At 39.0% G+C, this 144,179-nt stretch overlaps 4 protein-coding genes across 4 annotated transcripts in view; 2 read left to right on the top strand and 2 right to left on the bottom strand.

The window, feature by feature from the left end:
• Positions 1–55,750: 55,750 nt before the first annotated feature.
• On the bottom strand, positions 55,751–78,810 carry dars2 (aspartyl-tRNA synthetase 2, mitochondrial). The gene is made up of 18 exons (XM_060873958.1): positions 78,660–78,810; positions 75,908–76,119; positions 75,635–75,734; positions 75,483–75,549; positions 75,297–75,398; positions 72,848–72,943; positions 72,353–72,476; positions 72,229–72,275; positions 70,176–70,282; positions 67,722–67,791; positions 67,041–67,220; positions 66,844–66,951; positions 63,346–63,408; positions 60,000–60,152; positions 58,238–58,456; positions 57,818–57,928; positions 56,503–56,578; positions 55,751–56,149 (listed from the first exon to the last, which is right to left on the bottom strand). The coding sequence occupies exons 2-18, from the start codon at positions 76,071–76,073 to the stop codon at positions 55,959–55,961; spliced, it is 1,980 nt and encodes a 659-aa protein (XP_060729941.1). The 5' UTR covers positions 76,074–76,119; positions 78,660–78,810; the 3' UTR covers positions 55,751–55,958.
• Positions 78,811–79,085: 275 nt separating this feature from the next.
• cenpl (centromere protein L) lies at positions 79,086–85,760 on the top strand. The gene is made up of 5 exons (XM_060873960.1): positions 79,086–79,164; positions 79,567–79,729; positions 81,491–81,742; positions 82,551–83,096; positions 85,153–85,760. The coding sequence occupies exons 1-5, from the start codon at positions 79,148–79,150 to the stop codon at positions 85,225–85,227; spliced, it is 1,053 nt and encodes a 350-aa protein (XP_060729943.1). The 5' UTR covers positions 79,086–79,147; the 3' UTR covers positions 85,228–85,760.
• Positions 85,761–86,462: 702 nt separating this feature from the next.
• On the bottom strand, positions 86,463–97,719 carry klhl20 (kelch-like family member 20). The gene is made up of 12 exons (XM_060873959.1): positions 97,607–97,719; positions 91,740–92,088; positions 91,366–91,572; positions 90,543–90,701; positions 90,240–90,334; positions 89,940–90,055; positions 89,646–89,829; positions 89,072–89,215; positions 88,653–88,786; positions 87,788–87,996; positions 87,598–87,704; positions 86,463–87,485 (listed from the first exon to the last, which is right to left on the bottom strand). The coding sequence occupies exons 1-12, from the start codon at positions 97,708–97,710 to the stop codon at positions 87,401–87,403; spliced, it is 1,893 nt and encodes a 630-aa protein (XP_060729942.1). The 5' UTR covers positions 97,711–97,719; the 3' UTR covers positions 86,463–87,400.
• A 26,368-nt stretch (positions 97,720–124,087) lies between these two features.
• The window catches only part of eif2b3 (eukaryotic translation initiation factor 2B, subunit 3 gamma), a 37,833-nt gene continuing 17,741 nt past the window's right edge, over positions 124,088–144,179 (top strand). Inside the window, exons 1-5 of the mRNA XM_060873961.1 lie at positions 124,088–124,343; positions 124,533–124,689; positions 132,674–132,831; positions 138,714–138,873; positions 142,292–142,403. Coding sequence (XP_060729944.1) covers positions 124,542–124,689; positions 132,674–132,831; positions 138,714–138,873; positions 142,292–142,403 — 578 coding nt within the window. The 5' untranslated portion in view covers positions 124,088–124,343; positions 124,533–124,541. The remainder of the gene's footprint in view (positions 124,344–124,532; positions 124,690–132,673; positions 132,832–138,713; positions 138,874–142,291; positions 142,404–144,179) is intronic.

Here is a 144,179-nt window from a genome sequence, read left to right on the forward strand (position 1 = left end):
TGTAGCATGCAAATGAATTTGACTGCAAAGCTGCCAAACAGGAAATGAGGCCGCATCTCGACAACAGCTTGATGGATCGACATGAAACTTGAGAATAAATATTGGGACATGTTCACATCGTTTAGCACTAGGAAGTGCTAAAAGATGAAAATCTATGTTTTGCTATTTGCTAACTTTAGAATTCTAGTGTGTAATAACTTTATCATTCTAAATTTTTACCAGTACACAAGACAGGATGTTTGGCTATATCTCACCAATACTTTGACATTTTCATACTCACAGTATGTGAACAAATTTGCACTCACTATGCAAAACAGGAAATAAGGTCATATTTGAAAAATGCATAAAAAATCATGTAAAGAATTTACATCTACTCATCAAACTGAACCCACTTGCATCTGGTGCAAGCTCGTAGACCCACAGCAAGTCATAAAAAAGGCAGTGTTGAGCCCTAGCATGTGTGCACAGCATACAAACTCTAGAATGTTAAAAAACAAAGCACACTACTGTACATTGTGAAAGCTGCTATTTTAACAGCAGTCTCACTTCTTTTCCTCTGTAGAAGAAATTGTGTATTTGTATTACAGTAGTACATATCTATGATTTGTTTTGTCCATTTTTACTAAGAAAATGTGTTAGAAACTTTTGTTAAATAAAATTTAAAAAATGATCCATACTGTATGTACACACACAAAATTCAAAAAGACACAAAGAAATTTTAGTCAGAACATTTACTGTTGAGCAAGTAATAAACTCATTAAAAATTAAATGTACATTTACCCCAGACAAGAAGTTTTTATCAAAATTGTCCTTTCACTCACAGAGTTTGCACATTTACATTTACAGCATTTGGCAGATGCCCTTATCCAGAGCGACATACAAAAGTGCTTTTAAGACTCTATCATTGAATGCATGAACTCTTTTTTACTAGGCTAGAGACTTAAGTTACAATGAGCCTAAATCACTGTTCAAATTTTTATTTTTTTTAAAATACACACACATAAGAAATGACACATTCCTGGTCAGAAATAGAGCTCAAACAGAGCTTCAACAGTGAAGTCATAGACATAAAATTACATTCAGTGATATTATGAAATAGACAATTTGATTTTTAGCAAAAATATCCACATGCTATAACAGACAGAGCAGCCAGGGGTGGATGCAGAAGCAGGTGAGACACGGCAGGCTACTGGCGTGTCACACCTTTGCATTTTTTTTGTAAACTCTCATGACCCATGGATGAGTCTAGACTTCTGATGTGTGAAGTCTGAAGTGTGAAACATGTGAAAGTTCAAGGACTCATTCATGTAGCATGTGATTTGGAAAGAAAAAGTGCTCAGAAAAAAATGCTCAAAGCAAAGTGTGTCCTCAAACTGTTAGGTAGACTTTTAATCACTAAATGAAGAGAACCACTTAACCGCAGGAAAGCAAAGAAAGATGAAGTTAATTACTTTTGAGTGATTTTAATTAATAATTGCTTTAACTGTAAAACAGCTTGAGGGGGAAAAAACTATGTAAGCAACCCAATATCTCATCAGTGTATGTTTTTAAATCCCTCTCATTGAAAAAAAGACATATTTTTAAAACATGTTCTTGATAAGTAGTAAGTTTCTTAGGTCATGTAGGACATTATTACAAAGGCAAACGACCTTTATCAGTTTTGAAGGTATGCTGGGAAAATTTTACTTTTATAAATAGAGGATGAAACAGCTAAATGCCTGGTTGTAGAGGCAACAGCCTGTATCTGAACGTTGACAAAACTAAAGAGACAGTGAGTTGACTTCAAGAGCATCTGGCATTTATCTGGCGGAGAACTTCACCTGGTCCCTCAACACCAGCTCCATCACCAAAAAGTCCAGCAGCGTCTCTACTTCATACGAAGGCTGAGAAAACCGTCTCGGATCGCAAGACCCTGCAGTGGATAGTGAGGACAGCTGAGAAGATCACTGGAGTCTCTCTTTTCTCTATCATGAACATTTACACCACATGCTGTACCTGCAAAGCTAACAGCATTGTGGATGACCCCACACACTCCTCATACACAATCTTCACCTGCCGACTGGAAAATGGTACCAAAGCATTCGGGCCCTCAAAACCAGACTGAGTAACAACCATCAGGCTTCTCAACAAATAAAACTGAACTATACCAAACACACCCACACACTTGTACCCAACTGTGTGAACTACACTGGACTGTACAAATCAATCACTCACTCAACTGCTGTTTTTGCACACCACATTTCAATACCTCATCAAACTGCTACTACTACAGAAGTTTAAATATGTTGACAATTGCTCTAGTTGCACAATGTATTTTATAATATACAGTATGCACACTGGTCAGTGCTATTTTGTGTACATTGTGTAGTTTGTCTTGTAGTGTTTTGTATTGTCTGTTTGCGCTACACTAACTTTTGTCTCGCACTGTTGCACTAGGTTGCACACGTTTCACTTTGTGTGGCTAGGACATAAGTCCATATCTCGGTGTTGTTTTATGTAGCTTTATGATGTTTTATGTAGCACCATGGTCCTGGAGAATGTTGTCTCATTTCACTGGGTAACATGTCAGCTATATATGGTTGAAAAGACAATAAAAGCTTCTTGGCATGACTTGACTTGACTTGACTTCTTGACTTGACTTAATTTGATGTTCCTGTAATGTGTGGGTTGTTGAAGAGGAACCCAAGTATGTAAAAATCGGGATAAACATTATCAAGGGCAAACCAGGATTCATAAGACAAGGGTTAAGCAAGGGTCAAAACACAGGCAGCAATTGCAGGGATATTTAAAATGTGAGTAAAAATAAGAGAAACTAAAACATGGAAAATAGGGGTCAGGAAAACAAGATACAATCAATAAGACTTTATAAGACCTGTTCTGTGCGAACACAATCAAAGTCAAAGAGAAGACGTGGCAGAGACAGGAACAAAATAAAAATAAGGAAAACTTGGGCTCAGCTCAGTGACAGTTCAATACAGAAATATAAAATTTTAACAATTCCTCTTATATTTCTGAACCATTTTTAGTTATAGAAATATTACCACTAACCAGATCCATAATGTTAATAGAGCATATGTTGCCGGAGTTTTAGCTTTTATCATTACAAACAAAGCTTTTCGAAACTTTTCTGAACTTTCTGATCATGTTTTATATGTTAGGTATAATCCTCTCCTCCTGGTGTCTAACTTCCCCCATGACTCATTTAAAGGCTCTGAAATGAATAAAATTGTGCACCTGCCTATTTTCAGTTAAGGAAAGCAAGGAAAGTAAGCAAGTCACAGAATTGATGTTGTACTCCAATTTACGGGATTAAAAAACCCCTGTGCAATGCCTTGCCAGGGTGATGGAGAAGCTGCTCAGCCTTAACTCTCCAACCTGTTCCATCTCTTACACAAGTGGATTTATAGGAGCTTCAGGGCACTTCAGCTTGAGTCCATCTTTACTGCCATCTCATCCTGCCTGTTCTTTCCCCCTGTCTGCAAAGCTGAGCTGATGAGTTGCAGGCCCAGTTATATTGATCCTTAAATGTCTCTGGCTAAGAAAAAAAGTTGGTCAGTGCTATAGCCTCTCAGGCGATGTCTTCTTTTATTCAGTGCTCAGTGAACCTTACTGGCTGTGTACTTTAAGGCTGAGCATTTGAGAACTCCCATACAGGTGGTAAATTAACACTTTGTTCTTTGTAGTATTAACAGCATATAGAGTATTTTTAGCAGCTCGTTTCTCTTAATGAATGTTGATTAAGTGGCGGCATTGGCTCGTCCAGGTTAGCAGCCATGCAATAAATATTAATTTTTAGATAAAGTCCCCAATCACAAATACATGCACTTTAAATTCCCTTGAATTACTCGAAGGTCGAGTCACCAATGGAATAAAAAAAGTTATTTCACAAATATTTGCTGTTTTTTGTTGAATTACTCATGTTTCTAGATGATCGTTGGGCAGACCCGTTTAGCTTCTACTAATTATCTTAACTTGTTTTAGTGTGTCAAGAGAAGACAGTGTCAGTATTTTTTTATTTTTTTTTGTTGCCATATTCACGGTCTAAAAATATTTTCAGCCGAGCAGAAGGAACAGACAGGACAGCCAATGATTGAGAAAAGGAAAGCTGGATTATGGAATATATGATGTCTGTATATCCAAAATTAGTGTGAAATACTTGTTTCCCTCTCAAAGGCATGAAAAAAGTGGATATTTTGAGTGGCTTTTGTGGTGTAGGTGGACTGAAAATTCTGCTGAAACCTCTGTCAGCACTGGCTAATGATATTACCTCAAATACAGATGATGTGTGTCTAAAACTGCTAAAAACCAGCTGCTAGACTGTGTGCTGAGTGACAGAATGGTGACTCTGTCTATTGCCAGAGCTCCATATTATGGAGTTTTAGGGTAAAAATACCCTAAAAAGTTGCTTTAAGTGTATATTAATAACAATATATCCTCAAACAAAAATAAATTAAGAGGCTGTATTGTTATTAATATTGATCTGCCCCACAAAAATCTATTTCAACCAGTCATGGCCTTTAAGTGGCCACTAGAGTTAGAAGCGATGGGAATGATGTTTTAGTTATGTCACATAACTGCATCACACATATTGAACATCAACCCTGATTGATGTGCAACATTTCAAACTTCTCTTTAAATTGTAGAACTTAAAAATTGTGGACTGTGGACTATGTACTAGTTCATGAATAAATAACCTTTGCTACTGTTTGGTAGCTCTTTCATTCACTGACTTGTTGCCAGAAATCAAACACAAACTATGCCATCTATGTAATGTTATATAGCCCATCTTACAGCTTATTGGGATCATTTATTTGCCCAGAGCTGCTGCTATTGCAGTGCCATATTCAGAGTTGAGGTTAATATATTTTCCTTTGTCAGAACAAACACATTTTAATTCAGAAAAGTTCATATTTGTGCTGTCAAATGTCATTGTCACCTAGGTTATTAAACAGGCAGAGAACTACAGAGAAATTACCACCCCCAGATTACTCTGAGATTGTACCAGACTCTGTTGTGTGTTTAAATGTCATACATATCTGACAGAAAGGAGATTTAATTACTTAACTCCAATTCCTGACCTGTGCTTGGTGAACTAGACAGGTCTACTGTGCACAATAGACATATTTCTTGATGAATTTTATGGCTATTACTAGTCTAAAAACATATGAGAAACAGACATTTTTAGGCCCTTACATCTTTCCTGTGGGCTAGAAATATATCGAGTTTAGCGCTATTGTCAGACAATTCATTGTAAGTCCAATAGTTGAAACCTGAATTTTGTGTTTTAGGCTATAAGTATTAAGTACATGAATATGACATTATGAATGTAATGATTTTTTCTTGAGGGGCTTGGAGAAGACAGAACTTTAACCATTACTTGCCCTAAGATTAGCTTTTACGCTAAATTTATTAAATGTAAGCACTTGAATGTAAGCATAGTAATGAGTGGTAAGATAATAAATTATTCTAATTATAAGAAAAATAAAGGGGGCACGGTGGCTTCGTGGTTAGCACGTTCGCCTCACACTTCCAGGGTCGGGGTTCGATTCCAGCCTCCACCATGTGTGTGTGGAGTTTGCTTGTTCTCCCCGTGCCTCGGGGGTTTCCTCCGGGTACTCCGGTTTCCTCCCTCGGTCCAAAGACATGCATGGTAGGTTGATTTGCATCTCTGGAAAAATTGTCCCTAGTGTGTGATTGCGTGAGTGAATGAGTGTGTGTGTGCCCTGCGATGGGTTGGCACTCCGTCCAGGGTGTATCCTGCCTTGATGCCCAATGACGCCTGAGATAGGCACAGGCTCCCCGTGACCCGAGGTAGTTCGGATAAGCGGTAGAAAATGAATGAATGAATGAATAAGAAAAATAATAAGAATGGAAGCCATGTTCTAAAATTAAGACAAATTTGCAGTGACTGTAATTTCATTACAACTCGCACATTGTCAATATGCTAGCAATATAATATATTAGAAGTTTACATGAATATTTGCAGTTTAGATTTTTTTAATAATGGGTGATTAATTCATTTTTATTATGTCATGGAGGAAAATGGATTACATTGGCATCATTGATGTGGTTAACAACAGACCAATACAAATTTTTAAATATTTAAGTCTTTTCTAAAATATCTTGACCAGACTGGGATTCCCTGACAGTGGGTTACAATATTCAAATCTCAAATTCTCTTTTTTGTCGCACATCTCAGTGAGACAGTAAAATGTGACATGCAATTTGTAGCCACCAGTTTTTGTTATTCAGATTAACTGTCAGCTTTGAGATGAACACAAGGCATGAATTGACATTTTTGTCTTTTCATGCTTTCATTCCAACCACGTCAGGCTTGCCCTAAACCTCCACAACTTCAGTCATCTTCCCACATCAAAGTTCCTTTTGGTGATCAGCATCCCAACAAAGCACAGCATGAAGTATTTCTTTCCTCAGTTTCAAGACATATCAAAAGAAAGAGAACTCCACATTGTGCTTTTTCAAAGGACACTCAGTGCACAATATCACTCACTTACCCGATTATTATACACACAGATCATCAGGTGAGTTAAATTTGTATTCAGAGTCATGTGGATTATCAAACTTTTCTCAGAACATTAACATCTTACATTTACATTTTTAGCATTTGACTGACCCTCTTATCCAGAGCAACCTACATATGTGCTTTAAAGTCTCTAACAGTCAGAGACATCAGAGAGCTATCAGTCTAAAAACCCTGTTGGGAAGGTTAGTAGACAACATTGGAATTGTTTTTAATAAAATCAAAATGCTTCATGAAGAGATAGGTCATTGGTCATCATTGAAGTGTGCCAGGGTCTCAGCTGTTTGGAGAAGTTCATTAAACAACCTGGGTGCCAGAACAGATAAGAGTCATGCATGTCTACCTTGTACCCTGAAGGATTGTGGGTCCAACCAAGCATGTTCTGGAGGATTGGAGAGAGTTTGGTGCAGAACAGGGTATACAATAAGGCAGCCATGTCCAATCTTATCCACAAAGGGCCGGTGTGGGTGCAGGTTAAGTCTGGTAGCTACAGAAATCCAGTAGAGGGAGTGTAGCAATAGGTCAACGTGGAAGAACTTGGGAAGGTTGAAATCAAGCTTTACGCAGCTGCAGAGGCTGACACAGAGGTTGTCGGGATTTTGCTTGCTTGTTCTCTGCCAAAAGATTAAAGGCATTCTGGCAGTGTGTTGTGTGTGTTACGTGTTCTTTTCCCTAATCACCTGCTCCTAATGGACTATTATTAACTTGTCTATTTATTTCCTCCATGTTATCTTTGGCTTGGATATAATTGGTTATAATTCTGAGACTTATAAGGAGACTTGACAGTGGGTGACTGTGTTAAATGCTGCTGTTGTCAGTCCAGTCTCTGTGAATTGATGAGCCTGATGGCTTGGAGAACAAATGTTTTGATAAGTTTTGTCATATGGCAGGAAGGAGAAGAGTTTGTGTGAGAGGTGTGTGTGATCATCTATATTGCTAGTAGCTTTGTGGATGTAGTGTGTGGTCTAAATATCTATGATGGAGGGAAGAGACCCGGATTATCTTCTCATCGTGAGCTGTCCTCACTATACTCTGCAAGGTCTTGTGAACCTAGATAGCACAATATCCAAACCATGCAATTTTGCTCACTATACTCTCAATAGTGCCTCTGTCGGATCTGTACAACGTGTAAACTTGATGATTCGACTCAACTTGTGCATTGCTACTCAGTGTGGTGGTGTTGGAGAAGTTGCTCCTGATCTGGACTGAATGAAATCTTCCAGTCAATGAAGTCCAGATTCTTTTTCAGAGAGAGATGTACTGGCCTAGCAGTGTCAGATTTCTAATCAGGTGCTGAGGTATTCAAACCTACATCTCCTTTTTGTGGTCAGATGGTGTCATCCTCTCCCACACAGACACAACAGGCCAATAATGGAATAATTGGTATAAAAGTAGTTATAAAAAAAAAGGCTTAATAATGTCACTAGTAGAATGATGACTGCCACTAGAAGACTAAGACTTTGCAAATGCAAATACTTCTGTCCATGATATTTATGGGAAGTGTACTAACTCATGGGCTTCATTGTTTGGCTGATGATTATGTGGGTTTGTACATGGATCAGACACAAAACTTTACTCATCTCTATTCAAAAACTTAAAACAAGACCATATTATCATCTACATTATTCCTTAAATATATCAAAAGCTCAGAGTTTTACCAACAGCTAGAATAAATTATGGATGAGTGTTCTTGCAGCAAGATAGGGACAGAATATTAGCAGGAGGCAATTGAGTAAAATTGAACTCACTGAAATATATCTAAAGGAATTGCTAAATATGCATACACTGTGCAGTGATGTTCCTCTGAGAGGAAAGTATAAAAACTGACAGAGTAAATTGCTTCAGGGTAAAAACCAACTGCTATCACACATGGTATTGACCTATTGCCTTTTTCCCAGGGCAGTTTAGCTTTTTTCTGACTGCTCTGTTATCATAAGAAAATATTTAAGTGTGTCAACACGGTTTCCCTCATATCTTTTCACAACTATTCCTTAGTGGGACATGGTGTATTGTACTTCACAAAAAAGGATGTGATCACTAAGCATTTGGTGATATTTTCAGCAGTGAAATTCCTTTTAAGTGTTCAGTCTGTGACTATAGAAAGTTCTGAAAATCTACGTGAAATACTTTTTGCAGAAAAACAACCATTCTTGTTGTTGACAGTTGATGACAAGGTACATTATAACCAGGATAAGCGTATTATGTGCTTGGGACGAAAGGAAGAACCTTCAGGGAAAGAGCTAGTAGATTATACAAGTAATAGAACAGCTTTACGAGCTGTCACAGTGAGCATAGCACATCATGATAATGGGCTCTTTTTCCTGTAATGTGAAATCTACTTAAGAAATCCTTCAAATTATGATGGCAATTTGTTTTAATACCTGTCCTGTTTTGCCAAGTCTTTTTCCATTGATTATGAATAACATGTGAATTCTGTTTTTGTTCTTTTGGGTTGTTGTGTCCATTTATATGCTGATAAATAAAGTTATGGTATATCAGGATCCATTAATTTATGTATCTTTAGTCAGTTTATTTAGTCTGGTGTCTATCCTGGGAACACTGGATCATTTTTTGTAACTAATTTAATACATACTGGCAAGCTTTTTGAGGTGTAGGATGAAAACTGGATTACACATACAGAGAAAACTCACACGGACATGGGAAGAACATGCAAAACTCCCCACCAATGGCAAACCAAGGTCAAAATTGATCCAGGGGCATTTCACCTTACCTGCAGTGCCACCATTCTGCCATCATTAACTACTAAATAATGTCATCATTGTGTTAATAATACTGAGATCATTGGGTCATGGGGTAGCCTTTTAATGGGCAAAATTAAATCATATATACTGTAAATTCCACATACTGTAAGCAATTCATTATAAACCTGTGTAAACATTTAAAAAGACGAAGTCATGTGAGAATGCCCTTATTTTTTTTTTTTTTTTTCAGATCAGCATTTGCCAATTACTGGGGCATGTATGCAGAATGAGCTGTTTGGTAATGATGAGGCTTGATTGTGGATTGATGGATCAAAAAATCAGTTCAGTTTCACTGATAAGCCAGCGTGATGTCAATGTCGTCAAAAGGAAGTTGACTCTGGATGTCAAAACAAGATAAATTTCCAGGGCCATCATATGTCAATCAAACATATAGAGCAGTTTGCATGCTAAGCCTGCATGCTAACAGCTGTGTAATAGAAAACGGGCTGAAGTCATAGAGTACATGCAGAGACAAACTGTTTTCTGTTTTTCTGCTTTGACAAGTATAGGTGGGTAGAGGCCACCTGTCACGCTGAAGATGATGCACATCAGCATTCTGACATCCTCTCCAGAGACACAGTGTGCAAATATCACCCAGTAAACAACAACAACAACAAACAAACAAACAAATGCCATTATCTAAAAAATGCAGAACTCTGCAGAATACATGTGTCTAAGATGGACATAAGGAGGTTAATTGATTCCCAGAATAGTCTGGGTAAGGTAGTGCATAGGTGGGCTCAGAGCCAACTGCATTTGCTTTGCACAAAAAATGGTGATGTGTCATTTTTAAGATATTGTTTGTGCTTTAGTAGAGCAGAAGGATTCACAACATGGTGGCTAATCACCAAGGCTTTATGTTGCATGGTTGAATGCAGTTGCTGTTAGACTTACCGTATGCTCTATATGCTTTTAATACACTTTATAATATACACATATTAAAATTATCTACAAATTTTAAATACTATAATGTTCTATTTCTACATTCTGATTAATCTTTCTTTTCATATTTAGCTCTTTTTATTATTAGCACCCTTTAAGAAAGTGAGAAAAAAAATTCTTAAAAAAAAAAGAAAGAAAGAAATGCATGCAGTAAGTAAAGGTTTTCTTATGGAGTACTGGTTTCCAATCTGTTTCGACCCTTACACATATCTTTTGAAGTCTTGCCTAAAGAGATTATTAGCATTGGGTCTCTTCATGTAATACATAACAAGGTTGGAGACACTTGTAGAGGGATATTGAACATGTTTTAAATTATTTTGTAATTTCAGGAAAGCTCAAATGGATTTAACTGGTTATATTTGAATATTATTTAACTGGTTAAATTGGGGGGGGCATGGTGGCTTAGTGGTTAGCACGTTCGCCTCACACCTCCAGGGTTGGGGGTTCGATTCCCGCCTCCGCCTTGTGTGTGTGAAGTTTGCATGTTCTCCCCGTGCCTCGGGGGTTTCCTCCGGGTACTCCGGTTTCCTCCCCTGGTCCAAAGACATGCATGGTAGGTTGATTGGCCTCTCTGGAAAATTGTCCGTAGTGTGTGATTGTGTGAGTGAATGAGAGAGTGTGTGTGTGTGCCCTGTGATGGGTTGGCACTCCGTCCAGGGTGTATCCTGCCTTGATGCCCGATGACGCCTGAGATAAGCACAGGCTCCCCGTGACCCGAGGTAGTTCAGATAAGCGGTAGAAAATGAGTGATTGAGTGAGGGTGGTTAAATTGGTTTACAGCTTTTCTCTCTAATTTAGTCAGGTCCAAGTCCCACCCATTAGGCAGACCTCCTCTACCACACGACAGCTAACAACCAGGAAGCATGAAGGCTAGCATGTGCTTCCTGCAAGTCTCCTGAAGACGGGCAACCACATCTTTGCTTATGTAACATCAGAGATGGCATAACACACATTGAGGTAAACACTATCCACCCTCTTCTGCATGCATGACCTCACAGATACCCACTTTCTCAGTGATCAGTAAGGGAGAGACAGCATAGCCAAAGTTGCTCTCTTAGCTCCCGGCCATGGATGGCTGTGGCGTCACTGGGATTCAAACTCATGATCTCCAGATGATATAGGAAACAATTTTCTGTTACAACACTCAGCTAACATAATACTATCTCTGTCTGTTTTGTGTTGAAATATCTTTCTCCCATGGTGATTGATGGCAAAGATATTTTACATGTCTGTAACCTCATATTTATATCCCAAGAAAACATGACAAGGTCAAATGTATTTTCACACACAACAGTCTCTAGAGTTAAAATTATGTGAAAAAAACCCATCCATTGAGTGGCAGTTGTGTAGGCAGTAAAGCTGTTGGGACAAGATGGAATAGGATGACCAGGCTGGTTTGAGCTGAAAGAAAGTGTACAGTAACTCAAATATCCATGTTTTACATGGTTTATTTGTAGAGCAGAAAAGCACACCATGTCAAAGTAGACAGGCTACAACATGAGTAGACCATATCTGGTTCAACCTCTGTCAGCCAAGAACAGATACAGAACTAGATACAGTTATATACATTCTAGCAACCTTTAGCTCTGGTAGTTCTCCCAAAATCTTTACATAAATCAGACAACAGAGTAATTTACCAACAATTTAGCAAGTGAGTGATTCAAGTCTACAATTAAAGTCACTACGAAACCATCTGCTTTTTTCTTATTCACTGTATGGATGCAGTGGTGCTGGTAATGAGATTGTTCATCTTTTGACTCTGTTGAAAATGAGTTGTTTTTGGTACATGTTGACAAAAAGACAGCTTTATTTGTGTTGGATCTTTTTTATGGTGGCAAAGCAGATTGTCACAGTTTTCTCTTCACATATCTAAGGCAGGTGGCTGTATATATATGCATGTTGCAAACAGTTTGGGAATAAGAGTTGGAAGTGTAGAAACTGCACACATATCCAAGACCTTTCACACTGCATGAAAAATAATCATTCAATTCAATTCAATTCAATTTCAGTTTTCAAATTTAACAATTCCTCTTGTCTCAAAGCAGCTTTACAGAAGTATGGAAACAGAAGAGAGAAAGAAAAAACTAAATCAATATATAATAATAATAATAAGAAGAAGAAGAAGAAAAAATAAGGATAAAAATAAATACATAAATGAATATATACAATTAAAGTTTAAAATTACTTAAAAAAAATATTAACTTACAATTTAAAATACCAGATATCTAACCCTATCCCTAATGAGCAAGCCGGAGGCGACGGCCGCAATCAAAAACTTCCTGAGATGATATGAGGAAGAAACCTTGAGCGGAACCAGATTCAGAAGGGAACCTCATCCTCATTTCGGTCAAACTGGACAGTAAATAATGTAAATGTAAATAATCTCCTTTCTACAACAGTTTGCAACCGAGAGCTGCTGAGGAACTATATGCCACCTTCTGGGAGTGGCATATATAGCTCGACAGAGAGAGAGAAAGAGGAGAAAAATTGTTGGGTATGATTCTACTCAGGTGATGGACAATGTAAATTATGTGCAAAGTGAAGAAATAACTGTGGGGCTCTGTGATAAAAAGCTCTGCCCCCTGCTGTAGCCTTTTGTACTTGAGGTACTACCAACTAGCATGCACCTTTTGATAGAAGTAGGTGTGACAGATCATAAAAAAACAAAAGATCACTCAGGTACTGTGGTGCGAGTCCATTAAGTGCTTTATAGGTTAATTATAGTATTGTATAATCAATGCCAAACTTGACTGGGAGCCAATGCAATGAGGATAAGATGGGATGATATGTTCATATCTTTTGGTTCTAGTTAGGACTCTAGCTGCTGCGTTCTGGACTAACTGGAGCTTGTTTATGCTCCTACTAGAACCTAAAGGCCCTAAAACAGACCCTTGTGGAATTACCGATCATATTGATTCTCATCATAAATCACAAAAACCATTACACAATACATTCATTTAAATATATTGAAAGTTGTGTAAAGAGTACACATATTAACTTTTGAGATACTAGCAGGTTCCTCTTAAGCATAAATAGGTAACTGTTTATAAAAAAAATGTTCTCATCCAAGATCATTTTAATCTAGCATACATTAAACCTACAGAACATTTAATTCAGAGAAAAGATATTAAGGCCTCTTCATGTAATTTAAATGATCAGCAATCATTTGAAGACTTTGACAAGGAGGAATTAGTGTTGGGTCTGTGCTGAACTCAGAGTTTACGATGACCCATTGGTTCCTTAGGAGCTCTCGGTTGCACTATTATAAACTGTTGTAGAAACAACATTATTTACATTTACATTATTTACTGTCCAGTGTCACCAAAATGAGGATGAGGTTCCCTTCTGAGTCTGGTTCCTCTCAAGGTTTCTTCCTCATATCATATCAGGGAGTTTTTCCTTGCTACCGTCGCCTCCGGCTTGCTCATTAGGGATAAATTTTAGAGATATATATAGTAATTTAATTTTAAACTTTACATTTTAATTTGTATTTTTTCTGTTTCTATACTTCTGCAAAGCTGCTTTGAGATAAAGTTAGTTGTTAAAAGTTCTATACAGATAAATTGAATTGAATTGAAATTATTTGATTTCCAAAGTCAGATCTGTGAATGTTGCAATGAATAGTGTGGTGGTAAAGTGTTTGGGCAGTGTGGTGGCCTTTCTCGCTTTGCCGTCATTCTGAGCATTCAAGTGTCCTATGAAATTACATGAGCTGCAGCTCAAAAAGATGAGGCACCACCCTCACAGCATGGTGGCTTTAGTGTGATGTGGAAAAATAGCACGATTTGTGACTGAAAGTGTACTTTCGTGTCAGTATGTGGTTTACTTTAAAGTAGAGTAAACTTATAACAGCATTTTCATGACATTTTTTATGCAATTATTTTATTTATATCACAGCACTGCTCAATGCTTGATACTAATTGGTAAAAGGTGTCTGTCGATGCATTTTCTGAGTAGTTTATATTGCTAATATGTTAGCAGGCGAAGATTAGAAGTACCTTCAAACAGTCAGAAATAAATCTTTTGTTTTTCCATCAGAAAGTCTTCAGAATGTCTTTTAGCTCTAATAAAGTATTTTCCTCAGCATTAAATGTAACTGTAAATGGATCAAACCTTACACTTGTCATTCTTTAATAAATATACAGTTGTTTGCATTTGTTATGGGAAATATTCATATTTTAAGTGGGAACACTTCGCACCATAGAGCCACATGGCACTATGGTACTTTTGGATATTTTCCCATGTTTTGCTTCCTATTTAAAGCATTCCCTATTCATTTGCAATTCATACCTACAGTACATATAGTGTGTATGTTATAAAATGTATTAAATATCATATATGTATTTGCATTTATATGATGTAACTGTTAATTTATCTTTGTAATTGCAAGTATACATTTCATACAAGACAAACTGTGGATGATCGAATTTTACATTTCTTGAGTTTCACTGCAGTGTTTACAGCTTTGTGTCTCTGCAGGTGAACATGGGACACACTATAAAATCATGATTGAGGTTCAAAGTACTGACAGGCAACTGCAGTTATCAGTCCTCATCTTTGTGAGGAAGAGCCATCAAAAGCAAGTTTAGCGACTACAAGAAAATGGCCTGTGGTCAGTTCTATGTGTACTAGACTCTTCTTTTTCTTTATGTCTATTTTTATTTTTTTTTTACAAATGCTGCAGGGGTATTGACACTTTTTGAGCAGATAAAGATTTAAGAAGACTGCACATTGTGAGCCTCAGAGACTGAACCAGGCTTGACCTTGAACTGAATGCAGGACTTCCCTTTGGGGCTTCTAACACACTGCTAAGATACAATCCCTTCTGTACTGGAACCACAAGGCCAATGCTTTTGTTTATGCTATATGCTATATGCTAAATAAAGACATTTGTAATTGGCATCAGAAAAATGAACCGATAGATCAGAATTTCATCTTTTATATTCATAGTCTGATATTTATATTTAGATGTGTTTAAATATTTGCCACCTTTTGGTTGCACCCACCCATCAAAAATATTAAAAACGTGACTGCCGTGTGTCAGATTGATACAATTAATAGATGTGAAGTCTGATCTTGAGTTTTTCCTGTGAAAAGGATAAAACAACATGAAGACCAAAAAGCTGTCTAGAAGAAGCACTAATGCACTTAGTTTTTATGCTGCTAAAGAAAAACTAAATCAGTTGATGAATTAATTTAACAAAAATGACAGTCAGTGACATCATCAACATTTTTCACAGGGCAGGAGAAAAGATATCATAATCCAGAAAACTTCAAGAGCAGAAACAGAGGCTTCATACCAAAAAATGCATACTACTCATCAGCAGAGAAATATAAAGATGAGCGAGAAAAATTCTGGAATCAAGATTAAAGTGTCTCTACCAAACTAAGTGTGGAGAAAGAAAAGATGGTCCAAAACAAGACGGGGAAAAAACAACTTCATCAGGGGGAAAAAAATTGAAGGATTGGGACCAACCAAGTCAATCACCAAACCAACCAAAACCAAATAACAACAAAAAGTTTGGTGATGTCACTGACCTGGTACAGTTATTTTAAGCAAAGGATGTACTTAACAAACTAAATAACCAAATATTAAGAGTTCATTCATTCATTCATCTTCTACCGCTTATCCGAACTATTCTCGGGTCACGGGGAGCCTGTGCCTATCTCAGGCGTCATCGGGCATCAAGGCAGGATACACCCTGGACGGAGTGCCAACCCATCGCAGGGCACACACACACTCTCATTCACTCACGCAATCACACACTAGGGACAATTTTCCAGAGATGCCAATCAACCTACCATGCATGTCTTTGGACCGGGGGAGGAAACCGGAGTACCCGGAGGAAACCCCCGAGGCACGGGGAGAACATGCAAACTCCACACACACAAGGCGGAGGTGGGAATCGAACCCCCAACCCTGGAGGTGTGAGGCGAACGTGCTAACCACTAAGCCACTGTGCCCCCCTGATATCAGTATTACTTTCTATAAATATATGAAAAATAATGCAATCACATACACATCTGTGTGCGTCTCATTTAAAGTCCAAAACACGCTGGAATCCTTCAAAGAAAAAAGTGTAACACAGGGATTTCACACTGCTCTATCTGTTCTTTTCTTCCTATCATCATGTGAGAAGAAAAACACAGCAAGGCTAAGCTTATTAAAACAGACATTGATGAATAACTGGCTTATGTAAATTCTAATTCAACAAGCATTCAAAGTGATTTGGTCAGCACAATATAGACACACCAGTACATGATTTGTGCTTATATTGCTATTTTAAAAATATGTTAACTATTAGCGTCCACACAGAGCTAAGAGATTCTTATGCCAAGTTCATGATAAATGCGAATTCCTCACACAAATCCCCTCTAAATTCAATTAATGTGATACAATTTTATTTACATCCATCTGATATTCAGAATAATTTAAAAAGGAAACCTGTTTAGAACGCTTTATAAACCTCAGGCTCTTGTTAGGGATCGTTATAAATATAACAACCTGACTGCCTGTCTTAAGCAGTCATCTGTAACAAAATAAGGCTCCTTCATTCTTCTGTTACATTACAATTTGACACCGAAGATGACATTTTTGGAAAGGAGTCATTGTCTTGTCAGTCCGTCCTGAAATACAAATTATTGCTGGCACCTGGACGCCGCTTCCTTCGCAGCTCAGCACATAAGCACATGCCATTCATGGAGCACAGATATGTAACTGTTCAAACGAAACTATTCATGGGTAAAATTAGATCTGAGAATATTCTGTTTATACTTTATTCATGGACAGATGGTCTATCTCTTCATTAGCACAATCTCACCAGAATGATACTTGCCGGACTAAGACAATCTTTTAAATGGAAAAACAAGAGCGGAAATGCAGAAATGGAAGCGTGCCAAGGAAAATAGGACTGAGAAAAAAAGAAACAGAGATTTCTTGCTCATTATATAATATATGTGTTGGAATGGGCTAGATACAGACTCTACTCAATTACATGGACACAAATCGGGTTTCATTAAGGAGCGTCATTGGGAACAGATGCTACTTAAAGAAGATAAACAAAATCTATGCTGGTGATTAGGCCAAGATGAAAGATTGGGATGTTTTCAGTAATTCATCATCCAGCAGGGGTTCCACCACAAATTTTTTCATCTTGTGGCAGTTGTTGGAATTCTACTGCACAAATGAGGTGTCAGATTAGGCCAGGGATCTTGGCGATACCCAAGCCTCTGCTCTACATTGGAAATAGCAAGAGCTCTGTAGTGGACGTAACTCAGGAGGGGTTTGAGTATTCATATTCATGAGTTTTATTTTTAATAATTCAAAATTACAATTCAAAGTTCAATGTCAAATATCAGGCAAGGGTCAAAACATGAGTTTTCATAACAGAAAAACAAACAATGAGGCCAAAACATAAAAGTAATTCAAAGTGTAATTCAAAACTAAGACAGAGGGTCAAGGGCACAATAAAGTCAGAGGTATTACAAAGCTCCGCTCATACACAAAAGTAGTTTGCAAGACTTTGTAATTAGAAAATCTTCACAAAATGTATCTGTAAAAAAAAAAAAACTATGTGAATATACAAAAAAAAAAAAGGGCAGCAAAACATGAATACGGTATGGTGTATACCCCCCCACCCACCCCCCCGGACTCTGAACATTGTTCAGAGTTACAATGACAAAGTGTCAAAGGTTGTTTTTTTTTTTTTTTTTAAATGCAAAAGATAAGGAAAGAATTGCTAGTTGAAGTGTTTCCTGAATAAGTAGGTCTTCAACCGCCGTTTGAAAATAGCCAGTTACTCAGCTGTCTGGACGTCTAGGGGAAGTTCATTCCTGGTTCGTACCCTCTGGACATCAGCATTAGAATGTGCAAGCACTAAAACCAAGGCTGCGATCTTTGATAGCCTCCCAAATTGGTTAAATCCAGCCACCTCTGAAAAAAGGAACCAGGGGCCTCTATTACTCAGATGTTTTCTGGCACCATCTCAGGGCCCTTGGTTTGAGAAGCAGTGGCCTAGACTACTTGTTCTGAGCAGGTGTTGTCAGTGAACAGGCTATAAAACTGCTGGCTAAGTTACAGACAATCATGAAAAACTGATGCTGATTATCTGGGAAACGTCTCTAACAGCAGTCAAAATGTCATAGTTTGTGTCAGACAAGTTGTGAATTTATTTTGCTTTTTTTTCATTGGTTGTTGCATTAAATCTTACCCAGATACAATAGTTCTATTTTCTGATTGGTTATTATGTAGCCTCTTTTTTTGATTGGCTGATAAGTGTCAGGCTCGACTAAGAACTCCAGGGGAGACGCGTTTGATTCCTGCCCGGTTCCATAGAGACAGCGGTGCGGACCCTTTATGCGGACAGCGGTGCGGACATTTTGGGCACTGCGGAATATTAAATATATGATAAATAGTCAAAAAGTTTTTCTGCGTGTGAAATACAATGTGTGGCGGGAGAGCGTGACAAAAGACCGAAATGCGTGACTGTCACTCGCAATGCGTGACACTTGACAGCCCTGTTATGTATAGACCACAGCTCTGAAGTAACCATTTGTGCTGGATTGAATGTGATTGCTGGATGGTTGGTGGACTCGTGTTTGGGTTAGGCTGTAGGATTCGGAATGGAAGCAACCAAACTCATAAAGTATTAAATAGGTTAGGAGTGAAGAAGAAGCTTTACTAAGTTAATTCAGAACTCTTTTCTTATATAGTGCACAGGTACAAGAAAACCTACTGCTAAAGGAAGCCAAAGATTTAGTGTGTACATCTGTTTAAACCAAACTAGTTGCAACTACTCTATGCTATCTTATTTAAACTTTTCTCAATCTAAGCTTTCGCACTACTATTGCTGAGGGATGCAATGATTCTCCATGGTCCTGGGAGAAATCAATGGAGGAAGCAATGCGAGAAAGGCTTTGAGTGAAAGCTGGAGCATATCTATTGCAGTGGACTTGCCAGCTGCCTGATAGCTAGCTCTTTGCTCAGAAGAAACAGCAGGATTGCTTCTGCTGTATACATGTGCGTAGGTTTAGGTCAACCTCAAGTGCACTATTCATTTGTTGCTATTCTCAAAGCTGGCTGTTGTTACAGGCAGACAATTTGTGTCATCTGATGGCTTCTAGGTGATATTTCATACTCAGTAATTCTGAAGCATGGGCTCTTTTTCCCTCTCTGATGTTCAGTCTTTCTATTCTTCGAAGCAAAACTCATGAAAAATGTTTCAATTACCACCCCTTGTCTCTTAACAAGCGGAGATGGATTGGCAAATCGTATCACGGATTTGAATGTCTGACGAGCCCACTCTGTGGCAGCACAGTGAATGAAGGAGAGAGTTCTCTAAAAGCCAAGATAACTCACCTAAATCCTGTCAAATCCTCTCAAATTGCTTCTTAGTTCCTCAGTACATTTCCTTCAAGACTATTTCCGATACATTTCCGCCCTGCATATTTAGAATATCCGTTCCACATCTTTTTGTGTGTTATATTCGCCAGAGAAATTAGATGGACATGACTTTTAAGGTCATACTATTCAATTTCGTGACGCATTCACACTTTCTGTCTAATATCCATCCAGGAACATTTCATCCATGTCCCTTTATGCGGTTTTTAGCTCAAGATTTAGAATGTGTTATAACAAAAGGCTATTCAATTAGCACAGGACTCGTGTCTGGACCTGTTCAATTTTAAAGGCCACCGTGGTGGATGGCAAGCTTTCCACCTGAGTAGCCTTTGCTTCTGTGGCTTGTCTCCCTTCAGTCCTGGCACAGAGTGCTTGGCAGTGCCAGTGCCAAATGTCAGTACCATACTGAGAGTGCCAGCTTTTTATTAGCAAACATGACCTTTTACATGACATAGCAGCCTGTCGTTTTGAAGACTACACAAAAACCCTTGTTGTAGCGATGGGTTCGCCCACTATTTAGCATTGACAGGCATCTTTGTATTAGAAATATTTGTTGCAGTTGCAAAACATCTGTCTGTAATACTAGTTTAAATTCTAATTCAGTGCTGTTGCTGTTATTTTTTTTAAATACACATACCCACAGAAAATATTTTAAGGGTCTGTAAAGGAGGTGCTCGTTCATTTGTGGAAAATGAATGCACACATTTAAATATTTATTTATTCATCTTTATTTAACATCACCAGCAACTGTTCTCATGAGTGTTTGCATTTTCAAAATTGCAGAGGATGGCAGGCAGCTTGTAACAGCTGTGTGTGCCTATGACTAATACTGCAACAGCAAACAGCACCGTGGTGGAAGTATTTTTCTTCTATGCTCGATGCATTATGAGCCATCTCCACCAATTCACAAGTCTAATGTAATTTCCCTCAGAATCCCGCAGTGTGAACCAGCTGTTGTGGAGTCTGTCATCCCACATCAGTCTCGATGTGCAACACTCTTAAAACAGATATATCACTGCACAGGCATATCTCAACAGCAGTGCCTGCAGAACTATATGTTCCTGTCATGAAAGTGGGCAGAAATCAAAGAATGTCAGCAAGCAAGATTGATGGAGTGTAGAGGAGAGAGAGTGCTCTCTAGTGTTCACTTCCAGTACAAATTCAGTTCAGAAAATATGATGTATTTATATATGTGTGAATACGTAGTTTAGAGGCAAATTAGAGGAAAAAAAAACAGAGTTGAGCCAAAAATCTGTTTCCCAGCACTGGCATAGATTTCTCTGGAAGCATTTATCTAAAAGATATTACCTCGATCATTGGTTTGATGGTGGTAGAGAGCATTGTTCACTGTGTCTGTGAAGACAAGAGCATCTTTTTTTCAGCGTTTTCAGGATTTTCATGAAACTGTTCAGTGAGCCATGCCCTGTAGTGCGGTGGAGTCGTTGTGAAAGAGACCACTCACATCAGGTGATAACAGAAATGTTTCATGATCAGATAAAGGTGATTTGACAGAGTAACTTTGACTTGATTTGCAGTGACCATCATTTTAACTCAAACCAATAAAAGAGAAATATCTTTCTCAGCATAACAAACCGAAAACAAAATACATGTTTAAATGGAACGTGGTTTTATTTAAGACAACCAAAATATCTTTGAAGCATTTTTGCCTAAATTTGGTCTTTTCCAAATTCCCACTCACCATCAAACTCTTGTCTGTCGTAAAACAGCTACCAAGCAGAGATAGGAGCTTCCTCCATAACATGTGAAACCCATGCTGCATCAGAGGGTAGAATAACACTTCCAATACATGCATAAGCTCACACATGATCACAATTGACTTGTGTATACAATCTCTCCCACCCAGAAAACATGACCAGTTTCACTCCAGTGGACTCCCCGAGGCAGCAGCATCAGAATTTGAATTGATCCAAACCTTGACAATGGCAAAAAAAAAAAATAAAAAAAAAAAAAAGTTTTTTTTTTAAAGCTCTTTGGTTTTAAAAATTTAATGGATGACAATGATAAATAGTTTACAATTTAAGTTGATTTATTTGCAACATGGTTGTGGAGAGCCTGAAGCCTATCGCATATCGCACAAGGTGGGGGACCCCTGCATGGTGTAATTGTTTTTGGGCAATTTTCTTGATGGGTGTCAATGATTTTGAAGGCGTCTCTAGATAGATAGACAGACAGACAGACAGACAGAAAGACAGACAGACAGACAGATAAATACATACATACATACATACATACATACATACATACATACATACATACATACATACATACATACATACATACATAAGTTTCTATTGAATATGTTTATTATCATCTCTGATAGTTATTCATTCTGAACATATCGCCATAGATAAAATCTTTCCCCGATTGCAGCTCAAACACTTTCCAGCCCACACAGGCTTTACAGTTAGTTATCCACTAATCTTGATAGAATTGGAGGAGTGTTTGCTTTTCAGTTATTGTGCCAGAAATTAAAAGCTCATTCCTCTAACCTCCTCTCTTTTGCTTTCTCTCAAGGACACGAGGATGTAGAATTGCAGAGGAAATGAACGAGGTGTGACGGGAACAGCATCACACCAGACACTGTACATCAGAGCTAATGGCGTCTGCCTTGATGACATGCTGAATTAAGCAAGCATTAATTATGCTCATTGGCTGAATAAACAGGACAGCCCTAGAGCCACTGAGCTAAAAAGAGAACTGTAATGGGACTGAAACATAGAAAATGTACTTACATAGTATAAAAAATTTACAATAAAAGCCAACAGCATGCAACAAAAGGCTCTGCATAATTGAACTCACTGGATGACTGAGTTCTTTAGCAATATGTAAATGATAGTCCCCCTGATTGGCAACCAGTAGCATTAGTTACTATTTCGAACTCCACAGTGTCTCTCCTTGAACGTGGCACTCATTCAAATTCTATGAGTTTGAACACATTGAATAATAATAATGTTTTTTTGCATGAGAGGAGAGGAAACACACAGGGAGATGAACACCAGGTGCTGAGGTTTCGGGCTTGAACATTGTGACAAGAGGTTGAGTGCGGAATAAACGTAGCAATAACACTGAAATGGTTTACAGCAACAACAAACGACTCAGAAAACGGCATGCTCCAGGCTAAACTTGAACTGGAACACATGCAGCTCCAAATAATGGCACCTGCCAAAAACAATACACGAGCAATTGCAAATTCACACAAACACTAGCAACAAGAACAATATAGGGTTATTAAAAGAAACCGTTGTAGGAGTCAGTAAATGTCACCTTCTGTGTTCAGGGATTTGACCTCTTGGAAAATTAAGGGCTTCATTTTCTGCAAAAGTGAAGAATGACGTGGCAATGTGTGTCTTATTACAGCAATCGCATTGAATCCATAGGAATTAACCATGGTGGTATGACCTATGTTCTCATCTCTTAGTTCATTACTGATCCATCTGAGGCCTGAAGTCAGAGGCCTATTTCACACTGAATCAGAATGGTGCTGAGACTGACTGGCCAAGAGGCACAGAGCCATGCAAAATGAGTATAAAATGGAAATGATATTTCCTTTTGGCCAGATGGGTAACTTAGTATTCCACACAGAATGCACAGAGATCAAAAACTCCTATTAGACTACTTGGATAATGGTTCAGCAACCAGGAGGAGAAAATCTTTAGTCCTAAAACTGCTAAGAAACTGTAGGGATTTGGATTTTTAATTGTGTGTTAGTATGCCTCTTTGCGTCAACAAACAGCATACATCTCAATGTTGCTGATTAATCTCTATTATCTCATTAAGTAATGTTGTCTGGGTACTATCTGGAAAACTGGGTTGCCAATTATTCTTCAAAAGAGATTCATGCTGAAAGAAGATGCAGGGCTTAATTTAAAATGTTTAAGTGGCATTTGCTTTACGCTATTCCGTTGTTGTCTTCATGCATCTTTGATATCGTGGATCTAAGTCAATCTCGACTAGTTGTGACATACTGTCACTAAAATATGTCTTATATCCCCATCGTTTCTTAGAGTCTCTAGCTCCTGTCCTCTAGAGCCTTGACAATTTTTATCTTTTATCTGCTGCTGATCTGACCTCTGTTATGGATTAGAACTAAGCTTATAGGATTAACCCTCAAAAAAAGGAAACATGTCATCGAATATGTCCTACTCACTCTAAACCATGTGTTCCAGGAGCCTGGTAGCTGGAAGTGTATCAGCAGTTAGAACTGCTAGAATCCAGCCACTAGCAGCTTATCCCAACTGGCGGGCGACTCTAAACGAAATTGACTTCTAACTGGATGTAGAATCCAAGGTCCCTGCCCTCAGAGTGATCATTCCCTCACTATGCTCACTATAAATCAATTTGGCCTTAGAAAAATAAAAACATGAAAGATCTCAGTGGCCTTGTTCTGCAAGAAATAAAGGTGTCAGAAAACAGTTTTGCGTTGCTCCTCTGGACCAGTTCATGAGATGAAGGAACGTTCCACTTCACTCATTGTCGAACAACCACCCTCCAATTGTGAACTTTTAATTTCAGGTTGCTGAAAATTAATTCAATATTAATTTACTTAAATCTAGTATAAAAAAAAAAATCCAACAATAATATACAGTATTCTTCACCAAATCTTAAATCAGACCGTTTATCCTGCAGTCTAGCCACTTTCTAACAGCTCTCAATAATCACTGTCAATCAGTTAATAGTTCCTGAAGGTTAATTTAGTGGTGCCACCCAGTTACTGCTGGGGTGATTAGTTTAGACTCGTGTGATTGAATCCCTTCAGAGAAGGAGTGGAGTAGTAAAACCCTTAGACACAACATTAAATCAACCTGCCAATATGTGAGCAATGAATCGTGTTTTGTTAACAGGTTGTGATAAAATTGATGATAATTGAGCATCATTTTTTAGTTCAGGTTAAGAGGAATTCAGTGAGATGAAATATGATTAAAGGAGCCACAAATCTAGGTAGTTTACACAAAGTGCACTAATATAGTACGTACACACAAAACCACCATGAAAGCTATGTATTTGGACAAAATCCCAGAAGAGATCATGTTCCAATAAAGCAAGACGAAGGCATAAATTCTCAAGTCAGCAAGCACATATCTGGCAAGTGGTTTGACTATAAAGAGAAGATTATTGCAATCTGATGCTCTTTGTTTAATTAGAGAGGAAATCTCAGAAATCTGGACACTAATTTAATCTGCTGAAACTGTAGTGTACAACTTTTGATTTGATGTCTGTGTAAATCTTCCTCTTTTCATGGTAATTTGAGGTGCTTTTGCACCTCAAAGTGTTAAGTGTTCTTGTATTTATAGCACTAAAGCTATAAGTAGGTTTATTGTAATTTTGTAATGTAAATGCCAAAATTTCATCAGTGAAGATAAGGAAAGTGCTAATTGAAACATGTGAAGAACGGTAAAGCCACACCTTCTGTAGAAGAGCCGTTTCACTACATACTGTGAGTGGCATCCAATTAAAACCAGTCGTCATTTCTAGTAGCTCTAGTACTGTAAATGATCGTTTTTATAAATCCCCAATGTCAGCAGTCCTCATACTCTAATTGCATCGTGGTAGGCAGCTTTGACAGGAAAATACATGTAAGACCGGATTATAAAATAAACCTCTCTTCTCACATTGCTTACAGAATATAATAAAAGAAAAGTCCCTCACTTGTATACCAGCGATAAAGTAAATTTATTCTTGTGTCATCACACCACAGATGACTGAGACAATGTTCACACAGTAATCTCTCCTGTAGTATGTTATGCATGACAGCAGAACTGAACCCCGAGGCCGGTCATTAGCCACTATATCTAGTAATTTATTAGCTCTATTCTCTATTTTTACATGGAAGCAAAAATGCTGTGCAGCTTGATCCCGTCACCATCACATTTTCTTCTCTGTGAAAAAAAGACACCCCTTCGGGCACTAAAGCTGTCGCTGAAGCATCACTCGTCATTTGTAAGTGATGGCAGGCAGACAGCAATCCACACACAGTTCACGTAAGATCAATGGGCTTTACCGTTCCACACATCAGCTCGGATAGGAAAGGTCACAACCATACTGCAAGAAGAAACACGGTTCCTGCTCAGCGCTGAAGCACAGGGCCCAAACCATATTAGAAATCCAATATAAAGTAAAGGTGTGTCAAAAACTAGCATGTTATATACAAGACAGAAAATAAATGGATCTTCAGAAAGTCTGAACCTTGAATCTGTTATGCGACCACACTGATCCGTTCTCTTTCAGGCACTCGGTGCTACACGGCTGCACAAATGGACTCTGCTCAATTTTCTATTCATTTTTCCAATAACCAATTTAATTGCGCTGCCTGAGGGCAAGCTCAACCATTATTGCCACATAAAAATTATCAGCTGTTGCTTAATTGCCAACACTCATGTTTTTTTTCTCAATAATTCACAAAAGCATGAACATGGCTAATTGATGGATGATTATCAGACAGAGTTTTTAGAATTTTAATGATGCTTGCTGATAAAATTGTGCTAGATGTCAGAACTTAAGTAACCAAGCCGAATTTGATGAACTTGAAAAAGTGTATTTTAAAGCCTGGAGAGTTGTATAGAAAAGATAAAAGACTGCAGGAGTGTATGAAAAGAAAAAAAGCCTTGGATCATTTTTATAGAGGTAAGGTCAACAGTGGAAATGACTTTCACTTCCAGTGTTGTGATAAACTCTATAATCCGCCCTACAGCAGTGGGTCAGTGAAATAAAGTGGTTAAATAAACAGAATATATTGCCATTTACTTTTCATTGAAAATACACTACAGTGGCATCTGGGCTGCTTCTTGGCTGACAAGAATCATGCATTTATATCTCCACGCTGTAAGCACCAATGTCTGAAATCTTTGCAACTGTATATGAGGTATACAAAGTATATGATAAGGAAATCTGTGAGAGATATGAAAATTAATCTACTGTATACTCAGTTTAACCTACTATAGGTAACTAAGAGATGTATTTCTTTAAGTTTTCATGTAAATAATATCTTTTATGGACTGGCTGGATTAACATTGTCCGTTGTTATACCAATCCGTTGTTAAAACCGTCTGCCTAACATTGTGTATGTCTCCTTTGTGCTGCCAAAACAGCTCTGGTTCTTCAAGGCATGGTCTGATCAAGAACTCTAATGGTGTATTGTGATATCTGATACCAAGATGCTGGCAGCAGACCAAGTAAGCCACAAGTCGCGTAAGTTGTGAGGCTGGTTGTGATTGTCGAGCACATCCTACAGATGCTAGAACAGTTTAATATCTAAAAAATCTGGAGGCCAAATCAACACGTCATGTTCCTCAAACTAATTGTTGCAGAGTGTCAGGGCACAATATACTGCTGAAAAAGACAGCTGCCATTAGGGAATACCGTTGCCATGAGTAAAGTAAGTAAAGTATTGCAGCAGTAACTTTATGCAGCATTTCTATATTGGTACGTTTGAGAACCAAACGAGAATGGCCAGAAGGTCAGTACATGAGAAAGACTCAAAATTTACTCATCACAAACAAGGCAAGACTTGTTATATATGTGTATGTGTGTGAACTGTAATTTTATGCAAACAGGTAGTTATGTGAATAATGTTCACTTTTCAGAGGAGGGGGGCCTCTGCTGGCAAGGAGGATACATATTATAAAAAAAAAAAAAAAAAAAAAAAAAGAAAGTTAACAAAAAACCCTACACTAATGATATGGTGTGGCCTACAATGGATTGTTATCCTAATCAGGATATACAGTATATCTGCCATGTTCTTGAAATACAATCCAGATAAAGCGCTAAAACGAACAAATCAATCAGTTCAATAATGTGAGGTAGATTGAAAATAAACCTTTTTTCTTGAGACAACAATGTTGCAGGATAAATTAAACTGGAACTTGAACTTTAAACTGGAAAGTTTTAAACTTTTTTTAATTTTTAACATCAATCATCACTAGAGCCTACAAAATACAGTTCTCTTACTTCAACAAAATGCTGATGGTTTTATTGCCCAAAATGTTTGATTAGTTTAGCCATCTGGAGATGATTCTGGTTCCAATTACACTTATGAAGATTTTGTGCTGCGTTTTGAGCGATTTTCTCAGATAGGGCATCATTTTGCTTGATTTAATATGGCATATAGTGTAGCTATATTTATCAAATGGTAACTTTAATGTATCTTAACACAGAGTAATGTGCAGCTTAGCTAAGTAGATACCAGATACTGGAGATCACCATTAAAATAGTTCATCAGTATGTATGTTACTATGTATGTTATATATAATTTACTGTCATTCTCTTTGCAAATGTGTCCTTGTAATAAGGCAGTGTGATATACCTAGAGTCATGATTTGGGTAGTCATTATTCAGTGAAATTTCCATTCCATACCACCTCCTTCTTTGCAACACTGCCAAGTGGGACCTTGATCTGTAATTCATGTAGCCACGGCAACTCCCACAGTGCTGGCAGCAGAAATCTCCTTCGACTCCGTAATGTGTCTATGCCTCATTGCTTCATTTTCAGCCTTCCAGCTTTAATATCTCTACTTTCACACTGTGGACCTCCGCTCTGGTGCTGCCACATTTGTAGGGCTTATTGAACGTGGAGAGCCACATGCCATGTTAATCAATAGCTCGAGTGCTCCATCGGAGCTACAAGTATACTTGCCAAGATTGCCATCTGCCTAATACTCGCCTGCCTAATGAGGTATGTCTTGGATTTTAACTCACCTCAGCTTCAATTTCCTTTAAAATCTTTGGTAATATTTTAATTAATGGTTCTGTAAGAAATTGTTAATAAGCAAGTATACATACACGTTTTCTAATTCTGATAATGGACTAAACACAAAATATTGTATAATATTAGTCATTTAATGATGATTTTTCATTTTTATTTCAGTCAGAAATGTCTGACCATTGTATTTCAACCTCTTTTCTCAAGGAACCACTGGCATAAAAATAATGAGCCGAGGAGCTCTATGTGACCCGGATCGGGTTTGTTTTGAACAAATGAAACCATGAATCAAGGTGGTGAGTCCTCATGACTGGTGCTGAGAATCCCTGCTGACTTTAATTTAAATTAGATTTCTGATCATTTTTGGCAGTTTTCCAGATTTCAGCTGCAATGACATCTAATGGATTTTCCCACACCTCCAAATATTTGATTTCTAATAATAATGTTTGCATACATATTAAAAAATAATTAGAAACTATCATAAATTACTAAACTATGTGTCACATGCACATAAATAGTTCATTCCCAAATGTTATAGTGTTACTAAAGTTTTTGCTCTGACATTAAAATGTCTTACAGTAGTATCTTACACTAAAAACAATAAGGATATACATGTATGGCATACAGTATATGTCCAAATTCCAAAGTTTGCTGCTATAAAAGCTGTGGCAGAAGGTCTTTCACTAGATTTTGGAATTTCTTCATGTTCATCTTCAAGAGCATTGATCAGGTTAGCTCCAGATGATGTGTAACTAAGCCTAGTGCACAGGATTTCCAATTTATCCATGACAAATGATCAGTGGAGTTGAGGTCAGGTCTCTGTGCAGGCTACTAGAGATTTTCTACACCAAACTTGGCAAGCCATATCTTCATGGAACTTGCCAGGTTTGATGGAAAACATCAGTGCTACATCAAATATAAGACATTATGAACAGCTGTGCATTTCCAAAAGTGATGCAATAATTGCAATAAATTGATTTGACAATAAATAGATTTCAATACATACTTATTTTTTCCCCAAACATAAACCAGCGTTCAGTAATGAGGTGGGGAAAATAAGTAGACCAGAACTTCCACAAGGGTGTTACTTATGTAATGGAACGCACAAGATTATTCAATCAGCAAGAAGTGTAACTAGTCTTATAAAAAGGAGAACTTTTGGCACTTCATTCCAAAAACTATGAAATTAAGCCATAAGCACAGAGAAGCAATGGTGCTGCTCATGGATCTAGAAACAGTCGTAAGAACATCTCCAACCAGTTTGAAATTTGCCACAGTTCTGTGTAAACGCTAGAGACTGTTGTGTGTGAAAATCCCAGGAGATCATCAGTTTCTGAAATTCTCAAAGCAGCCCATCTGGCAGCAACCACCGTGCCACGGCTAAAGTCACTGAGATATTTACAATCTGGTATTTGATGTGAACATTAACTGAAGCTATTGACCTGCATCTGCATGATTTTATGCATTGTGATGCTGCCAGATGACTGGCTGATTGGATAACTGCATGAGTAAGCATGTGTATAGCTGTTCATAATAATATATCAAATCAAAACATTCATTAGAGCCAAGAAGATTCACAACAGCTTATAATCAGGGCTCTTTATGAACTTCAAACTCTAACTTGCTGTGGAGTTCACATAAGAGCGTAAATGCATTTCATCTCTATACCCTAAAATAGATACGGTTAAACTTTTTTCCTTGTTCATAAAGGCACGACTAATTGAATGTACGCTGTTCCAGAAATAATTTCTCCCATCACCTTCAAATAATTGAGGCAGCAAAATCAATGAAGAGAATCTAATCAGACCTGAAAATCAATTAAGGATACCAAGTCCTCTGAGTAAGAAACATAGCTGAAATGTAATGCCCTCTTTTTATTATGATGATGACTTCATTAATTGTAAGATGAAATAATGGAATATCTTCATTTTTCTTGAGTGTCTTCTTAATTTTCCAAAAAGGTCTTGACGTTTTATTGGCCCTCGCTGATACAAATAGATTTGCTTACTTATTTTGCTTTGCTAACCATGGTAATGAAATAATCAACAGTTTAATAGATTACAGTATATTTCACCACCATGGCTATTTGACAATTAAGAACACAAACATTTATTTTTCTGGGAAATCTCTTTAGGCAGAGACTGAATGTAGTGATAAACTCTATTGACAGTGAGAAAAAAATTCTCTCTTTTTTAGGCCCTTTTCTTTACACACAAAATTGAAGTGTCAAATGATCAAACATGAAGAACAGCACTGCTTGTTTGGGGAGGATTTGTGTTCATTTGGCTAACAGAATCATCTAGAAAGCAAGGCAACATTGCAAGGTGCAGACTGGTAAGTTGGTATGTTTACATGCTGCAGGAAGGGCTGTCAGTTTGATTCAAGATAAAATACATTTCAAAGACAAAGACAAGACAAATTATGTCTAACAAACTGATAACAACTGCATGTGCTTTCTTCAACTACAGTTACCTTTTCTACGTGTTCTTAACAATGGATAAGTTATACAATAATTATTAGTATTAGTGTATTAGGGTAACTAACATTAGGACAGTGAAATGTTACACAGACATATAAAATATAAAATTGCATGTATTAAATGTATATATAGAATTCAATTTTGGAAAAACTTTGCAGTATTCAAAGCACTTTTTAAATTAAGTTTAATAAACAATTATTAAAACTGCACTAACGAATGGACAGTTGCACCAAATGATACAGTATTTTTCATAAGGACACTACATAAAGTAGATTAAAAAGCACCATCGTATTAACACTTAAGTAGTGGCTTCTGTGTTATAGTGATTGAAATTAAGAGTCTGACTAAGGCAAAGGTTGCACTTGTGTGATGTACAAGACGATACAAATCCACATAGTGGATAGTTGTATTAAATTAAATTATTGAAAAGAAAACAAAGAATGACAATATGAGCAGACTCAAACAAAAAATACATATCCAGCTAATACTCAGTATACATTAAACTGCAACAACTCATCCACCTTCTTGCCAGAAGGAACCATCTATCTATTTGACCTAGTATTAAAAGTGGTTCCCTTTACTGGACTCTGTTTTGGATTGTTTTCTGTGCTGCTTGCTTTCACATTGTCAGAACTTAATTTTGTACTTTGGCTCTGTCTGTCGATCTCCCCTTGTCCTAGGAATGTGGAATTGATTTCCGCCTTAATTTTATAACGCAGGGGGCTCCCTTTGGTTCAATTTTCACCCATGCCATAAAAAAACATAGCGGTGGTAAGAACACCGCGGACATCTGTCTACTTCCCCATACAGAATACTTTGCCTAACATGAATCCAGCAGATATTGCATAACTACAAGCCTTCATCGCTCATCAAATCGAGGTGATAGCGGCCTACCAGAAACAGCTTACTACGCTCCAGGCTTCCAGTGAGCATCTGGTTCAGGTCACCTGAGGACTCCCTGCCACCAGAGATGATCCAGTGAAAATGGTGCTACCAGAAAAGATTGATTGATTTCTGTGTCAGTGCAGTGTATATTTTGGGCACCAACCGGAAACCTACGAGTCTGACCAAGAAAGTGCTGGAGTGGGCCTCACAGGTGTGGGACAGTGATGTGCCTGTTTGTAGTTCCTTCATTTATTTCTCTTAACAAATCAAAGTCATTTTTGAATACACCACTGGTGGGAAGGATCAGTTCAACTGCTACAGCGATGTTAGGGCAATAACCGCTGTGGATTACGCAGTACACTTTTGCACATTAATGCATATACAGTAATGCGTGTAGAATGACACAGCTGTATGGGTGTTTTTTTTTTTTCAAAAAGGATTAAACCCAACTCTGCAAAGATGAGTCTCTGACCCTGTCACATTACATCCATCTGGCGATCTGACACAATAACCACATCTGTAACCAACCACCTTCCAGCAGGCCGCAGTCCTTCCTGGGATATGCAGAAACCCCCAGCCACATTTCCTAGGGCTTACACAAACCCACACAATTGGGGTAAACTCTGATCTCTGCTGAGGAGCACCAGCATTGTCTCTGCTAGTAACAGTCTGCAGAGGTCTATCCGTCGTCAGAATCTGCTTTGAAGAATCTGGTCTGGCTTTTTTGGATTGTTTGATATGCTACTTGCTTTCTTGTTTGGAAACTTTCCTTGATTCTGTACTCATGCCTTTGCTTGACAATTTGAATAGTTTGCCTCCTTTTTTTTAATGAACACGTTTTTTCAATTTATTTACTATGCATGGATTCCATTTCCCTATTGTCAGCTGAATCATTACTTATACATAGTTATGAATCATTATATTCTTTGTAATGTGGTAAAATAAAATATAATGGCTTATTATTAGGAAGTTTTAGTTCATTTTACATAATGTGTGTGCCTTCTGTGTGAATAAGAAGGGCAATGACTGTGATTTTTCAATGTGTATTGGTTGATTTGGCATGAGATTCAATAACCCTGAAGGTTGTTTCATAGTCTTAGGCTGTTTCGGTAAAAAAAAAAAAAAAAAAAAAAAAACCTTTTGTCTGGTTTCTAACGTAATGGGTTCCCTAAGGTTTTTCTGGCAGTTTAGAGATTTTTAATTTGGCTGACCAGTGAATGCCATTGAACTCCCAATTACAAATTTGTGCCACAGCATAAACATTTGGAATAAAACCAGATGCTGAATATTGATGTGACATTTCATTGATTGTACAATGTTTTGAGTGGGTTAATATACTATGACGAGATTTATATCCCATGCAGAAACAAACTAAAAATACAACTAAAACAACTAAAAATGTCATGTTTAAAAATTAACTGTTAGAACTGCATAAAAATGCCACTTACATTGAACCTTAAAATATTCATGACATATTTGTGTTTTTGGTGCTTTTTAAGATGTAAATGCCAAAACCCATGATGTAAAAGAAAAACACCTGGAAAATGGATAGATTCAAAGAAAAGGTGCCATGTTTTAAGTTCTTTTATACATTCAATTCAATTCAATTCAATTCAAGTTTATTTGTATAGTGCTTTTTAAAATGGACATTGTCTCAAAGCAGCTTTGAAGAACATAAACATAGAACAGAAGATAAACATAAGGAGAAATATAAGGAGTTAATATAATAAAAAATTCAAAATATATATGGTTCACAGTGTGTATGTATGTATTTATGTATATGTATTTATCCCCAATGAGCAAGTCTGAGGTGACTCAGGCAGCAGTGGCAAGGAAAAACTCCCTTACTTGGTAAAGGAAGAAACCTTGAGAGGAACCAGACTCAAAGGGGAACCCATCCTCATATGGGTGACACTAGATGGTGTGATTACAAATATACAGTATACATCTATATGTACAGTATATGTACAGTATACATCTATATGTATAGATCAGGAAAAGCAATGTTATATTTTCAATATTATTTTTTATTCAGCTTTTGAACTTAAACCCATATAATAGAATGGGTCTTGCTGTTCCAGTACTCATAGAGGGGACTCTATGTCACTGTAATACACATTTGTCCAGCTAGTCCAGTAACCCTAAGAGAATTTTCATTAACACTGCACCTCTGGTACGATGTGGCCAGATAATGAAAGTCACTGCGGCATATTAGGTAGGCCCTGGGCGATAGAAAGGAATGAGAGTCTGATCCAGTGCTTCAATAGCTCACTTCAGTTTAAATTCAGGAGGTTGTAGTCGAGTGTAAGCAGCAGCATTATTAATGATGTCAGTTTTACTCCTGTGCAGTGGTGTGCAATAAATGATATCCATCCCTACGTTCTAATTTATCCTTCCTGGGCTCCAAGCAGGACCAATGTTTAACATAACACAGATGGATCCCCATTGGCTTACTTAGGAGCCTCTTATAAAGGTCATTTTACCTGCTGTGTTTGTGTATTAAATTTGATTTGCCATTTTCTACCAGCAGCCCTTTGTGGCATCATGGATTTCAGAAAAGTCTAAGTGAAAATCGATAACTGGAGCCTAAACAAGGTTTAAATCGAGGCATAATGTCTATAACAGTTTGCTGAATGGATCTGAATTATCCAGTAGAGATTGGGCCAGGGTGAGATATGCCAGGCAGTCATGTGAAACAGACCTCAGCCCTAAGAGTAATTGGAGTTCAGTGGCATTATGGGATGTTTATGAACCATGTCAGTTCCAAACAGAAATATGATCTTTCATATACATTATGTGAAGGTGTGGTGCTGCTTAGCTTAGCTTACTTCTTTTTTTTTTTTACTTTTTGCTCATGCAAATAGAGAAATACATAGGGATCTTTGTGATGGTTGTGCTGCAGCTTCACAGCCTGGGGTTTAATCATGAAAATTCAATCCTAAATAGATTCCCTCCATCTTCCAAATAGTATGGCATTACGTGTATTGCCTATTCTAAATTGCCTCTGGTGTCCCATCTAGTTTATGCTCCTTCTATGCCCTTGGTGTTTCTGAGATATTCTCCATGTCCACCACAACAATGACCAAGATAAGGGTGTTACTAATAATACCGCAAAAAATATAATTTGGTGACTTGTTTTACATGAGTTAAATCTTTTCCAACATCTTTTCAATGGGTTTCATTCATCAGTTTCATCCATCGTGTGAATTGGCTACTCTAATTTTTCCTATATGTATGAATGAGTGTGGGAATGAGTATATGATAGCATGTAATGGACTGGAGTCTCATTCAGGATTGATCTTCATGTGCCCAGTGTTCCAATTGATCCACCAGACCCAGTTCAGCATGAAGCGTTTACTGTGAATTTCTATAAGTGTTGAGTTTAGTGATATCTGCTTCAACATTTGTTAGTTTTTCAGAATTCTATCAGAATAGTTTTTTTTTTTTGATCATTTGTGATTCATCAGTTATGAATTCAATGGGTTTTTATTGCCTTGAAAATTTCTACTGTGACACACTGACAAACTAACTTTACTAGGCAACATTAAGCTGCTTTATAGCAGACTGTGAGAAGCCCCAGATCATATTTGTTTGTCATAATTTGATCATAATGAAGCAACAGTACTCTCTGGGAAAGAGTAGTAACATCATTCAATACAAAGACTATAATGGTCTATAATCACACAGACACACAGCAACTGATAATATGAATTTAATTGGAATAAATGCGTTGTGGGAACTTTTTTAATATTTGTATGGGGCAGTGCTAGCAATTTTTTATCTGTCTGTGCATGTGTTAATAGTTCTTTAATGATCTTTTAATGAATATATATTATCTCATGATCATAACGCAAGCTTAAATATGTAGTTCGGGACTCTTGGCCGGGGTGGTTTCTCTCAGCGTAACGAGATGTCACACATGATCAAACCAACACTTTATACCTGAATCAGGCAGGGTGGATGGAAATGGATGAAAATACCACCACTGGGACAATTACTCCAGCCACAGCTAAGCATAACAGAGGGAAACAGAGCGAGAAAGAGAGGAGGGAGAGAGGGTGCAGAGGGCCCAGTTAGTATTCTTTTGTTTTTATTTCTCTCTTTGGAAAGCACTACGTGACAAATTTTCCCAAACTTTGTTCCATCAAATGGCTGGGCAGACTTCAATAAGAAAGAGCAGCTGTGATGGATTGCTGCATCTTTGGCTAGGAGGAGACAACAACACAAGTGGATGCATGCACACGCTTACAAACACACACATACACACAATCCTTTTGAAGCAACTACATCAACAATGCCTGTTGCATTTATGCCCCCCTCGTCTTCTCTCCCCTTTTTCCAAAGTCAAACACCAGTTGAGATCTCTAAATATTCCTCTCCCAGCCAGCCTGTAAACAGCCAAAACATAATGGGGTGACGCTCTTCAGCATTCAATTGCAGGCAGACGTTTTATTTCCTCTTCCACTCCCACCATGCTCATAGTCGTGTACAAGATTGAGATTAGACAGAGGAGTGTGAGACAATCTCTAAAAGCCATTTGTACATAACTCGCCTAATGAGTTTGTGTTCACATTGTACTGCTCTCTCTCTCTCTCTCTCTCGCTCTCTCGCTCTCTCTCTTTCTCTCACACACACACACAAGTGCTCTCTTATGTGCCAATGGAGATTCGAGTGCAAGTGCATTTGGCACTCACATTAATAGGCGCCTTAGCAGAAAGCTCGATCTCGAAGAAAGGAAGGAACACTTGCAGTAGTCATGGATCAGAGTAAACAATAGTTCGTATAGGTGTTGATGTAGTTTCTTGTGTTAAATCTTGTGTTAACGCTGTATCCATGAAGCACATTGCAACTGGATTAGAAACTTGAAGACAAATGAGAAAGAGGAATAAATCAAAGGTTTTCTTGAGTCAGTTCTGAACTAAATAAACATGAGTCATATCTGAATTTGGAAATATACATACAACATTTAGTTAGTTTGTTTAGCTACAACAACAAAAAACAACGTCAGAAATCTAGACTTTTAGAACACTGGTCCAATTTCCAGACCAGAGCAGTTTTTGAGGAAGTCTTTTTCCTAAAAAAAAAAAATGTTCATCTAAAACATTTAGAAACATGTGGTGGATGTGGTAGCTCAGGTGTTGGACTAATTATCAGAAGGTTGTGAGTTCAAACCGAGCAAGGCCCAAGTAACTGCTGCTATAACTGTGTTCATTCCAGTATATCTGCACATGCAATATTGTCTGAACATACAGTATTTACACTGGTTCGCGCTGTTTCTGTTTATTGTCTTTTGTGTGTTGTCTTTTGTGTATTGTCTTGTATTTTTTGCTTGCTCTGTCTTTTGTCCTGCACTGTCTTGTTTGTCTTGTCCTGCACTGTTTGCATCAGGTCACACAGATGCACTTTATGTATCTAGGACTAACTTACTAAGTCCTTATAGCCCTGTCTTTGTTTTATGTAGCACCATGATCCTGGAGAAACATTGTCTCCTTTCACTGTGTACTGTAATAGCTATATATGGTTGAAATGACAATAAAAGCTTCTTGACTTGACCCTTAACCCTCAATTGATCATTTGTATAAAATGAGATATAACTGTAAGTCACTCTGGATGTGGGTGTCTGCCAAATGCTGTAAATAAAATGAAATTTTCTCAAGTAATATTGTAGTAAATAACTAAAGTTGAAACCGTATGATGAAAGCAAGCAAATGCTTGAGATAAAAAAAAAAAATCACCTACAAATATTTGGTTTCTTGCTGCACTCCTTGGTTGTGTTTTTATATCATTTCTATCAGGCACATTAATAATAATCCAATCTCTTCAGTGCCCAGAAATGGAAATATGGAAGAATCCAAAACTAAACCACTAGTAAAGTCAGATAATATTGTTGTGGGGAATAATACAAATGTGCTGCAATGTAATGACTCCAGAAGAAATTAACCATTAACAACCCAGAGATGAATTCATGATGTTCAGTCTAAAACTAAAACATGACCTGTACTTAAGGAAATATTTTAGGTATCAGGACAATAGTATTTTGGCATATTTTACAAAAAAAAAAAAAGAAAAGAAAAAAGCTTTCCCTCTGACATCCTAATGGGTTCTTGAGTTTGTTAAAGGTTGTTAAAATGTTAACTACTTGTTTTTCTTGAAGCAAATTCAATTTAATTAAAAAAAAAAAATTGTAAATACTAAATTAGAAACACTCATAGAAGTGCTAAGCACTGAATAACACTTAGGTAACCATTGTTTTCAGTGTAATTTCCTGTTCTGGTTCTTTTTATGACATTTTATTTAACATTAGACAGGTACATTAGTGAGAAAGGTAGCTGCAGTTTTTAAAACTCACTCCACTACAAGCAGCGAGATACACAGCGTTTCGTTTTTAAGCGTAACGGTAACTAATGGCTCTGTCGATACTTTTCCAATTTAGGATGAATAATCTCACCTTTACGACTTTCTAATTAACTGCACTGATGCTGCAGAATTATTGAATGTATTTAATGTAACTAAAATGAACCTATTGGAATTCCCTAAATGAGAGATTTGTCCATGCAGATAGATCATTATCTCAGTTCTAAGATATATAACTCATTAGTCTGTTCATACCCCATTACTCTCTTCCTCCTTTTGCCATTGCCCTTAAGACCCTCTCTCTGTTTTCCTCTCTCCCTCCTCCCAATATCATTATATTTAAGCATAATTTTCTCAGTTTGGCAACAAATTGCAAGGAAACAGCAGTAAATATAATAATAATGAAAAAAAAAACATGATACTGCACTTTAGAGCAGGAACCAATTTTGTTTTCTCATCCCTCCAGTGGCTGTTAATTTCACAATCACTTTCTTCATCCTCAGAACCCCTCCAGTCCTACTTTATTAGGTTTGTGTGTGTGTGTGTGAGAGAGAGAGACTTGCAATGAAGAAGCATATGTTTACTGTACATCCATGTACATATGTGTATGTATAATCATTTCTACGTTGTCCTTGTGCTTTCCTTTCCAGACCGAAGACATGCATTGTAGGTGTGTGTGATTCTGCCCTGTGAAGTGTTGCCACCTCAAACACAGTGTCCCCCAGCTTGGATGGGAAGTCACTGAGTCGTCTACATATCAGTGCTCTTTAATACATCCTACTAAAGACACCATTAAAACAGTGCTAGGCTCAGCAAAGTTACATCCTACTGCCGAGATCCAAGATTTTCCAAACTCCAGTTCCTCTCTTAGAAGAGGAATATATCTCACAGCCATCACTCCATGCTCTGGTCTCCTCCAAAACACTGAAGGACTTTTTTTACATTTTTAAAACTAAACGGATCAGGCAGTTGTTTAATCTAAATCTGAACTCTGAAATCTTGTCACGCTTCCAATCTTTTCATACTCAATTCAGTTATTTAGAACAAAACACTGATGTCTCAAAATGTTTTTGATCCAGCAATATTGCTTGGGTTACATAATGTTTTCTTATTCAACATGACCAGCCTGTATTATATATACTGGAAGCATCTCAACCTATTTCAAGGTTAGCTATAAATAATCAACAGTACAGGACTTTGATTTTGGACTGTGACAGTAATGTCTGCTTCAATTCCGTATTCTGACATTACGATATGCTACAGTTGCTAGAAGATATAGAATCATTTCTTATAGTCATTACAAGTGAATTTTGTACACAGTCCATATGCAATAAAAGCCTAAGCCTCATTATTTAGTGTAGCATTTCTAACTCCAAGGGACAAGGTGCTGTAGTGTTAGTGGGAGCTACATGGTGGGAACACATAAGCCTCACAACCATCGAAATGACAAGCCATTCAGCAAAAACACTACACCTCATTAGGCTCTAGGTACCTGTTTTCAAAATTCTAGGTCTCTTTCTTTCTTTGTTTTCACCTTTCCCTTTTTTTCCGGTCTGTCAGAATGTGACGCCTTCCATCAGCTTAATTCTAACCCTTTGTAAGTCACTATTCTTATATGTCTGCTCTTTTACCCATAGTCAAAAAAGTGTTGTTTCCTGTCATAAATAATGCAATAACTGGGGTTTTTATTTCATTTAAACATGTACTGATGATATGTAATATTTTTTATACAAATAACATGGAAACGTTATTAAGGAACAGAGTGATATATCATTGTTAAAAACTATATGATGATAAAAGGAAGTGTGCTTGTGTGTTTGTCAGGGGGTGAGAGGACCTGACCAAAACTGGGCTTCTTGGCTGTGTTTATATCAGTCCTATCAGTCTTTATATAGATACGCCAATCTCTTGACTGCTCAGGAAAAGCAGATAAGGCAGAATCCAAAACTAAAAAAAAAATCAGATAATACTGTTATTTGAAATGCAATCTGAAATAAAAAAAAAAAAATGTAGTGACAAAAAATAGTGAAGCTGTGAGCCGATGACACCTGCTCACTTAGAACAGATTAAACCTGGGTGCCATTTTAATGTGTTAATGTGCCATTTTTAAGCACACTTATTAACCATAAACCAGATATAAACCATGTAATATATATTTATATAGACCAAATTAGTTAATAAAATATGACGTTTTTGCATCGGCAGATTGTTTGGCATGTTAATAGCTAATTTTTTCATTGCTGGTCGACTTTAAATTTTAAATTTACTTTAAATTTCTCAAAGTTAGGTTTCATGTACAAAGGTGTGATGTGTGTGATTCTTACACAGACACTGTAGATGTACACCTTCTTAAAAATGGCTGCTGTATTCATAAAGAACAATAACATACAGGTATACTGAGTAGTGTAATGATTTCTAATTCCACCATCTGAATGAGTTCTTTTTCGAGTCTTAAGGTTTCTTCCTCATGTTGTTTCATTTCCCTGTCACCTCTGGTTTTAATTGAAATTATATTTCTTCATATAAAATTGTATTGCGTTGTAGACTTGACCACAAAGCAGATTTTATCCTCCAAAGCACAGAAAGTCTGGCTATATCCGTGTGACTAAAGAGCTGTTGGAACACTCCTCTATTTCACCATCAACAAACCTAAGTGAGCACAAAAATGGGTGGGAATGTAAAACTGAATCTTAAACTGTGTGTTTAGGAGAGAGATAATCTATTAATAAAAGTACAACTGGGATACAGTTCTCAACAACTGAATCAATCCTTATTTTTAACAGAAGACCTCTATAACTATAAAATGTTCAAGTTTATTGTCATGTTAGACTTACAATAGAATAGACTGTGGCTTTCAAGCAATGATTGGTTTTATTAACAGGCCCAATGTGTGCCAAGAAAACATTCAAGACAGGTTTTTTCATGGATTTATGGTGTTGGTGCCAAATTCTGATCCTACCATCTGTGAGCATCAGCAGAAACCAAGATTCATCAAACCAGGCTATGTTTTTACCCTCTTCATATAGTCGATTTTGGTGAGCCCATTGTGGCCTCAGCTTACTGGTCTTGGCTGACAGATGTGGAGCCTGATGTGGTTCAACACATATGTATTCTAAGATGCTGTTTTGCTCAACACAATTGCACAGTGGGTGGTTATCTGAGTTATTGTAGCCTTTCTGTCAGAGTAAAGCAGACTTGCCATTCTCTGTTGACCGCTCTCAACAAGGCATCCCATCCATCTGCAGAACTGTCCCTCAGAGACTGCACTAGAGACTGCTGTGCTTGAAAATCCCAGATCAACAGTTAGACCACCAACATGCACTGATCAATTTCACTGAGATCATATTACTTCCCTATTCCGATGCTTGATGTGAACATTCCCTGAAGTTGTTTGCATGTATGAGATAAGTGCATCGCTTCCACATGATTGGCTAATTTGATAATTGCTTGATTGTACAGTCCTAATAAAGTGTCCACTGATTGTGCATGGTGAACCCACGAAGCCAAACGTGCACCCAGCCGTAGACTTCAGAACACCCGACGATGCAGAACAAAATTGAAAAGGTCATTTCTTCTATCCCAATCACTTCTCTCATGAGCTTCTCTCAGTACTCTGTCAGTTCAATAGAACTATCTATAGAGAATCCATCGCTCTAGCAGGCCCAACTTCTCACAATCATGAGGAACACGTTCAAATTGAATGTTCTGTAGGGCAAGGTTTAGTCTCTGACAAAAGATTGGTAAAAGGGAGAGTTTAGACCAGGCTGAGGAGCATTAGTGCCAAATGGAAAGGAACATGATCTCTTTATCTCTGATAGAGGTCAGACCTCCCAGAGAAAATGGCATAAGGATTAGAGTGTCTTGTAATTACAGCCCATGAAAGTTAAAAAAAAAAAAAATGCAAAAGCATTATTGATCAATATATGAGGTCAGCACAGGACAGGTGGTGAAAGTCGTTTTTCTCGAAGACTTAAGATGGTGCCACTGTCTTTGAATAGATATTGCTTCGTTTAGTTCCGCTTGGCAGTCTGAGTAAATCAGTTTTCCAAAGGACAAAAAGACAATTCACACATCCTATCACCTCTCACACACTTAGCTGAAGGAGAAGTATTTTGGCAGGGGGAAATGAAATGGCTTGAATTTTTTCACAAGGCCACATTGGCATGTTCATCTACAATTATGCTGGTGGCTTAAAAATGTTTAAAGTCAGTTGATGAGACAAAGGGAAGGAACTGAGTTACAAGCTCTTGCTGAACACATATAAAAGCTGACAGCTTTACCGGCTCTCATGGTAGCTGCCAGACTGCCCACATTGACCGAATTATGGCTCAAATGTATCTCTTGCATGTCTCCTTGGCCATTTCTTGACATTTTTAAATTTATTTATTTATGTATGTATTTATTTATTTATTTTAGCAATTGTCAGCCGGTTGTAGATCACTAGAATTAGTGGTCCTGTGTCTGAAACCTTTCTACATCAAATACATCAGCTTGTAAGGAAAACAACCCAAGAGGCCATTTCTGGACTCACATTAAAGGATGTTTCAGGTTGCTTTGCAGGTCCTCTGATGATTCTGCCATCCATCACTCCGTGCGACAAGAGCGTCTTGCATATGGCACAGAGGGCTCTTAGTAATAATTCCAGTTAATCATTGTCAGTGAAGGACAGGAATATTAACTGTTCATTACCCTCGTCTCACGTAAGAAGGAAAGCGTATTGATGTATCAAGAAAATGAAATGCCGCTGCCTGTCACAGCAGTGTTTTGTGCCAAGGAAAAAAAAAACAAGCCCACTAACAGTGGTGCTCATCAATGATTCTGTGTTCGTGTGCATGCTCAGAAAGAAAGGGTGCTTTGATGAAAATGCATTGGCCGGATTATTTATGGCGCTAGGGAAATCGGTGGAGGACAACACTAACCTGCCGCTGGCCCCCTGTGACTGATTGAAATTCGCAACAGGCTGCGAAGCTTCGACACACTCGAAGCAGGAAGGAAACAGTCGTTTATTTGGAATAATATTCCAGCACTGAGAGGCTGAGGAAACCTATCGACAGTACATTGTCATTACGGCTGTTTCTAGAAGCCTCAGTAGGGTGAATTAAATGTTTAGCAATATATCAATAGGTATTAATATAACATTTTTGCCCAAACATCATTGTATCATCATTTTACAGATTCTGTGGGTGTAATAAAAAAGAAAGCTAGACACTCTGAACATTTACACATATACATTCCTCTTCTATTTCCTCCCATGACATAAAAACATCATGCTTCTCTTCTATATGCCCTCAAGTGCCCTCTGTTTTGAAGACTGCATACGAAAATGTAGTTGGCTTGAGATCAAAGTCGTGTGAATCTTCTGACATGGTGATAAATGTTTAACATGTATTTATGAGATGATTTCTCGATCTCACCACAAGTATGTTTTCTCTCTCTCCCTCTCTCCCTCTCTCTCCCTCTCTCTCCGCTGAGATGTTTGTGTACCCTGTGCTGCCTGATGTGAATCCAATACCAGATCCTGACACGCATCTTCTGCAGTGGCTCCACTGACTTTCCAAAACTGCCTGATTCATCTTGATACACACCAACTATTTGGGTACCATTTGGATGCGGCCGTATTTATATCTTAGATAAACGTTATTTAATTTGTGTCAAGAAAAAAAACTCACAAGTACAAATTAGGAAAAAACCTTGAGAGGATCTAGACGCAAAAGAAAAAACCCATTCTCATCTGGGAGACTTTGACTCATTGTTAATTAACTGCTAATTAATTGTTCACTGTTAATAGTCATTGTAATCCTAAACCATCATAGCAAACCTGTTTGTATCAATTGCAGTCCAAAGCTGTCTTTATGGTTTTAAGTGGTATCATCCACAATAATCTTATGTATCATGTGAAGCCGTCTGGAGTAACAGTGAGAAATGAGACTCCAAGCAGAAGTTAGGCATCAGGATGGCTCAGGCAGGTCCAGGCAGAAGGATCAAGATCACTATCACAGTCGCTTCAGTGGATAATCTTACCTGGATATTGTAGACTAAATTCATCATCTGGTGTCACCCAGAGGAAGATTAGCTTTGCTTTTGAGTCCCAAAGTTTCTTCATTATTTTGCTACAGGAATTTTCCTCAACAGTGTGACTGCTGGAATTTTCATTAGGGAGCTAAATCTGCATCCTGATTTCTATAAAGCTGCCTTGTGTCAAGGTGTGTGTGTAAAGCATACACACATGGACAAAATTGTTGGTACCCTTCGGTCAATGAAAGAAAAACTCACAATGGTCACAGAAAAAACTTTAATCTGACAAAAGTTATAATAAATAAAAATTCTATGAATGTTAACCAATGAAAGTCAGACATTGCTTTTCAACCATGCTTCAACGGAATTATTTAAAAAAATAAACTTATGGAACAGGCCTGGACAAAAATGATGGTACCCCTAGAAAAGACTGAAAATAATGTGACCAAAGGGACATGTTAATCCAAGGTGTGTCCACTAATTAGCATCACAGGTGTCTACAAGCTTGTAATCATCAGTGGGCCTATATATAGGGCTCCAGGTAGTCACTGTGTTGTCTGGTGACATGGTGTGTCCACATTCAACAGGGACCAGAGGAAGCGAAGGAAAGAGTTGTCTCAGGAGATTAGAAAGAAAATTATAGACAAGCATGATAAAGGTAAAGGCTATAAGACCATCTCCAAGCAGCTAGATGTTCCTGTGACTACAGTTGCACATATTATTCAGAGATTTAAGATCCATGGGACTGTAGCCAACCTCCCTGGACGTGGCTGCAGGAGGAAAACTGATGACAAATCAAAGAGACGGATAATCTGAATGGTAACAAAAGAGCCCAGAAAGACAGAAAGATCCAAGGTGAAGTTCATGCTCAAGGAACATCATTGTCAGATCGCACCATCCGTCGTTGTTTGAGCCAAAGTGGACTACATGGGAGACGACCAAGGAGGACACAAATCATAAAAAAGCTAGAATGGAATATGCCAAACTACATGTTGACAAGCCACAAAGCTTCTGGGAGAATGTCCGATGGAGAGATGAGACAAAAATGGAACTTTTTGCCAAGGCACATCAGCTCTATGTTCACAGACAGAAAAATGAAGCATATCAAGAAAAGAACACTTGTCCCTACTGTGAAACATGGAGGAGGCTCTGTTATGTTCTGGGGCTGCTTTGCTGCATCTGGTACAGGGTGTCTTGAATCTGTGCAGGGTACAATGAAATCTGAAGACTATCAAGGGATTCTAGAGAGAAATGTGCTGGCCAGTGTCAGAAAGCTTGGTCTCAGTCGCAGGTCATGGGTCTTGCAACAGGACAATGACCCAAAACACAGCTAAAAACACCCAAGAATGGCTAAGAGGGAAACATTGGACTATTCTAAAGTGGCCTTCTATGAGCCCTGACCTCAATCCTATTGAGCATCTTTGGAAGGAGCTGAAACATGCCGTCTGGAAAAGACAGAAACAACTGGAGCAGTTTGCTCATGAGGAGTGGGCCAAAATACCTGCTGAGAGGTGCAGAAGTCTCATTGACAGTTACATTAATCATCTGATTGCAGTGATTTCCTCAAAAGGTTGTGCAACAAAATATTAAGTTAGGGGATTGAGACTGAGACAACTCTTTCCTTCGCTTCCTTTGGTCCCTGTTGAGTGTGGACACACCATGTCACCAGACAACACAGTGACTACCTGGAGCCCTATATATAGGCCCACTGATGATTACAAGCTTGTAGACACCTGTGATGCTATTTAGTGGACACACCTTGGATTAACATGTCCCTTTGGTCACATTATTTTCAGTCTTTTCTAGGGGTGCCATCATTTTTGTCCAGGCCTGTTCCATAAGTTTATTTTTTTTAATAATTCCGTTGAAGCATGGTTGAAAAGCAAAGTCTGACTTTCATTGGTTAACATTCATAGAATTTTTATTTATTATTACTTTTGTCAGATTAAAGTTTTTTCTGTGACCATTGTGAGTTTTTCTTTCATTGACCGAAGGGTACCAACAATTTTGTCCACATGTGTATATAGTATATTTCCCTACAGATATATACACTTGTTTCTCAAGATCGCATAGATGATTTAAATATCTACCATTTACCATGGAACAGCAGAAACCCAAGCAGAAAAATCTGTGTGCTTAGTCAGATTGATATAATTCATTAGTTAATCAGGAAGCAGACAGCATTTGGGTATAAATTGTATACGTATAACACACTAAAATAAATAAATATATATATATATATAAATAAATAAAAAGAAAAATCTAGAAATATATGAAAATATGTATATTGGCTAAATAATATGCATACCCTGTTTTGTGCTGTGCTACATTATATAGCAAGTACTTCAATATATTGACCTGGAAAACGACTAACAGACTGAATTCCTGCTGTACAAAACAATGATAATCAGAGGAGATTGCTTGTGCTATGTATAATTGGTCGGTGGCACCAATTACGGTGACATAAAAGCTAAAAATCAATCTATAACTCTGACAGAAATCAATTTGGTTAAACAAAAATCCATCTCCTCCTCTAGTCTAGCCTGACTGCATATATTTTGTAAAGGTCATTCATGTATGAAGATGAGGCTTGTGGGAAAATTGATATATGCTATGGCCTTTCCATAGCCTATATCTTAATATGCCTCTTGGCTCATTCCGTTCAGTCACCCATAACAGGCTGGGTGGAAATGACACAGAGCCTCACAGCAACTGAAACACAGAACTTATTTCTTCAACTGTAATCAATGTTTAAGAAAGAACATTAAAAATAAGTATTTGATACATAAAGAAATTCAGATTTCTAAAATGGGGGGCACGGTGGCTTAGTGGTTAGCATGTTCACCTCACACCTCCAGGGTCAGGGTTCGATTCCCGCCTCCACCTTGTGTGTGTGGAGTTTGCATGTTCTCCCCGTGCCTCGGGGGTTTCCTCCGGGTACTCCGGTTTCCTCCCCCGGTCCAAAGACATGCATGGTAGGTTGATTGGCATCTCTGGAAAAATTGTCCGTAGTGTGTGATTGTGTGAGTGAATGAGAGTGTGTGTGTGCCCTGCGATGGGTTGGCACTCCGTCCAGGGTGTATCCTGCCTTGATGCCCGATGACGCCTGAGATAGTTCGGATAAGCGGTAGAAAATGAGTGAGTGAGTGAGTGAGTGAGAGAGATTTCTAAAGTGGGTCATGACCTGCAGAGTCCATGCAAGCTTGACAATGGTGATCAAATTGGTGATCAAACATTGTGAATTTGTAAATACAGTCCTCACTGAAACTATTGGAACAGAACAGCAAATTCATATTTTTTTGGGCAGACTGAAGACATTTGGATTTGATATTAAAAGATGATGATGAGAAGACTTTCAAAGAGACCTTCAAAGAGACTCAGCTTTTATTTCTTGGTATTCATGAGCAGATGTGTTAAATGATATAAAACACAGAACATTTTGTATCAGGCAGCCAAATTTTTGAGTGAGCAAAAATACCAGAACGTGAGACTGACACGTGTTGGGTTGATCGTTTAAACAAAAAATATATCTCTAAACATTAACTCTTAGTTTATAACCTTTGTTTAAAAAGGATAAATCAACATGGAGATCAGTGAGATTTGAAGCTGATAAAAGAAAAAAACAATCAGAGGCATTTCAAAAACACTGGGCAAAGTGTAGAGGAAGAAAGGATTTACTCATGATCCAAAACATATAAGGTCTTTATTACTTGTTTATTGATGATGTTACTCATGATGGTAGCAGCAGAATGAAATCAGAAGTCAGTCAGTTTACAAAAAAATGCATCCCGTGTAATTAGGAGAACTTTCAATACAACGACGCCAACACATCTAAAGACTTTATCAGGGAAAAACGTGGAAGGTTTAAGATTAAGTCAATCAGCAGACTTTAACCCAACAGTTAAAGCAGCATTTCACCTTCTGAAAAGAAAACTGAAGGGAGAAACATCTCAAAACAAAAGCAACCTAAAAAGAAGGATGCAGTAGTTTGGCGAAAAACAAAACTTCACATCCATATTTACTCGTACAACAACGTATTGCTGTTCCTATACGTTTGCTCACCTAAAAATCAGGATGCCTGATACAAAAGGTTCTATGTTTTATTGTCAGGATGTAAATACAAGGGAATAAAAGCTGAAATCCTAAACTCTCATTTCATATCCATATATTTTAGAACAGATTTCTACAGAGTGGTTACTACTTATAGGTCTACATCCTTGAGGATTGACGCTTCCTCAGTGTAGACTATGTAAACATGCCTATAAGCACTATAAGAACTCTATAATAAATCTAATAATGTACATTTTTGTATGCTTGTATGGGTTGTGATTTGCACCATTAAAGCAACATTAAAATCCCAGACCCCCTGGCTATGCTTCGCTGTGAGTACCATTAACATTATGAAACATTAAGGCCTTCATGCAGTAATTGGTTAAAAATAATAATAATAATAATAAATAAAAAAAAAAAAAAGTGGTGTATGAACAAGGAGAGAAAAAAAAAAAATTGCATCAGTTTTGTCTTTTTAATCTTCTGTATGTCCTGTACCGATAGCAGAAACCACAATAAGGCTGACTTTCTCTTCTGTACAGCTGCTTTGTTACCACATCCATTGTTAAATGCACTTTTCAAATAGAATACACTAGAATAAAGCAAAGTTAAATGATATTTTTCTTGATATAAGAAGGAGAAGCTTAGTGCTGGTGTTTTTAATACATTAGCTGCCTGAGAGAATAAAATATTAGTATAAATGGGAAACTTGCATCTGCGTGTCTGCATTTTAAACCACAAATAAAAAATAATAATAATAAAAAAAAAAACACATTCCCACTGCAAAATAAAACCGTTTAAAAGACCAGACCCACCACCTTTCCTTTTCCTGTGAGTACCATTAACATTATGAAACATTAAGGCCTTCATGCAGTAATTGTTTAAAAATAATAATAATAATAATAATAATAATAATAATAATAATAATAATAATAATAATAATAAATTAAAAAATAAAGTGGTGTATGAACAAGGAGAGAAAAAAAAAATTGCATCAGTTTTGTCATTGTATGATTTCTGAATCTATAGTCATACTGTATTTATTGAAGAGCTTCAGAATTATTGGCACCCTTCATTAAAAATGCAATGCAATAATAGTTAGAGTTTAATCTCACACACACACACACACACACACACACACACACACACACACACACACACACACACACACACACACACACACACTCACCAGTTTAATAGGAACATCTACATTTATGCAGTTGTCTTGTGGCATGAATATTTATATGTTCTACCTTTATATATCCTATATATCTAGTATATATACACTCATTTATGTTTGGATATCATATTATATTTAGATGCTATGTAAACATATACGTGTGTATATTTTTTTCAGTTTTATCTTTTTTTGTTGCTGCACCTTAGGACTGAGAGAAAAACAATTTTAATCTTCTGTATGTCCTGTACCGATAGCAGAAACCACAATAAGGCTGACTTTCTCTTCTGTACAGCTGCTTTGTTACCACATCCATTGTTAAATGCACTTTTCAAATAGAATACACTAGAAAAAAGCAAAGTTAAATGATATTTTTCTTGATATAAGAAGGAGAAGCTTAGTGCTGGTGTTTTTAATACATTAGCTGCCTGAGAGAATAAAATATTAGTATAAATGGGAAACTTGCATCTGCGTGTCTGCATTTTAAACCACAAATAAAAAATAATAATAAAAAAAAAAAACACATTCCCACTGCAAAATAAAACCGTTTAAAAGACCAGACCCACCACCTTTCCTTTTCCTGTTGAATCAGCATTGCTCTAAAATTAGCCAAAGTGAACGAGTTTATTTTTGCCTTCAGCAGGCACACAGTGTGCTGCAACTCCCTCAGCATACGCCGTTAGGCAAGCTGCTCCAATATTGACAGCAAATGACATTAGGAGGTCTGACAGACAATCTATTATTCAAGCCCCGACATGTCCTGACAGATTGAAGGAGGAAGGAGAAATGTCTCAATCTTCCCTGCCAAAAATGATGAGCTCCACTCATTTGTAACAATAAGAGTAATTAGCAACGTGGCACAAGCAGCTGACACAGAAGCACTTTTAACCATTTAATGACCTAGTTATTATATAATTATTATTATCTTAATATTTAATGATGACTATTAACTATTTATTAAATACGTTCAATTAAATTTGAAAGTTATTCATGGTGAGGGAAACAACTGAGGGAAGGATTTCAGTAGATCGAAACAAATGTTTTGGAAAAAGAAACTATAGAGAGCTTAGAACAAAAAAAAGAAAAAAAAAACCTGGCTGTAGTTTTATAAATATAGCTAAAGGAGGGTAAATCAGAGACGCGTACATAGTGGAAAGTGTTAACAATACAGAGTATAATAGGTGTATTATTTCTTCAAGATATAAATGTATCTGTAAGATTGTTAGACAATGCGCAAGGTAAAAACACTCCTGCTTATAATACAAATCTAATGGTAGTTGCTTACTTCTAATAATATCTTAGACTACCTTGAATATTTCACTAGCTTATGCCAGGTTTAATATGCCAGAAGAAACTTTTGTTTCGGTGAAAATAAAGGCCTTAAAATTCACAATTCACAATTCAATTGAGCAGCAATTCAAGCTTATGCTCGGAGGTAAGCCCATGTTTCTTCAAGCTGTTATTACTACGGTAGATCATAACCACAAATCCACCTTTACCTGGAAAAATCAATCCTGTTTCTAAAGAATAAATTGTGCATATGCCTTTAGATTATTAAGAGTGTTTTGATGACAAAGGTTTTTCATTCCTTTACCAGCAGGCAGAAAGAGGGACTACGCTACGTTTATTCACCCATAAATAAATGAAGCTAGAAATGCAGTAGAAAGACTATTTTGAACATTTGTGCATGTATTTTTTTTTAATGCACCCTGGATGGATCATCACTCTATCACAGAACGTTAACTACACACTCGTTCATGTCTAGGGGTAATTTTAAGGAACTAATCCTCCAGTATTTTCTTTTCTCTGGAAACCGGAGTACCTGGAGGAAACCCATGGGGATGTAATGAGAACATCTGACAGTAGCTTAAGCTTTGGATCAAACTAGGGGTCTTGGAGCTGCTAGGAGGAAATGTTATGAGCTGCACCACTATGCTGTGGTTCGTTTTTAATAAAATTACTCATTTTCAGACTATTACTTATTTTCCACTCATGACCACTTCTATGCTGTAGAATTGACTGCGATGAGCTTCAAACTTCAAAGATTTAATAAAGCTAGTTTACTTCTCAAAATGATTCTATAGACCAGTTTTATTTCCGAATATGCAGAAAAGCTACTAAACTGTCTGTTTTTATCCTGACAGATAAATAAGACTGTAGGATGTTATTCCCTGCACAGGATTATGGGAGAGAGACAGAGTGGCAGTACCACAGCACATGTTAACTTTCTTTCGGCATCGTTAACAGGATATTTAGTAATTATCACTGTGCATGTGACACTGTTGACTGGATCTACTGCAGACGGCAAAGTGAAATGATTACAAGACCAAAAAATTAAAGGTTTTGTTTATTTTTTGAAAGGATAATTAAGACTCATAAGGCAGAAATGTAAAATTATTGAGTGGAGGTAACGGACATCTCAGTCAGTCAAGTATCCAAAGCCTGAAGCAGACTGCAGTGTTATTTCAGTGAGACAATCAGCATATTTGAAACGAAAGAAACTCTGAATCCTGCTTCAGTAAGCATTTATTAACAGCAGCTAGAAACTAATAAACAAAGTCCACCTCCAGGCACACAAGGTTTTGCTAAAAGGAATCAACTTGGGAATAATTCATTAATACTAATACAAGGCACTGAGGCATGCATTTTTTATTTTTATTTATTTTTTTTTTTTGCAACACTGATAGTGGACCGTTTTTTTCCCCCCATCTAACAAACCCAGTTTGCACCACAGAATCTAATAACAATAACTTTATTAGGGCAATTTTCATGTTTCTCTTTAGCTGTTTACTCTATTCCATTCAATTCGAGTCTCAATCTTTTCACAATTCCTTTGAGGATGTTATGTGAAACGAATACATCAAATATAGCCACAAGCGGTGATCATCAGGGTCCAAGCATTACTTCGCAAATAGGCTCCAATTTGGAATTACGGTCGGTTTGGCAGATTAGTTTTCTTCTGACAGTTTTAATGTGTGTAGACGATACAACACAAATGTCATGAGGATTCTATTAAGGGTTGAAGAAAAGTTTTTATTTTCTCTAGAGGGTCAATTTTAAAAGGTTTCAAAAATCCAATATAGAAATATTTCACTCAACATATACTGTACATACACACATACATACATACTGACCCTATATATATATAGCGAGGAAAATGAGCTGTGGTGTACACTTATATGGTTTAAAATGTCAACTGGTGGGTTATAGCACCCCCTAGAATAATATTTCCATGATATTTGACAAACTGACTACAGGTACGGCGCTTCAAAAAAAGAAAGGCTTCCCAACATGTCTCTTTTAGTCAGTATATACTTCAAAACATTAGTAGTCAGTATCAGCCAAATAGTTTAACCCATCAAATTTCTTCTGATGTTATTCAGATCACAGTTCTGAAGAAAGGATCAGAGATGTACACTAAATCTTTGCCTGTTGATAGGTGTCTTCCATTAGCGTGCCAAATTTTGTGATGCCAGGCCTGAGAAATGTCTGTTGGCAAGATGTAACAGATGCAATGAATACTGCATATGCTGAAATACTGGCTCATCAGCTTTCCTTGACCAACTTTTGTCATCGTGTTATAAATCTTATAAATAATAAAGTTTAATAAATAATGCAAAGTAACTTATGGTTTGTTGAAATACTGCACTTCATCCAAGGTTAGCTTCTAAAACAAATATTCTATTATATGGGTCAAAATGTACCACACTGCACTGCATTATGTTATAAACAAGTCCCCTCATTAAGCCTGAGCTGATCGACTATGGTATCTAGAAACGCAGACAGTTTCCATCTATCACGAAGGCTATTAAATGGGATTAAGCTTCCATGATAAAGTTACCATGCACTACTCCCTACAAGGGCAATCAACGATTACTAGAGGGCACGACTGGATGATGGTATATTTCACACAATGTCAAAAGCTTCCCCATCACTTGCCTGAGTAGTGGGTGAGTACTGCACCACTCCATATTTATTGCTTTTACCTTCACACTAGATTGTGTTTTAGCAGAGAATGTTCACAAGCCGAAAAAAAACAAACAAAACAAAAAAAAAAACACCATTTGCTATCAGCCCTTAAAATCTTTATCCCCTAATTAAACGTTAATCTGCACAGAAAGTACATTTTCTCTTACATAACCAAACAATCTAACAAAAAATGAAAGCAGTATTATAAATTATATTTATATCCACTTTACAATTATAAAGTGGATGCCGAAACATTGCTAGTTCGCTGTCATTAAAGCATCTTTCTCAAGCCTCAGGGGATCCACCAACACACCAAGCATGGACTGGGTAGCTTGACAAGATGATGTACCTTTAAACTAATTCTTCTTGTCACCTTTTTAAACTTGAAGAAGTGAAAAGCTTTGTGTAAGCATAAGCGTTTGATTGACACATCTACACATAAAACCTCACACGCTGAGAGTCCGTGCTTCTAAAGTTTAGTAAAGAAGTTAGTGTTCTTTTTAACTCTTTTTTTTCTTCTATGGCTTTGGCAATTAAAAAAATGAGACGGCGATAGATCAGTGGGGAACCTGCCTGGGCATCACTTCATCATTTATTTTTTTCTGCTCTAACTGGAGTTTCATCCCAAACCGAGTGTCACTCTGCATGGGAAAACCACCCAGTAACTATTAAAGAGTTCTTCATGTCAGGATTTCACCACACTCTTGAAATATCAAACACATATAGCTCATTAAAGAACAGCATGTTTAATATTTTTAAAGCAACTAAGGCTATACCAGAGCTAGCTTCTCAGTATGCCATTTATTTTTTATTATTATTCACTGTGACAACTGATTTTTTTATGCGACATTCCCTAATGCTGAATTATTTACTACATTTCTGTGTACAGTTCTCTGGGATGCATGTGCACACTAAGCTCTCCACTTACTCTGCAGAGATCAATGTTACACAATGTCTTTAAAATGTCTCTGAATGCAGAAAAAAAAAATACTTTCTAAAGCTGCTAATTGTGTGCATTCAGGGTCCCTCTGTGTAGGTTTGGTAGATAATTAGCCTCATTCTCTGAAGTTCTGCTTCCTTGTTCGTGTTCGGAGTCCACTGCCTGGTCTTAGACTGTGATGAGGAGTGTAATCATTGCTTTCGATGCGTCTGACTATGTTTAAAAATGCCACAAAGTTTAAGGAACATTGTTTTTTCAAGCATAAATCATTTTAACCAATCACAGGTGGAACATGTATAAGAGATGACCATGGCTTCAGGATGATATTTTACCTTTTCAAACACAATACAGATGAACTGGCTGATTCTTAATAATGCAGTGAGAAACAGTGATTTTTTCATAGATTTGGATCAAATATTAAAATCAAATCCCTATAAATATCCCTTTGATTAAAGGTTAATGTTCAAAGTTCTCGGAACAACGAGCTGTGAGCTCATTATCCCTCTGCATAACTGAGGTACCTAAAGGCTCCTTCCTAGTCATCGCATTCACTTGGCATACTGTAGCAAGAAATTACAAAAAAAAAAAAAAAGCTGGATGATTTACAAAATGAAGCAAGATGGTTTCAGCTGATTTTGGATATAATTACTCTGCACTGTCACACACTCAATATGAGCAGAAGATTTCAGACTTTGACTTGACCTTTCTTGTTTGCTATCTACTTTAAGCTCTGACAGGAGATTAATTTAGGCTATTTGAGAGTGTGAAGAAATTGAAGGTGGTGGTGATACCAGTTGAGAGAGAACAAGGAGCTCTGAACATGAGTCACGCTCCTGTTCTGCAGTTATTTGATCAGTCGTGGAACGCACTATGAGTGAATCAAGATTGATCTCAGTGCCTCGCTGTCAGTTTCTGTTTATTTGACATTCTTCATCAAGGAGTTTTTATATCTTAAAAGCTGCCTGATTCCCTATCTGTTAAGATGGAGAAAGTTCACTCATGCGATGTGCCAAACAGGGTAGCTGCTACACACTTTAGCTGTGTGTTTGGAGAATTAATGAGAACATCTGTTTACAAGCCTGTCAGTGTTGGCAAGCGCAACATCGCAACATGTCGTTTCTTCACTAAAATGTATGCCTACAGCACAGCAAGGCAGAGGCTATACATCATTAAACTGAGAACTGGCAGCATTCAGTAGCCCCACCTCACCTCTGTTTTCAGACAGAATACAAGGTCTAACCCCAAAAATAACACTCGGTGTAATGAATATGTGGACTCAAGTGTGGGAGATCAGTATGCTGCTGCTGTAGATAAGCATCAGCCCTCAGCAGACAACTGAAGTTATACTGGGAAGTCCAAAGCATGAAATGTTAGATATGCATGCATTCTGCTTCGGGATATCTGAAAAAGAAGTGCAGCGTGATGGTCCAATGCTACCCCCTACTGGAATGTTCTCTTTCTCTCTTGCATGCGCTATCTGAATCCAAGAAGCTTGGAGCATTTGAACAAAACGATAAGAATGAAGGAGCTGAAATGTCTTTAATGTCTTCTTATAGTCATCTGAGTACAGATATTACAGTGATCTGAAGATTGAGGTTAACAGAATAAGTGGTTTGTCTGCATCTCTCTAGTTCAACATGAAATGAAGTTGGCTTCCCACTCCTAGCTCACTTCACAAAGAGAGTCAAAGTGCAAGAAATTTCAGCAAAACGATATAGAGTGGAAGAGTCAGGGTTTGTCGTCCTGTCCGTTTTTAGCACTAGGCCAGAGCACAGAGATGTGGTATGGCCTCAGCTCCTCCTCTGGCACCAAACTAGGTGCGTGGCTCATGAGGTCATGACCTCTGAAGGATTTGGGGAAGGCAATGACATCCCTGATGCTGGAAGCCCCTACGATGATGGACACCAGCCGATCTAAACCTAAAAGAGGAGAATAAACAGTAAATCTGCTATGAAAACGCCCAGAACACTTTCACAGTTTATTATCGGATTTTCAGCACTAGTTGAAAGTTTGTTATTTTTTGAGTCATGGATAGAAAAATAATTCTCAGATGGACACACAATTTTGTATTGACTTTCGAGCCCTCGGAATAGTCCGCAGTTCTGCCGAGTAATCTCTGTCAGACAATCAATTTTAGCTTGGAGCATGACCGCTGCTGATGTGGGGTGATAACTTCAGAAAAATATTTTACTCACAGATGCTCCGCTATGACCTTATTTTTTTTCGCACTGATGGATCTCGGTGGGTAGCAGGTGTCAAGGTTGGAGCTTACCTAATGCAATCCCGCCATGTGGAGGGGCCCCCGAGTCCAACGCTTCCAGAAGGTGAGAGAGGAGAGACGGGTCCTCCTGTAACACGGTGGAGTGAGTCACAATGCAAGAACATCCTTTATTACGTTTAGAAGCTTTATTAATATTGCATTACACTAGACTACAGACAGAAAATACATTAGTACTTTGATTCCATATTATTTAAAAATCACCATCATTTTACATCTGGATATTGTCAATGATTTAACATGCTCCATATTTTCTGCCATGCACCTGAATGGGGATATAATAATCTTATTTTGCCTACGCTCATCAGCCACTTTAATAGGACTTATACACCTGCTCGTTCAGGCAATTATCCAAGCAGCCGATCGTGTAGCAGCAGCGCAATACATAATATCATACACACAGCTCAAGAGCTTCAGTTAAACTTCACACCTGAAAATGGGGAAAACTGCAGTGATCCTGGTGACCTTTACTGTGGCATTTCATTGGATTGAGTATTTCAAAAACAGCTTTATTTTATTTTTTTAGCTTTCTACTCACAGCATTCTCATATTTTACACAAAATGGCATGGGGAAAAATGGCAGCAGTAAAAACTCCCTTAGATGGAAGAAGAAGAAACCTTGAGAGGAACCAGACACAAAATGGAACCTCACAACCGTGTTATTATGAATAATGTCATTTCTATAGTCATATACAGTCTGACAATCGTGTATTGATTAGGAGGTTGTTGTAAATAAAAGGCAACTTTTTCTGATCTTCAACTGTCCACTATCATGTTATTTCATCTTACTGTATAATTGCTGAAACGAGCAGGGATACAGTCTTTCCTATTAAAGTGACCAATGACTACGTTGAGGTATTTTGCTGTAGTGCACTTGGATGATATAGATATGGATAATGACAATCAAATCACACATAAAAGAAAAGGAAATGACATAACAGTGGTGAGTTGTGGAATTGTTACATGAGCTACATGGTACAAATATTCGTAGAGAACTGCTTTCAGTGAAACAGAACAAAGCGACCAGGGTCACATGGGAGATATCCAGCCACTGTGGATCCAGCCAAAAGCACTAAGCTGTCACACTGCATTCTACCCGGCTCTAAACCAACTGTTTCAGCTTTAAATAGAGTAAAGCGTTACCACAGCGACGGTGTGCAAGTCAGTAGAATGCTGTGGGAGTGTTAAGCACCGGTGATAAAGCACTGCTCTAGAAACACTTGCACACAACACAAACAGGAGAGGTTCACAAGCTAGAATGCACTCATGTATCTACTTTGCAATGCTTGTTAAATTGCAAATGCTTTACTTTGAGGATGTTCTCCAGGATGTAGAGCTGTTGGGCAGCATTGTGGATGCGGATGGAGCCACCACCGATCTCACAGCCGTTCAGCACCAAATCGTAATGTTGGCCACGTGCCTATAAATGGATGGATATCATTGAAGGAGAGGTGTGGATAAAACACAAACAGAGGAGGTGACACGAATGTTAAATCAGCCATAAACACACACAGACGCCACCGTGCTAAAGTGGTGCTGGTTTAAATCATTCTCTTTTCCCCTATGTGGAAAGTGACAAAAATGTGGTCATTCAGAACCGTATGTAATCACAGACTCGCTCTTTGCAGCATCCCAACCTTACTATCATTGTGAAAGCTACCGGGGTTCTGTGGTGTAGTGTTGTATTAGTAGTAAAGGAAATAAAGTGTGGAATAAAGGTGCAGTGCACCTTGTGTGGCTGGGTGTAGAGTAGGTGGGCATCCTCAGGCATGGGTGCGGTGAAAGGGTGGTGTGCAGATTCCAGTTGCTCCGGTTCATCCTCTTTAGGTAAAAAGAGGGGAAAGTCCACCACCCACAGGAAATGAAAGACCGAAGGGTCACGTACAGGCACACCGCGACCCTCCAATAGCTCAGCACACTGCAACCTTAATTTCCCCAGAAGCGGACACTGCGAAAAAAGACACATAAAAGTTTTATTTTATAATTAAAACCTTTTTTTTTGTTTTTTGTATCATAAGGAGACAGCACCCATGGTTTTCAAAGTGGGATAAGGGAAGCATAACTAAAAAGTCCATGGAACATCAACTGCGATTTGTTGATTTAACTGACTAAACACAGTTGGGGTTTTACAACTAGCAAACATTAACCATGAGCTTATTTAAGTTGCTTCCTTTCAATGTTCCTTTACACTAATCATAGAGCATCATTGAGTTTTATAGAGTAAAAAAAAAAGTGTATGCAGAGAGGCATAAGGATAAAGTTGAGCAGTGGGAAAACTTGAACGGGTTTGGGTTACCAAATGGAGTGAGGGACACAAGGTCAATGAGGTTCTGAGGTCGAAATGAGCAAGACATCTCATTTGTTCCATTTGTGGTTCCTGTGCGTGCTCGGAAAAAAACATGGTAAACTCCCACTAGTGAGTTAACGTAGAGCGATACGAGGCTGAACGACTGAATTCTGTGCAACAATCCTATGTTTATGTGTGTTCTGTAAATTGCTGTCTTATCCTCTGCACCAATATGAAGAGATGTTTGTTCTACCTTCATGGAGGGATTTTGTTTCAGGGTTCGTTGGAATTTGCTTTATACACGTGAGGACTTTACACCATCTGCTGTCCTTTTATAAGGTCAAACTATGATGCATCCGTGTGAGAACCAGTAGAAATAACCTACTAAATATGAAATATGAAATAACATACTAAATGTGAGTTAGTGCAAATATAAAAGATCAAATGTTGAGAAAGGTAGCCACAGTCCATCAAGACAAAAGCCTCCTGCCTCATCAGTGTCAGCATCTTTCCATCGGCTACTGGCCTCATCAACAATATCCAGGTCTCACCGTGGTGTCTTATCCACCTCCTTGGACATTACAATACGACACACATGCGTTACATTAACACATACAACTCAGACAGCACCTGCACCTTCGTACCTTCCTACCTCAAACTGTGAGAATTTGCATAATGCTTCTTTTTTTTTTAAATGTCTTAAATTTTGTATATAATTGTTATGGTTTTTTTTCTGAAAATTCAATAATTAAACAAACTATTTATTTTTTCACTCTGTCATTCCTTTGTGAAGTGCAGAAATATGCAGGATGTTGCTGTAAAGCAGCAGAATATTTAACAGATGGTTAAAAACACTTAAGCACTATACTTACAATATTGACAAACCTAATCCATGTAATGTCAAAGTAATCACTAATGACTTTATGCCAGTGCTGCAGTTACATCCCCAATCAGTCATTTCTCTCCAACCATCAGATGAAAGAGCTAAATTAACACAAACACTGATGATTGTGAAATCAGTTCCGATTTAGTTTTGTGGGAAAAGAAATAATTAATAAACTGCAGCCGTATTTTAAGCTTGAATTGAATTACAGTGTGGCGTTTCTAGCGGAGCAGCTGCACTTTGATGCTCTAATGAAGCTAAATGAAAGGGTGTTATTATGGCTGCATGATGAGTGTGTGTAGTCATGCGTGCAGTACACACAACACGTTCCTGGGCTCCGGCAGCAATGACGAGCAGGTCTCCGGCATTGGCGCTGGTCTTCAGCAGCAGCTGCAGCCTTGTTGTGTCCGGTATCAAGCGACCGAGAGGAGATTTGATGGATCCCTCTGCCCTAACCTGCATACAGTCCACCTCCTACACAGCAAAAGGACATACACAGGACAGAGCAGCATTTACCACCTGCTCACCAGAATTTCAGAAAGATCTGAAAAATTAGCTAGCACTAGTTTCATTTGGTGTGCATATTTATTTTTTATTGCAATGCAATTAATTAAAACTTTTAATTAGTCAAAGTGTTCATCTATGTCTGCTACCACATGATCGCCGATTGTATAACTGCATGAATGTAGCTGTACATTCTGTAACTTGTGTGCCAAGTGTAAAGCTTTGGTCTGTAAAAGTAGATTTTTTCGGAGGCCTTTGTTTATTAGAAGAGAGTCCTAGCCCGAGGTGCCGCAGTGGCTAGGAGAGCAGACGTCAAAAAAAATCAAATAAAATAAAAAAAAAAATCCTTATCATGACTTTAGTCATCAAACGTTTGACATCTTGGGTCATTCATTTTGTCAGACAGCATAAAGACAATTAATGTCAAACCACTGCAAATTACGATTAGCTGGCAAGCGATATAGATTTATGTAATGTAAAATTCCCTTTCCTGGGAGAAAGCTCACACAAAAGGAGCTTGCTACTTGTGTGTTTTCAAGGTCATTTCATTCTGAGATGCCCTTTTTCCCCTCCGCCTGATGGCCTACAGACAGACCAGAGGAGTATTTGCTATTGTGAGTTTAACTTTCCCCTTCCCGTTTTTTATCTACTTTTTCCAGACGTCATAAAAATTCAATAAATCTGACGAATCTTTTTTGCCCCTTTTGGGCTTGATTTACTTTTAATTAACCGACTCCTTATACCATTTTTATCTCATTTAATTCGTCTCAGTTCCCTGAGGACTTGTAATACAGCGAGACAGCGGCCTTTGGTTTCAACCTCGTCCGACGACCACTTTACTGTATGTTCTTCGTAAATCTTCGTAAATCTTCGCAGAAGCTTTAGTACGCCCTGTTACCTGCTGTCATATCAGCAAGAAGAACATTTGCTGTTTATTAAGATCATTAAGGCAAAAACCAGAAGCAGGAAGAACCACAATGTATTGTGGTACTTTTGTGCAGAAGTAGAGCATATTGGTTGTTCGCTGGTTTTATGGGGCAGTATGGGTGAAAATAAAACCTCCAGAGAATATCACTGTGTCCAAAATGCCAGCCTACCTCCTATTTCCCATAAACATCATTATGGGCATTATGGGTATACTGCACCTGCTAGGGTAAATCATTTGGACACTAACCTATTGCAGTGCATTGTGGATTTCATTAGTGCACTAGATAATTCATTAAGTGTTTGGACTTCACAGATCGATTCATACAGCATTACAAACTGGCTCAGAGTCAAATTAGTTTTTTTTTTGTTATGGATGAATTGTGGGCTTTAAACTTTGGCTTCTGAGATGTTTCATGACAAATGAAGAGTTAAGTAAATGAAGATGAAACATAATGTCTTTGTAGCAGGCAGAGGTGTGGTTTGGGGCAGGGGTCCAAAGCAGGAGTGTTGGGGAACAAGCAAATTAACATGGCACACCTGTCACTTATTAATGAATGACGTAACACAGCTTTCTCTCTCTGAGCTGAGCCTTGCTGCTGGAATGCTGCAAAGTTGTGTTTTGGCCTTTAAATGCCACTTGATAAGACGAAGAGTGAAAAGTGACAGTACATCATGTGGTAGGACGAAACAGACACAGAAGCCATGTGGCAAGATGGCAAAGATGCATGGTTGGTTGTGTCTTGCTGGTGCATCTGTGACCAGAACAGTAAGTATTTGTTATGCATTGACAGCCACGGTATCCAGAATAAAGTCAGAATACCACCACAAAGGGTAAACCACATCCACAAGGAGTAACTGTTAACGCAGAAGGAGGATGAGGAAGCTGTCTGAAAGGAATGTTTGGGTATCAACCTGGATTGTATCAAAAAAAAAAAAAAAACTCAAAACACAGCTGCTCAACTTATGGCAGAATTAAAATGCACAACTTGACACCCGCCGTTTCGATCAAAAATGTTTGCCGGGAGCTCCACAGGGTCAATATACATTGTTGGGCTGATACGTTTGCTTGTGCCAGTGCAAATGTTGGTTTCAATGGTGCCAGCAGTGGAAATCTTAGGGCTCTCTGAAACACTTTTTCTTGAGCATCAATGTTTTTCCTACATCCGAGAGAGTTACGGTGTGGAGAAGCCCCAAAGAAGCTTACCACCTTGTCCAGAGTGAAGTATGGCTGTATATCAGTGATGCTATGGACTGCAATATCATGGCATTCCCTAGGCCCACTACTTGCCCTAGATGGGTGCATGACTGCCAAGACATGACTGTCAGAAAGGGGCATGAAACTTCTTTGCAACAAAATGCACCCTGGTGCCACCTCCCTCGCCATATAAGTTAAACACACACCCGTCCAACCCCATGTAAAAAAAATAAATAAAATAAAATAAAAAAAAAAGGTATTTTTTTCATACCACAGCACTGTTGGATTCCCAATTCTGATATGCTTAGGTATAATACATCAGAACTATATTATCATACTGGTAGGGTGGTCACGTTTTGGGGTTGTATAGACGATTCATAATGTCCATTTGGAATTGTTTGCCCAAGAAATTTGAGAAATAATGTTCCACAGTAAACTGAGGAAGGCAGGATGTCCCTTTCTTTGATAAATAAATACAAAGCAGAAAGTTGGCAGAGCTAGAAACATGGTGTTCTAGCAAAAGAATCAATTCCAGGTTGGTGTTCTTCTAACAGCATTTTTTTTCCCTTTTTCTGTACATTACAAGTACAGGTAAAAGCAAAGCTTTAAGTAATTAATTAAGTACACAGTACTAGAGGACACTTAAAATAAAGTGGGGCCAAACAGGTCAAATCACAGCAGATTACAAATTACTAATACACATTTGTTACTGCAAGTGCGTGCAAGAGAGCTCCAGAGAACATGTGCATTTATCATTCCCTTTCTAACTACGCGTGAGGAGCCTCCAGATTCAGCCAAGACGTACCCTGCGAGTGTGGTCTACCCTTGCCTCTAGGTAGGAACATTTTTACTATGATATCAGCTTCATGGATCACTTTTAGATAAATATTTCATAAGAGATGCCCTTATCTTGGTTGCTGTGTGCATTATAACCGCTACTGATGTTTCTGTAATGTTGAGAAGGACAAAGGAGAAAGAGAAGTAAGTGAGTTAGATGCATGGATGAAGGGAGGGATAGATACAAATCAAAAAAGGTCTTACTTGGTTGAACTGAGTCCTGGCTACTTGTTTCAAGCACTCCATGTCCTTGCCCTTCAAGTGTTTCTGGAAAACAAAAGAAACAATCATATATGCACAGTATATGAACATAGTTAACAGCATACGGTGAAGAGGTTGAAATGATATTTGAATAGATTTTTCTGGCAAAAAAAAATAATAAATAGCAATAGACGGTTCTAGTCCTGATTCTGATCCTAGACTGAATCTTTTAATATAATAGATCCAGACAGATTGTTCTGGTAGCATTTAGACTACTGTAACTGATTACAGGTCTTATTACGTGTACAAGTCTTGTTACCCCTGACAGGAGTATGTAGAGGTAAACGAGTGAAAATCTTGTGTACCAAGAACAAGGGCACATCTTTCAGCTCCGGTGTCCTTTTCCTTTCAGTGAATTGAACCATCAGTTAGAAAAAAAAAGCAGAAAGCCTTAGTTTAAAGGTGGCTCCTGTATCAATATATCAAAAGGTCAAAAACTGAATTCTGAAGTATTGCATGTGAACACGGAGGGGCAAAATAATTTCTTTTTCACATAGTGGAACATATAGCAAAACATAAAGAGACTTCTAAAGGACACATTAGGAAGGACTGAATAATGTTAAAAGATGAATGAAGCTGATATCAGAAACTGATATTTTATTACTGTTCTTCTTCTTCCCATTAAATGACATTGCCTCTGGTCAAACAGAGCTATTAAAAAGCAATTTGAAATCCCTCTTCATGACAATAGGAAGAAATCTGTTTCCCCATTTCTCATATTGAAGGTAGAGGGATACAATAAAGTCACGTATTTGCTTTGAATAAATGGCGTCAATATTGCTGAAGATCTCCTGTTCAATGTAACTAATACAACATGGAATTGTTTATAGTGGGGGGACACGTGGCTTAGTGGTTAGCACGTTCGCCTCACACCTCCAGGGTTGGGGGTTCGATTCCCACCTCGTGTGTGTGGAGTTTGCATGTTCTCCCCATGCCTCTGGGGTTTCCTCCGGGTACTCCGGTTTCCTCCCCCGGTCCAAAGACATGCATGGTAGGTTGATTGGCATCTCTGGAAAATTGTCCGTAGTGTGTGATTGCGTGAGTCAATGAGAGAGTGTGTGTGTGCCCTGCGATGGGTTGGCACTCCGTCCAGGGTGTATCCTGCCTTGATGCCCGATGACGCCTGAGATAGGCACAGGCTCTCTGTGACCCGAGGTAGTTCGGATAAGCAGTAGAAGATGAGTGAATGAATGAATGTTTATAGTGGAGGCAGCATTTTTTTTCCAAACTGAAGTTGCTGTCTTATGGTATACACTTGAGAGTTATTTTAAAAATATATATTCAAACACTTCCATTATCTATAACATACTAAAACTCTAATTGAAAAATAAATAGCTGTCCTTTGGGGTAAATAGTATAACCAATATAAGCGTAAGCTTCCACATTTTCTTTTCCACATGTTACCCTTACAGTGTACCTCAGAAATAGCAGAAAAACATTTGCCTTTTTTTTAATAAAACGTTTTCTATGCCTTCCCCTGATGTTTGAAAATGTCAGACATACATTCCAGCAGTGCAACCTGCTAGTGGCTAGCGGTGCCTTTCTGTCCAATTAAAATCATTACTCGTAAACGTGATTCAGTACATTTCTCCTGGACAGCCATCATACCTCGCTGTGGTACAACTTCGTGATCATGCTTGGGTCATACCTCCTGACAGAGAACCTTGAATGTAAATGACAGTGCAAACAGCTTCATCCACTCCATGTTTGAGTTCAGGGAGAATTAGCCAAGCACAATGCAAGCTAAACTGTGTATCATGTCCACAAGCCAATGAAGCAACTTTCATAACCAGATTCTCAGATTTGGCAATCCAATTATTATAAAAGTTCTAATGAAATATGCCTGAAGTGCCTTCTTATTCACAGTAGTGGCTTTTTGGCAGGTAGATTGTTGACCTCTTAGCTCCTGTAGCTTTTGATCAAGAAGTATGACAGGTTTATGAAGTAAAGTTGAGCGTCTAATAAGTGGCAGAGCAGTTTGGAAGGTTTGAAGATTTCTTTAGTATTTCACCACAACTTTTTCTGCTCTGATTCATATGCTTATCGTATATATATGCTTATCATATATATATATATATATATATATATATATATATATATATATATATATATATATATATATATATATATATTTGCTTTATGGGCTTCAAGTTTAACAGCAAATGGTCCACCTGCAGGAACTAGCTCAAATAAGATAAATAAATGATCAACATTAGCCAATATTCTGTAGCCTGAAGTAGTGTTAATTTCCTCAGACGAGACGAGACGAAATATGTTCGTCAACAACCTTTTTTTTTCATGACTAAGACGAGACGATGACAAGACTGCACCACTGTCCAAAAACGCTGACTAAGACTAAATTAACATGCATTATTGTTGACGAAAAAAGACGAGGCGAAAATGTTTTGTATAAAATAAAAACTAAGATAAAATCTCTCTTCATTTTCGTCTACAATTGTCTCTGCTTTTTCATCAGCTGTTACGCCTTTAAAATATTCACAACGAGTTCGCGGCTTAGAAACAGCTTAGAAACGGCTTAGAACGCGGCTTAGTGCGTAGAAACAATTCGTCCACACACCGCTCAAAAAAAAAAAAATCCTGAGCGCAAGTCCACCCCTGGTCTAGGCTTTTTTGTTAAATTATATTTCCTGTCGCTGCACAGGCTCTTTTATTGTACATGACAGCTTATGTCCCGATGACCGGTCTTTGCATTACGATTAAAAGCAGTATCAATAAAGTAAAAAATGTGATGTGCGGTCAAGTTCGAGTGAAACATATGTGAAACACTTTTTTTACTGAAATGTTTATCAGTAATAATCTCAGTAATAATGTGTTATTTTAAAAAAGACTACAATTTTTTGACTAAAACTAGACTAAAATTAAAAGACTTTTAGTCGACTAAAACTTGACTAAGATACCTTGAGTTTTCTTTTGACTAAAACGACGAGACTTTTAGTCGACTAAAACTTGACTAACAAAAAAAGATATGTGAATGACTAAATATGACTAAAACTAACAAGGACATTTGGCACAAGACTAAGACTAAATTAAAAATAGGTGAAGAAATTAACACTAGCCTGAAGTTGGTGCTATATTCAGGCCATGTATATACACAATAATGATATTTTTATCTTTATCTTTTCCAGCACCACTCTCATGATGTTGTTGTCCCCAGCTCCAGAATCCCTGATCTAGATTATAGTAAAGCTTCAACAGGATGGTCTTATTTTATCTCACTCTCAACGGAATTGTTCTCTTTATAAAGGACTAAACGAATTAATGTTAACCTTTACTTGCAAATTCCTGGCCCTCCATACCAGGCCCCTTTAAATATTTTGCCACAGCTAACAAAGAAATAATTTTGTGAGAAACTCATTAGGTTTGACTATATGATGACTGTGTTTGAGAGAAAGAGACAGCGAGCTCGTATCTCTTACTTACGGCTCCGTCTGGAACACAGATGGCCTGGACACAGCCGCCTGGTTGGACGATGGCTTCCCTGATGAACTCAATCTGTGTGTGCTGGAACGTCTCGCTAACATCCGTAAGCTATACTTGCAAAAAGTACAGCCTTGTTAGTAAAGAAATCCTTGAATGTAATTCTCTCATACCAGCATTAAAATGAGAGCCACACCAACCTTCATTCCAAATCTAGTGTCGGGTTTATCCACTCCATAATCTTTCATTGCTTCCTCGTATGTCAAGCAGGGGAAGGGGATGTTGATTATACCTTTGTCTTCTGGCCAGGAGTACTGCAGCAAGCCTTCAATCAGAGCCATGATTCCAGCCGCATCCACAAAAGACATCTCAATGTCCACCTGCAAGCACAGAAGACTTTTTTGTTACAAGACTGTGCTTTTGTGCTACTGACATTAGTAGCAGATCTGACCATGTCTAGGTTGTGGGTTCGAGTCTCGGGCCAGCCACTACTGAGGTGCCCTTGAGCAAGGCACAGAACCCCCCAACTGCTCCCCGGGCGCCGCAGCATAAATGGCTGCCCAATGCTCCGGGTGTATGTTTACGGTGTGTGTGTGTTCACTGCTGTGTGTGTGCGCACTTTGGATGGGTTAAATGCAGAGAACGAATTCTGAGCATGGGTCGCCGTACTTAGTCACGTCACTTTCACTTTTCACTTTCAAGTCATAAGCCATTCTGTTTTGTTTATTTTAAGTTTCCTATCTAGGCTATTAGCACAGCTAGCAGTGTGTGTGGGAGGCAGAGAAAGGCAAATCATCCCATTTCAGCATTTACTGGAATTCAGAGCCACACTCAATTCTCACATGTACTATAGCCAATCTTGGGATTTTAAGGGTCATTACCTGTGTGAATTCCGGCTGCCTGTCAGGTTTGGAGCCTTCATCTCTGTAGCAACGTGCCAGCTGAAAGTACCTGAGATTACAGCACACACATAGACAATGAGAAATTTGGTTCTTTCCAAAACTGTTGACACAAAGTTGGAAGTACACATTTGGATAGGATGCCTTTATATTCTGTAGCATTACAATTTCCCTCAAGAGGCTCAAACATGTTCCAGCGTAACCGGTGCACCGGTGAGCTCCGTGCGTGACATTGAGCTCCATGATGACATTGTTTGCTAAGGTTGAAGCAGAAGACCTCAAGTGGCCTATACAGAGCCCTGACCTCAACCCCATGTTGGAATGAACTGGAATGCTGTACACCAGACATCCTCGCCTGAGACCTCGCTAATGCTTCTATAGCTGAGGGACAGACTCCCATAGCCACACTTCCCAGTAGAACGGACGTTATTAGAACAGCAAAAGAGGACTACATCTGGAATGGGATGTTCAGGTGTCCATAAACTTCTACATGTAAATGTTTACATCAAATCAGCTACTTTCAGTCAGTTATGTCTTTTAATGTTGCTTAAGGTATCAAGACATCTAAAAAAAATGACACTGATATTACATCATCATATAGCCCAGATCCAAAGAAGACAACAGCAATATTTACATTTACGGCATTTGGCAGATGCTCTTATCCAGAGCAACTTACATCTCATTTATACAGCTGAGCAATTGAGGATTAGGGGCCTTGCTCAGGGGCCCAGGAGTGGCAGTTTGGTGGCCCTGGGATTCAAACTCAGACCCTCCGATCAGTAGTCCAACACCTTAACCACTAAGCTACCACATCACTGGCAACAAAAACAGGATAAGATTTAAACAAAGAATGGAGGCAGGCTACCTCTTCATTGTACCAGGTGAAAGTACTCTTATACCCCGACCTGCCGTCATGCTAGCATTTCTGACATCATGAAGCGATATGCATATATATATGATTATGACAGAAACCTCTAGAAATCCAATTATACTCAAGCATGACACCAAATAAAATGTGGCTTGCAAAAATGTCAGGTTTCATGATTTTTAAAAGTAAAATAGAATAACAAGCAGCAATGCTTGAGTGATTCACCTGTGAAATATTGTTTAATGAATAGGAAGTCTACGAGTCTACAAATTAAACTTAAATTAATTCCATCCATGTTTTCAACACCTTTTTTTCCCCTGATTTGATACTTGTCTGGCATACATTATTTCAATTAAATCCGATTTGGGAAATTTAAGTAAATTCACTGTGTGTCTGAATAGCAATACTAATGTTTTATTTTTTATTCAAATTAATATGTAAAGTGATGTCTCTTAGTCTACTGATACGGCAACAGACTCCTGTGAACACCAGTCCTCCGTCCTACCACAGCTTTCAGTACATTAAAAAAGACTGATTAAAGAATAATATCATTTTGCTTTTAAAAGCATAGGCGAGAAGACAATATGCCTTTTTGACAATAAACCAGTAACACAATACAACTACAAGGAATATTATAGGAATTGTCTGTATTTGCGATGAGCCTGAGGAGACCAGTTCCTTTGCTGTCACAAATGTAATACGAGGCAACGTTAAAGCAAGAGACATTTAAAATAACGACTAATTTAATTACATATAAATAGGAAGATGGCATTCATTCAAATTAACATCTAATAGAGTCTAATTTACTGATTTATTGCCATACGGATTTTTCTCCTGATTATTCTGCTGCCAGCCTATAAAACAGCACATTGTCTTTCTGCACTAAGAACTAGAAATGCCCTACTAATGTGTACTGACAGCAGCAGAAAGCATGAAGCTTAGGCACTGATTAAAAACTCTTGAGAAATGCTATTGGGACTTGCAGTAGAAATGCACCATCCTTTAAAGTGAAGTGCACATTTAATGTGAAAGTGACCACGAGATATTAAATCAAGGTCATCAAATCCTAATGTGTGTGCAAGATGTAGGCTAATAAAAAGAACCCATTTTTTGGTTCGATGGCCTCTCCTGTAAAAACGTGTTTAAAGGGTCACTCGTCATCACGCTTACAACTCACTTCAAGTAAGCAATACACTTCTCTGTATTTATACAAGGTCATCTGTGGTATATAATAAAAAAAGAAACCTTTTGTGGACTCTAGAATGATGAGCCAAATAAATCTTATGTTTATATACATAATATTGCCCTTAAATAGAATTTTATATACAGTATTAACACTGAACAAAAAAACAAGTTTGAAATTCGGTGGTTATGGCAGTTCACGGTAACATCCAGGTCTGTAGTTATGTTACACTGATGTTTGTAATTTCAGCATTAACTCTTCATTAATTCAGTACTAATTAACTCAAGACATGGTCCGTTGTCATGCACATCATTCCTGGGGAAAAAAGTTACCAAGCACTATTAGTTTTTTAGCTCCATTGAAGCAGAATGATGTGTATTCTTACCTATCCAGACCCCCCACCATCAGAAGCTGCTTGAACTGCTGGGGACTCTGTGGGAGAGAGTAGAACGTTCCGGGTTCTCCAGATGGCACCACAAACTCTTTGGCACCCTAACAAGTAAAAGTAAATGGAAATGTAGTACAGTGCATTAAGTCAACACAACGTGCATACGGTTTTATTGTCTAAAAAAAATACAGAGAGTTTACACTATTAAAATAATAATAAAATAAAAAAAAAGATCTTTTATGATCTATAGCAAAATTGTAATCCCTTTTTTGTTCAGATTTTGTATGACTAAATATAATAAGTTGTATTTCATGTCTGCCCTGATTCTGACACCATTTTCTAGCTCACTTTCCTTATAAGGTCATCGTTTCCTGCTCAGGTTGCCCTTGTTACCATGGTAATTAATTGTTCTCACCTGTTTCTTGTTACCCCTCATTAGTCTGTGTATGTATATTCTCTTGGGGTTGCCTGTGTGTTTGCGTTCATTCTGACCTGTGGTTTGTTTTTGTGTGACTGTACTTCCTAGTTACTTGATTTTGAGTCAGGCTTAAGTTAAGTCGTGTTGTTTTGCGGCCAGTCGAAATAAAGTTTTGGACAGAAAGAATTTGTATTAAAACCCCTCAAGCCTACAAATGAGTGCAATGGACGCAAAGCTAGAGTGAGGATTTAGGAGTGTGTCAGCAGTGTGTGAAGCTGTTCGGAGTAGTGACAATGTACTGCAACTGATTAATAATGTCAATCACAAAGGTATCCTTTTCTTAATCACGGTTAATTAGTAATGACATACAAAGCATCCCTGGCTGATTAAGGCCTGCACTGCATACGGTCATCTGGCTGGTTCTGGTCCTTTCATCTCCATGTATAGTAATTAGTGGGTTGTATACACAAAAGCAAATGAATACAAATTTCAATTAAATAAAGTGCTTCAGGTCTTAAATACAGGTCAAATACTCTGAGTTTAATCATGTCTACTTGATTTCAGTCAATTTAACCACCATGTTATTGGCACGTTCACACATACTGAGACTGAGACTGCCTGTATACTTATAATGGCTTTGTTAGAAACGATGCGGAATCACAGAGTGAGCAACCCCATACAACTACTTTACAACCCCCTACTGTGACATACAACCCCCTACTGTGAGTGGCACAAGCCAGTATTGATACTAATCTTAATACATGGGCTTTTACCTACTCAGTCGTATGTCACACTCTAATGTGCTGTCTGTTATTCCACCAGCTAACCTACAGGGTTTACATTTAAGCCCTGATTTTGACTTCTACTTGCTTGTAAGCATTAAAATCATGTACCTGCACTTTGTAACCCTATTTTGACCACTATTCTGACTGCACACTGCCATCTACTTTTCACTAAATATGCCATCACCATGTGCTGATGTTTTAGACTCCCTCCAATCATGATTGACATAATTAATATTTTTTAAAACGATCCATTTATACATTATACAAGTCCATATTAATAGGGGATGTGGTAGATTAGGGGATAAAGCATTGGTTTACCAATCGGAATTCACATCCCAGCTCCAACAATGTCATATTTAATATGGGCCCCTGAGCAAGGCCCTTAACCCTCAATTGCTTAGTTGTATTAAATGAGATAAAACTCTAAGTCTCTCTGGATCAGGGCGTCTGCAAAAATGCAGTAAAAGGAACACTGCTTGACCTGAACATTCATCCAGTTATCCAGTTTGTCAATCAGAAGCATAATGCATAAGATTAAGCGGTTAATGTTCACATGAAGCATCAGTGTGAAATCTGTGACTTTAACTGTAGCATGGTTGTTGGTGCCAGATGGGCTGATCTCCTGGGATTTTCACACAGAAAAACAGAGAGTGCGCAACAGTTGCTCATGACGGCTGACAGGAGTGAAACCTGATCTGTTCTTAAGCTGTGTTTATGTTACCTGCTAAGTATAGTTATTTGTGCATGCATATTAGATATATTATTCAGTGAGCATGAATGAATGTTGTATCCTTGTCTTAGTTCTGTAACTCTATCTCCTTTTTCAACAGTAAGAAAGTAAACCTACCCCAGGGGTCCGTTTAAACAGCGTTGGGGTCTCTACGTCCACAAATCCTGAAGAAATGATAATGCTATTATAAAGTATTATGATGCAAACTGAGCTGGAGAGAATGTAGTTGTCATAGTTTTACCATGCACATTGCACAAGTACTCTCTCATCTTCATCACAAGTCGCGATCGTAGTCTAAGGTTGTACTGCATTTGAGATGAGCGAAGATCGAGATAGCGATACTGCATCCGGAGAGCTTCTGATTTCTGCCACAACAAAACATACGCAGCTGTTATAGATATGTACCAGTAACTAAGCCACAGCATGATAACTCTGCTCAGAGTCCCAGCTCTAGGCTAAATGCCACAGTTGCAAAACAGATTTGCTTGGTGAAAGACTTTAAGCCGATCTGTCACCAGAAATTTATTTAGAAATACCATGTGGAACTCTGAGAACAAGCTAAAAATGTCTGTCTTTAAATAATATGTAATGACAGAAATGAATGCACTGCAGTACAGGCGTACGGTATCCTAATGGGAAAACTCAAAACGCTAACTCCCCGTGACCGCAAAACAATATAATGGAACACTTTTAGAAATGATGCATGAAATGAGCTTCCTTGCAATAAACAACTTGCCTTGACAAAGTCTTTAATCTCGAAAGGCAGTTTGCGGCAGGTGTTCAACACTTCCAGGCTCTCGGCATACACTTCGATTTCTCCAGTGGACATGTTCTGAAAGCAGTAACACAGCAAACAACACAAGCCTTTTCAAATGAGCATTTTATGCAAATCTGTTAGGAAAATATTTCCCTGTACTATAAGTGTGCAATTATGTGTTAAATCCTGACAGATACTGCAACTTGTGAATGAATATTCATAGCATTTCTATTTAATTTAGTAATGATTCAATCCGCAGTAAGTGGATCCTGTCAGAAACGTGATTCGTTAGACACAAACAACTTCCCACAGTCTTCGGTGTGCTCGTGTCACATTGAACAAATCTTTAGAGAGCTCATTAGCTGTTTAGTGCTGGATAAATCTGGAAAATATTATCCTCATCCTCAAATCCTGACCCTGTAGTTTCTAAACAGAGGAGAAGTGTAAAATCTTATGAAGCCATACAATGGGACACATAAAACAGTACGTGCTGATTCATTATTATACCACAGCATGGTTGAATGCTTGAATCTGATTGGTCACACAGTGTGCATTAATTCACTGGTCATTTGGGCTGGAACTTGAATGACAGGTCCATATTTATGTGCTTGTTCAGTATATGTTTTATAATAACCCAGTTATTGAGTGAGTGAGTGAGTGAGTGAGTGAGTGTGAGTGAGTGAGTGAGTGAGTGAGTGAGTGAGTGAGTGTGAGTGAGTGAGTGAGTGTGAGTGAGTGAGTGAGTGAGTGAGTGAGTGAGTGAGTGAGAGTGATTAAGAGAGAGAGAGTGAGTGAGAGAGAGAGATTGAGAGAGTGAGTGTAAGTGAGCAATTAAGTGAGAGATTGAGAGAGAGAGAGAGAGAGAGAGAGAGAGAGAGAGAGAGAGAGAGTGAGTGAGTGAGTGAGTGAGTGAGTGAGTGTGAGTGAGTGAGAGATTGAGTGAGTGAGTGCGTGAGAGATTAAGAGAGAGAGTGAGAGAGTGAGTGGGTGAAAGTGAGCAATTAAGTGAGAGATTGATTGAGTGAGTGAGTGAGTTTGTGAGTGAGTGTGTGTGAGTGAGTGAAAGTGAGCAATAAAATGAGAGACTGATTGCATGAGTGAGAGAAATAGAGAGAGAGTGAGTGTAAGTGAACAATTAAGTGAGAGATTGAGTGAGTGAGAGAGTGAGTGAGTGAGTGAGTGAGTGAGTGAGTGAGTGAGAGTGAGTGAGAGAGTGATTAAGAGAGAGAGAGTGAGTGAGAGAGAGAGAGATTGAGAGAGTGAGTGTAAGTGAGCAATTAAGTGAGAGATTGAGAGAGAGAGAGAGAGAGAGAGAGAGAGAGAGAGAGAGAGAGAGAGCGAGAGTGAGTGAGTTTGAGTGAGTGAGAGATTGAGTGAGTGAGTGCGTGAGAGATTAAGAGAGAGAGTGAGAGAGTGAGTGGGTGAAAGTGAGCAATTAAGTGAGAGATTGATTGAGTGAGTGAGTGAGTTAGTGAGTGAGTGTGTGTGAGTGAGTGAAAGTGAGCAATAAAATGAGAGATTGATTGCATGAGTGAGAGAAATAGAGAGAGAGTGAGTGTAAGTGAACAATTAAGTGAGAGATTGAGTGAGTGAGAGAGAGAGAGAGAGAGAGAGAAAAATCATTGATTGTATCAATGAATCATCAGTTATTCCTTACATAACACCAACTCCAACAGTAGTTCCAATATGTATAGTTGTTCTAGACTGTTTCTTCTATAATAACAAAAAATGTGCTTGAAAATGTAGTTTTTTTGTTTTGTTTTTTTTTAACAAAGACAATGCAAAATATACCAGAGATTTCTATGAGGAGGTATTTAGCATTTTTGGCAGGAGTCACCTCTTTTGTAAGTCAGTAGTAAAGTCAAGTTTAACACCTCAAAAAATCTGATGCTGTATAATGAGTAATGTATGGGATAAAAAAATCCATTAAATTACTGTTAAAAAAAAAACAAAAAAAAAACTGATATGCACTTAAAATCAGTGTAGACTCTTACTGACCAGGCACTGACCAGGTCACTAACACTACTGTAGCAACTGTTTCAGTCTAACAAACTTTCACTAGAAACTGTGAAACATCCCAGTGACTTATACTAAATATAAGCACTACTGGAACGCTGCTCATCTAATTAAAGTGGACTGGGATTAACTGTTAAATAATGGTGTTTATTGACTGCGCTGCATCCTAAAAGTTATCTAAGTTAACGTGACTAATCAGAAGTGTGTTCTGGTGGATCTGTGAAATTTCCTGAAATTCTGGATAATTAATGATAGTTTGTCATGTACAATGTGTAATGTAATGTCAAATGTTAAAGAACAATACAACACTTCATGTCTTAAATTTACAGAATAATTATTACAATTATTTTTTTGATCTTTCATAATTAATCGATTATCTTTTCAGTCTTTACCTTTCAGCCAGGACACCTACCGAATTCTTCTGGCCTTCTGGGCGATGCCTGACTCTTCCCGTCACCTTGATGACTGACTCCACCATTAAACCACAGAAGGCATCCTTCATTTCTCGATGAGACTAAAGCCAAAAGCACAAATTAGAGCATCGAGCAATTCATTTGACCTTAAATAAACGTTTTTTCTTTTCTTTTTTTTTTGCTACCTCGTCCTGTGGTATGAAAACTTGAACCAAACCACTGAAATCCCTCAAGACCACAAAAAGATCCTGTCTGGAATTTAAAAAAAATCTATCTAGTTATTTAGCTGAACATCACTAAACGTTATATGCACATGAATACAATCAAGACATCAGACCTCAAATACTGAACCCATCCACATAACGTAACTTCCTGTCCCACGTGACTGGAGCTCAGTTCTCCACAGGTGTGACTTCGGATAGACAAACTGCTCTGACCTTCAACAAAGATAACAACAATACTGTATAGTTTATATATTCCATTATCTCGTGCCCTATGGTGTCCACGTGTACTGACAGTAAGAAGCCATTTAAAAATAGCCACGACTCTGCGGGTAAGTTATGAAAAAACAAACCAGGTGTTAGGTTCATAGATATTTTGTGAAAGTTACCTGAAGTGGTACTGATGAAATGACAGGAATAAGCCGGGAGGTGTGGGAAGATGGAGTGTGAAGCATAAACGTGTCGTCTGGTTACAGGTATGACTGTGTGTCGTGAAGAGAGACACACACGACGAGCCACGCTTAGAAATAACAATGAAGCGCGTTTATTTGCCATTATACACAAGTCCTGTTTGTGACTGCAGCATTTAGTTCCTACTTCCCTGCAAAGCAAACCATGAGCTGTTTAAACTCGACAAGAAATAAATACTTGAATAAATTAATACAATGTCACCAAATTCTGTACGTTTTAACTATAAGTTAATCAATCTACACTAGCTGTCTCTAGCTAGTATATAGTGAGCTAATGATATAGTGAGGTAGTGATATAGTGAGCTAGTATATACTGAGCTAGTGATACAGTGAGCTAGTATATAGTGAGCTAATATATAGTGAGCTAGTATATAGTGAGCTAGTGTACAGTGAGCTAGTGTACAGTGAGCTAGTATATAGTGAGCTAATATATAGTGAGCTAGTGTTCAGTGAACTAGTGTACAGTGAGCTAGTATATAGTGAGCTAATATATAGTGAGCTAGTATATAGTGAGCTAGTGTACAGTGAGCTAGTGTATAGTGAGCTAATATATAGTGAGCTAGTATATAGTGAGTTAGTGTACAGTGAGCTAGTGTATAGTGAGCTAGTGATACTGTGAGCTAGTGATACTGTGAGCTAGTGATACTGTGAGCTAGTGATACAGTGAACTAGTGTACAGTGAGCTAGTATACAGTGAGCTAGTGATACAGTGGGCTAGTATACAGTGAGCTATTGTACAGTGAACTAGTGTACAGAGCTAGTGATACAGTGAGCTAGTGATACAGTGAGCTAGTGATACAGTGAGCTAGTGATACAGTGAGCTAATGATACAGTGAGCTAATGATACAGTGAGCTAGTGTACAGTGAGCTAGTGTACAGTGATCTAGTGATACAGTTAGCTAGTATACAGTGAACTAGTGATACAGTGATCTAGTGATACAGTGAGCTAGCGATACAGTGAACTAGTGTACAGTGAGCTAGTATACAGTGAGCTAGTGATACAGTGGGCTAGTATACAGTGAGCTATTGTACAGTGAACTAGTGTACAGAGCTAGTGATACAGTGAGCTAGTGATACAGTGAGCTAGTGATACAGTGAGCTAGTGATACAGTGAGCTAATGATACAGTGAGCTAATGATACAGTGAGCTAGTGTACAGTGAGCTAGTGTACAGTGATCTAGTGATACAGTTAGCTAGTATACAGTGAACTAGTGATACAGTGATCTAGTGATACAGTGAGCTAGCGATACAGTGAACTAGTGTACAGTGAGCTAGTATAAAGTAAACTAGTTTACAGTAAGCTAGTGATACAGTGAGCTAGTATACAGTGAGCTATTGTACAGTGAACTAGTGTACAGAGAGATAGTGATACAGTGAGCTAGTGATACAGTAAGCTAGTGTACAGTTAGCTAGTGATACAGTGAACTAGTGATACAGTGAGCTAGTATATAGTGAGCTTGTATATAGTGAGCTAGTGTACAGTGAGCTAGTGTACAGTGAGCTAGTGATACAGTGAACTAGTGTACAGTGAGCTAGTGATACAGTGAGCTAGTATACAGTGAGCTATTGTACAGTGAACTAGTGTACAGAGAGATAGTGATACAGTGAGCTAGTGATACAGTGAGCTAGTGATACAGTGAGCTATTGATACAGTGAGCTAGTGTACAGTGAGTTAGTGTACAGTGATCTAGTGATACAGTTAGCTAGTATACAGTGAACTAGTGATACAGTGAACTAGTGATACAGTGATCTAGTGATACAGTGAGCTAGCGATACAGTGAACTAGTGTACAGTGAGCTAGTATAAAGTAAACTAGTTTACAGTGAGCTAGTATACAGTGAGCTATTGTACAGTGAACTAGTGTACAGAGAGATAGTGATACAGTGAGCTAGTAATACAGTAAGCTAGTGTACAGTTAGCTAGTGATACAGTGAACTAGTTATACAGTGAACTAGTGATACAGTGAGCTAGTATATAGTGAGCTTGTATATAGTGAGCTAGTGTACAGTGAGCTAGTATACAGTGAGCTAGTGATACAGTGAACTAGTGTACAGTGAGCTAGTGATACAGTGAGCTAGTATACAGTGAGCTATTGTACAGTGAACTAGTGTACAGAGAGATAGTGATACAGTGAGCTAGTGATACAGTGAGCTAGTGATACAGTGAGCTATTGATACAGTGAGCTAGTGTACAGTGAGTTAGTGTACAGTGATCTAGTGATACAGTTAGCTAGTATACAGTGAACTAGTGATACAGTGAACTAGTGATACAGTGATCTAGTGATACAGTGAGCTAGCGATACAGTGAACTAGTGTACAGTGAGCTAGTATAAAGTAAACTAGTTTACAGTGAGCTAGTATACAGTGAGCTATTGTACAGTGAACTAGTGTACAGAGAGATAGTGATACAGTGAGCTAGTAATACAGTAAGCTAGTGTACAGTTAGCTAGTGATACAGTGAACTAGTTATACAGTGAACTAGTGATACAGTGAGCTAGTATATAGTGAGCTTGTATATAGTGAGCTAGTGTACAGTGAGCTAGTGTATATATAACACGTGCCAGTCAATTAACGGTCACCTTCCCATTCACTTGAATAACATGGAATCACTTATTCATATCCGTGAACTTTTATATCCAACCGCTATGCTTTAAATAAAGAAATTGAGTCACCTGCTGCGCCATAACTGTCAACATAGATCCTCAAAATAAACCCACTTCATGTTCATTACACTAAGCACGCGAGAGTTTAATACCAACACAGCATACTACCCCACTAAACAGTACACTACAATGATAGTGCACTGCTCCTAGCACACTATTCCTGCACACTGTGTACTACAGTAGTGCACGTTCACCTTGACGTAGCTTACCGTGCGTCATGTAGTTATCAGACTCAACCGGTCAAACTCTCATCCAATCGATCTTTCATCCTTGTTCTGGATTACCAAGGCACCAATATTTCGCAAACCTATAGTAATGTATCACATCATTTTACGTAAAATATATTAATTAGGAAAGGCTTTATTAAAATTCCTATCTACGAGTCAACTTGGTTAGAAAGACTTTACAACCGCGATCGATTAGTTTTCCTACCGCGTTGCATGATGGGATAGCGGGATTTTCAAATCCATATCCGCCTTTACTGGCGCCTGTTAGCCATGGAGGGTCGCGCCAGGTAGGGAACTGTGTTTGTTTCGGTCATGGGCATTTGTGTTAGACGAAATTAAAAGTGCAGCAAGGATTTTATATATGTTTTTAAACATAAAATGAGAGGCGTTGCTGTTTGGCTAATGCTAACGCTAATGCTAGCGCTAATGCTAATGCTAGCGCTAGCTTTCTGTTAGCTTTCCTTCTGGTTTTATCCTAAATATTCTAAATACTATAATAATATAGTATAAAAGTTTTATTTTATATATATTACGTAGTATGTGGGATTTGTACGTGGTGTTTCAGGTTGTTTGAGGTTGTTTTGGTGGTTCAGTAAACAGCTGTGTTTGTGTTTGTGTTGTTTGTGTTGAGCTCAGCAGCTCTACAGTGTTAATAACATGTTCATGACAACGTGTTTGTTGTGTTGCAGTGCTGTCACCACCCCCGCGAACATTCACATAACACGACGAAAGAGTTATGGACGCAGCTGTATGGAGAATCCGTCTGTGTTCTGGCAAACACCAGGTCACTTAAACACCCTCGGCCGCAGGGGCCCTACCAGCAGACGGGTTGCCAGATCCCAGATTACTACGGTGAGTATCTGAGACTTTAGTGTCATCTCCTAATCCGTATCTGGCTCTGTGTGCTTCAGTTTGGAAATGTCACCTTATGATATCCAGGTCTAATAAAAATGACCAGGTTTCAAATAGAAATTTCATGTCACATACACAACCATTTGTAGTAAGTCAAGAAGCTTTTATTGTCATTTCAACCATATATAGCTGTTACAGTACACAGTGAAATTAGACAACGTTTCTCCAGGATCATGGTGCTACATAAAACAAAGACAGAGCTAATGACTTAGTAAGTTAGTCCGAGATCCATAAAGTGAATCTGTGTGACCTGGTGCAAACAGTGCAGGACAAGACAGTTCAGTTATTAACTGTGTGTGGAAAGAAATTGTAGTGTAGTGAAATTTGTAAAAAAGAATCTAATCTAACAATTCTATTACAATATTCATAGTTATAAATAAGAAGGTAAATAGACTAAATAATATTTATGTACAGTGTCATCTTTTTCTATTTATATATATTAGACACTGTACATTAGGAAACTATACAGAAAGATAAATATACATATACTGTGTGTTTGTGTGTGAGAATGAACTAATCATTCTTTTGTAGAAATATGAAGTGAAGTGAAGTGATGTGACGTACAGCTAAGTATGGTGACCCATACTCAGAATTTGTTCTCTGCATTTAACCCATCCAAAGTGCACACACACAGCAGTGAACACACACCCGGAGCAGTGGGCAGCCATTTATGCTGCAGCGCCCAGTGGCAGTTGGGGGGGGTTTGGTGCCTTGCTCAAGGGCACCTCAGTCGTGGCCGGCCCGAGACTCGAACCCACAACCTTAGGGTTAGGAGTCAGACACGCTAACCATTAGGCCACGATGAATGGTTTTACTGTATTGATGGATTTAGAATCTCTTAGATTGGCAGTATTATGTGCAATGGGCAGTGAGGGAGGTTGCAAGGCTGCACAGTGAATTACACAGTGAATTGAATGCTGTTTATCCATTTTACATTTCTGGTATTTGGTAGATGCTCTTCTCCAGGGCGACTTACATTTCTCTCGTTTATATAACTCAGCAGTCGAGGCTTAAGGGCTGTGCAGCGGTGGCGCTAAACTCCACAACCAGTTGATGGTTTTCTCGAGATCTGCTGAACGTAATATGAATACGAAACATTTAATTTATAAATAAAAAGCTGTAATAGGATGCATCCTAGTCTGAGGTGAGGTAACCATGACACCAGAACAACCAGAGCGTGCATGTGTACCTTTCTAACAGCATGTACTGGGTTTGCATACAGTGTACCAGGCAACACAAGCCTAATAATAATTATGGTAATTCTCTTATCCCTGTTGCACAGCATAGTGACTGTACGGCTCATCAGCTGAAGCATTTCAGCTTTGGTGTAATTTCATGCTGATTTCTACACGTTATTCTTCATCTTTTTATTTGACTTTTAAGCTTTTCATAATGGTGTCTCTTCACTGTAATAATAGTCATTGCCTCAATGATATCTGTGGGTCTTTCCCAGTAATCTACGGTCTTCTGTTCAGACATGATCTGTCTCTTCTTTGTAGATTGTACTTTATTTCCATGGTTTCATAGCTGGCTTGTATTCACAATTTTTCCTTCCTGATTAACTGAATAGTGCAAGCTTTAGCTGATAAATTCACAGTGAAGTGAAGTTACTCCCCTGCTCTGTGCTTTAATTATTGTGAGCATAGTGTATGTTGATGTAAAGAATCATGAAAACAATATCTTCACCTCTGTTTACTGCAGAGTAAAGTGGACACAGACCAATTGGCCCTTCTGGTGAAGCACGAGTGGAAGCTGGCGTACGTCACCCCGCTGTACCGATTCCAGTACACGCAGCTCAAACTGTACTCCAAGCACCTCACCGCTTTCATCATAGCCGAGAAGCAGCAAGGGGTCGCTGTCGAGGTGGGGCTGGAGGCAGGATTTAAAGTCTCGCTCTCCACCGTCCACGGAATGGCAGAAACCGAGGACGATGCAGAAACTGTTTTCATTCAGGTAAATTATGGGATGTTAGTGAAATATTTGTGTACTCGTGGCCTCAACACCGCATCAGCACATTTCTGACTCCTACAGTGTGTGTTTTATACACGGAGCTCTTTTGAGTTCTTGTATCTGACATTGGTCTGAATGATGTGATCGTTTCTATAACAGCTATGATTCAAATCACAGGTTTCTGTTAATGCCTTTGGTCTAATGTTATGGTTTCTATAGTAACAACTCACCCAGGTACCTATGCCTGGATGTGCTACATAATCACCTGAGATTAATAACAAAGGAATGACTTATAAATCATTTCAAGGATGCAAACAACAATGAACAAGTTACAATGCTGCTGTGCATTGTTTCCAATATTTATACTATGATATTTTTAACTGCATAAATACATTCTCACTGTGCGTAACGCATCTCTCGCTCTTGTTTTGAATGAACTAGAAAAAGACACTGATTATAGCCATATCAGGCACAAATCATAGCAACCATAACAATCCTCACTCCATAGCTGTGACCGGCTGCTGTGACCGGATGCGTCTTGTGTGGATGCTTAAGACGGACCTTAAGAGCAGAGATTTTTTTTTTGTGGTTTTAGATGAGGATAAAGCACTTTGGATCACTTTATAAGATTAAGAACGGTCATACGAAATGTTTTTATCAGAGGTAAAAAGGCATATTGTAGCTGTGGATATGATGATCAGATGTCTAAATACCATTGGCTAAAATTAGCCAGTATATAAAAAGTATGGGGAAAAAAATTTAATTTAAATTTTAGTTCTGCTGATGACACACTTTTATTTTTTTACCCCAGATACACTCCAAAACAATGTTTGGGGCAGACACTCTGAAACCAGTGTGGCGAGGCTGGCTGACCTGCGTGAACGGAGATTGTGAGTACCTGAGGTCACTGCCCCCTGACTTTGTGAGTCTTCCTCTGTTCTGCAGCAGTGGCTCAGAATCCCTCACAACTCTCGTTAAGTCCTGGTTCGAGCGCACCTTTGACTGTAATTTCGGCGCTCTGTTTCTGAACTCTACCACTCTGAACTGGCTGGCTGCCCTGTGGACCGGCTGCCATCCCAGCAGCAACATCAGGTACCTGAAGCTGAGCTGGACCATGCCCACGCAGCCCTCGCTGGACATCCTGTACACAGTGAACCCACAGGACGCCTGGGAGCTGTGGAACAGCATTCACACGGAGGACAGCGCAGACGACAGAATCCACGTCGACGAGGTGCAGCGGTTTATGAACGGACTCGAGACTCACTTTTTCAGACATTTTAAGATCTACTTGTCGGCTGGGACACTCACGAAGGTCTCCACTTCCCACGGTTCAGCGCATCACGAGGGCAAAATCAAGGTAGGCACCATGCATTTGTGTTATTTACTCCTGTGCCACAGAGCTGAATTCTTGTACCTGATCTGATTCTTCTAGACATCCTGTAATGTCTCTTCACTTATAAATGTCAGTTATATCTTCCTGTATGCACACTTAAAGGGCTTTTTTCAGAAAATAGGTTAAATATTGAGCGAACTGCTTATAAACTGGTTTGTATTGTAGAAATGGGAAATGATCCTACTGACAATAACAAACACTCTGGTATCAGGATGATCATGAAAGCCCAGGAATGGCTTCATGTATAAATATGAATTAAAACTGCTCAAGATTCATTAATGATGGGGCGACGTGATCAATTTTTATAGTAGCTATACACATTTCATATATGTGTGTATGTGTGTGTATATATATATATATATATATATATATATATATATATATATATATATATATATATATATATATATATATATATATATATATACACACATATATTCTCTCTTTAAACAACAACAAAAAATACAGCATGTCATTTTGCTGAGAAGCCACAAAGCTCTTTGTCCTGAAGACTCTATTGGCAGAACTCACGCTGACACTGGAGACTCATTCACTAAAGGTTGCTCGTCTTAAAGAACTGTTCTAATTAGATTTATACTCGTTAGAGCTGCTGTAATAGAAAACAAAGCAGAACCTTCTAACCAATCAGAATTGAGAATTCTACAGTGCCATGGTATAAAGACAGTCAGTTTTGCTGCCAGTTTTGTTTACACACACCAAGTTGTTCCAGGTTACCTATTGTGTATTTATTCGGTCATCTTGTGCCCGCTTTGTTAGTGTTCTCATGCCATTGCGAGTCACTGTGTGTGTGTGAACATAAGCAGTATGATCTGAAGGAAAACCATTCATTCGGTTACGTACAGACGGCGAATTTTAATAGAAGATTATCTACAGTGCACTACACTCACTGTCCACAATATTAGGAACACCATACTAACACTTATTCATTTGCTTCAGATTTGTCAGCTGCATGGAAATGATGCCAATCTCATCGGTGTTTATCAGTCACTTATCAGTCTGTAAAATCTGCAGAACACACTGTTGGTGACTTGCTTTGTGACGTGTGAATTTTCACGTCAGAAGTATGAATTATGACACATGGAAATCTAATTGTGGTCATAATGAGCACAGGCTGAAAGAAAGCATTCATTACATCACCAGCCTGAACTGTTGACACAAGGCAGGTTGGGTCTATGGTGTCGATGCCAAATTGTGACCCTACCATCTGCATATCACAGCAGAAATCATGATTCATCAGCTCACTAGATGGATTTCCAATCTTTTGTTGAGCTTGTAGCAATCCAGTGGGGTTTTTCTACTGTCGAACCCCATCCACCTCAAATGTTGTCGCTGTTGATGTGACTTTTGTTCACCATGTAGTCTTGTTGTCAGCTTAAACCAGGCTGGCTATTCTCCCTCTGACCTTCATCACAAAAGCCGTTTCTGCTCCGCTGCCTATCGGATAAGAAAATCCCAGGAGCCTGTTCGGAACAGAGATCCGATTTTCACCTCATACTTTTGGTTTGATGTCAACTGAAGCATTGTACCGCTGCCACACAACGAGCTAATCGAGTAATTACTCAAATGCACAGAGAAGCTCCTATTAAAGTAACTGCAGAGTGTATATTGTTAAAAACACTATTCAAGCTCTGCATGTCTGCAGTGATAATTAGCTGATTACTCAAGAGCCAGGAAAACTCTTAAAGCTCCAGGACCAAAAACTTAGCATGTGAATTAGCTTTTTAGATGTTTTGAACAGTTCAAACCACATTTAATGATTAAGTTGGATTTTTTTTAGAACAGTGAATTTTTATAAACTGAACTGAATGTTGTAAAATCTAATTCGATTTAAATTCCAAGTCATTTTTCACCCAAATAAGAAATAGGAATATTTCCGGCTGGTGTTGTCTAATATAATGCTGTCAGGAACAAGAAAATGTAATAACGTTAAGTTCCTGTATTCATATTTCCCAGAAAGTTTTTAATGAAAGTTCTGAGTGACGTGGTGTTTCTGTTTCAGATCGGCAGCAGCGACTACATCAGCACCTTACTGACCCTTCTGACAGAGTGCGCCCTCCGCAGGACACCCGTTTAATTCCTCCGCTCTACTGTTTCAGCTGTAAATAGCCTTTGTTTTACTGCATACATGTGGCATGTATCTCTGTAGTCAAGCACAAATTTTAAAATTGTATTTATTTACATGTCTGTCATGAAGTTGTACCTTTATCTGGATTTTTGCTTTTAAATCTGATTTTTTTTTAAAATTTTATTAAATCCATACAGAACAAATGTCAACCAGTGTCAAATTAATCCACAATGTGTCTGTAAATAGCCCAAGCTTTTTGTATTTTGCTTTTACATCTACACCTTGTGTAAATTTACTAGTGCATAACTTTACCCTGTCCATATCAGTGTGTAAATATGTCTGTCTTGTTAATGTCTGGCTCCAGCAAAAAAAAACACCTCTCTACAAATGGATTGAAGGTCAGAGATGATGATCACATGGATATCAATATTTCAGACTATAACTTATAAATGTCTTTTTATACCGTACCTTTAGAAGTCAATCGTGTTTACTTTTCTGTTGTCATCTGTTTTTCCTGAAATAAATAGCCTATATATATAAAACCAGCTCAAATCATTCTTTAACCCTTTTACCAGAAAAGTAAATATTCTCAGAATAAATGGTGTCATCAAACCCATTGACACTAGGAAGTGCTAATTCATAAACGGATCAAATCCAAAGGTGTTATGTTTAACCACAAGATACAACTGAGGTAAAAACATGTCATGATGAAACACTACAGAGTCGTGCTAGATCAGTGGTTAAGGTGTTGGACTACTGGTCAAAAGGTCATGAGTTTGAATCCCCAGGTCAACAAGCGGCCACTGCTGGGCCCCTGAGCAAAGCCCTTAACCATCAATTGCTCAGCTGTATAAAGTGAGATAAATGTGGATAAAAGTGTCTGCTAAATGAAGTAATTGTAATGGAACAGCAGTGCAACTAAGCAATGAATAAATACTTAGCTTTTGGCACTCATGATGTACTCTGGAGTTGGAAACCCAAAGGAGGAAAAAAGGTGGTATCTCTCTCCTGCCAATCACTGCCACTAGCCAAGCGTGAGCATCTGTGACTTTGTGTATCTGGGAGATGTCATAGCATTTTCTCCAAGTGTGTTACAGTGACCTGTGAAGCAGCCTGGCCATCAGTTTAATTATGTGGTGTTGACCTTCACCCTCCCTGCTCGGTGGCTGCTGTGGGAGGGAACTGGCAAATAACCACAGTGAGGTAAAAGCATGTTTCCACATTTAACACTCGTATGTAAACAGTTCAAAATGCATCCCTTTTATTTAGTAAATCAACAGTTCGATGCAATGTGCGCAGGCCAACACTGGGAACCGTTTGCTTTCATCATCTAAATGCATAATAAATCCAACATTCTTTAAAAAAAAAAAAAAAAAATCATCAAAATTGTCTCACTGTGTTTAAAACAGATCAGTGACCAAACTGAACTTGTCTCGGATTATTAAAGTGCACAGACTGATGCATCAAATGATCATTAAAAAAAAAAAAAAGTGATGGTGTTGAAATGGTGGAAACCGCATGTGAGAAATGACTTGCATGCGCCTTCGTGAAAGGCTCGAATGCTCCTTATTCTACTGATTTAGTAAACACCGCTATACAAAATGAAAATCAACGTGTAGCTGAATCCGTGGCTGATGGGACATTGGTAGAAACGTTCACACACAAAGAAAGAATCACAGTGCATCCAGTTGATAAGATTAAAACAAAACTCAGACAATCTACTGTCCATATGAGCATGAAGCTGTGACAACACCTCATGCAACATCAGCTTACTCAAGAACCAAAAATGAAAAATAAAATAATCCACACAAATACTAGGCAGTACAGATCCTTCCAGAAAGGGTAGCTTTGAATGTGAATCTTTTTCCTGTGTTTGTGACTGAAGCAATGCTGCAGTGAGTCCGCGCTCTCTCTCTCTCTCTCTCTCTCTCTCTCTCAGACGGATGCTAGCCTTTGGCTATCGGCAGGTCCTATGAAAAGAGCGATGAAAACCAGTCCTGAATACGACGTCCTCACAGATCGGCTCATGAGAGCGACAGATGTTCATCTTCTCCTTAGCGATCTCATTGGCTTGAGATGTAAAGCAAAGGTCTTAAAAAATGGAGTCTTTTCTCTTTCCTTAATGTCTCGGTGAGAGGCACAATCTAGAGTGAGGCATCTTATGAGGGGTTGGATGAGGGTTTTACCATATATGTGATTCACAGTGAGTCATTTTAATCACGCCGACCCCTCCTCCTAATCTTCTGTAGTTCATTCCCCCGTAAAGCCTGAGGAAGGGAAAAGTGCAGATTATTTAAAAGCAACTGGTTCTAATGGTGAAAGATTGTAAAGGTACAAAGAAAATGTTCATGAAACCACATTCGCTGTGTATTTAATTACCTCCACGTGTTAGCGTCAGGATCATAGACTTCTATCGTCTTCAAGTAAGTAGTGCCGTCAAATCCGCCGACTGCCATCAACTGGCCGTTCACCACGGCTAAGCCCACCTTAAAGCCAAAGAACAAATCCGACATCAACCCTGGAGATTTATGCTCCTAAGCCTGAGACAAATTAATAGTGAAGTGCTTACCCCGCTCCGTCTGGATGTCATGGCGACCACAGGAGACCACTGATTGGTCCTCGGGTTGTATCTCTCAGCGCTGCTAAGTTCTGTGGTGTCGTCCCGGCCTCCGACAGAGTAGATCATGTCCTGGTAGACGGCGCAGCCCAGATGTTTCCGCCGCGTGCCCATTGGTGATACTGTGTGCCAGCGGTTTTCCTGAGGGTTATATCTCTCCACTGCAGATGGCAGAAAACATGCCAGGATTATTGTTTTTCTTTTAAACCTACATTTTTTCCTGGAGCTACAACAGAGCATTAAAAAGCCACCAATGGGAGCGTACTAGAGAACTGTGTGAACCTGACGTGCCTGTATATTTGGTTGTGTGTGTGTGTGTGCGCATGCCTGCACATCTAGTCGGTTGTCACTGTGGTTGAACTTGGCGAACAGCCAAAAATAAAGAAAAGGAACATGCTTTGACAATGGTGAAAGATTTGATTTAACTTATAGCATTGCCTGTGCTGAGATCACATTAAGTAAATAAGGCATCGGTTTAACATCCACGGTGGTGAGAAGACTCTCAACTGGCCAAGGCTGCCTTCCTTATACAGACAATGATATGCTTTGGTCAAGCTGTTAGTTACTTAACATATGGAAATATGCAGAAGCCTAACAGATTCGATTCGTAACCAGTATAAAGACCGGCTGTAACACGATGAGCCTAAAAATTATGCAGAGAACAAAACTCTCTGAATCAATCCGCTCTTATCTCAGCACTGATCAAATGCCACGAGAGTCTAAGGAGAAGCTGATTAATGGCATCGCATTAAGGGTCATATTTACTTTGTTTTATTTATTCCATCTTTACAGACGGTTTGTTCCAGGTCATGTATACCTGTATTTAAAGGGGAGGTGCCGTCTGAGCCTCCCACTGCGTAGAGGAATCCTCCCAGAACTGCTACTGCTACCCCCAAACGCCGCGTACTCATGGATGCCACCCGTGTCCACTTGTTCTCTTTAGGGTCATACCTTTGAAGAGAAGTAACATATTAATAATGAACTTATACGCATCAAACATACTGAGACTAAAGATCACAGCAGCCTAAACAATGTTTCCGTATGTAATCTACCACGTGAATATCCTCTTAGCCTGCCATGTGGTTCAGGTTTTGTTCTGTATTTCGTTAGATTTTATTCAGTGACACGAGAGCTATTGTCTCATAAAGAATATGTTTGTTTATTCATACCTATCATGGAGACACCGTATTTATGCGTATACGTACAAAGAACTGAAGTATTTTTCTTTTTCCCGACCTTTCAACTATATTGAGACACGAGACTCCGTCCTGTCCACCGACTGCATACAAGTAACCACCTAACACGGCGACCCCCACACTGGTCCTGCACGTGCTGGTGGGCGCCACATCACTGCTCCACTGGTTAGTCTTAGGGTCATACCTGAAAAGAAACACCAGAGGGCAGCATTGTTGTTGTTTCTTCACAACGTTACACCGTACATATTACTCAGGGTTGAAGCAAACTGACACCATCTGAGCTGTTAGATTTTTAATCACTTTACATTAATACTTAAAAAGTGTAAAGGGTCATTACACCAAAATCACAAGCAGCCAGGCTACTACATATTTATTTCAGAAATCGAGTAAAGCGTCCCGTCCTGGGGACAGGTTTCATTTTGATATTTTAATGTTAAACTGAGCTTAAACATTCACAGCCCTGTTAAGGTTTCACAACTCCTTTGGGTCACTGCAGTTTTAAACAAGCACTGCTATTAGTCTGTACATTTGCTAATACATTCTGATTATATAAAGTTTATACAGGACGTTTCAGTAAAGCATCAAATCTGTGTAAACAAACATGTAATCCTCACCTCTCTACACTGTTCAGGTAAGAAGAGCCATCATGGCCACCGACTGCATACAACAGATCGTCCAGGACGCTGACGCCGACTCCGCAGCGCCGCTTGCTCATGGACGCCACCATGCGCCACTCGTTGGTCTGAGGGTCATAGCGTTCGACACTTGAGATGGCATCACCACTGCACCATCCCCCTACTGAGCAAACACACACACACACACACACACACACAACTGCAAATTACTTTCTGTATTACGAATTCAAATATTCTTTTTTTTTTTTACTCTTTAATTATAACCCCCCATACCGGCAAACAGAACCTCTCCACAGCGAATGGGTTTACGGGGTCGTGTACGTGGTCCTTGCATGAGCGGCCGTTCTTGAGGAAGCAGAAGATAGTTCTTTGCTTCATCCACCAGGTCCCTGAAAAAAAAGAAATTCACCCGGAACTGCATTAAAACTATGTTGTCATCCATCCAGGTTACTAGCCTGCTTCACATATCCATTTGGTTTTGATTATCTGTAGTTCGTCTATGTAACATTTCAGCAAATGCACCTATGGAGGGGAAGAAAAAAAAAAAAAAAGATTGATGGAGAACGTACACACCTACACTCCTCATCGCTCTTAATTAGTGGATCCGAGCCCACTGTTCCGACGAGGAACTTGGGACTAAGCAGAGGAAGCCGGACATGCTGAAGGACCTAAACAAAAAAGTGCATGCTACAGTTAACACTCACGCTCGACAGCCAGCTAGTGAACATTTTATCGAACGCTAGATTTGTTTTAATGGTAATCTACATAGCTGAGACTACACCGTGTGGAATTAGAGGGTTTAAAAGTAAAAACACAGCGGCGTAACTTTTACTAGGAACAAAACTGAAAGCCAGTACAGTGAAAACCGGTACTGACCTGAGGCAGCTGAGGTCGTCGCTCTTGGATGCTGTATTTAACCCAGGCCATGACGGCGTTAAACACTTGCTCCTCACTGCGCACGTTCAGCTCGTCACTTGAAATGATGTCGATCAGCTGATTGGCTGGGAGCAACATGAACTCTTCACTCTCCATGACCTGAAGAAGGAAACAGAAGAAAAAGAGACAGACGTGTTAAAAACATGTTAAAAACATCATTGTCTTTAACATGATTAAAGACAATGAGACATGCTGAGAGTATTATAGTGACTGAAGACACTGTAGGTCACCGGTTCTGCCATAATCATGTCAATACATTCAGTATAAACACAGAGGATATGTAGATGCCGATGTTTCACTGTGTGTGCAACACGTACTATGCAGCCAAGACTCATGTACTACTTCTATTAGAACAGAACTGCTGTGTGTTAAATGTTATCAAGTAAATCAAGTTAAATGATATTTATCACGTGATAGAATGTACAAATGTTTAGATTCAAACTTGCCTTTGGAGTAAAAAAAATGAGGAGCTGATTCTTCATCTATTAAACATGACGCGTATGGAAAAAGAGAGACATATCATATAGTTTATTCCCAGAAAGTTTCGCTAAATTTAGTACAGGGATGTCGCCCTCGATTCTAATCATCCTTAGACTGAGCAACACTCACAAGTACCGAAATAAAGTAAGGCTTCTTGTCTCATTTCCTCACAGGTTTAATACAATAGCAGTAATATTACTGAATCTGAATATTGTGGTATGTCACATGCCCACTTCTACTTTCTCCACAGACTCATGACCTGAGCTGTAAGGAAGCCCTTTACCTCCTGAAAGTTATGCTGGGTGAACTTGTCAGCGATTCGCAGCAACTCTCGGCATGAATGCGTGTCAGCAAAAGCCCTGATGCCCAGGCAGTTGGACGGGTCGAGCTGGCGCTTTAGGAACTCGCAACAAGCCTCCTGGATTTCAGCCAGCTGTAGCAGGCAGGCAGCGGGCAGCAGCGTTTGCACATTCCCCTCCTCCACGGTCACCTGAGTGCCACAAATAAAATAGTCTCTCACACAAGACCAGTGCCAGCATGGTGCACAGACATATATGAATAAAAGAAATCATATGTCATTCATAAGAAACCAGATTAATTCCTCGGCCCTCCAGACTGTCAGTTTACAAATCAATAGCTACAGCTTAAATGTCAGACCTGCGAGGTGTAGGCGAAGTCGATGAGCAGCTCCATGGCGCGTTCATCGATGTCACGGATCACCACCTCGGTCTGGCGGCTCTCGGCCAGCTCGCCGGTGAACATGGCCCTGAAGTAGGGGCTGCAGGCTGAGAGAATGACACGGTGTGCGTAGATCTTCTTTGCACCTACCACCAGCACAACGTCACACAGCTCACGGTGCTTACGCAACAAGTTGATCACCTCCAGAGTTTGCCGCGGGTGCTTGTCTGACACATAGGGCATGCGGGCTGGCTGTGGAACGCCCTCCGGCAGCTTGTTTGGGTCGCCCAGGGTGCAGCGGCTCGTGATGTCCATCCCGCCGGTGCCCCTGTGAGTAAAAACACAAATCAGTAAATAAAACCTAAATTAAGATCAAGCTGTGGCCATCTGAAGCATGACAATATTAACCTCTGCAGCTTCTCATGCAGTCATGATACTGCTTAATGTAATCGCTACGTTTTGTGCGCTATGATCACATCATCGCTACTGTGAAGGACTAATGATATCAATTGTTCTGTTTCTCATCATAGAAACAGTCTAAAGAGCAAAATACAGTGAAATAAATAATCTTTGTTGAAATCAAGTCAAAGGAAAAGTAGATTTCAGCTGCTGTGAAAAGGCACTTAAGGTTATCGACCAGATCGGTTCCCTGTGCTCAATTAATTCCTTGTTTCCTGTCTGGTCAATCCAGGTCTCACAGGCATCATAATAACAATGTGCGCACACTGACACTTTGACTCTCACTGACTTTAAAAATAAATAAATAAATCAAAATTCTGGTGACCAGCTGTAATACTACATAATACCAGACATCCTGAGTTGGTATAACTGGATCCAAAGATGTGCTTGGTGGAGGGATGAGGGTTTGTATGTCTAATCACTCAGGCATGTAAACTGGCCGCTCTAAATTAGATTTTCTGTCAGCATGCAAGATCCTAATCTACTTGGATGGACGCCATCTCTTCTAGCAAGAGACAAGACATGCAGGGTGTTTCCTCAACCACTTACAACCAGTTCAATAAAAAAACATGCACTGTAACGGCAGGAATGAAGGCCGAGTAGTCTGATTAAAACGTCACACGAGAGCTGGATCAGAGATTCGAAGCTTTCTCCCACATCAATCTAGCAATGCAAACACAGCTCTAAAAATCACCTTATACAGTGAGTTTGGTAAAAACACATGGAGGGTTTGTAAAAAATAAATACGAGCCTGGAAACCATGTCAGGATGCATGGACTCCATGAAGATCTACCAGCTCCAGTTGGACTCTGTGATACTAAGAGGAGATCTGAACTCCATGTGATCCCTACACCAATACAACCCTTGTCTGACTGTATATTTGTAATCACACCATCTAGTGTCACCCATATGAGGATGAGGTTCCCCTTTGAGTCTGGTTCCTCTCAAGGTTTCTTCCTTTACCAATCTAACCGAGTTTTTCCTTGCCACTGCTCATCAAGTCACCTCAGACTTGCTCATTGGGGATAAATACATATACATACATACATACATACATACATACATACATACATACACACTGTGAAATATATATATTTAGAATTTTTATTATATTAATTCTTTATACTTCTCCTTATGTTTATCTTCTGTTCTATGTTTATGTTCTGTAAAGCTGCTTTGAGACAATGTCCATTGTAAAAAGCACTATACAAATAAACTTGAATCGAATTGAATTGAATGAAGAACCAAGAAACTTGCATTAAAACCTCTACTGATCAATAGATCTTTAGGCAGGACAAAGCTCACACGTTTATTTAAATCGTTATAAAAACTATTCCTTACATATGGCTCTCTCTGTCCCTTTTCCTAAACCCTGAGCTGACGAGGTTCACAAAGACAATAATATTAATGGCATTAAAGCAAACAAGGCCCCTTACTCAATTCTCAAAATGTCTTGTTGATCTGAGGACCAGGGTTTAAGCCCCAGCACTGCCGAGCTGCCACTGTTGGGCCCTTGAGCAAGGCCCCTAACCCTCACTGCTTCAGGGGTGCTGTATCATAGCTGCCCCTGTGCTCTGACCCCAACCTACAAAGTTGGGATATATGAAGAAAAGTATTTCTTGTGCTGTAATGTGTATGTGGCGATGATAAAGGCTTTCGTTATGGTTGCTGGCAATATTCTGGGTTTTATTTTTCACACAATTTTTTAGCTTGAACATGCTGAGCTTAAAAATCACAGCATAATTCGGAGTTCATTTCAAGGCACTCGCCTAATGTAGACTTCACACCACATGTGATGATGTGTTACTATTCCCAACATGGAGTGAGGCAATAAACACATGTAAAGAGTGTTATTGTAAAGAGTGTTATGATGCTGTACAAATTGCTTGTATTGAGGATCATTTTCAAATTTGCTTCATAAAGTGTCTCTGGATTTAATGCTTTACTCTTGTGCACTAAGGTCGAATGCTGCGTCTCAAAGCTGTGCTGCTTCGATGTTTATTCATGTGGAAGAATTCCAAGGAAAAGGTCACACACGCACGCAGACACGCACGCAGACACGCACGCAGACACGCACGCACACACGCACGCACACACGCAGTCACGCACGTAGACACACGCAGTCACGCATGCGTGTGTGTATGTGTATGTATTACATACATACACACATACATAAACACACACACACACACATACATACACACAGTCACGCACGCATACACAGTATGTATGTATGTGTGTGTATGTGTGTATGTACGTGTGTGCGTGTGTGTTTATGTATGTGTGTGTGTGTTTATGTATGTGTGTGTATGTGTATGTATGTAATAAAACAAACTCAGAACTGGACTGACAGAACATGCTGCATACAGACCTGGAACACTTAACCACTTTGCTAATAACAGCCTATAAATAAGCGTGACATAAGCGTTCGGCTCATCTACAGAGCTCCCTGTCTGTGTCGAGTTAGAGCATAAAACACTGCCGCGTGTTCGCTGTCTGTCTGCATCTTCAGTTTAGTGCTATAAGTAAGACGTAAAGGAAGTCTCCTTCAGACTGAATCATATCCAGAAATATCTGCCTCAAACCAAATCCAGCTTTTAAGTCATTCAGAATTTCCGTTGTGGTTTAGGACATAGTACGGCTTTCTGTCATCCAAAAAATAAACAAAACTTCACAATGTAGCACGAAACTGGAAGACTTTTTTTTTTGTTCTGTCCGAAATTGACAAAAGACAGAAAAGGTAGAACTTTAGCAGAAAGCTGGAAGAGAAAAGAAAGCTTTTTTACTTTTAAATGTGATTATGTAGCTTAATGTCATATGCATGAAGATTTGTCAGTTTATTGATGGAAAAAGATTTTGGGTGAAATGAGCAATCGCTTTGGTTAACGATTTACGGTTAATGTGGGATTTAGTCCTTGCTTCTTCTCTTTAAATACAGCAATGCAGCAGCGCTTTAGCTCTGTAGCCTGTCCAGCTCGCTCGTACCTCAAACAGATCTTACATGCTAAAACAACACTGACAACACGAGTCACCATTCATGTGTGAATAACAAAAAACACAAACCAACAAATCGCTAATTTAATACTAATTAAATTATTATTAATAAAAATTATTTAAAAGTCTAGGTTTGTCTTAAATAACATCAGTACACACACACACACACACACACACACACACACACACACACACACACGTATAGTCGAGGTAAAAGTCTAAGTTTGTCTTAAATAACATCAGTACACACACACACACACACACACACACACACACGTATAGTCGAGGTAAAAGTCAAGGTTTGTCTTAAATAACATCAGTACATTATATCTTGTTTTGGGACTGTGTGTAAGTCTCCTGGTTTAATCTTCTGTACATCTTGCATCAAGACTGTATCAGTAACATCCACTGGCCTTAGTCAGTTTTTTCTCAACTCTATTCAAATTCTACACGCTTTAAAATGTATGAGTCATCCACACATTACATAGACTCTCTCTCAAGAGAATACAAACATGACTGGAGCCAACAACAGACAAGTGTGTGGTCCAAATGCACTGCGCAGCTGCTTCAATTACCAAATGTCAACAAGTATTTTAACACAGGCATCAACTGAAGCATCCAAGGAAGTGTCCTTATTTACAACACGGCTGTTTTGACGAGCCCCAAATGTGATTTTACACAATTGACAAACAATGAGCTGCAAGATGATGACGCTGATGAGCTGAATTTCCCTAAAGGATCATGAACTATCGTGTACAAAATTCAATCTATAACTGACAGGAGGATCTGATTACTCGTACAGTGATTCGTATAGTGAGTAGTATGATCTGGGCTGGTTATCAAATAGAATGAGTTGTTGTGTGCTCAGATTTATTTTATAGTGTTCCACAGGACCGGACCTGGATGATCGGAAAGCAGCCCATAGTCGTGGACATCATGCAATACTGGACAGAAAAACGCAGATAATTGTGGTGGCATTGATGGCTGAAGCAGTTAAGGGTCTGGGTCATCGATAGGAAGATCAGGGTTCAAGCACCAGCACTGCCGAGCTGCCACTGTTGCCACCCTTACTAAGTGCTCTGACCCCCAACGTCCAATGACGAGATATGTGAAGAAAGAATTTCACTGTGCTGTAATGTATATGTAACAAAATGAAGGCTGCGACTGCTTCTTCTTCTTCTGGCTACCGGAAAGACGCATGTATCCAGTGAGTAGTATTAAGACTTTGACATGCATCATGCACAGACAATCTTCCCACCCATTCAGCCATTCAGCCACCTCACCCCATCATACTAACACCTAGTAACAGCCAGCATGCGCTTGCTCTGAGCCACTTGTTTCCAGCCAACATCCCTGCACCCTAAGAGTACAGACATATTCGCTCCATTGCCTGTTTTTTTCCCTTTGGACTGGTTGGTCTCCAGATGATGCGTTTCTGTTGTCACTCAACACACAACATGACAACTGAGCCACGTGGCGTCTCCGTACTCTCTATATGAACATGTTATGCACAAATCTGAGATCGGCTCTTGCAAATAAAGAGTGACTGAGCTGCTTCATACCAAAGCTTTGACAGAACCAGCATGCATTCTTAAAAGTTTTTAACCAGTCCCACAGGCAACACTGCAGCACTCACGTGCACATGCAGAGCTTGAAACAGACCAAACCCTGTGCATTATTATTATTATTATTCATTTAAAATGCTATTAAATGCATTACATACATAGACCTCATCCGTTGCCGAGAGACTTAACACACATGTAATACGAGGGACTATATATATATATATTTAAAGGCGTCTGACTGGAACTGCTGCGCGTGCACAATCACAGCTGTCATCGTGCACGAGCTTTAAAAATAGCCAGGAAATTCCGCGAGACCTAAAACTCCCAGCGCGAGACTTTTTAAAGACTAGCACACTAGCGCACTAAACAGTACGTCCCAAGACTACGGGCATAAATCTATACTTACACACTGACGAGTGCGGTAGTGTGTCGGTGTCTGTGTCGGAATGCAAACTGTAGCCCGATTTTTCTGCTCCATTGCGTTTGACAACACGTAATAACGACTTGAATACATTAGCATTCAATTAAAAGATCCGTTAAAACAGGTCGTCATGGTAACAAGTTCAAATCAAAACACTCAGGAATAAAATAACGACTCGCTCATAACATGTAACAGTAAACGTCTTGTTTAATATGTTAGTCTTTTACACTGATCCGTGTTTGAGTCGCACGTCAATGAGCTTGTTACAAGCTAATCCCAGTTAGCCAGCACAGCTAACTGCTAGCTAGTTAGTAGCTGCCTAGCAAACAACCACCTAATGTAACCAAAATGCGAGCTGTACAAACAAAAGTGTCCTAGAAATAAATACATATATTTTTTTATTTTACCTTATCTGTCCATTCAAGCGGTCCAGAGTGCTCTTTAAGTCGTCTCTCTCTTGAGAGAGAGAATTTGGATCAAAACCTGAAGCGAGTAATACCGTAATGACCATAGATATATGGTAATGACGACAAGCGTGCGGCAGCGTCCCAAACGGCTCACTATAGGATAAATAGTGCCCTCTGTTTGGCGTTAGACGTCCTTATTTTGTACCCTTTGTAGTGTACCTAGGTAGGGAGCTGTTAGGTGTTTGGGATTAAATTTGTGAATCTCACTACTTTAGCTGTATTTCCAAAATGGCCACCGGAAATATTCAATAATATTTCAAAGTAAGAGTGTATAAAATGTTAAATATGTGATAAATGCTAAGAGATAAAAGATTTGCTTGCCCATAAACATCCAAAGTAGTACCCTATACTAATTAGTGTATAAACTCTAAATCTGAACATCTCAGGGAATGCTGGGAATAAATACTACATTAATGTTGCATCTTTTAGTCTTTTAAAAAAATAGTTTCATAGTAACTTGAACTGAATCCAATTGTGATTAAATATTTTCAAAGTTCCGGCATTCTCCGATTTGCTTATTGCCAAAAAACGGCCTATAGAAGATGCAGCCAAGACCGTCGATGCTGTCACACAGCTATCTTACATCTAAAGAGCAAGGACGGCTCTATACGACAATGCAATTTATTGATTGCATCTCATCATTCAATCCAAATTTGGCAAATCTCTTTAACTGGGAATTGGACTTTGCACATCAAAGTCCAATAACAAGCACATCACTTCAGAATCAGCAACCACACCTCCAGCATGGTACACCAACCCAAACCCCCCACCCCTCGAGGCAGTGCATTAAGTCTTATGCTCTGATGACAAAGCTTTTAAGACCCCTCCATGGTTGTTGACTGGGCAATCCACTTTTCAATGGGTTTGTTTTCATCAGACTCTTCCAAACATTCAACAATGAGATTATTTACTTATTAGCTCACAGTGCATTACTGTATAAAATTGTTCAATCTTCCACATTCGAGGTTGTGGAACTGACTGGAACGGGATGTCTGAGATGTGTAGTTGGTCATTTGTTTACACGTTCCTGTTTTATATGGTAAAGATTTTCTCACTCATATTCAATAATCTCTTTATGATGGTCATGGAAAAGCCACAGCTTCTCATCAAGATCACTGGAAAACGCAGTGTCGATGAGATTAAATTTCCACGGTACGTTGCTCCTATTCATGTTTCCTTCAATGATGCATGAAACTTTTTATAGTGAGTCTGTCAAATATGAATAAATGGTGTTTATGGGATCATATCAGCAACCATTCTTTCTCCAAACGTGACATGAATTATTGCCAAATAGTTTTTGACTTTTTTCCAAAAGCATTTTGATTTGCATTTCCTATAGTAGGAATGGAAATGATTGTAGTGTGGTTTTGATTATTGTTCTCTGCTGCTTTCAGGTTGTCCTGCAACTTTTTCTTCTTCTGACTGCTGGCTTCTCTCTTACCTTCCTTATAAAGCAGGCATAAGGCAGGGATATCCAATCTTATCCGCAGTCTTATCATTCCAATCAAGCATGAGCCACACCTTATAAAGCATGAGCCACACCTTATAAAGTAAGGACAAGCACAAGATGATGTTAACATACAAAAATCCATATATGTAATGCTATTTATCTCTCTATATATCTAAAGATGTACATATGTTTATACACTAAGTGTCCAGTGCATGGACTCTTGCTTAGTTTCTTCTCACTTCTGTTGTGGAGACGCTTCAATTCCATACCACATCTGTTGGTTGGCTGCAATAATGTCATCCCTGGGAACTTCCGATGGCTCCTTTTACCTTCACTGTGAATGCTATTTGTCGTTGTGAAGATTTCCCAACAAATGACATCTTCGTCCAGTTACTCGAGTTACAGTACCATAGCTTTCCAATCAGCTCTTACCACTCTGGCCTCTGACAGCTCTCAACTTTAAGGCTTTTCTGCCAGCTAAACTCATTGGATTGAGTGTCTTTGAGCATTGTGTCACTGTCACATGATTGACTAATTGTGTAATTGATTAAATGAGTGTGTGTACAGGTGTTCCATTTGAAGTGTCTGCTGAGTGCACATATTTTTTAAGAATAAATACGATAATCAAATTGTAAATGCTGCTCAGAAGCACAACACTTTCCCCCGTAAACAGAGGATGCCAAGTGCCGTATGAAAAGTGCCGTAAAACCGCAACAGTGCTGTGACAGTAATGATTAAGTGAATATGTAGGAGCAGCATTCAGATGTCTCTGCTATAACCTGGAAAAACAACAGGCGCTAGAGGCAGCAGTTAATCACCGTCAGTGACTATTAATCAATGCATTTTAGATCAACAGTATGTTAATGAAGTCAAATAGATGTTTCACCATATTCAGAGACAATTATTTATCTGCATAAATCAGTTTGTAGATCAATTTCACTTCACATAATTAAATTGAATTCGGTTAAATTCAGGTTTATTTGTTTATTAGGGATTTTATATTTTTTATATTTCTATCACAAAGCATACAATTATATATAGAAACCCTTAAAGCACAGGAAGACTCTGTGCACACATGAGGGGCAGGAATCGACCCCAAAGGTGCAAGGCAAATGTTTCAGCCACTGAGGCATATAACCCCGTCGCTCTGTCATTAGTTATCCCTCCTTGGAGCACCTTTGTTAGGCTCTAATCACTACATACCAGAAACACCCCACATGACCTGCGGTATTAGAGATGCTATGACCTAGTTGTCTAGCAAGAGTTTTGGCTCTAGTCAGAGTAGAAAAGATCCTTATGCTTACCCATGTTTCCTGCTTGGCCACTGTAATAAGATACATAACAATGTCATGGCTGACACAGAGACAGTAACCTGAGCACAGGATTAAACCACAGACTCTTGACCTGCCAGTAACTTTACTGCAAGTAGAATTCATAGACACATTAGGTGTTTATTATGGACATCATTCAAAGTAACGTTATATTTATTCTTCCCTAAAATGGCCTAATTCCCTTTTTACATAATAATTCTTCATTTGGTTTAATTTTTCTTATTTACAAATAAATAAATAAATAAATAAATAAATAAATAAAAATCATTATTCTTTTCATTAATTGTTATTTCATTTAATAATCAGTTTGTTATATTAAGGCTAGGCCTCACCCAGTCTTCAGTCATTCTGTAGTTCGCTGGTCTAACATCAGTGAGGTCATTTTTATTTAACCCTTTTAATTATATCGTACTGATATACTGTATGTCATTTGAATTATAAATCTATTGCGATTAAAAAATATATAAGGATTGTTAAAGGCTCCTGAGCTCCAATCTGAATGAGAAAGCTTTTGCAGGGTTAAACATCGAACCTTTACGGGTTCTCACAGAGAGACAAACCGAAGAACGCCAGAGTGACAGACGGAGCCTTTTTTCCTTTAAAAATTCTACACATTTTCAGGAATATGAGCAGCTATTTTTATAGAAAGCTTTGGAAAAGGAGGGATAAAGAGCTTGGCAGTGAGTATTTTAATACTTGGTTGTTTGCTCTGCATGAAACACATTACTGCTGACACGTATTTCGCCCGGCTTTTCTGTTTTCGTTGTAGTCTGTATCATTTCTTTGTGGTTGTGTCTGTGTGTGAATAACACTCTTATAGGCCTGTATTCTTCTATCCTTCAATGGAATGTTTACAGAGCGGTTTACGAGCTCAGCCATGCCTGTTCTCTCTCTCTCTCTCTCTCTCTCTCTCTCTCTCTCTCAGCTCCCGGGCCTCTTGTAAAGATATCTTATTCAGCCCTTTTGTGGAATGTTGGAGTGTGTGAGTGTGTTTGCGGTTGGTGGCCCCCGTGCTGCACTATAGGAGCCATTTCAGACACAGTCATAAGGGAAACAGCAGCACACCGTTAAGGGAAACAAACCCGCCATGCCTGCGGCTCGTATCGCCCTTGAACCCTCCGTATCTATCAGTATTTCATTTCCACCAAGGAATAAACATTTTCCACCTCATTTTGACTTGTTGGTCTTATTATCTTTATAAATGACTTGTTTCAATAGCTTTAACTAATACTTTAAGAACAGTTTATATTAAATAGTGGATCAGATAAACGATAATCGGAATAGAAATAGTAATAAATCCACACACAAACTATTTAAAAGGTGATGACCCGTTTAGAAACAAACATTTATTTCAGTTTATTGTGTGTACATATAAAAACTGAGAATGATTCACTGTGCAGTTTCAAAAAGCCTAAAATGGCTTTTGCTCCACAAAACGAGCACAAGCGCGCAGGGAGCATGGAAAGCCTTCTCCTCAATGCCCACTCTGGCTTTGTAGTGCTGCCAGCGCACCAGTCTTGTGTTGTTTTGGAAAGGGGGCACATAGTGGGGGTTAGACTGTAAACTCCAGGCTGTAATATTCCCTCACGGCCACATGCATGCCTCCAAACACAGAGGCGTGTGTGTACACGTTTGAAAGCAGCTGAGTCGAAACATGTCAACACGACCGCGTAGCCTCTGCTTTCATCTCATGCTGACCCACGACGACGTGCTCACATAAACACCACCCACACAAACTCACGTCACTACACACACCGCACTTGTTAGAAGGTCTGCTCAGGTTTATATCTCAGGCTCTGTGTGTGTGCGTGTGTGTTTTGTTGTAAAGTTTATCTTCCCCCCCAAACACACACACACATATACACACACACACCAAACCCCTTCCCCTGCCCAAATCTTCCTCCTCCTCCCCCCCCTCCTGGGAAAACAGCGACAACAAATTAGCCTTCTTTTATGTCACGGACCAAGGACGACACTTGGACAGGCCCGAGATTGTCCTCGCGGGTTCCCATGAACCTCTCTAACCTTCTCCTTTCAGCGCCGAAGGAAGCGGCCATTGTGCCAGCACCTGTTTCTGTGGAAATTGGTAAAATGATGGCTTTGTTAGGCATCACCCAGGCAACCAGGAGAAAGGGGAAAGGGGGGTGGTGGAGGAGGTGGAGGTGGAGGAGACAGAGGAGGGGTTTGGGGCCATGTGCTGAACCTTAAGAGTCCATGCCAAGGGTGGGGAGATATAGGATTGTGTCTTGCTGCTCCAGCAGGGAATCATGGGATTGCAGCTTGATTTTCCAGGAGTTTAGTCAATTATCAGCCGTACGCTTGCTTACCGTTGTTATTTCATTTGCTAGTCAAGCTTGAGTCATGCATTCACATCAGACAGGAATGACTCACTCAGACTGGACCAGCGCTCTCTTCAGTTGCACAATTTTGCCATTCAAATGAGAAAAAGATTGCTTTGACTAAAAATCCAGTCATTAAAATATACAGGTCACAATATTTTGGTGTCATTTCTTATGATATTGAACACCTGTATGTACAGAATGCTCCTGCATGTGGGTCAGTGTTACTGCTCCTGAGCCTCCAGCTGTTTTTTTTTAATATTGTGGATTCACTGTGAAGTTCTGCATCTCCCAGCAGATGGCAATCATTTCTCAGAAGTGGCAGAGCCAGGACAAATCATCCATCTTAGAACTTCCCTCCGCACTGGACATGATGAGGATGAGTGTCAGAGGTTGAAGATTTTGGTTTTGAAAATTTGTATCGTCCCCGTGACCCGAGGTAGTTCGGATAAGCGGTAGAAAATGAATGAATGAATGAATGAATGAATGAATGAAATTTGTATTGCAATAACAGCCGCCTTGTGATTCTGGTATTATCATCTAGAGCAAAAAAAAAAAAAACGGACTATGAATTATTTTTACACCATACACATTACTCATGATACAAAAGGTAAACCTAAATATCCAAAATAGTAATATATGGAAATTAATAACAGATAGGAAACTAAAGGTAGTCATAAAAGTGTGTGCTGAAACGACCAGGATTTATACTACATCATGTCAGATGTAAATATTGAAACAATACAAGTATATTAGAGTGTGATTTCTGATGAAGTTCAAATATTTAGATTGAAATTTTTTACAATTTTCATTTACAGCATTTTGCACACAGCCTTATCCAGAGCAGCTTGCATTTATCTCATTTGTAAATCTAAGCAATTGAGGGTTAAGGGTCTTGCTCGGGGGCCGAGGAGTGGCAGCTCGGTGGACCTTGGATTTGAACTCACAACCTTCCGATCAGTAGTCCAACCTTTTTAGTCATTTCTGATTAATCCATTTATAATCTGATTAAATCTGGTGTACGTTTAGACAGTAAAGCATTTCCAGTATACAAAATCTATATCTATTTGGCCCGCAAGGTGACAGCAGAACTGATGAATCCGACGCTTGGGTCACGACTTGAGTGGAGTTTCCAACAGGTTCTCCGGTTTCCTGTCACCATGACAGTAGGAATATTGGTAAATTATCCTAGGTTTGATTGAATGTATCCTGTTCATGGTGCTCAGTCATGGACAGGTGATCCTATGAACGAATAAAAATAATAATGCAAGGCTATTTGATTTCTAAATGACCAAACTATCTTACTCCCCAAATGCAACATTAAAACTGACTGAAGATGAATAAGTATGTCACATTATGATATATTCATCATTCCCAATATTATGAAGAGAGCTACAATTTTCAACAGAATAACACAGTAGAATTCTATATAAGGTCACTTTAATCAGCCACAGGCATAAAAACATACACAAAGTACAGTGATGGAAAGTCCCTTCCGCTTCTCTGGCTATATGTAGGTTCATCTTGGTGTGCTGACCATAAGGACAGAGCCATCGCTTGTATCATTTCAAGCAGAGATGTCTGTAAAATCACAGCACAGTCAGCAGAAATCAGACTGTTTAAAAGCATAAACCTCCATCGCTCACCGGATTTGTGGCGAGCACTCAGTTGCCTACGGTGTATTTAAATCGTACAAAAAAATACCAGTAAAAACATAGCACACTAAAAAAAAAAACTTAATAACCAAGCGTGGACCTTGAAAAAAATCTTGGTTCTGTCCCAAAAGTCAGGTTTTCTTAGTGGTATTACAGTGTTCTATATGTCAGCCATTTTAAACAACATCCCAAATAGTAGAATTTCTACACTAAACATTATTCTATATACTGGATATAGAGTCAGACCATATGTATTCCTTTACAGTCATATTCAGGGTTGAATTAAACACAATTACTGTAGTGTTAAAATCAAAATTTGTGATATTCCGCACTCAGGTGTAACTATGAACTAGGGGCCGGAGTCATATGTGTCATAAAGTAGCCTTCATCCTGGGCATATATTATATTATTTCTTAGCTTTATTAAGTTGCATGCAATAAATCTTTGGTACTTGAGCTAAAATAAAATGTAAAATAATATGGATCAAGCGCTATTTTAAAAGGAGGTTAAACAAGATTCATGTAGAAAACCTCTATTGTCTCAGATGTTTCTAGTCAAGAAATATATGGAAAAGTTGGACATGGAGGCATGAAGGTTACATGTGATTTTGTTAATCTGAGAAAAAAGCCCATAAAATTAATCATAGTCATAGCAATAACAAAGCATAGCAATCAAACTACTCACAAACTGAGAAATAGCTCATGTAAGCAGTACATATTAGACAGAAGGTGTTTAGCTAGCTAAAAATGTGTGACGATTATGCAAAACTGTTCCTCTTTGTGGTGCAATATCTGTACACACATCAAAACATATGTATGTTTGGTAATGACTACAATAGACACTACAAAACCTAGCATTTCAATTCAATTCAATTTTATTTGTTTAGCTCTATTAACGATGGACATTGTCTCAAAGCAGCGTTACAGAGAGGTCAATATTTCACATAGAAATTACAAAGTTTAGAATTGAATTTCTATTTATCATACAAACGTATAGTATTGTTACCTGACGAACAAACCTGAAGCAGTGGTGGCGAGGAAAAACTGCCTGAGATGTTATGAGGAAGAAATCTTGAGAGGAACCAGACTCAAAAGGAAAGCCATCCTCATCTGGGAGACAGCAGAGAGTGTGATTAGAAATAATGTCCAAATTCATCATGGAATTCATGTCAAAAAGACAGGAAGATGTTTCATTATTCCAGAATGAATACATTATTAGTTAAATGTTCCAGTTCAGGTAACAAAGAGTAACCTGTATTAGCATATAGTTGTGTTCATGTTAAACCTTGGCATAATCCGTCTAAAGGTGACCGAATATTCCTTAAGAAGGTTTACAATCAGCTACAAGATTTATCATAATCTTAAATATGTAAATAAATAAAATAAATAACACCCTCATATGAATGGCTGGATATATTGATAGCTATACAGGCTTTACTTCTAGGTTAATCTTTAAAAATTTTAATTCAGAAATGTCCCAGAATTCTGTATTGCAATTCTCATCAGAAAGTCAGGACAATGGTGTCTCAGTGGTAATGCCGGAAATTTGTGAATCCCAGAGCCACTTCTGAGAAACATCATTACCTCTTAACTGCCCGGCTTTTGCAATAAATTTGCAATAATTCCTTTTGCAATAAAAAAAAGTGCTGTTTTATGTGGGAGTTGCCCTCGCTCGAGACTTGAGTGTGCAGTGTGGTCTTTTGGGCTTAATGAAAGAAGAACACACTGGGCATCTCAGAGAGCAGCTACAGGGTGGTCTTTCAGCGTGGCATGGGCACGGGAACAAGGCCAGGGAGAAACCAGGAGTTAGTTAGCATGCAGGAGACAGACAGAGAGAGAGAGAGAGAGAGAGAGAGAGAGAGAGAGAGAGAGAGAGACTGGCACTGGTTGGAAAATTACGTCAATCTGAGAGATACCTACTTGGAACATAAATATATAAATACACAACCCAGTATCATGGCTTTCACTATAGCACAATTTTAAAGCTAATTACTTCAACTAACGTTAACCACAGCAGCGACAGCCCAAGCTTTAAATGATTCACTTATTAAAAATATATCCTCTTAATCTCTCAGCTACACATATTCTTTAATACGAATCAGAGCTAGAAGATACTTGTGTTGTTGTACTTTTTTACTATATATTGGGCATATTATTTTGGCATATTTATACTTTATTTGAACTGAAATACATAAAATTTAGACATGATTTAAAGCCTTTAGTTACAAAGCACAAATGTTGCTTCTTTTCTCACCGACCCAAATGACTGTACGTCACTGTAGTCAGGCTCCGTTTAGTCTCCAAGCATTTCATGGATTTTAGCAAACAAACAAACAAAAACCCTCAAGTACTGTGCCAATTTGTCATCTGCTGCGATCTTCTCATGCTACATAATGTAGTTATTGTAAAGCTATTGGACTGCAGTGTGGAACTTGAGATGGAGTGCCCCTTGCCTTGCTGTGTTTCAGTATGCTGAAGGAAGCAAAGACTCCTATGAACTGAGCCATACTGTTTACCTCTCTAGAATGTTTTAGTAATTTTCTAACTTTAACCTGGTATACATAACTATTAATAATTTAGCCTGTTTTCTTTGCTAAGGCTTTCTTAAACTAGCAGAAATTTCAGTCCAGTGCACAAATTACTGTAGCTAAGCAGTAAGATCAATTCTAGCTCATTGTTCATCCGTAGCGTTTGTACTACACAGGGTTCGGGGAGCCTGGAGAATATCCCAGTGGACTCTGGGCACAAGGCGGGGGACACCGTGTACAGGCTCAGCAGGGCATAATTACGATCTAGTGCCGCTAATTAACCTACAACACATGTCTTTGGACTGTGAGAGGACACTGGAGTACCCAGAGGAAGCACCTGAAGCACAGGGAGAACATGCACACAGACGCAGGAATCAAACCCCTAATCCCAGAGGTATGAGACAAACATGCTAACCACTTGCTAAGTCACCTGCATCTAGTTCTACTTTTAGAGATGATGTTTTCAGACACCGGTATAATTACTTTAACTCAAAAAGACTTCCTTTGTTTGGCTGGATATGTTGATATTGCGTAGTGTGAGGATGATGAATCCACAGCACTAATGTGGATGTTGCTGAACAGGTTTGATCTGGGTTCTAATGAGCAAGCCGGAGGTGACGGTGACAAAGAAAAGCTCCCTGAGACGACATGAGGAAGAAACCTTGAGAGGAACCAGACACAGAATGAACCTCATCCTCATATCAGTGTCACTGGACAGGAAATAGTGTAAATGTAAATAATGTCCTTTCTACAACCGTTTGTAGTCGAGTAGAATTAAACAACCAAGAGCTCCTGAGGAACCCAACAGGTCTGTGTAATTTTAGACTACTTCTTTACTGCAGAAGTCTTCAAACGTTCACTAAAAAACACTTTTTTTCTACGTTCGTTCCCTAGAAAATCCCACAATGCACCACAATAACCAGGGAACATCTCACTGGAAGTGACGTAATGTTTTCTGACTCTCAGCCAACTTCATCTACAAATATAAGTATTCTATATATAATACTATATACGCTTCTTATTGTTGTTGTAGCTCTCACATGCAAATACTGATGTTATTAGAAGTTCTGTATACGGTTTGTTTAATCAAACAATTAAGTGTTTAATGAATGAACCAAAAATCCACCAGTGAGCCTACACTCCAGCTTGACGAATCAGGACAGAAATGCGTATGATTAAGCGAACACATTTATATGACTTTCTAACTTAAATATTTTCATTTCTTTTCAGTGACCGGAGAGGAAATTAGAATGTCATCAGAAACTGAGTCTTCCAGTGTGTACTGATTTAGGATCTTTACCAGTGTCCCTATTCGTGTACATAAACTACTGATTGAGAACCTAGGGAGCTAGTGAGCTGATTGGAACACAGCTCATGTCTTACCTATTGTTTATACAGTGTGTATAGCAGTAAACGTAGTACAATACAGAAGGCCCGAGGCTTTCAACTAAGAGCCTTAAAGCAGCCACATGTTCTGTTATTCAGTCTGTACTCAGCAATTAATTTACCTGTGTGATGGTAGAGCAGTAGGTGTGTGTATGTGTGTGTATTTAGGTACGTTCTTGTATCCTTATAGGGGTCATACTTCTGCAGAGTGATAGGAGTATATGACATAGTTTTGATACTATTTTACAGTTTTTATTTCTTTTTTTTTCTTTTCTTTTCTTTTCTTTTTTATATAAAAATAAATATATATATATATATATATATATATATATATATATATATATATATATATATATATATATATATATATATATATACTTAAGCCTAAAGCTTAAGTTTGTGGTTAGACTTGGGTGTAGGATTACATTTATTTGCTGCATTAATAATAAAGGGAATTAAGGCAAGGGAAGGTTCTAAAAAGTATAGTAAGACGAAAGTTTGTGTGTGTGTGTGTGTGTGTGCTTCTTCTATATTGCAAAAACACCTCAGCAGGAATTGTACGGATAATGGCAGGCTTTTGAATGCTACTAAAAATGTCGTCACCAATGTAACGCATGTGTTATTTATCCCTTATGTGTGACTGTACTTTTCTCAGTATGACTGAGAGAGAGAAAAAGAGAGAGAGAGAGAGAGAGAGAGAGAGAGAGAGAGAGAGAGAGAGAGAGAGCATCTGGAGTAGTCTTTTTGCTCCCTGTTTCTGTGAATTACTTCTGCACAAGAGGGGAATATTGTCCCAGGGAGTGGAGTTAAAGATGGATCCAGCTGTGCACACAATCTCTAACACATACGCACTGATACACACACAAACACACACACACACACACACACACACACACAGACACACAGACACACACACACTCACACTTATGGGCACTCAGACTGCACACCAAAGCACAAAGCACATACACAAAGACGCTCAGAGTGGTTAAGGCCCCTGGACACACAGAGCTATGCACACAAACATGTAGACACACACACATACACACACACACCACATGTGGTGTGCAAAGGGGCTAGTTAAGCATGATTTATCTCCGCTTGGGGATTCACAGGATGGCTCCGGTTCAACCGATTTCCCCGAGCAAGCGGAAGCGGCTACCAGCCGTATCAGGCAGGAATTCTCATCCCTAAGCCCTCCTGGGTGAGAAGCCACATGAACTAGGGAAGAACCTAAAGAAATCCACTAATCCCCTACTTCCATGCCTGTTACTCATCATCCAGGTATTTTAAATACTCTCAATTTATAACCTGGCCACCAGGAGGCGCAGCACAAACAGGAAATCGCCAAAGACACAACAGAAGCCTGTGAGACCAGGAAACATCTGCAAAGCAAGAATTCATGTCTAATTAGTGCTGTGGAAAGAGAGCTTTTTATGAAATACATAGTACACAGAATCCATTCTAATGTGGTTTCATGGTAGCGATGTTATTTTTCCGGCTAAGCAAACGTGCATTATTATAATCCGATACAGATTTACATCACAGTGTGTCTACCAAGTAAAAATAATAATAATAATAATAATAATAATAATAATAATAATAAATTATAACCACTCTTTTTTTTTACTACTTACAGCTTGTAATAAGCCTTGAGTAGTCTTACATTTTGTGTTAGAAATGTTTAGACCACAGCGATATCAGATTCTGACTTTGCCCAGCGCTCTTCAATCTAAAACGAATAACAGATGGAACAGATGGAAAAATCAGTCAGTCTGATATGGTGCAGTTTTCTGTAAGATGTTTATTTTTGCTATTATGGAAGGAGTCTCTAGTGTCAGAGTTTCATAGCAGTCAAAATAGAAAGGTTTACGCCATTATGTTTAATTCCTTACAAAGTACAAAGATGCTGAGATTAACATCAGTTACCCATCACATTATACACAATATTTTATAGCACAATAATATTTTACATATTATATTTCGAATAGCTGTATTTTTCTGCAACTTTGATTAAATCCATTTAAAGCTAAATTAACGGCTGGCTGTCTCTCAGACGCAAAATCCTCCCAGTGCACTGGAACTTTCGCTCTGTAAAAAAAAATCCCACAATGCACCACAATAACAAGGGAACATCTCGCTGGAAGCGACGTAATGTTTTCTGACTCTCAGCCAACTTCATTTACAAATATAAGTAGATTCTTATTGATGTAGCTCTCACGTGCAAATACTGATGTTATTTTAGGTTTGTTTGAGTCGAACGACTTTTAAGTGTTTAATCACTGAACCAAAAATCCACCACCAGTGACACTAGGACAGAAACCTGCCTACACCGGCCTTGAAAAGAAAAAAAACTTGAAGACACTCAGTTTTAACCCAAAAAAAACTTGGCTGCTTCTTTACCAAAGTAAGCTTTAAAAGCTTGAAGACAGATATGTAGATTGTGTAAAAGTTGTAGAAACAGTTTCCTGAACAGCTAGAGGCGTATTTTTATGGATTTGTCTATACACTGTAGTTCTTGCTGTCTTTCTCAAATCACTAACTAAGAGAAAAGAGAGAACTGTAGCCTTTTCTACCATATGGAAGTAACTAAGAGATAATGTTTGATCAAAGATTTCGCTTTCTAATTCAGGCTAACAAATAGTTATCTCTCTCTCTCTCTCTCTCTCTCTCTCTCTCTCTCTCTCTCTCTCTCTCAACTTTTAATATAGTCTTCTTCTAATCCATCCAGTTGTTTCCACACATCTTTATAATGTTTGCAGTTTCAGTCTCTGAGGAAACACTCACTTTCCTGTGTGGCTACCTGGCCAACTGACCATGTGGGATAAATCTCTATTACTGAGATATCTCCTGCCGAGTGCGTAGCGTCGATATATATACAAGGAGAGCACAAATCAACTTGCACTGAAAGCCTTGGACACTCCATGTTTTCATTTTCTCTTCTATACCCAGCTGACCGTTTGAAATATTTCGAAGACACATTGAGAGAGGAAAAAAAAACAACAACCCGGTGTTAAGCTTTTCAGCAGATGGATCCTTATTATAAGAAAAGTTTGAAACGGAACCTCATTTTGTAATATTGTCTTCAAATAGGAAAGGCTGCCAGATTTGCTAAGGCCCCCGACATTTTTTTTTTTCCTTAAACACCGTACATAGAAATATATTATCAGGATTTATGGCATTATGGTTTAATGTGACTATTGGGACAGAAGTAAACTTCAGAATACACACAGCTGCGAGCACAGACACCGACGCGCCACAGCACACGCAGGTAAACAGAGCATGGACAAAGACACACACCTTTACAAGACGTCGGGCCTTACTGGGTGCTGACAGGACCACACATATGGTCTCGTACAAAACGGCTGGAATGCTATAAACATTTATTTCAGCAGCGACCTACAAGGTTCCATTTCAAACAGTCCTGGGGAAACATGCTAGTCTACCTGAACACAATAATAAACAGAGAAAGCCTGGATTCCCACTAGAAAAAACAGACAAATATTTCTGGGGGGCCTTCATTATGGCGTGCAGATGAATAGTTTTGAGATGCACAGGGGATTTAACATGGCATGAATTCGCAGGACTGAATCAGGAAGTAGCACCAACCAGGTGTCTGATATACGAGGGTGAGTCAAATGAAAACAGTTCAATTAAAATCCGAATACAAATTTTATTGCTCACGTGGGCAGTCATGCAAAATACAATAGAATGTTGTGCAATAGGGATAAGCAAATAAAATCAAATAGAAAAAAGACAAAGAAAAGGATTTAGAATAAAAATAAAATTAAGCTCTACAGGCAAGAAAGGTGGAGAATATCTAAAAATATTTGTTAAAAAGTAAAATAAAATATGAAAATGTACTTTTTTAGGATTTTCTATTCATTATAGTATATTATTTATATTGTTGTGTATGACTCGCTTTATACATTCATACATTAAAATGTATTTGAATAAATGTTTTATTTTTCAAATAATAATAATAATAATAATTAAAAAATATTTAGTAAAATAATATTTAATAAATGTAATATTTTTTTCTTTTTAAAAAAGAACAAGGCACTCTTTCTAGATTGTTATTTAAATCCACTTTTCATATCAGATCACGATAAATTTCTGAAGAAAGTTTTCATTATTATTTACTTGAACATCACAAAGTCATATTTTTCTTTTTTAAATAAATACATTTAATTGTAGACTCCTTGGACTATTACTTAAATCTAATTTGGGATGCTACGTTTACTTTAACTATGTCTTTATTTTGTTTGTATTTTTTGTCTGTGTGGCATTTAGCTACAGCAACATAAGAAGGAATTGGGAAATAAGTGCATCGTTCCTCTTCTGGTGTCCTGGTTTAGACGGGAATCAAACACCAGCCATCTTTAAACCCAGATTTAACACATTTTCATTCATTTCATTTTCAGTGGTTTTGATTAAATCTGTATAGTAAAACACAGTGCATATGAAATGTGCTATACTTATAAGCCATTTCTAAGCATTTCATTTCTTTTTTTTCCCTTAAAGAGCAAACCTATCAAAAGAGCAATAAAAAAATCATCATATGTATTAAACAACATATAAAAGGTCGTTTAAAAAGAGAAAATCCTGACACACTGAAAATCCAAATACTGAGTTGAAGCTTTTCATAATGAAAACTGAAGAAAACGCACAACTTAATCTTCATTTTTGGGATTTTGTAGTTTTGGATTCTTCTCTATTCAGTATTCATAGAGCATAAAATCATGGGAGAGCTGATCAACGATAACAGATGCCTCAAGCACTGACATGAAACATACTCCAGACTATATAACATGAAGAAAAAAAGACATCTACGCCACAAAGGAGTTTTCTGCTCCCGCTCCTAATTAAATGAGAAATTGGGAGATAAGTGTTAGGTTGAGAGATAAAGTGTAAAATGAAGCATTGACTCAAGACATGAGTCAGTCTGAGCCCTGCCTTCATTAGTCTTCTAAGCACAAGTGTGGTTTTGTGAGTGTGTGTGTGTGTGTGTGAGTGTGTGTGTGCGTGTGCGCTGGAAGTGTGTGTCTGTGTGTGGCGAGTGGTCCCACCCATGTTTGTTCTGCCAGCAGTCTGCTCTTGCTGTGAAGTCAGACCTCACACAGCGCTCAGCTCCTCTGAGCCTCCACACTCACACTGAGATCAGCATCCGCTTCAACACAGCCTTTGCGTGTTAACCCTCGTGTTATGTTCACTAGTTAACACTAGCTATCCCGTTGTACCCTTGCACCTTCTGGGTCATGTTCGAAAAAGCCAAGTTCTAGTCAGAGGTCTGGAGATCGTCTCGTCTCTGTAACTGAAGTGTAACTTCACAATTTTTTCTTGATGTTTCATGTAGGAATTTTGGATTGGACTTTTAAAAAAATCTTTGAAACGAGTAAGAACATTCTGGGATTAGCTTGTGTTGTAGACACTGTTGATGATGAGTCTGTTACATCATTACATCCGTTTCTGTATATTATCTGTACATACAATCCACATAATGCACACATTTGCACTATATCTATCTATCTATATCTATATCTATATCTATCAGGCAAACACTTTATAACTGAGGGAGCAAAAATTACAGAAATTTGTGCAGTTTCTCTAAACAAATTCTGTCCTAAACGTTGAGGCACTTATACATTCAATTTTGTTAAAAGTTAAAAAAGTTCTTAAGAAAAAAGAAATTCTTAAATTTACTCTAAACTATAAATGTTAATTAGCATACTAAAACCTGTTTTTAAATAATACTATATTTAATGCTAATAGCTAGCTGTCACAATGCACATTTTTTTTATTTATTTATTTGTTTATGTTTTTTTGGTTCAGTGATCTACATGCTTGAACTGAAGAGGACTTTGGCTGTATGTGTATTGTGATGACATCACATGACATGTCTTGGGCCAAATAAAAATTTCCTCAGAATTTTGCAGTTTTTGCTTCAAAATTTGTGAACTTAAAATCAGGGACTGTTTAAATACAATTACTGCGGTGCCGTTATTTTCTGTAGAACAAGGCATGATTATGGACGTCCTCGATGCGTTATTCCTTCTTTCTTCTCTGAGGGCTGTGAGAAACGAATAAAGCACAACATCATGTTTCTTCCTCTTGGATCGATTACCAGACGTGTTCACTTGTGCTGTACAAATAAAATCAAACTCGATTTCTACTGTTAGGATTCCAGCCACTGGTGGAGTTTTACAGGCATTAGTGTAGGAAAAAACTTTTCCTTAACAGGCAATATAGCGACGGTGTACCAGCAACGGTTCGTTTTATTCACTCTCCAAATATTTTACACTCATGAAATTTGATTCAAATCCAGACTGACACTAGGGCAGGTTGCTCTACCGATACAAATAGATTTGAATCACATGTATCGTGCACAGATCCTGAAGCCACACAAGTATACCGTGAGTGAGGTTTGGCACAGACTCTGCAAGCTATTCCTTGCCTTGTCGACTGGGAATAAATCAAATCTTTATAAATCTGTTTAAGGATTTTATATTTCCTCTTTTGGCTCAAGGCCTGGGTTTCGCTCACTGTACTAGGCAGACCAGGACCAGCTGGACAGCACTAAAACCTCAGGGACAGACATCCGGCTCAGGTTCTATCGTTCCTTATAAAGATATACACAATCCTATATTCCAAGATAGAAAACATTTTTTTAAGGTTGGGACAAAAAAAAAAAAAAGAGTATATATTCCATTAAATTAAAATTTGTACCCAAAATTCGAGTTAGCAGGTAGACAGGTAGCACAAATCCACAAATTCTTAGATAATTAATACGAGTGCGGTAGTGATGGGTGCAGGAAGGACAGACTCCCCACTGAGAGAGACAGAGTGAGAGTGAGACAGACAGAAAGACAACACAAGGGTTTTTTTTTGTAACAGCGAGGGGTCTGTGTGTGGTTAGAAGACCTCACAGTCAGATGGGTTTGGGGCAAACAGTCAGTGCAGACACACACAAAGATCACAAGAACCAACCAGTGTGTGTGTGTGTGTGTGTGTGTGTGTGTGTGTCTGTGTGGCATGCATGTAACCATTTTTGTGCACTCCTGTGGTTTATCCTCCAGAATTCTCCAAAACACACTTTAGTCTTGGCAGTAAAACATACAAACTTTCACACCTGTATGCCGTGCTGTGCGGATGTTCTTACCGAATTAAATAGAGTCTAGTATTTATGCTTAAATGCAAATGTGTGTCGGGAATTAGCACACAGCAAGCACTCAGAGAAGGGTATTTCAGCTGGAATGAGTGCAACTTTCTAGTTTAGGTGCTATAATGATAAAGTAAAAAAAGAAAAGAAAAAAAATGCTACATATTCAATTTTCCATTCTCACGGCCATGTTTAGACAGATTTGTACTCAAACACCAGATATTACCTCTGGGCCTTTCTCCTCTCCTCTCTCTCTCTCTCTCTCTCTCTCTCACTCTCTCTCTCTCTACCATCTCTATTTCATTATCCAATTTCTGGCCCACTGTGCCCACTTGAATCTTTGCCACCCTGCAAGTTATGGCAATCATTAACCAGAGGAGAGATGAGCGAAGCCAGACTGAGCGTGTGAAGCAGCCAGAGGCTCAGATTTTCAGAAACACAGAGTCTATCTAATGTCCGAGCAAAGAAAGGTCCGGCTAGTTCGCCTTTACAAGGCCAGGAGTGAATTTTATGAAGTGTCACTCTGCAAAGCCTGTGTTTAAAGCTACAGGGAAGTAAATGGGAACTCTCTGAGCAGTTATCACACATTACCAAGCCTGAGGGGACGCGTACGTTCTCTGCAATGCAATGTCAACGTCAGCGCAGTGGCAGCTGTAACTCAGTACACTGTTAGTTAAAATTATGAGGGGAAAAAGAAATAGTTGTGAGAAAATGACTGCTAGAAGTCAGTTTTTTTTCTGGGAAATTAGATTTCTCCTTTGTGAGAGACATTTGTAAGGATGAAGCTTTGTATTTTGGAAGTGTTGAACGCACTTCTAGGCCTCACAAGTCGTCTGCTCTTACGTGCGTTGTAAATCCAATACAAGAAAAATTGGCATGCGTTATGATAGAATAAAGGAGGCCAATCTGTCTTTGTTTTGCATCTTAAATGGAGCAGAGAAAGGCAGGAAAATGAAAAATGTTATGCATGTTACGCACTATTTAAGTTTTCGTCTGATCTAACTTGATGGAGCAACAAAATACTACAACATATTCACTTACTGGGAACTGAAGGGACCTAAACTGGAGAACATTACTCCAGAATGAATGGAAATAAGCTAATCTTCATGTTCCTCTAACAAAAATCATTCTCAATTTAGTTAAGATCAGTGATCTTTAGGGGCCCAAGCACCACTTCAATTATATTACCAATTACTTGCACATGGTCCTGGATATGACAATTACTGTAGAGAATCATTCATGGATCTCATCTGGATATCATACAACTGCATGATGATAATGTCTGACTGAAAGTCTTAGAAGAAGTGTTGAAAGACATAAGCTTTTAAGTGTGCAGCATTTGGGTACAACGTATACATGCACAGGGAATACACTATACTATATAAAACCTTTCATTCGTTTCATTCATCTTCACTATCCACTTCATCCCCTGAGCATTTGACGAGAATGGATGAGAATTCAGTCCATTTAGCTACCAGACTGTTTCCATCATACAATAACTAAAATGTTTTCATTTTTGCTCGTCCAGCTTGTAGCAGAACATTTTTACATTTAAAAACTCTCTTCATCATACACTGTAACAGCACACAGACAGTTAAAGTCTTCTCAGACCTCATTACTCGTAACAAAGGATCATCCTGCCTAACTATTCTATTCAATTTCAATTGTATTTGTAGAGCACTTATTATAATGGACGTTGTCTCAAAGTAGCTTTACAGAACATAAAAAATATAATACAGTCATTTCAAGATTAATATTAAACCTATATTTAAATGTGTTTGTTTTTATCCCCAATGAACAAGCCTTAGTGACTGAGGTGACTGTGGTGAGGAAAAACTCCCTTAGATGGAAGAGGAAGAAACCTTGAGAGGAACCAGACTCAAAAGTGAACCTCATCCTCATATGGGTGACACTGGAAGGTGTGATTATAAATGTACAGTCAGACAATTGTGTGTTGATGAGGATTTTGTTGTCCTAAAAGTCAACATGTAGTTGGCATCTCCTCTTTAAAAGTCTGAATACTTCATGAAGCGGAACACAACTGGAGCTGATACATCACTAGATGGTTCAGGATGGATAGAAAAACAGAAGCAAGTGGAGAGAAAATGGATGTGGGTCCTGTATATCAGTGAGCTAGTACGGTTTAAATATTATAATGCTATTTCTATCAACTGGATTATGACAGATGGACCCGTGCGAAAATATTGATTCCCCGTCACATCCCTATACCAAACTGGACAGTGAAGGGACACTAGTGGAACTAACACCTACAGTATGTACAATACATAAGCAGAGTATTAAGCAAGCCTTCTGTAAAAGATAGACATAGACAAATTACAAAATAAATTATAGACAACATTGAGATTTGTTTGTGTGTGTATTGTGTGTGTGTGTGTGTGTGTGTATGTGGGAAAAGAACTGGAAACCAAAAACAGTGACATTGTGTAGTGCGACTCAGTGAACAATTAGATCGCTCCTCTTTAAAAATAAAAACTGTTTTGTATTCCACTTTGCAGCTGGCAGGTCATAAAACCTGCTGTATGAGACACACACAGTGCTCTCTCTTAAACGTCTACATCACAACTTTTGTGAGTGAATGGCGACGGGCTGTAAAAACAAATTCGTAATTGCTTGATTCATAAAACAAGGTCATAAATACTTTCCCATCCATAGAAGACGGTTATTTTGCACCCTGAAGCTCTTCTCGATCCTAACCTGATGACACACTGAATACCTTCTCCATTACCTGCTTTTGCTATTTAGGACATTTATAAAAACGGAGCGGTTGTGTGGTCGTGATTTACGTCGCTTTATCGGTTGCTAATGGCACTGCGAATGTGTATTCTTGCAGCACAGCCTTCATGTCAATGAGAAGTCGCTGGGGGAGAACCTGCCTTAATGGAAACCATGTGCTTAAACCTAGCCTAATTCCTTTTCCTTTCTCCTCCGTGTAGGCGGAAACGTATCATCTATTCCTTTTCTCAATGTTTTGCTCTTGTTCCTTTATGTTCAGACATTTTCACAGATTTATAACGCAGGACATATTGTGTCTAAACAAAACAACACAGAGCTAAAGACTCCCAGTGTATTATGGGACATTATGGGAGCCGGCAGTCACCGACAATACACTTCGGCAGGCGTGCGTTATTGAAGGAGTTATTATCAGAAAGTCTTTACATGTTAGATTCGATCAGCTCTGTTTGGTTATGTGGCTGATTCCGTTCTGTAGTAAAACTGCTTCTAGCATTTAGTACATAGCTGGTGTCTATAAGCCATGCAAATGCCGGATATTGTTTTCCGTTTTCAGATAAAGTAAAAAGAGTGTTTTGAGACGTAGGAGGGCGTGTAGTCCTGCAGAGCTCAGTGTGTTTATCTATGTCACAGTCTATCAGCGGCTGACCGTGAATAAGGAAGGGGAGAAGGGGGGGTGTTTTTGTTTCCAAGGCCCCCACTTTTCTGTCTCTTTTCTATTTCCCTCACACACACACACACACACAAACAAACCACACGAAGCATGTTGTGCTCTCGGCGGTCAGAGGCCTCCCTGTGGGTGGTCTGGCCCCGGCGCATGTTTATGATCTAAACCGACCTAATCCGGGTGGCTTGTTTAAGGGAATTGAGAATGATTTATAAGAGCTGCTTGGGCCAAGGCACAGGAAATCAGAAGGAAATCGAGCCCGAGCTTCGAGTCTGTGGTAGCTGTGCGAATTCTGCGGCTCGATCCATCCAGCTCACTTTTCTGTACTCCTTCGTGACAGTTGCGTTGGCTTCCTTTCAAACCCATGGCTTTAGTGAATTTGTAATGGCTGCGCTGGTCTGCATTTGCATAGTTACAATCGTATTTCAGACTAGATTGGAGCAGTGGGAGATTTTGCCATGTCGAGCAAAAAATGATTAGTCACTTGGAGGTTCAGGTTCTTTGCTAGCGACTGAGAAAATCGGGAGTTGAAATGCTAACGCTGTCAAAAAGAGCCACTGTTTGGCTCCTGAGCAAGTCCCCTTGTCCAAAAGTTTCCTTGAATAAAAGCACTTGCTACTTCATGAATATAAAATATATTTATGATAATCTTCCACACACCACACCACTAACATCCGACTCTACATACTGGAATACATCTACAGACGTTTGTGTGTGTGTGTGTGTGTGTGTGTGTGTGTGTGTGTGTGTGTGTGTGTGAAGCAAGACCCACCGTGAAGGCAGTTTTTCAGAAACACTCTTAAATTAGGGACTGCTACAAAAGACTTGCAGGTCCTCCATGTTAGTGAATCTCTTTGGACACTTTAGAGACTGTGGTTCATATCCCAGCACCTGGACCACATTTCCTCAGTGCATGTCATCATTAAGAGAATCGACAAGAAGTTGTGTCTTTTCTTTTCTCCTTTGCCCTGCAGATCATGTCGTGGCCACAGGGTTAGTGCTTTAAAAGAGCAGATAATCAGTGCAGAAGTGTCTGTGTCATGTGCTGACGTTTATGATGGTCCTGCTTTGAATCACAATCCACCTTCTAATGGCCAAAAAAAATGATGCCACCAGGAGGCAGATGACAGCTTGGTAATAAAGAAGAACTGGAGGATATTAGAACATTAAGTTTTTTCTTATTGCATGGCTGCAAAAATGACGGTTGCCAGAACCTCAGGGCCTCACACGAGTCTTATAAAACATAGAGGTCGATTTTTATTGAACGCTGCTTCTTATTCTACATTTACATTTCCTTCTTATTTTTCTCATTGAAGTTTACTTCTGCTTTTTCCCCCATTTGTATTTTATTACCACATGACTTGATATTATATTTACATAGACTTTATGTACATAATCGACTTTATACCAAAGTACAGATGAGTTATAGAGTCCGCCTCATCAGAAGCGATGGGTTTATTTTCTATAACAGAAGCTCTGGTGGAGTCAATAACTGCAAATAAAAAACATAAAGTTAGCACCAAATTTATGAAATTTAAAGGTTTTCTGTAAGGAGGCTGTATTTAACATATTTGGAAGGAGTCTCCAGTACCGCCACTTTGTTACTGTTAAATAAATACAGATTGTGGTGAATCATTGATGTTTTTTTTCTGACTCCAGAAAACTGACATAAAAGAGGGTCCTGTGGTTTCTTATTAATGTGACACACTTCCTTTTTTCTTACTAAATTTAAGAGGGCGAGAGCGAGACGAAGAGAATGAGAGAGATGTAGCGTTCTAAGGTAAATGATAATAATAATAATAATAATAATAATAATAATAATAATAATAATAATAACAGTATCATCTGACTCACCATGTTTAAAGAGATGAAATATACTAGTTCCATGAATTTAGGAGAAATTAAATAGGAGTTTTAAGGAAAAATAGCTTGTGATAGCTATTGTGATACTGTATATATCTATTATATATTGTAATATATATCTATTATATATGTAATATATAAGTGAGATATATTGTATATATCTCACTCCTTTTTGCTGTGATCACCATCATATTCGTTGATGTATTATACATGAACGATTCGATCTCTCAAAACTCTTTAAATAACCTTTGGTCTTGATTACGTGAAGAAGATCTGAGCAAGACTTAGTGAATCTCTAATGAACAGTCTAGAAGGAAGAATTCGTGAAAGAATTCCTGAAAAGAAAATGCTTCATGACAGAAATGGAGACAGAATAGGAGATATCATCTTTATTCGTCTTAAGCCAAAGATTCCACTGATATTAAGACACTTGAATCTGTGACAAATAGTCAAACCTACAGCTAATTTTTCATACATTGTTTTAGCATTGTAGCACCATCTTGTAGCCAGTCAGGGTGAGAATTTGTGCTGTTGTGGGCTGGTGGAGTACCACAATCCCTCAAAGATTCATGTCTCTATGCCTGATGGTTTGATGTGCACTAAGATTTAAGTGCAGAAAAGAAAGAAAGAGGACGAAGAAGAAGAAGAAGAAGAAGAAGAAGTAGAAGAAGAAGATATAGAGAGCCATACAGTGTATTTAGAAGCACCTCAAACTGAACTCATATGCAAAAAAAAACAGTGATGTTTCTTATGGAGGAACGACACAGCAGCGGCTCCAAGTCGAACAAATTCAACTCACTTTAATTTGTCCAAATGCCAGAGGTGATGACAGTGAGGTAAAACTCTCTGAGACAATATGAGAAAGAAATCTTGAGAGGAACCAGATTCAAAAGGGAAGCCATCTTCATCTGGGTGACACCAGAGAGTGATTATAATTATTATCATTTCTTTTTAATTGTACACTATGTGTAACCAGGAGCTTTGGACTAACTTTTAGAGTAAATTCTTTCACATTTTAACATACATTCCTTTCTGCCGAAGCCATCAAATGTTTCATGATGGAGACCCGAGTGCAAAACCGACCACGAAAATAACAGTTCAAAGCCGGCGCCATCGTCTTCAAGTGGTTCTCTCCACACTATTTATAGAAGAGTTGTAAATCATAGACCATGTGGCATCAAGGTCATTAAGTCCTAATTTTTGTATATGCTACTATAGGACATTTATATAGTTTGCTTAACACAGAGCATAAATTTTAGAAAAGATCAAATGCAATTTCTGATATATAAAAAGCTATAACCTATACATGTTGGGCTTTATCAGAAGTCTAGATAGAATCATGTATATTTTAGTATATTATATTGTTTATTGTTTTTGGCTTGTAGACGTACGCTCTGTTTGTTAAGACATACACCCAGAAGGCCGCCGCACACGTTTCTGTAAACCCCTGGTGTGAGGTTTAATCTGATGCACGTCCTCAACATCATTTACCATCATTACCTTCACATGGTCAGATGAAAAGCAAGTTTGGGTGTTAAGCTGGGTACAACATTTAAATGGTAGCTGTGCTTGTTTTTTCCTCTCGGCTTGCTTATGATTATGAAGGCGATGTCTTTCGGCTGCTCATGGTGAATGCGTAACGGGCACAGTGTGTTCAGTAAACTGTGGTTGCGACATCTTGCAGAATTTTCCGGGTGGTCTAAAGCGACTCTTGCCGTTTCGTCTGTTCAAAGGAAGGAATGTCAAGGTGACCAAATAAACCCTTTGGAAAGGCTGCTTTTCAGAGCGCGTGTTCCGCGTGTTATGGAAACACACACAAAGATACGTGTTTGCACAACATACTGGGTGGTGAAACGAAATGCTTTTCAGACGCTTCATAATCTCTATTCACTATCTTTTGACTTAATCTTTCAGTGTGGCTTAAGGTCTTTTACAAAAGGGGGTGCTGCAGCCTGCCCTGTTATTCCAGGGTTCCCTCTGCAGGCAGCAACCAACGAAGCTCATCTCCCCGTCCAGAGAAAACAAAGCCGAGCCACATTCCCAAAGTTCAATTTGCTGTTACATTGCAGGGCTGTGGATTGGGGTTTGAGCCATGTCTGTTGACTGAAGGAGAGCTGTGTGAAGGCTGATGTGCAGCAGTGTGGAGAAGTTTCTCCTGCAGCACCTACCATTTGCAATAAAGTGGAGTACAGAGATCGTTTTCAATTTATGGCACAAAAACTTAAACTGGAATGTGATATTAAATGATAAAAAGGCTACAAAGACACACTTCCCTGTCATGACTACTGCTTAGTTAACAGTTTATGTTTTTAAAGAAATGAAAGATGAGCTGAAAGTTACCCTTTTTTTCTGCTTCTTAACGAGACTAACAATAACAGCAAAACACAAAGTGCCACGATCAACAATCAAATTGAATTTAAGGGTTAAACTCTATATTTTTACTTATAGTCTCTTCTTTTCTTCTTAATACATATAATAGTAATAACAACTGATACATAAATATCAATTACATTAATATAGATTCATATAGAATTATATATTAATTAATTATAATTGGTGTGATTAAGGGGGCTCGGTGGCTTAGTGGTTAGCACGTTCGCCTCACACCTCCAGGATTGGGGGTTCGATTCCCACCTCCGCCTTGTGTGTGTGGAGTTTGCATGTTCTCCCCGTGCCTCGGGGGTTTCCTCCGGGTGCTCCGGTTTCCTCCCCTGGTAAAAATGATATGCATGGTAGGTTGATTGGCATCTCTGGAAAATTGTCCGTAGTGTGTGATTGCGTGAGTGAATGAGAGTGTGTGTGCCCTGCGATGGGTTGGCACTCCTTCAAGGGTGTATCCTGCCTTGATGCCCGATGACGCCTGAGATAGGCACAGACTCCCCGTGACCCGAGGTAGTTCGGATAAGCGGTAGAAAATGAGTGAGAGAGAGTGGTGTGATTAAATACTAGTAATCTAAAAGTAAAGTAAAAAAATAAGAATTAATCATTGTATATATTATGATGCTTACTATGAATGTCATTAACAACAGCAATAATTGTTATAATCTCTCCATATATAAATTTTATGTCTTATAAAAAAATATTCAATAGTATATACAGAAAGGTAGGTACATAATCAGTTAATAGTGAGAATAATCAATAAAGATTAGACATATAAATATATAAAGTATAATAACAATAAAAAATTCTAAAAATGTTACCCTTTTTTTTTTTTTTTTTTTAGTGGTAGTGGTATAACGATCTACGCACTAGGAACGAAAGTTTCTGGTTGATGTTTCCTTTCGGGATTTTTCAAACTAACGGCACGGGTGTCATCATGTTAGCTACATGGCTAACTAGTGAGATTTTCTCAAGCTGAAAAAAATTCCTTGAAGTTATTGCAGAGCCTTGAACATTTGCTGAATATTTCCTGAATATTTCGTCATTACTGCTTCACGGTTAATTCCTTAAACTTACTCTGGAATTATTCCACAGCAGCCGGTGAGCTAAGTGCTAACAGCTAAGTGCTAACGGCTAACAGCGCAGCGGTCTGCATGCGTTACTGCTAAACAGGTAAGTTAGCCTGCTAGCACACGTCTGTTATTGTATACTTTATATCACCTATAGCATAAAGTGACTAACGCTAAGCTAAAGTGTGTCTGTTTGTGTTAACATTTATTTACTAGTGTGTGAACGGAACTGGTTCTACTTAAATGACATATGACTAAATGAAGTGTGTGTTGATGTTCTTCTACATGGCAGTGGATTAAGATGGAGCTGCAGGCGGTGCTGATGGCCGCTGGTGGTGGGTCGCGTATGATGGACCTGACCTACAACACGCCTAAACCTTTACTGCCTGTGGGCAACAAGCCGCTCATCTGGTACCCACTCAGCCTGCTGGAGAGAGCTGGCTTTGAAGGTAAACTAACACAGTCACAGTCTGTGGTGTGTGGTAGTCTAGTACAGGGCTGTCAGGTTTTGAAGACAGGCAAGAGTGATATATTTTAAATATGTCTTTGTATGACATAAAACTTTCCAAAACTTAATATTTGAATTAAACAAAACATATTAAATTATACAATGTAGTGCTGGTGGTTAGTAGCCTTATTTTTCTGAGATTTATTTTATGATAAATTCATTATTTTATAAAATGTCATAAAACCAGGGCCCCCGGGCACCATCTCAGGGCCCTTGGTTTGAGAAGCACTGGCCTAGACTACTTGTTCTGAGCAGGTGTTGTCAGTGAACCTGGGCCCCCGGGTACCATCTCAGGACCCCCAGTTTGAGAAGCACTGGCCTAGACTACTTGTTCTGAGCAGGTGTTGTCAGTGAACCGGGGCCCCCCGGCACCATCTCAGGGCCCTTGGTTTGAGAAGCAGTGGCCTAGACTACTTGTTCTGAGCAGGTGTTGTCAGTGAACCGGGGCCCCCGGCACCATCTCAGGGCCCTTGGTTTGAGAAGCACTGGCCTAGACTACTTGTTCTGAGCAGGTGTTGTCAGTGAACCGGGGCCCCCCGGCACCATCTCAGGGCCCTTGGTTTGAGAAGCACTGGCCTAGACTACTTGTTCTGAGCAGGTGTTGTCAGTGAACAGGCTGTAAAACTGTTGGCTAAGTTACAGACACTCATGAAAAACTGATGCTGATTATCTGGGAAACGTCTCTAACAGCAGTCAAAATGTCATAGTTTGTGTCAAACAAGTTGTGAATTTGTTGTAACATTAAAACAGGAGATCATGACTTACTCTGTGCTCAAAGTGATGCTCACAGCTCCAGTGGTTTTATCTGTTGGTGAACGAGGATGATGCTGAACAATTCCAGGATATGTTTTTTTTTCATTGGTTGTTGCGTTAAATCTTACCCACATACAATAGTGCTATTTTCTGATTGGCTATTGTGTAGCCTCTTTTTTTTGATTGGCTGATAAGTGTCAGGCTCTTCTAAGAACTCCAGGGGAGACGCGTTTGATTCCTGCCCGGGTTCCATAGAGACAACGGTAGGGACAGATACATTTTGGGCGCTGCGGAATATTAAATATATGATAAATGGTCAAAAAGTTTTTCTGCGTGTGAAATACAATGTGTGGCAGGAGAGCGTGACAAAAGACCGAAATGCGTGACTGTCACTCGCAAGTGACACTTGAGAGCCCTGCTAGTGGTTAAGGTGTTGGGTTGCCAATCAGAAGGTCTTGAGTTCGAATCCCAGCTCCACCAAGCTGCCACTGTTTCTGCCCCTGAGCAAGGCCCTTAATTAACAACCTTCAATTACTCAGTTGTGTATAAACATGAGATAATGTAAGTCGACTCTGGATGACGTGTCTGCCAAATTCTGGAAATGTAAATTGTGAGAAATTTCAATCTGAATGTTTAAACTTCATCAGAAATCACACTCTAATATACTTGTATTGTTTCAATATTAACATCTGAGATGATGTAGTATAAATCTTGGTCGTTTCAGCACACACTTTAATGACTACCTTTAGTTTCCGATCTGTTATTAATCTTATTAATGTTATTAATCAAGGCCCTTAATAACCCTCAGTTCCTCAGTTGTGTATAAACATGACATAATGTAAGACGCTCTCTGGATAACGGTGTCTGCCAAATGCTGGAAACATAAATGTGTTGCATTACCATTACATTGCATTCATGGCTCTCTACATTCCTCTGCTTTTATTTTTCCCGAAATGATTTTACTCATCATCTTTATACAACATGGCAGTACTATACTATATCAAACCTGAATCCTGGAGTACCTCATCCAGTGCCTTTCAAATTTCCGATACACTTAATGCATTTTTTTTGGATAATTAGTCGAAGTGAGTGTGTGAAAGAAGCGAGAACACTATAATGTGTAGTGTAGGGGAGCTCTGGGTTACCTCAAGACCAAGCTGTGTTTTTTAGTATACTGTAGGGGATGAAAATGCTCCATCTGAGACACAGGACACTGCATTTTGTCATATTGATACTCATGCACTGAAATCTTCCCTCTTCTGGATGCACAAGCTCACAGATGCCCACAGCTGATTGGGGTGAAACAGAGGAGAAGAGTAAGTCCGTCCCTCCCACACAGAGCATGGCTGTGGCCAGTTTTGTGTTCATGGACTCTCGGTCATGGCGTCATCAGGATTCAAACTCCTGATCTGATGATGATAATGATAGTGTGATTGCTTTTCTTTTGCACCTCTATAGACTGCTAAATGCATTTAAAAATATTTCTTTACAATCCTGATATCTATCACTGGTGGACTTCTGTAAATTTTGAAATTTTGTGAACACACGTTTGTATTGAAAGTGTGTGTAGGGTCATCTAACATAACACACATTCATGGTGTCTTCTTATCCTATCCAGTGCTTCAGAAACATCATCCAAACTCTTGGTACTGGATTAAAAGATTCTTAGTAATTAAATATATACAGTGATCTATTTGTTATATTATATATACCTAAATACCATGAATCCCAGACTCTCTGTCAGCTCTTTCAATCTGAGTTATGACTATTTATGCGTGCTGCTTCTTTGCCGTGCTTTTACCTTGCCGTGATTGATGACTTGTTTAGTTGCAGCTCACTCGGTTTATCCTACGCATGTTTCTGCATGGTAACAGCAGCTATATACATACGGACGTGTATATACAGTGTCGTCACATGGCCACTATACATGCACTGACAGTGACCCTGGAGTTGGCTTTTAAGAACTGATGAATCAGTGGAAACACCTGAAGCTTTAAGTAAATAGCATCTCAGCAACGATCAGCCTTAACATTAAACCCACCGAGAGGTGACGTGAATAACATCAGTTACAGTGGAACCTCGGCATTTGAACGGCTTCCCTTACGAATTTTCGCAGTATTAGTTGAAATTTTGCAAGAAATTTGCATCAGCATAGAAAGAATTTTCGGCATAAGTTCGAACCGAACGCCAGCTAATTTGCAGGACCTGGGAGAAATTGCACGGTGTAACTGAGAGATAACATTCCGGTAAGGGCTTAGTCAGCAATGTTTAATGACATTGTCATGGGCCATTATAGGAAAGTGTTAAGACGTAATGAAAAACAGCAAACATTAGGTAGTTTCATTGTTCCTCTACCTGGTCAGTGTGCCAGAAGGGAGAAATATTGCCCTGAATATCTGCCAGACGTTTTAATGATAGGGTGCTCCTCTTCCAAACAGTAACCCCTTTCCTACTCCTGCACCTCCATCATCATCTTCCATATACCAAGAGGAATCATAATTTAAGGTAAAGAGAAGTTTAATGTCTGTTTATTTAATATTTTACTTTATCCACACGTCTTTTCTTTAAATGTTTTGTTTTGCCGTAAGAACTCGCCTCCAGAACAAATTCGTATGCCGAGGTTCCACTGTGTCTCGTTCCACCTGCACCTGTCAATACCAGAATCAGAATCAGAAAGAGCTTTATTGCCAGCCATGTTTACACACATGCGAGGAATTTGTTATAGTGAAAGAAGCTCCACAGTGGAGCAGAATGACACATACAATATAGACAAATTGTATGTGCAAATGTAAAAGTATATGTTTTAAGTAAATAGTGTGTGAGAATAGTGTGTGTTCATTGTTAAGTTTTCAATGTTAAGTGTTCAATACATGGGATATATTAGGCAGAAAGTAAACAAAATGGTGAACAATATCTTTATAGCAAGTGGCAAAACATTCTTTCTGTTCATGTAGACGCCGGAACAAACATCCGGACGAAAGTAGACCCAAATCCTGAGAATTCTGCCACAATCAACCGCAGTCAATTTTGTCAGTTCTCATGTCGTCTGTGTCGTCGTTCTGGTTAAGGTGGAAAGATAAACCTTCCTCTCCATATCTCACTAGTTTGCTAAGCTACTGCAACAAGGAAGGAAAATGTTTCAACATACAGAATCACTACGGCGTTTACAGCGTTTAAGGTGTGTCTGACGTTCTGGGATACGGCATCTACATTACAGATATTCTAACAATTGGCTCTATGCTGTATGCTAATGTTAAACACCAAGAAATAACAGACATGAAAGACAGGATTTTTTGGGTTCTAGGGAATAACTGAGCCTGACGCTGAAGAAAGGGGGGGAAAAAAAACAAGAAGTGAAAGATCTTTCACAATGCCTTAGCCAATCATCGACGCAGTTTGTTAAACGGAGGCGGCGCTGACAGAATAGACAAGTACGGTACATAAAGAATGTTTAGAGAACACCCACCATGTGAAGTCAAATGTTTGGTCTGTAATTTTAAAAGTCATTGCCTTAGGATGTATAGTGTGGCGCGTGATATATAGTATTAGACAATTTAAGCAGCCCACACACTGTTATCATTTCATATTATAGACTGACATCCAGAAGCGAGCGGCAGACAAGTTTATACTCGTATATATTGTTCTGAGAGACCGTACTGTTCCATCTGTGTGCTGCGCAAAAATCCAGCCTCTGATTTTAACACTTACTTTAATCACTAACAGCCGTTTGCAGAGCCGAGTTACGCACACATAACGAGGGATTAATACCGCAACTCGGACATAGCTACAGGCTTAAGCACTGCTGAATCGGTGTCGCGGGATGTACGTGTGTGCGCGATGTTTGTTAAAATCACACACACTATTTTTAGTCGTGTAGACAGGAGAACGCATCAATTTAAACAAAGCATTCGAGCTTTGAATAGTAGTTTTTATGTTCGTTTTGAATTCTAGTAATTCAACAAAGCTGTAAGGTTGATTCGATTAAACGTTTTACCTCCTATACTACGTCCGCATATAGTATAAGACCAGATGTCGGTTAAATATCCTACACTTAGAGCCAGAGTGAATACTTTTACAATCGTCCAAATAAAATTTAGAGCTTGTGGCAACTCATTTAGGATGTGTTCACATCCTCGCGCTAATAATGTATTCAACATGGCCTCATTTACTTCCCTCATTACTCTGCTGTGCGATTCACCTACACTTTAAGTGGCCACCTGCAGCATGAGGGTAGTATTATATAATATTGTCTCTGTTCAATATAAGAGGCTCCATGTGAACAACAAAAGAAAAATACATCGATTTAATCGCAAAATTGTTTTCTCTTTCAGTATGTTTTCAAAGTCCAAATGCTGCGTGTCTGATTATTACTTTCTCGCGTCGAAGGACACGATCGACATATAATTGGTCTTCACCTATATAATATTAAAACAGCTCCTGTTTTCCGGACCAAAAAAACATCTCTATCAGTGACAAGAACGTCAGTCTGAAGGAAGGAACTGAAAATAAAAAGTAAGGACTATTCTATACAAGAAAGGTAAATGATTTAGGTGTAAATGATCAAGATACAGTTGGATACAGCAAGTAAGGAAGCTGCATCACACCATGAAACCCCTATGTAGGCAAGACGCTGTCAGAACTGAGCAGTAAATCCAGATGGAGACGGTTTAGGGAAGCCACAGGGATGCTAGTCATTTTGAAGGAGTAAGAGATGAGTATAGTGATGAGAGAGAGCTTTGCATAATACGAGGAGGTCTGTAGGAATGAACTGTTGCTCCCGAAGTGCCGTAAGTAAGCACGTGAGCGGCCCAGTGAAGATCAGACCAAGATAAAGATACTGCATTTTGGCAAGTTTCAGCATGCTGTGTGGGGTGCAAACCAACTCAATTATCTCATTATGGTTTTGGCAGCAGCGAGCTCTGGGATGTTTTTCATTTTTAATCTTTCCTGTCAGCAATATACAGAGGAATATTTCAATAGAACTGCAAACAAAACCAAAGCTTGCACCTTTCAGCAGGACAATGGTCCAAGACACAAGGAATTGCTAAAAACATAAAGGTGGATGTTCTACAGTGGCCAAACCCACAAAGTCCAGATTTGACTCTTTAAGAGATTGAGAATCTGTGATGCAGTCAACAAACAACACATCAAACCATCCTGAATAACGAGGAGCAAGTCTGATAGGAAGTATAGGCGTAAATCACTCCCTCTGTGTGCACGGCTGGCAGGTTCATACCCCAATGGACATTTGCTGATTAAGGGGTCTAGAGCGATGAACATTGATGCCTCCCTCTAATGAACGTCTAAAGGCTAAAAAAACCCCGGTTACGTTACTGAGCGTCTACTAGTTCTGTTCGACTGGAGCGCAACAGGACCGAAATTGCTGCACACAATAGCAGACAATCTCAATTAGTTTGATTTTCAATTCAGTTTCTTTGTATAGCGTTTTTAACAATTTGACATTGTCTCAAAGCAACTTTACAGAAGTATAGAAACAGAAAGGTGACAAGGAAACACTCCCTGAGACGACATGAGGAAGAAACGTTGAGAGGAACCAGACTCAGAAGGGAACCTCATCCATATATCAGTGACACTGGACAGGAAATAATGTCAATGTAAATAATGTCCTTTCTACAACATTTTGTAGTCGAGTGGAATTAAGCAACCAAGAGCTCCTGAGGAACCTAACAGGTCTGTCTGAACCTCTTAATGATGCTCAATTTAATATGACATGGATTCATTGAGCATCCTTCATTGTGAAAAACTGACCCTAAGGCTTCAGCTTCACATCTGAGCGTTCTTGTTCTAGGGTCAGTTTTTCACAATGAATTTATTTATTTATTTAGTTTTTTAGTTTAAGCAGATAACGAGTGTGAAACCTCCCACAAACCAGCAGGGTTAAATATCCATAGGCTAAAGCCGGATTAGAAAACGCTTCAGCATCAGATCCTAATGGTTTACGCTGGAAATAAACCGTGATGTTGACTCAGTCACTCAAACCTTCAAGAATTTCCTGATTTAATGTAGTCTTGGAGACAGCCTGCACCAGGGGGAGTTATGAAGAAAGTAATACAGAAGACGAGGAGAAAGAGGAGAGGAGAGGAGCACCTGGTTATTCTCTGACTGACACCGACTCTCTTGATACCATCGTGTGATGATCCAGATCCTCGGCATGACCCAGTTTACATGAACTATCCCTGAAAGCTCTGCTGTTATTTCAGTTTAATTCTCCACATATCACAGTTTCTCCCTGGGAAACTGTTCACTAATTGCAAAGCAGAAAGAAATTGCAGTTTAGGAGGGAAAAAAAAACTAAACCTGTTTTTAAAGCCAAGTAGGGATAAGGAGGCATACATGCTCGCGGACCAAGTTTTATGGTATTAATGATAATTAAATGTTTATTCTTTACACCTAGCTGATATTGACTAATCCTGCTGGTATGAAGTTTGCGGCCATGGCCTCGTGCCTGGGAGGCTGCACAGTGTGTACCTTTATTTGTAGCACAGTACGCACTGTGAGCAGCCGAGAGCGCGGCCAGCAATAGCCTGCGTTAGCGTTTACGCAGTACTAACTACAGTATGTAAGCAACTTTGCAAGAAAACGTTTGTGCTCTTAAGCAGGACTCTAGGAAAGGCTTTACCACTTGGCCCAAACACAGGGACTTCTGGCAAGTAATTAACATTGAACGTATTTGAAATGTGTCCGAACATTTTTCTAATTAGCTCCAACTCTACCTCTGTCTATATGTATTCGTCTCTCATACAGCTTAAAGCTTGTTCTCTACACCATTAAACTCTAAACAAAGGGATACTTGTGTTGCAGGGCTAAAGCTGTAGGTGTGAGTTAGTACTCTTCTGTTTAATTAATGACTTGAGAAAGGATATCATTTTTTTTTTTCCACAAGAGACCCAGAATTAATGAAGACATATTTAACCAGTTTGGGTCTTGATAAATATTATATGTTAGCTCACACATCGGTTAATATGTAATTTCTTTCTGACCGGGAGCTTAAATCTGTTGCATTTCTCAGATTCGGGATCAGATTTGCCCTGATTTATTTGCTTCAATCATAGTACACTTTTTTACACTTAAAGAACGACTTGGTATCTGTGCTTTGAATTAAGCTTTAAGTTTGCCAAGGGTGTAATCATTAATGTCTCTCCCTGTACCAGAGGTCATAGTGATCACCACGAAAGAGGTGCAGAAAGCACTGAGCGCCGAGCAGCGAGTGAAGCTGGACGTGAAGATGAAGCTGGACGTGGTGTGCATCCAGGAGGAAGCGGACATGGGGACCGCCGACGCCCTGCGACACATTCAGCAGAAGATCAAGGCAAGAGATGCACAGACCATAATAATGACAATACAAACAATATTTTCTTTAATAGAAACCCTATCCCAGTAAGACACCTACAACACACATGGGCTTGTGCTGTGGTAGGAAAATAATCCAAACTGTTGTGCAGTGTGACGATGTTACCACTATGAAGTGGATTATGCTCCAATAGCAGCGTTTTATTCCTCTCAGGACGCAGCAGTTTGTTGCTTAGGAAGCATTTTTATCTGTTTCGAGTTGCATTTAATTTCTGAAGCAAATTAGTTTCTCATCGTTTTTTTTCTCTACCTGTAAGTTAGAAACCACAAAGTGCCCTCAAGTCCTGGAGAGCTGGAAGAAAGCAGAAGAAAACCTAAACTTTCCATCTAACTGTTTGACTGTTAGATAAACATCAGGATTATTTCGATCAGTTTGTTTGAAGTATGTGATAGAGAACTTTACTCAGTGCTGTTGTCTTTAAGGATTTATAAAACATTTCCAAGAAGAATATTGTTCTGAAAGATCTCTGGTTTGTTTTAAACTGCACATCAGAGTAGCGGGTGTGAACGAAGCTGATTGCGATGCAGTTCTTTGCTTGGTTTTCCCTGTATGTCTGCCGTTCCTGCTGCTTTCAAGTCGTCCTGCAACTCTTTTCCAGTCGCCTCTTTCTTCCGTTCTTCCTTTCCTTATCGTTAGTTTGAGAGAAAGCGAAATCTCCCGTGGCACAGCTGTCCAGTTGTGGCTCCATGAACTTTCCACGGGGCTGTTTAAGCTCTTTGCTATTGCTCTTTAGCTCTCTTCAGTCAGCCGTTGGTTAACAATGTAGTTTCCTATACATTTATGAATATATAATTTACAAAGTCAGAAGCCATCAAATAGACATAAGCACTGGGAGTATATCAATTACCCCTCACTGCATTTGGAAAGTATGTTCAGCCCACATTGAACTCTGAGGAACTGTGTACATGCCTGAAGCTCACACCAAGTAGAAACCTCAGTCAGAAAGCCAGATCCTGGCTTTGCTTCCTGTTTCTGCCATTTGTTCACGTTCTCAAAAATGGTTTAAATCCAATCTTCTATGTTGTTATGTTTGATTCTGCATAAATCAGGCAAGACATTGCAGCACTTGTATTTAAAAAGTGCTTTTTTTGGAAGGTATACCTTCAACAGAAACTAGGTCCATTGTTCATTTTAAGTGTGGTGTTGAAGGAGTAGCCAGATGTAGAGCGTAACAATCTCGATCATTATCATTATGCTTTTACTCATGCTTAAATGTACACACTTGAGTAAATGCAGGCTTGGGAGGTGTGAATATTACCCAGAATATATTAGTGTGTGTGTGTGTGTGGCCTCGCCTGGCTTCCACATGACCGGCATGTGACATGCAGACCTCTGTTACCCCACGATCCGTGACTTGACAAGCCGCCTCATTTCACCTGCTGAAAACCTTCACTGCCTCATGGTTTCAGCAGTGGCGAGCCTGCCTCCTGCCTCCTGAATCCTCAGACCTGGCGTCCACACGTGTGACAGTTTCCACGTGAACAGGCAGGACAGGTGGTGCTGGCTTGTGTGGGTTGCAATCATGCACTGTGAGTTATTAGGGAGTTAGGAGGTGTCATCACATCTGGGCCGGCCAGATTTTCCTCTTTTTTTTTTTTCCTTTTCAAATTTCTCTGCTTTTGTCATTCCAGGATCAGGATAACATATCATTTACAGCCCATCTTTTGTGTATGTGTGTGTCCTAAGGTCCATTTCATTCCTCGCCGTGCATGGCTTCCATGAAAATGTGGGAGTTTGAGGGAGGGATGGTAAAAACATGTGCTCCTCACAAGAGATTAACTCCGCCATAATAAACCCTGATGTGCTGGAAAGGGAACGTTCCAGAGGAGGGCCTGCTCTAGCACGCTAGGCCGCACAGATGCGTTTATTGCTAATCCCAGGGAGAAAAACGAGAGATTAAATGCATTGAGCGGCAGAGGAGTCCACTGCACGAACAGTCCGCTAAGTGTTGAGAGATGACAGCTGGCAGCAGGGGCTTCAAAATCCCTGTTTATTGTACGGACAATACACACTGCATTCTCGTCCGCCCTTAGCAAATAACACCCGCATAATGGTGGAATCTTACAGTGTCCTTGTTAAAGCGCTCTTTCATTATCCAGTGTTTGGGCCTTAAGTCAATGTTTAGGCAGAAATGGAATAACCGTGTCTTATGGAGATTTCTGCCAGGTCTTGTCAGGAATGGGGTTAGAGGTTTCTGTCATAACAGCTTAACGTCATTTCTAAATCTGAGAACCGACAGCTCCTGATATCACACCGGCGTTATTATTAATGGTTCTAGTGGTACTTCATTCCCGTCCTTTAATTTGAGCAAGACCGAACAATCGTCTAAATGAGGACGTCTCTGTGATATGTAAAGATAAAGGACCTGTGAGAAGTGCATTCGCAGCGTCACGCAAGCAGCAGTTGAGCGATCATGTGGCTTATCGAACTAATACTAATAGCCGTAATGTAGATATTGGTAGAATTTATTTATTTATTTTATTTTATTTATTTATTTGTTTGTTTTTGAGCACCTGGAGTTTCTTACAGTTTATTACAGTGTAATCATTACTTTTGCCACAGACCAAACAAAACAGCATAGCAATTAAATTAGGAAGCCAAAATCTTCCTGGAACTGATTAACCGCTCGAATCTTAGTATAACTCAAACTGTGGTGTTAAAGCCTATAGATAAATGGTAGTGTTAAGTGTCAAACGTAGGTATCTGTGTGAATAAATGTGCTTTTTGTTAGTCATGTGGATTGTTGCGATAAATGTAAGATTTCCCACTTACTAAACATTCACCTTGACCTGTTCTTTAGTGAAATGTTGTAATCTCCGATTCGCTTAGCGATGGCTGTGGGGTAATGATAGGATATGGCGGGATAAATAAATCTGAAAAGCTTATCGTGGTAACATTTTTTTTCTCCTCCAGTATTATTTGTAGCAGTTCAAACAGTTACAGTTTCATCAAATCACGTTCTCCGATTATTACACTGTGATATTATTATTATTATTATTATTATTATTATTATTTTTTTTTTTTTTTTTTTGTGATTTCTTCTCCTTCTGTTCCCTCCTGTACTATTAATTTTTTCACCCCCTTTACAGCATTCAAGTCAACACATAATACAGTCTCTTTCTCCCCAGCTTTAGTTTTGTCTGTGTTTTCCTTGTCGCCTCCTTCACTTGTGCTGCGCTCCTCTTTCTCCACCCTCTTCCTCTCTCCTCTCCTTCTGGGTGGTCTCACCTGGCAGCGCCCCGGGCATGGGGGGTTTAGTCAGGCAGAACTACAGCAGCGTGTGGGTGGCCTGACCTCCTACCCCCTCTTTCCTCTCTTCTCTTCTCTTCTCTTCTCTTCTCCTCTCCTCTCCTCTTCTCTCCTCTACCCATCCCCCTCTCCTCGCTTCCCTCGCTCTCAGAGACGTGTTTTCCGAGCCTCACAGCGGTGTTCTGGATTTGAATGGTTCTTTTCTCTGGTTCCTGCTGCCTTGTGTCCCCATGACCAGGGCACAGCGGGGTAAAGGAGGATGCACGCCTGCACTTCCACCCGTCCGTCCACCCTGCAGCGTGTGGGACTTGGGCTCTCTCGGCCAGTTGTCGTGGCAAAAAAAAAAAAAATAGTAGTGTAGCTATGCCATGTTAAGTGGTCAGTTCTGCTGTGACACTGATTGAGTGGATTCGCATTTGTTGCATATTTGGGGCATTTAAACACACGTGTGCTGCTCCTGTGGGCAGATGTGATCGTATGTCATTTTTACCCCCTGTCGTTCATCATTTTGAAATAGTTTTGGGAAAAAAAAACTAATCGTTTTATGGAACTTGTTTGAGTGGATTTTTAGATTCAGTTGTTTTGATTAGTTTCTTCCTTTAGCTCATACTCCCACTCCTCCATCTCTCTCTCTCTCTCTCTCTCTCTCTCTCTCTCACACACACACACACACAACCCCGCACACGCATGCTTGCACATGTGTTCCAAAATGAAATTCAAAGCCAAAAATGAACACTATGACCGATTATGTAAACATTAAAACACGACGGCTGCAGTAATAAGAAAATAATGACAGGGTGAGTGATTATTTTCCTAGAGAAGCACGGCCTATAGAGTTTTTCCCCCCTACCGCAATTTAGCTCAAAAATGAGTTCATAATAAAACGTATGGGTGTTTTTTAATATTATTACCCGTGTACATTAATATACAGTACATCTACGATTCCTTTAACGAAGTGGTCTGTCTGTAAGACCGCTTCTGTTATCACATACATGTATAACAGTCGTTCCCTCACCAGCCTCTCAGTTTTACACCTCTTTCAAGTGCTGATCACATGATACCATTATATATAGAATCATTTCAACATCCTGGGTCTAACCCAGTGTTTGTTTCAGTAGGCCACTGTCCAGGAAGGCTTTTAAAATGAAGGCGTTTCCCATCAGAGTTTCTTTTATTTATTTCGTATTTGTTTTCATATTCAAGGAAGTCCTTATTCCTCAAGAACGTTGTTTATTCATCATCGTCTATTACTCAAGAACTCTAAAAGAAGACTTAAAAATGAGCCTCTTTTCACCACCATCATTATTTTCATGTTCTGCACGGCCATGACCTCGCCATGTGGAAGACTCGCACCGAAACATATTGAGCTTCTGCATAAGCCCTGCTGCTGCACTGCTGTAGCTGTTAGGATCCAGACTTGAGCTCACAGCGAATAGTCAGGCTTCTGTCCATCTTTATCTTTATCTGTTGAGCATGTGTCCTCGGGTCGGCCGTTTGCCCGGAGGGAGAGGGAAAGAAAGGAGGGAGAGAACCGGAGCTGGAGTGTCACGCCAGGGCCTCCCCAATGAGGCATGCAGCTCTCACAGAGCCAGGCGCTCTCTTACAGGCTCTTTTTTCGCCACTCGTTCTCCCCCGTTTATTTATCCACAGGCTCGAGATGGGCAGACCAGATGGGAACCAGACAACTTAAACAGAAACAATGGCAAAGGCGAGCAGGATTTATCGTTGGGTTCCCCTCCACGCCTGCGCTCGCTCAAACACATATACAAATATGCACGCACAGATGAAGGCAAGGCCAGAGCAGAGTGTTTATGGAGGCAGCTCGACCCCCTGCTCCTTCGCCGCAGCTCCCACGTCATCCACCGCCGTAATGTTAGAAACCTGACTTTTGTTGTGACTGTCGTCAAGAGAAATACAGGGGGGCTTTTCATACAGCGAAGAGTCTTTATGGAGCATCAGAACTGGCGCAGTAGGATGCGTACGTGTACACGGTGCTCGAGCTGTGCACGAGCGCCACTTTGTTCTTAATGTAAACTGTATCAGACTGTGCTACGATGGTGTACGAGTCTCGAGCTATAGACACGGCTCTTGTGACAGGACAGTTATTCTCAACCCTTACACCAAATCTACGAATGTATCCAGTTCAGAGCCCCGAATGTTACGGAGCGATCCGTCACGCGTACCTCGTGTAGTAGTAGTCATCTCCTACGTCTGGACAGTACAAGTCGACCTATGAAGTTTTTCCATCCAACAAGCCAATATAGTTTATAATCTTTGGGTTCTCTACTTCAGTCCACTCCAGTTTTTCCTATTGCCGACACACGAAGGGCTCAAGATTTAGACACTCAGCTGGTTCTAATGTGTTGGCTGGAAGGAAAAGCTACAAATGTGCAAGCAGAGACTCAGCGCTGAAGATCAGTCTAGTAATATTAAATCCTTTAGGGAATTTAATTAGACTTGCAGTTGAGACATCTTGATATTTAGCGCCTTCAGCCTAAGAAATATTCTTCACAGCTATATTAAACGAAAATACTTTCATTTACGAAAGGACAGTCGAGTCACACACACACGTTTCTGTTGTTTGCTTTCAGACAGACATCCTGGTGGTGAGCTGCGACCTGATTACAGACGTGGCACTGAACGAGGTGGTGGATCTTTTCCGAGCCCACAATGCCACGCTTTCTATGCTCATGAGCAAAGTGCATGAATTCACCGAGACCGTCCCAGGGCAGAAAGGAAAGAAGAAAGCAGGTACTTTTACTTGTGCCATGATGCGTCATCTAAAAGCTTGCTAGTTTTTTTTTTTTTTGTTTGTAAAAGTTCTTTTTTATATCTATTGTGTCTTCTTTCATCCTTAAAGCTTTATTCAGATTAGATGTTAGTTAATGTTGTCCTGAATATTTTGGAGGGCTTGTAGGAGAATTAGCTTTTTCCAATCATTCAGATTTTTGGATTTTCACTTTGCCAAGTAATAACTGATCTCAGTAAACCTTAAAAAAGAAAAAAGAAAAAAATTCAGCTTCCAAACATACTCTGTTGGTCCACAGTTGGATGCAAGGTTCTCAATCCAGACGTTTCCAATTATTTTGTCAATAAATGCAGCCAAGAACCACCAACTTTCACAGAAAGAAGTCATTAAGAAGCAGATGCCTTTTCCTCTGGTCTGTCAGCAAACATGCGTGATCACTCGGTGTTTAAAAAAAAAAAAAAAAAAAAAAACGCTGTTTAATACGTTCACCAACTGGAGTCTGTAAACTATTTTTTTTTTGTAACTCTAGTGACTATATTTTTCTCTAAAACACAGGGCGTTTTTCGTTGTTTTATACCCTAATTTAAACCCTGGGTAGAGCAACGTTTCACACTTTTATACCGTAGGTTCTGAAACTCTGCTCCGAAGCACCACTGCTAAGTTTTGTCACTGATGTGAAAGAGGGAGATTTGGCATTATTTATTCCAGTCGCACTCCGTATTTATCCAATCACGGTTGTCGGAGCCACAACTAAGAACCCAAGGTTTAGTAAGGTACGGTGTGAAAGGTCAGATTATAAAGAGGTACAGTAGGATTAATCGGTCAAGTGTGAGCCATGTGAAACAGCATAACCCAGGATTCTGTTTCGCCAGAGTTTACAGTCACTCAAGGAAAATGATTTAATCATGAAATGCCCTATTGTTGAAATTTCCTGAAGTGCAGTGAGCCAGTCAGATCACAGCTTTTCTGTCGATGTAGTTGCTCAAATGGAATTAGATTCTAATGGAGTTTAATAGAAAAGTTTACAAAATGTATCTGAATAATAGGTTGCCAATCCGATCGTAACTCACCTCACCCAGTATGGGTGGTGATTGGTATGAAATATGATTGGTAAACATTATATTGTTTCATTACAGTAATACTGTGACATTACCAGAGATGTAGTCTTTTTGTTCATTTGCTCAGGACTCACGGTACCCTGAGAAAGTACAGTAACCACTTATAGTACAGGTCATTCGGCAGAGGAAAGGACCAAAAATAAGAAAGTCTTGAGCATTTTACCCGAGTCATGCCTGTGCCTTAACCCAAATCATCCCAGATGTTTTGTTGCAAAACAGCAGGTTAATGAATAAATGAAAATGGGGCATAGAAGCTTTTATTATCACCACATATACATTACAGCACAGTGGAATAAGTTTCTTCACATGGAGCTTGGTGTCGGAGCAGCTATGATGCAGCTATGATCCAGTGCTCCTGGAGCAGGGAGGGTTAAAGGCCTTGCTCAGTTGCCCAACAGTGGCAGCTTGGCAATGCTGGGGCTTGAATCCCGATCAAAAACCCAGAGCCGTAACCACTTGAGCCACCACTGACTGTTGTGTTTTCTGTTGCTGTGTTCACACATATAGTGATTTCATCACTGTTGCTCTCCTGTCAGTAAGTGATCCTCTTACTGGTTGCCATAGTAATAACTTTTATCAGTGAGTGGTGCAAAAAAAAAAAATTTTAATTTTAATGTGTTAAGCTGTTATAATTGAACAATTTATTGCCAGTTGCTCTACACTTCTTATCATGGTTATAAAATGTCTACACACCTATAAGAAATTGCAGGTTTATGAAACATAAAGACAGAAATAACTAACATAAATGTCAGACGTGTTACGTCTTTAACGTGAGCTTCCATCAAACAAAAATCCAGAGGAAATAGAATACAATTGGGTATAATATTGCACAATATTGTTATTTGCACTCCCACACTTTATGTACAGAACTGATCGTTCATATTCTATAATCATAATTAATACTCATTCTGTCTATATTGTATCTCATCGTCTGCATTGTCTTGTATAGTTTGTATAGTACAGTGTTATTTATGTTTGTACTTTTGAGAGTCACAAACAGCTGGAACCAAATTCCTTGTGTGTGTCAACATACATGGCCAATAAAACCTGATTCTGATTTTAAATTAAAAAACCTACAACCCCCATATTGCGTAAGTCTGCACACACTTTCATAACGGGGCCTTAAAAGTTAACTAGTCTCATTCTAAATTAGTCCTAGAGTTAAATGCCATACACTTGTCAGGACGACCCTCCAACGCTGATGAGTGGACCAGGAGAAAGGAGGATACCAAGAGGTCTACAGTCTTAGCTGTGGGGTAGGGTGACAAGACAGAAGCTGTTCCTTACAAAACTGAATACGTACGCCCGTCTGAATTATGCTATAAGATTCATTCAGTCACTCTAAACCATGTGGAAAAATGTGTCATTTATGAATCATCAAATGAATCATTTACTGACAGTGAAGCATGGTGGAGGTAGCATGATGCTTTAGGGCTGCTTCTCTTTAGCTGGGCCAAGGGTACTTGTCAAGCAGATGGGAAAATGAATAGCTCCAAATATCAAGATATTTTGGCACAAAACTTTGTCCTCTGTCAAAAAGTTGAAAATGAAGGCGAGTTTCACATTCCAACATGACAACGAGCCAAAGCACTCGTTAAAATCAACCAAGACATGGCTTCAGAAAAGGAAAATCGGGAAGTCCTGGAATGGCCCAGTCAGAGCTCAGTCCTCAATTCCGAAAACCTATGGAATAAGCTAAAACTGAGCCGAACACGAGATCCCATAGCAATTTAAAGGAACTCAAAATTTTATCCCATTCTTCTTTGCAAATAAATTCAAAGTCTAGATGTGTCAAGTTAACAGAGACTTGTTCACAAAGACAAAGAGGGATGTTCAGACTTATGCAATGGTAGGTTTCATTTGTATTAAATAAATAAATATTCCCTATACTTATTTTTTTTTCCCTCTGGATTTCTGTTTGTTGGAATATCGCATTAAAGATGTAACAAGTCTGACATTCAAGTCTTTATATTAAAAACCTGCAATTTCTTAATAGCGAGCAGTCTTATATCCACTGTATATTAAATGAATAAAAATTCCAATGCCAAAACAATAATAAATAGTGCAAACAGTGCAAACATCCGCCTGTTGTTTCGCACAATAGTTTATTTGTCTCTGATGATCTGAACCTTCACTGCCGCATGCGCTGTGTTTACCGAAGTGCTGAAAGCTTGGCAGTGTTCACATGTGATTATATATATACTACTCTCCAAGCAGCTCTGGCACTGTGTTTGGAAAAAAGCATAACATTGCGTAGTGTACACAGAGTGTGAGCGTGTGTGGTTGTGTTGTGTTGCTTCAGGAGAGCAGCGGGACTTTGTGGGAGTGGACGGCACCGGGAAGCGGCTCCTCTTCATGGCTAATGAAGCAGACCTGGAGGAAGGGCTTGTCATCAGGAAGGCCATCATGCGCAAGTCAGTACCAGTGGTTTGTTTTTCCTCATGTTTCTTATCTCACATCATATCGTTTTGATAGGAACACCTCATAGTTCATAGTGACTTCAACGTAATCTAAGCCTAATAATAGACTGAATAAAGAAAGAAAACGCAGAGAGTGAGAGGCCGGTGTCAAGAAGGCTTGTAGTAAATATTAATTTATTAAAATTTAGAGAAAGGAGTCTCCAGTGTCTTTAATATCATGTATGGTTGTCTGCATCATACCTCCGTGTTAGTGTGTACTTTCCTCTTACTGTATCTAGCGGTCATCCTACGCTATACGAAACACTGGAACTGTTTTATTTTCTGGTTTTTGCGTAGATACTAAAAACTGACTGTATAGTATACAGTTATAGAAGGGAAATGATTTATAATCACACACACTGGTGTCCCCGGGACGAGGATGGCTTCCATTTTGTGTCTGCGTCCTTTCACGGTTTCTTCATCATACCGTCTCATGGAGTTTTTTTTTTTTTCGACTTATGAATGTTCGATCTTGCGATAGACAAAAGCACTCTGACAAAATTTAAAGATATTTTACATTTCGGGCAGCAGGCAATCGTAGCAGCGTATGTGGTACAATACTTTGGGCTCCTGAACTTGCTGCCTTGTGTGATGCCTATGCCTCACAATGATCAAAATTAGAGAACAGCAATGTCTGTAGCATGGAGAAAGATTACTAAAATGTCTGACGGTTACAACAGTTAGTAGGAAGTGTACAGGCCCTTGCTTTGAATGTCTTCAGCACGTCCGCGACCACAGGACGTCACTACTCTAGTGTGATTTTGGTCCACTTTTCTTAAAGTCTCTTCCACAGTTTGGTGATTAGTGTGTTTCTTGGCCATAACTTTGTTGCCAATATTTTCCAGAGGTTTTCTATTGGGTTTAGAGGAGGACTCTTATTTCAATGTTTTTATCTTTAAGGAACTGTTTTACCTATTTTGCTGTGTGACAGGGGGCATTGTCATGTTGAAAACATCCTCCAAACTATGACACGTCCCCCTCCACCTTTCACTGACTTCTTTACACACATTGGGTTTAGTAACTTTCATTACTAAAGTGAACTTTGGACCAGTTCTCCTCTGTCCACACAACATGTTCCTCAGTAAAGGTTAGTCTAGCCTTTTAATTCTTTCTCTAGAGGTTTGGTCACGGCAGAGTGGGCTTTTGGTCCAAATTCTCTTAAAGGTGGAGACACTGTATGACGAGACATATCCTTACTCTAAACTGGCGAGTAATCCCAGCCTCGGTGTTGAACTGATTGCCTATCAAGATTCTCTGCATTATCTTGTCCTCTCTTACATTCGTCTTTCATGGATAACCAGGCTTCTTCAGGGACTTGCATGAGTTTGTGACTTTGTAAAGATGCAATATTCTAGAAATCACAGATCTGGAACGACCAACTTCTCTTGCTGTGGCTGAACTGGTCATCCCTTTGGCCTTCATCTGGAAAACCTTCTGCCGGAGGGGATCGGTCTCTACAGAACAGTTCATCATCTTGCAAAGTCAGTGAAATCTGGAAAGTTAGGCTGCCGGTTAAATAGGGTTTGTCAGGTAATTAAAGAAATTAGCACCAGGTGCCAGATTAACACCAATAACTGGAAAGTATCTGAAAGTTTTCTCCAATTTTGATCAGTGTTCTTTTTCAAATTTCATTGATGTTATTTATTCTGTGCTCCAAAATATATGTAATTCATGACATATCCTTTAGTTCATTTAAAATAGGGCTAAGCAGTGACCTTGAAATGTAGGAAA

The sequence above is a fragment of the Tachysurus vachellii genome, chromosome 7 (genome assembly GCF_030014155.1).
Source record: "Tachysurus vachellii isolate PV-2020 chromosome 7, HZAU_Pvac_v1, whole genome shotgun sequence".
Lineage (NCBI taxonomy): Eukaryota > Metazoa > Chordata > Actinopteri > Siluriformes > Bagridae > Tachysurus > Tachysurus vachellii.

Bases quoted from the DNA above. Each gene is read 5' to 3' on its own strand.
- dars2 (XM_060873958.1), bottom strand. From the start codon at position 76,073: ATGGCAAATAAACGCGCTTCATTGTTATTTCTAAGCGTGGCTCGTCGT. The intron at 75,550-75,634 runs GTCTGATGTCTT...TTTAAATTCCAG, and splicing joins GGATGGGTTCAGTATTTGAG to ACAGGATCTTTTTGTGGTCT. The intron at 72,276-72,352 runs GTAAAACTATGA...TCATTTCTTCAG, and splicing joins GTACTTGTGCAATGTGCATG to GATTTGTGGACGTAGAGACC.
- cenpl (XM_060873960.1), top strand. The intron at 81,743-82,550 runs GTAAATTATGGG...TTTTTACCCCAG, and splicing joins CAGAAACTGTTTTCATTCAG to ATACACTCCAAAACAATGTT. The intron at 83,097-85,152 runs GTAGGCACCATG...TTTCTGTTTCAG, and splicing joins ATCACGAGGGCAAAATCAAG to ATCGGCAGCAGCGACTACAT.
- klhl20 (XM_060873959.1), bottom strand. From the start codon at position 97,710: ATGGTCATTACGGTATTACTCGCTTCAGGTTTTGATCCAAATTCTCTC. The intron at 91,573-91,739 runs GTCTGACATTTA...TGTGGCACTCAG, and splicing joins ACTTCGCCTACACCTCGCAG to GTGACCGTGGAGGAGGGGAA. The intron at 89,830-89,939 runs GTATGGGGGGTT...GTGTTTGCTCAG, and splicing joins TGGAGAGGTTCTGTTTGCCG to TAGGGGGATGGTGCAGTGGT.